General features: G+C 46.0%; 1 protein-coding gene across 2 annotated transcripts; it reads left to right on the forward strand.

Annotated features, from left to right (window-relative positions):
• The first annotated feature begins 8,591 nt into the window (after positions 1–8,591).
• Positions 8,592–113,556, forward strand: ONECUT2 (one cut homeobox 2). 2 transcript variants are annotated; one of them, XM_085630158.1, is made up of 3 exons: positions 8,592–9,915; positions 94,110–94,139; positions 103,428–113,556. In XM_085630158.1, the coding sequence occupies exons 1-3, from the start codon at positions 8,820–8,822 to the stop codon at positions 103,712–103,714; spliced, it is 1,413 nt and encodes a 470-aa protein (XP_085486284.1). In that variant the 5' UTR covers positions 8,592–8,819; the 3' UTR covers positions 103,715–113,556. The 2 variants fall into 2 exon arrangements, with proteins under 2 accessions (XP_085486284.1, XP_085486291.1); XM_085630165.1 differs by lacking the exon at positions 94,110–94,139 and having other exon boundaries at positions 8,635–9,915.
• Positions 113,557–144,179: the final 30,623 nt, after the last annotated feature.

Genomic DNA, 144,179 nt, shown 5'->3' on the forward strand with positions numbered 1-144,179 from the left:
GGTCCATTTGTGCTTTGTGAGGGAGGGGCCATGTGCCCCCGCCCCAGATATAAAAGTATTTGGCACATGGAGATAGGTTCCCCATGAACCTCTTATGCTTGGGGGTCGGGCCATGCACCCACTCCCCTATGTTTAAAGTATAGCCCCAGAGATGGGATCCCCAAGGCCCATTTGGGCTGGGAGAGAGGAGGAAAACACCCCCCTCCCATAATGTCAAAGTAATTGGCCCTGGGGTAGGGTTTTCCCAGGGCCTCTTAAGGCTCAGGGAGGGGGAATCAAGCATCCCCCTCCCCTAATAATATATTTTTTGACCCTAGGGGATGGGGTCCTCGGGGTCAATATTGGCTTGGGGAGGGAGGCTGCACTCACTTCCTCCCCTTTTTAAAAACCAAAGGACCCCGGGGTCCCTAGGGTCAATAGGGGCTTGGCGAGGGGGGCTGTGCAGGCCCTCCCCTGACAGAGGGTTATCAACTTGCTGGGGGTTGGACGCAGGATGCCAACCCTTGCTGCACATTGCCAAAGGCTGTATGCGTCATGGGATTGTTTGACTGTGAGGAACTGGCCGCAGGGTCTGACAGCAGGCCATGCAATGCTTTACCTATAGTAATAAAACATTATTTTACATTTTTTTAAAGTAGAAATTCACTGAAAAAAACTAAGCTTAAAGTGATGCTAAAGTTAGGTGTGATGAAAAGATCTGATTATGTTTAAAAAAAAACATAGTAAATCACTGAAAAAACCAAATGTTAAAGTGGTGAATAGTCAGGTGAATATTTCAGTGCAAACATAATGTTTTGAACTAAAAAGAAAACACAGATAATCACCAGTTATAGTTAGCAGAGCTGCACTGCTTATGATCTCACATACTACATCACAGATGACATGTTCTTTGACATAATTTATGACATTACTGATGACATCTTAAATGACATCTTAAATGACATCAAACATATATTAGTATGATTATTATTCCAGCACCCGGAATCAAGGTATCCAGCGCAGCAAACCTAATTGGCTGGCCATAATATGGAGAATATGTTGTATCATCCATTGCAGGACAAAGGGTTCAGTCCCCTAGTTCTGAGAAAATATCAAAGGCCACGTAAGGGAACAGAGTTGGCACATCCTGATCTCCCAGGGCCATGTTGAAGGGGACCCCTTGCTTACGTTAAAAAATAGAGCATGCTACCTTGGTACTTACTCAGTGGTCCCTTTGGAACCTCCCCACATGGCCCTGGGTTTCAGAGTGGGCTCACCCTGCCCCCTTAAGCGGCATTTTGCACATGGATGGAATGGAGGCTGCATCATTGTCTTCAGTGTTGCGGCGATCCTATCAGATCATTCAGTAGCAGAGTATCAGCTCTCACACTACTGTACCAAAGTAACCGACAAGAGAAAAAGATCCCTCTGCCAATCAGAAGGGCCTATTTTTAAGATTTTCTTTTTGTACAGTAGGAAAAATGGTGGAACTCTTATGGGACCGACCATCTAGATATACCTACATTTTTCTGAAGGTTAACCCCTTCAGGCCAAACCTGACTCTTTTAATGCTAATTTCTCCAAAATAGCAGAAAGGGATTACACTAACTCAAAAAAGCCCACTTTCTGAGTAAAACTATAACTTTTTGCCTAATTTGGTGTAATTCCATGCAGCTGTTTCGTCAGTATCCTATAGAAATTAACAAAGGATATTGCATTTTTAAGACCCCCCTTTCTTGCTCCCTGCTTGATGGATCAGCGCAAAATTTGCATAGCCAAAGTGAGTGAACTTTTTTGGGAAAGTTTCATGCAGATTGATCAAACAGACACACAGTCATAAGCAAAATAAAATGCCATCCTTGTGGAAACTCTGACCTAACTATAAATACACAGTGGGAACTACCAATGTGTAATATATCTAGATCAATAACACCACCACTGTGTAATTATAGGTAGGTCAGAGTTTCCATAGGAAGAACATTTTTTGTTTTGCTAATAACTTTGGTGCCGTCAATAGGGCTGCGTGTCTGATGAAATATAGTTTTCTTTACATTAGAGTAACCAACCCTCAATCCAAGAAGGAAGCAGCACACCAACTGTAGTGCAACTGCCTAATGTGTAGGAAAACAAAGATGACACGTTTCGGATTCACGGGCTTTCATGCCCTTCCATGCACAGTTTTGTCATCAATTATGGGATTACAAATGTTGCACTGATGTATCAATGATATAGAATATGTCACGAGTGATGTAATATGTGGGGCAATTAGTTGTGTATGGCAAGGCATGAGTTATAGTTACTTTAGGGCACGAGTTATAGTTACTAAAGAGCTACTATAACTGGTGAATTTCAGTGGTTTTTTTTTAGTTTGAAACATTACGTTGTTACTGAAATTTTTACCTAACTATAATATTATTTTAACCTTTGGTTATATTTAGTGAATTTCTAGAGATATTTTATTACCATACATAAACCCGATGCTGTGCTCGGCCTGATGCCAGTCCCTGAGTCCAGTGCCCCGCGGACAGCAAACCCCATGCCATGCACAGCTGAAGGCCCTGTGTCCAACCTGTCGCAGGCAAGCAGCACAACGCTGCTCATGGCTTTTGGCCATGTCCAACGTGGGGTTGGCGGAATGAGCTATAATTTAAACCTGGCTTGAACGCCACCTCCTGTGCTTGTGCTCGCCTCCACTCCTGATCAGTGAGTGGGGACTCCAGATCCCCATCCCAAATTCTATGCGCAGATGAAACATTTGCCTGTCATTCTTGGGGGCAGCATATAGTCGGAGATGATACGCCTGGAGGAGCCGGGATCCAATATCATCTGTAGAATATGGGTTTCACTCTGCTCTTCCGGGAGGAGGCCCAGATCTCCCGGGCCGTACGTAACATGCTTGCGTACTACAGAAATTGCCCCTGGCCTATTCCAAAATGAGTCCTGACCTCTTCCAGGGACGTGAAGGTGAAGTTTGGAAACAAATCTCCTGCTCTTTGACGGCCTCCCAGCTAGGAGGTCATGGTTTACGGGCCCAGGTGACCTATTGTTTTTGTATGTTGCTTGGGGGCTCCAGCACAGCCTGCCGCCCTCGCCCCCCCCACACAACGATCACAAAGAGGCCTAGTGACGCCCCTCCCTATTCTAGGGCCAGCACCAAGCTTAAAATATTATATACAACAATTCCTTGCAGGGCCTTATTGTGAGTGCCTTGAAAGAGCGATGATCAATAAACATGCCACTCATGCTGCTCATTTACTATTCATTTTGGTGTCCCGTGCCCACCTTTTTTTAATAATTATTGGGGAGGGGAGCACGCAGGATTTATGCATGAAGTAGAGAAAAAGGGGCGCAAGTGTCTGACAGAGAGACTGCAGAGGGCCGTAATGTGACTGAAGGAACAGAGGCACTTGAGACACTCCGAAGACTACCACACCTTCTACAGACCTTATAATGTTTCAATCACTCATATTTTCAAAATGTAAACATTTTTCGATTCTGAATAATCAACTCATTGTCTTTTCTCATTTACCTGGTAATGGTGGCATGCATTGGCAGTAGATTTGGCTTCTTTAACTCGCATGTCCCTTACTGTGCGATATGTCTCTGATGAAAGCTCACAGAGAGGCGCCACAATGCTGGCTGTGGGTACGATGGGGTGCCCGGACTCACCCCTTTGAAAGGATTCCTACTTATGCGTCCTATGCCATGCCACAATCATGGACCCCCACTATTGTCAGTGTTTACACAGAATATCCAACCAAAAATATTGTGGGTCAAAAAATTGTGTCAAGAATATAGAGGACAAAAATATCACGATGTTACGTTTCTATAGGTAAAGTTTTACTATGTACGTAGATGTGGAATAGTTTGTATACTAACCTATTCACACTTCCCTTCGCGATATTTTTGACACACTATTCTGTCCACAGGATATCTTTGGTTCTGATATTCTGGTATTTTTGGTTCCTCGTCATGTCAGTGATCCAAGCAGGGGCCGCCCGTTTCTGTGTTAGGCTGGGACAAGGAGGCTGAAAGGAGCTATCCAGGGAAGGAGAAGGAAGGGGTGGGTGAAAGAAGGGGGGACTGGGGCCGTCCGGTGGCACTTCAACCACAAATAATCAATAAACCAAAGCAGGAAGTCCTTGACTTTACAAAAGTGGGCGAATGTTTTTTGGAAGTCCAACAAAAATACTGTTCAAACCACAAGAGACGCCGGGCGAGCCTACATTCTCGGATTGTGTTTTCAGGCCTCACTCGGGCGTGAGGAACCGCCGTGACGTGAAATCACGCAGCGCAAACGTGGGATTTTAATTGCGTCGACTGTGTTTGTTATGGTTCTCGGCACGGGCCCCTAGCCGCGTGGGCTCCATACATTTGCATAGTGAAAGTGTTCTACGTTTGTACGCGGCCTAGGCCTCGTGATCTGAGCGCTGAATTGTTTTCTCGAGTATTGGCAATACTACACAGCAGGCCCTGCGACTGAACCGCGCTGCGCAGGCACCGGGACACACCCCTCGTTCTGGCAGACGTTGGGTGCGGAATGTTGGAGACTCCTCGTTGGATAGAGGCTTTTCTTATTTTGATTTCTTTAAATTTATAAAGCGCGAGGCTGCCCAATACGGGTTTCCCAGCGCCAGTGTCCGAGCTGTTGAATGCTCAATTCGACTAGGTATGGATGTGGGGAGTGACTGACTAACTCACGGCGTCGGCCGCCTGCACCCCCAGTTTTGGAAAGGTCTTGCCGGTAAGATGGGGACGTTGGCTGGCTAAAGAGCATCTGCGTCCTTTTTCAGTAAAGGTCAGATTGGGCTCAGTGCATGGCTGGCTCCGGGAGAGTCTGCGCTTCTGGCTCGGGGGCTGCTTGCCTGCACCACAAAGCGGCGCCATAAAAACACCACCCTTTTCCTGGACAAAAAAAGGCCGGCCTTCACAGGGGTCAGCGAGCGAAGGCCTGCTTTCCGAGCGTATTCAGTCGCCCAGGCCCCGGAGAGGCGGGCTCCAAGCCGCGCCCCCGCTTTCTTGTCGGGATTTTCGCCAACAGCTGGAAGTGGCCACGGGGGCGTCTTAAGGAGACCCCCTGCTCTTCCTCTGACAGCCGATCAAGGGAAAATAGGTCACGCTTTTCAAACGTGTGTCCACCCTGCCCTTAATTGCTGTCCCTTTAAACAAAGGCAACATCTGCGCAACCTCAGCCCACTCTGCGCCCCCGCTTAAGAAAAGGCACAGCAACCTGCTACGGGGGTGTGCTGCGCCAGCCTCCCAGAGTGGAAGGTGCCCCCTTTGTCCTCCCTGCCCCCCACCATTTCCTTCCAACTTTAAGGCTTTGCCCTAAACCGAGGCAGCGCGCGCTAATGAGCTGGAAGGGCTCAGTTTCGGGCCTCCTTGGAGAAGGCACCACTTGCCTTTCACAAAACTGCAAAGCGAACAATGTGCCTTTCCCGAGATTGCAAGAGTGTATTGTATTTTCATCTACAATGTGAGCTCTTTGTAGATGTTTTTATGACACGAGTCTTAAAACTCTAAAACCGCCGCTCTTTGGTGGCGAAAAGAATACAGGTGGGGGAAGGGGCCATCATCGCAAGGGGGATATAAGACATTTTACACGTGCATTCAAAAAACAGCAGCCGTGTTACTTGGAGCCCTATACAACTTTGTGTGTGTACTTAGCGGGGCTCATAGCTTTGTGTTGGAAAGTTCTTCTCTCTATACCGCGAGGACACGTGCACAGAAAGTGCACGCGCGATCCCACCCTTTAATGGTCAGCTTCGTGTTTCTGTTTGCACCCCCTGCTGGGAAGGAACAGCGCAAAGCCAGGATTGATATGGAAAGGTCCGTGAAAAATATGAATGGGTAAAATTGTGAATAACAGTGTGTAGGTTGTGTTGGTGGGGGAGGGGGTTGCATACGCCTTGTGTGCACTAACAGTAAATGTGACGACCCTCTCTTGTTCCATCTGCAAATCTAAAAAAAGTTGCAAAGCACGCGTGCCCACTTGGTCCTGATAATGAATGCAGAAATGACTACTTGAATGAAGTGTGCAACGCGTTTAAACTACCAAAATGTATTGTATTCTCTTATAAAATAAACAAGTAGACATTGCACGCGCTGCGTGTGTAGACAGAAGTCTGGGACGTCACACACCTGCAACATAAACATTTTTTCACGTCACAGCCGAGACAACAGAAATTCTAAAATAATCCGCAACACCATATTTACAGCAGATGCATAAAATGGCTACTTGGCATAGTACTGACTTGTTACCAACGTGGGAGTTCCTGCAGTAGTCGCCCCGCGTGTATCCTACGACTAGTCTCATGGGCGGGGCTAGTTTGAGTCCTGACACACTCGGAGACAAGAGTTCGATGCTGTGATTGGCCAGTTATTGACACGTTTGCATTATGCTGTCAAGATCGCCCATGCACGCTCATTCTACTGCATATGTTTTGATTACGGGGGTTGCGGTGGAGATATTTTGGGGGCGATGTTATCACGGGATAGTCAATAAAGTCCACCGATAATGGTAGATGTTGCACAGCAGAGAAAGGGCACAATAGGCCCTGTATGTTATTTCACTACATCCGCCCACCCCGATGTGCACGTCACGCATTGTGGCCAAAAGAAGGACCCCAGGCCTGCAAAGGTAAACAGTGGTGGGCCGGGTTGCTTTCGTCCCTCCCCCTGTGCCATACAGACATAAAGGTCAACTACCGAAGGCCAAGCATCAAAGCCTGCTTATAAAGGATCGTGAGCTGACGTGTGCTGTAGGTACCTACACCTTTAGGGTATCTAACAATATCACGGCAAGTGCATTTCAAAACTATATGGGGGGAGATAAAATCAGGGGATGTGGGCTTTACTCTGAGTTTCAGCATTTGAGCAAACTTGTGTGATTCTGGGCAAACCTCTGGCTCTCTAAACTACTGTTCTCTTATATGGCATTATTGGTGGCTCGACTAGTGAATGGACTGAACACTAAGTGATGTTATTAACATAAGCATTGGCAAAGCCAATAGTCCTTGTCTTTTCAAGCTGTTCAGTTATTAATTATTGTACCTACTGCTTGTATATGCCACAAACGAAAAGAAAACCTACACATGTCTGTAACCTGCTTGCTTTAACAATTTTACATGTTATAACATTCACTGATGTGATTATTTTCTAATGATGTTTTGCGAAGGAAACAAAAAGAGGACGACAAAAAATCACTGCATACCTAAGCACTCTACAATCTTACTTAAACCCTTTAAACTTTAAGAACGAAATGGAACATATCACTATCTCTCTGGTTACCCACAGTGAAGGCAAAATAAAGAGTTGCCATTTAAAATGAATGTACAAAATACATAAAATAAAAAGCATCATTTGAAGCAGCAGTGTCACTGAAGCTAAAAGAAAAAATGTAGGTGGATACGAACAATATTGCACAGGCTTTGTGCTGTCATTCAAAGTGAGGAAAACCAATGAGTAAAAATGGGCGGACCCATTGCAGGATAGGATACAATATGCTGTCATGGGTGGAAGCAGAAATTGCATGACAATTTACCGGACCAGTGGCTCAAGCCATCCGACCCCAAACTTCTCTAAGTATGTAAATGGTGTACTTTTTTTTAGGAAAACAGGAGTTTGGCACTGTCTCAAAGGCCTGTCCTAAAAAAGACGGGGCTACTCCCGTTGGTATTTGGGGTTATTTAGCGACGCTTCCAATGTCTCCACATTCACCCACTTAAGATTTGATCTATTATAAGAGTGCGGTAATGAGCCACGTAATTCCCACTAACACCCCACGATTGCACATTAATTTTATTCTTAAAGGTTGGAATAAAATAGGTCGTATAGTGTTGAGGAGACGAGTTGCTTGCGGAGTGTGCCCCCCGCCCCATTGATGAGTGTCAGCGAGAAACTGACGCCAGCCGCCTGCCTCTTGAGTCCTCTTGGTCCCAATGTCAGGTGTGCAGATGTTAAAATGGGGCTTGGGGCGGTGGTTGCGGCGCCCTTCTGCAATTATGATGTCTGTGAAAGTTTGTATTTTAAAACCAACGGTCGAGAAAGAACGTGTGTCGATGTATACGGGCTCGAGAAAAGAGGGGGTGATACACGATCGAGAGGGCAGTGGGAGTACGATTTGTGATATAGCATACCAATCCAGCATTCCCCGCCCCTTTGATAAAAGTGAATGATAATCGCTGGGACAGATAACGACAATAATAGGCTTCAGCAATTATAATAATAGCCCTCGTGATAATAGCAAACACTAGAGCACATGATAAATAAGAAGAGCAGTCAATAATAGTACCAATGAAAATATTATTGATAAAAAGGTGCAGGGCTCAGTTTCCTGGATAGTGAGCAACGCTCTGCCCTTGGAAGTCTAGGCTTAAAAGTTTGTATTTGCAAATCAATGCTGAAGAGAAAGGAGGGGGCAGTGCATCCCACAAGAGCGGCAGCACCAGAGCACAGAGCAGCTCCCCTCTCTCAGACGAACCTGCCTCCCCACTGGGTCCGCCCTTCCGCTGTCTCATTGGCTCAGGATCTTTCCGAGTGCTTATTGTTGTGAACTGCCCGGCACCTGATTGGCTGTGCGAGCCGTCCTTCCTGCCGGCGCTCCCGCCCCCGGGGCCGCCGAGCTCGGCTGCGCGCAGAGCCCACTCTGGACAGCTCCCGGCCGGGCGGGCATAAGCGACAGGAGGAGGAGAGGCGCGGACATGGGGAGGAGGAGCGGCGCGGGCCCGGCAGAGCAGGAGCAGCGGTGATCCGAGGGAGGGAGGCGCAGACCGGCAGGCACAGCCCCACCCCCGCCCCGGAGCGGCACCCCCGCGGCGGCGCGGCGGCCCATGGACTGAATGAAGACTGCCTACACCGCCTACCGATGCCTCACCAAAGAGCTGGACGCTTTCGGCATGAACCCGGAGATGGGCATGGAGGGCGGCCTGGGGGGCGTGCACGGCCATGACCCCGAGCTGCTGGGCGGCCACCATCACCACCACCACCAGCACCACCACCACCTGCAGCCCCCACAGCAGCACGCGCAGAGCCGCGGGCTGCGCCTGGGCCCTGGGGGGCCCCCGCACCCGGAGCTCTCGCGCTCCGCCATGGTCTCCAGCATGGCCTCGCTGCTGGACGGCGCTGGCGGCGAGTACCGGCCCGAGCTGTCCGTGCCGCTGCACCACGCCATGAGCATGCCCTGCGACTCGTCACCGCCCTCGCTGGGCGGCACCTACACCACGCTGACCCCACTGCAGCCGCTGCCACCCATTTCAGCCGTGTCCGACAAGTTCCACCCACACCAGCACCCGGGGCAGCCGCCCAGGCTGCCGGGGGGCGGCGGGGGCGGCTTCAGCCTGCTGCGCGACGAGCGCGGGCTCCCGGCCCTCAACAGCCTCTATGGGCCCTACAAGGAGATGGCGGCCATGGGCCAGGGCCTGCCCCCCATGAGCCCGCAGAGCCTGCACGGGTACGGGCCACACGACAAGATGCTCAGCCCCGGGGGCGGCGGCGGCGGCTTCGAGGCCATGCTGGGCCGCGGGGGTGGGGAGCAGCACCTGCCCAGGGGGCCGGCCTCCCTCATGTCCCATCTCAACGGCATGCACCACCACGGCCACCACGCTCAGTCTCACGGCGGGTCCCTCTTGGCCCCCTGCCGCCCGCCCTCCTCCTCCTCCTCCGCCTCGGGCCCCCCAGGTGGGGGCCCCTCGCAGCTAGACGAGATCAACACCAAGGAAGTGGCGCAGAGGATCACAGCCGAGCTGAAGCGCTACAGCATCCCGCAGGCCATCTTCGCCCAGAGGGTGCTGTGCCGCTCCCAAGGCACCCTGTCTGACCTGCTGCGTAACCCCAAGCCCTGGAGCAAGCTCAAGTCCGGCCGGGAGACCTTCAGGCGGATGTGGAAGTGGCTGCAGGAGCCCGAGTTCCAGAGGATGTCCGCCCTCAGGTTGGCAGGTAAGCTGCATGGGCACCCAGGGGCAGTGGCATCTGTGCAAGGTACCTTACCATCAGGTGACACCCTTTCAGATACTAAATACAGCATCAGTGGGTATTCCCTGCTTGGCAGCCCTTAGAAAGACCGCTGTGCCAGCGGGCTACTTCTGCAGAAACGTCACTTTGCCAACTTCTTATCAGCTGTCACTAACTGTAGGGAGCTTTCTCAGTATGAATCCGGTATTTGCAAGCATGCTGTGCAGCAGCTTTCATTTATGGCACTCTCTGCAATGACTTCCCTCTGCCACCCTACTCCCACATGAGCCCTTCTGCTCTTCAAGGGCATCTTCGCTTTAGTACCCAGCGCATAGGTGCCCTCTACAAGGGCATCGCTCCAAGCAAGCATGTTGTAATTGGCACTTGCTGCAGGGCATCCTTTGCCATCCATCATGTAGGACTGATAGTCAGTTATGTCCTACACGTGCCTCCTTTCATGTCGACCTAGTAATAATGGGCAGCCTCTGTTGGCACACTCTTTCATACCAACCAGCTATAAATTGGCATATTATGTAAAGGTCTTCGCTGATACGAACCCATTATCAGTGGGCCCCTTTTCAAAAGGTGTCTGCACAAGTTAACTGACTACCAGCGAGCTTTTTCTGCGAGGTACTTGCTTCATGCCAACCTAGTGTGAATGGACACCCTTCAAGGGCATGCATGCTGGGTAGACCCTGCATCTCTGGGGGTTCTTTCTTAGCCAGCCTGTCTTCAACATGCATCTTCTGTCTTCCTGTAGGTGCCAACCTAGTGTAAATGCCCCCTCTGGAAGGACGGCACGCATCATCGTCCAGGCTGGAGCCAATGCAAATTGCTCCATCAGTAGGGACTTCCCCACCCCTTGAATCGATTGCCAGCAGGGATCCTGGACAGACGCATGTTAATCATCCTTTTCGATAACTCCCTGCAAGGGATTTCTCTCTCTAGGGACAGCCTATACCGGCCTCTATGCCACCCACTGGCACGTCACATGACTGCCTGCATGTCACCCACTGCATATATGATCATTACAGAGGAGTCCCATGCCTGCATGTATGTCCATTACAGGGACATCCCGTCCCTGCGTGTATGTTATTTGGTGGGACTTCCCACACCTGCATGTAGGTCTTTTACAGAGGCATCCCATGTCTGCCCTCGTGACATCTACAGGTAGCTCTCATGCCTCCCTGCGTGTCATTTAGAGACAAGCTATACCTGGCTAAAGGTCTTAGACTGGGGCGTCCGATATAAGCCATTTACAAAAACCCGCCTGCCCGTCATCCACAGAGAAAGGACAGAAATGCATGTGTGTCTGCCTGTCATTTACTGGGACATCTGATCCCGGTTGTTTGTATGTCACCTGCAAGCACATCCCATGCGCTCCCGCAAGTCATCTACAGGGGCTTTAGCAGCCTCCATGTTACCGACACAGACGCCCCATAGCATAATGTATGTCATCTACACAGCAGTCCTATTCCAGCTCGTGTGTCATTGATGGGGCACCCATTCCTACCTGTATGTAAACCCGCAGTCAGCGCATAGTCCCTGTAACTGCAACCCGCCCACACTTTGTTTCGATTTTATATGAGTACAGCATGAGTTTAATTGTCTCTCGGTGCTTCTCAGCTCCCTTCCTTTGGTTTCGGCCATTCCTGACAAGCACGGACAGCCATCTTCTATAGGGGCATCTTGCCTCCTCTGAAGCATGTACACCTGGTCGTTTTTTATATGGCCGCTGGACCATCCTTTAAACATTTTCCTGGTTTTAACTGCCCTCTGTGTTGGGGGTCTTATCCCACTATTTATTACACATGGCATATTCCCTAGGGGGTTCAGTCCACCACGCAAATGTGTCTCCAATATTGTGTGGTACGGGTTCAATTTCAGCAGTGTGCACCCCATCCCCCACTCCATCCAGGTCTCCGCCATGTCTGCCCAGTACCAACCTGTCATTTGTGGTCGGTGTGCAGCTTGCATTGTGGCTTCCGTTACACAACGTATAAAGAAGGCACGGTCAGGCTGCTTCACACACTGGGGTGGGGGATGCTTTCTCGCCATTGTGTGCTGGTGGTGTCGTTTTGTTTAGGAGTGACAACTTTAGAGAGTAAACTCTTTTCCCTATCCTTAATCAGCAGGAATGAGCCCTAGGAGGCTGCTGCCTCCGCAGAAAGGGAAGCTTTGTCTGTTGTACCACAGGGAATGCGGCATACTGCAGCGTTACCTCTTTCTGTTTTTAGGATGGCGACACTGGGAGCTGTTTCCTTTGAAGGGGGTGTGCAGCGCGCGCTTGTATTGATATGATGGAAAAATCATGTACGTGTTTACATGCAGGTGGAGAGCACGCGCTGAGAGCGTGCACTGTGCATATGTACGGCTCATTATTCCGAGTGCGCAAGGTTTGCAGGCAGGAGGTGATTTTCTTCCTTTGTGAGCTGTAAATCGGAGCATTTATTGTAGCCCCTTGGAAGGAGGAAGAGAACAATTGCCTTTTGGATTATTCTTCTTAGCTGGAATTAGTTCTCTGTGCTCCCTCTAGTGGCTAGATGGGGAAGTGCAGCTTTCTATTGTTCGAGAAGAAGATGTCAGCCAACCGAGGCAACAATGCAAATTAAACCCATATATAAGGAAACCACGAAATGTGCCATTATATCCCGCCGTGTACATTGCCACGCGGTTTTAACATTGGCCTCTGTTACAACCAATTGGGTGCACAATGAGAAAAATATTAACTTGTGAAAGAGCGAAAAAGAATTCCGAATGGAACAATTGTTCATGGAAATATAGTCTTCTCCTCGGCATTATAAGCTTTGTACGCCCACAAAAGATAGGTCCTTTAGTTCGGAGATGTGTTTGGGGAAGTGGGGTGACAATAAAACAACATGGCCCTATCCAACACTTGCATTGATTTTCAGCCAGTGTGAGAGCGGGGGATGGGCTTTAAACACTCTCACGACTCTCTTTTCCCACCATGATTGCTCCGGAAAGGGGACACTCTGCAACTGTTTACAAATCAATATCATTATGATGTGAGTACAAGCTGAAATGACTGATGGGTTTCGGCAAACCGACCCCCACCCCCTGAAACTCACACACACACTCCACGTGCACCGGCAGGTTTGATTTATCCAGATGTAGGGCAATTAATCGCATTGATTGGAAAGGGGGGTGGGGCAGAATACGTCGTCGCTTGAAACGCCTGTGATCTCTGAAGTGCATTCCAGGCGCGTGGACGGTGTCCTCTCTTTGTTCTTGAGGTGGCCGCCGGGCTGCTGCAGCACCCCTCCCCCGTCATTCTCCCCTCCCGCCTTTCGGTTTTATTGGAACGCGATAGATTTATCCTGGACATTTCCCAGCGCGCGGGGGTGCTCGGGAGAGTGGCTGACAGAAGGGAAGGCAGTGTCATGGCGGGCCTGGTGGCTGGCCATCTACACAGCCGCGCGCGTGCCTCTGTTTGTTGGCAGGGTAGGGTCACGTTCCCAATCCAAGGTTCCATCCTGCGTAACGTTGTGGCCTTTCACTTCCACCGAATCCGTGTTAGTGGGCTTGCACGGGCTATGATTTTACCTTTCCAGTTCTTGAATAACGCCTTCTACCATTAGCATGGTAGGCATTGAAGCACTTTCTTAGTCTGCGCCCCCACCCCCTCATTCTTTGATGTACAAGGAGTTTGGATACAAGCGAGGGAAGGGTTGACAGACAACCACTCTCCCATGCTCTGTAGAACTAGAATATATGCCGGTGAGTGCTACTCTAGCGCCTAGATACGACTAGGCAGTCCAAAACATTTGGTGCTATGAGGCTGTACGCATGCCACATGCTCATGCATAAATAAAACAGTGCACGTGGAGGTGATAGGTCTGTTTTGATGGTCTGGGGGCGTAGAGTTTGTGGGACGGGCAGTGTGGCCGTGCAGTCCCTATACAGGCGCTCTCGTCCAGCCTCCGCCTCGATCACATGCTGCGCGGCGTTAATCCGGCCCTTTGTACGCGCATCGATCGGCGGCCGGCCGGCGTGCAGCGTGTTGTATATGTAAATCGGTATTTGTCCCTCAGTGGCTCGCATCCTCCTGAAAGGCCCTCGGGCCGGGGTCTGGGGAGCTGGCGGTGTGTGGAGCGGGGCCAGGGGAGGTGGTAGCGAGGAGCAGCGGCCAGCACATGAATTATTGATGGGACATGCTCTGCCCAGAGCTGAGAGGGAAGCTCTGCTCTGCTTTGGGTTAAACAGGCTCGGTGCAGCTCAGTATCGTTTTTTTTTTCTTTTTTCCTTTTTTTCTCGCTCGGGGTGGCTGGCTGTAAATCACCCTGTTGCCTGGGACGTTCAAGGTTACAGGGATGCGGCGCGAGCCACCTCGGTACATTCACGCCTCCTTGATTCGAATGGCCTTGCCAAGGGGCTGTAAAAAACAAAGTGCATCCTCGGGAGCCGATTGGGAGCCTGCCCCAAGCTATAAAAAATTCATACTGAACTCGCACGCGGGGACTCGGCCCAGGGGCTGCTTGCGTGGCGCGTGTACGCGCGGAGCGTGACACCGCCCCATCTGTGATTGAGAATAAGGGGTCTGTGTCTGCAGACAGAGACTGTTTGGCTTCTCGGCGCAGTGGCTTGTTGGGCAAAGTCTGGTGTCACGGCGCTACAGAACTGTGCTGTGGGAGCTGGGAGAAGGCCTGTGCTAATATACGTACACCCGAGAAGCGCACATTTTGTGAGAAATACATTTACACTGAGATAGAGTTAGGGTTTTATGTCGAAATATGGACTGCAGAAACATCATGCTATCTATATATCCTGCCAAAGTATGGAGTACCAGGATACCGAGAAGGTAAGTGCTTACAGGTAAGTATGTATTTACGTCTCTTACCTCCACATCCACTACCCTGACACATCTATCTATCTATCTATCTATCTATCTATCTATCTATCTATCTATCTATCTATCTATCTATCTATCTATCTATCTATCTATCTATCTATCTATCTATCTATCTATCTATCTATCTATCTACAGAGAGAGATAGATACATACTTATAGATGGATGGATGGATGGATGGATGGATGGATGGATAGATGGATAGATAGATTTCAAGGCCCACATATGTGGAGTTAACTAGTAAACCTCTAGATGCATACACATGCTGCTTTCGCGTTGCTTTGGTCCTGGTAGCCCATGTTCTGGAGCCATTAAGGTGGAATGTCCTAAGGATGCGATGTCAGCCGCTCACCTTCCCGTGAGGCCTAACATTATACACTGCCACGTCCTCGTTCAATACAACAGACCACGTGGCCCCTACAGGTGAAGTGCTGAGGGGAGAGACAGTCAATGTGGGCTTCCTAACGCCACCCACCCTCCAAACATACGGTGCTCTTGTTCTAGGGTGACCAGAACTTTAAAGCCAAAACCCGGGACATTTCACAAAAATAGAAGAAAGACTAGAATTTTACATCGACCAAGCACATAGAATGACGGCGCTCCTCAGCTGAGAATGACAGAGGAGGCAGTAAGAATATAAATAATATGCAATTTTTAAAGTCAGTAGCATGCCTGCTAATTGAATTGATTTCTTATAACAGCTGCTAACTATCCCTGCATTGGAAAACATAAAAAGGCGCCTCCCTCCGTTTTCAGTCGACCCTCTCTAAATACCGGGACATGAGCTACATTTCCCGAAATCTGCTGGGACAGCTGGTGGAAATCTGTGAGGCCTGGTCACCCTATCTTGTTCCTCCATTTGAAGAAGCCAGAGCGGGACACGTGCCCTGCACCTCACCGTGCCCACAGAGGACGCGTGCGAGCCGTGCCTGCCCTTTAAAGCACGGAATGTGCTTCGTGAATGTCCGGCACCGAGGCCTGTGCGGGGAATTCTCGACTCCAACAGCTTTAGCACCACAAACTGCTCTTGTCCATGATTCTGTCGTACCTGGGCGCGTGGAGGCACGTTCCATACAACACCTTCGGGCGAAACACGACTTCCCTAGGTAAAACGTTGACAGCTCACACTCCACAGCGTCATTAATACGCAATGACTCCAAACACACAACGCTCCGCAAATCAGTGCGCGAAGAGAGCCTGTTCCAAGACGCCAAAGGGTGCACCCCACCAGCTGACAGAGACACATTCGACCACTTGCAGAGCAGACACACACGAGCCAGCAAGTTAGTGCCTGTCTAGTAAGTAGCACGCGCTACTGCGTCATGCGATGCACACCTATAGCACAAACATACATATAGGCTGGAAGTGAAGAGGAACTTCCTCCAAATTACCTTTGTGTGCGACTGCGCACCACGAGCTCACGGGATCAGTGAGACAGTGCAACAGTGCGCGGGGAAAGCCAAATTCCAGGGAACATGTGCAACCCATGTGTAAGCAAGCCCGTGTATTTGGCACCATTGTGTGCACAGCCCATACGCACGCGGTAGTCGTGAAGAGAGCCTCTTGCCAAAGCACTGTTCTTCACACGCTGACCACACCCGAGGCACAAATGTGAGAGTCTGCAAAGGGCGTGTGGAGAAAGCACGATCGTGTCACTTCACAAGCCCACTAGTCACCAACGCATCCACACATCAAGGCATCTTGTGCACACACGCTCTGCTGTCAGAATGTGTGTGGAGAGCCACACTCCCTGTGAACAGCAGCAATGTGTGCACACTCCCCTGTCTGGCATTCTACTTCACAAGTACCAGTTGGCAGCAAGGCCACGGGTTGTGTGCCCCGCGGACCTTCGTGGATTGAGACATACTCCACAAGCGTACAGACGGACTTCACATTCCATTCCACAAGCGTCACAAAGGCAAGGTGTGCTAAGGGTTGGAGCGCAATAAACACGGCCACGAGCAGCAGAGAGCCGCACACAACAGTTCCACTGGGCCCCAGCTAGAGACTCGTGCCTTTAAACTGGCGCACAGCAGTGCAGTGTCGGGTTGATGACCCGCGTGCCAGTGATGCCGGGACACTTGCTGTTTAACGTTTCACAAGATTCACAGACACACGGAGACTACGCATCGGCTTCCTCCGGCTGCGGGTGGGCGGAGCCTGTTGGCGCGGACCGTTCCAGGGATGTTTATTCTTTCTGCTTACGTTGCTTTCAAACATGCATTCCTTAGTTTTCAGTGAAAATGAAACGCAGGGTGTGGTGACAGGCAGCTATATACATACAAAGCTATATAGGCCGTTCCCTGGAGCGATTTTTTACATATGTCGCTTTTAAATTAGTTGGATGGGTAGGTGTGTGGGCAGTTAATATACAAACAGGCGCACGGTTTGATTTTAGGTGGATAGAGAGAGACCAGCAGGCTTTGGTTAAGTGTAATTCTAGATATATGCATTCGATATATAGGTTGAATTGTACATTTGTTGCGGACGAAGCTGTTTAAGGTAGAAAGCGGGCCACATTTTTTGATTATGGATCGATGCATTGTTTTTTGGCTTGAATTGTATTATGATAGCCAGACCGAGATACAGATTTTTAGATACATTGTTAAGATATATTGACGGTAGGCAGGCAGATATGTAAATTGTTCAAATTGCGATGATTTGATAGCACATAAAGATGAATGTATGGAGTAGAGACGGGTATATTGATTATAGATGGATAGATTGGTGTCTGGCATGGCTGGAGCGGGGTCGCTATGTAGTATTCAGACCCCTCCCGCCCCCCCCCCCCCCCAGCGCTGCTGCATTGTCGGATGGCAATAGTAGTGAAAAGCTCACCCTGTCTTCGCCTCGCCAGAGTCCTCGTCACTCCATCCCTTCTTGCGCGCGCCTCGCAGGTCCTGCAGGGCACAGCGCCGAAAGAGGCAACACGCGACCCTGCCGGCGAGGAGCTACAAGAACACACACAGACCCTGCTTTCGCTTTTCATTCAGTCTCGGGCCGTGTGGTTCTGTCACTTTTTCAAACAGATGTGTATATGGGAGCGCGGATCGATGCAGATAATGTTGGGAAGATTAAAAGAGCATTAATGCTGGCAACAATAACAGTAACGTGCGGGCCGGGCCGCATTGATTGGAACCGGAGCCGGCGCGCTTCCAGGAAGGCCGATGCCCCCCACCCCCACCCCCTTCCCAGCACAGGGCTCGCCGCCACCTCTGGGTCTCTGTTCTCCGCCTCCGCTGCCGGGCCTGACACCAGAGCTAGGCGCACTCCGCTGCCGGGCAGCCGCGGGCACCAGACAGGGCACCGTAGGCCCAGGACCCCCAGAGGTCACCGTGTCTGATCATCGGGGCCGGCTGTGGGTACGGAGGGGCCCACTTCGGAACAGTGCGTGTCCTCTCCCACCCCTGTCTGTGCGGCTGTGCCACATCCCGGTAGCAGGCACGAGCTACCCCGATAAAAATATATCCTAGCGTTGATCCAATAAATACTGCAACAGATTGAAAACATTAATAGACTATTGATGACAGGCACAATGCGAGCTCATGTATGGGGTGCAAAGTGTGATATGAATGCTCCAAGTTTGTTCCAAAGCCTCTCCAGTACACCCCAGAGGAGGGACCCCTCAAGAAGCTTGCACCCTTTGGCAGGGCTTTAAGTGAGGCCGGGTCATGTCGGGGCTCAGGACCGGCAGTTCTTTAAAGGAGGTGCCGAGATGGGTCAATCAATCAATCAATCAATCAATAGTCCTTTATTCGGTTCTTAAAAAATACCATAAAAGTACATATACAGTTAAAATCAGAAGAATACGGTTCATAACACATGGTTGGAGACAATTGGACAAAAAAAAATTCATTCAACACCGCCCTCTTGAATTCCTTAACCTTAGCAACCTTAATAAAATTCATAATGCAAAACAGTGTATGAGGATCATTAGCCCTTTGCAGGAATAATAAGGCAACCTTGGCATGTTTAAACTTTGCCTGTTTTAAAATTCCTACTAAAAAGCTACGCCTAGGTAAAACATAAAATGGGCATAATAATACAAAATGAAGGGTATCCTGCGGAGACCTAATGTCGCAGCCGCAGGAACCCTTCTGCTCAACGGTTGAAGTAAAACCTGGTGGATCAGCCAGTAGGTGGTGTAAAAGGTTGAGGCTAAAACGAGTGATTAAAAATCTATCCTCGGCGTTATACATAAGAACGAGATATGGTTCCATTCCTTCCTCTGTTTTCACCATTCTATGAGCACAGACTGAGGTTTTACTTTCTTCCGCAGCCGCTCTACGTGAGGCTACCAGGTCCAGGATTTTTTTTTTGACTCTCAATGTATCTTGGGGGATAATTTCCGTTGGATTGGTAAAAAGATCCTTACAACCAATTCCCTCAAGTGTGGACTTGACGTACTTTAGCCAGGGAATACTTATTCCTTTGTCCCTTTCTGTACAGTCTCCAATAATTTGTCTCCTCAGGTCTGCCTCGGAGTTGGACCAAATCTTTATCCAGGCCATAAGAGGTCTGACCTTTATCAGGTCCTCAATGTATACCCTTCCTAGTTCTTCATGGATAATGTAGGCGGAAGTACTTTGTGGGGTCTTGAGCACCTTTCTCAAATATTTATTCTCTTAGCAACATATCTTACTCACAATCAAATCCCACCTGTGTGCTCATCTCCAAAAACAGTTGATACTCACAGCCAAATCCCTCCAGTATGCTAATCTCCAACAAGCATTTATACTCACAGCCAAATCTCTCCTGTATGCTCATCTCCTACAACATATCTTACTCACAACCAAATCTCTCTTGTGTGCTCATCTCCAACAGCATATCTTACTCACAACCAAATCCCTCCTGTATGCTCTTCTCCAACAACATACAAATATCACAGCCGAATCCCTCGTGTATGATCCTCTCTCAACAAATATCCTACTCACAGCCAAATCCCTCCTGTATGCTCTTCTCCAACAACATACAATACTCACAGCCGAATACCTCGTGTATGCTCCTCTTTCAACAAATATCCTACTCGGAACCAAATCCCTCCTGTATTCTCATCCCTCAACAACATAGTCATAGTGTTTTATTGAGCGCAAATATCACCCAGAGAGGTCTTAAAGCGCTGTAGCGAGTGCTAGTGAAGGCGAAGATAGAACAGCTGAAAATGGGGGGAGGGTGAGCGGTCAGAACAGCCAGGTTTTAAGCTTTTTTCGGAACTGTTTATGATCCTAAATTGTGCGGAGCTACATATCATACTCAAATCCAAATCCCTCCTGTGTGCTCATCTCCAACAACATATCTTACTCACAACCAAATCCCTCCTGTACGCTCATCTCTCAACAACATATCTTACTCACAGCCAAGTCCCTCCTGTACGCTCATCTCTCAACAACATATTTTACAGCTACATCCCTCCTGTCCGCTCATCTCTCAACAACATATCACACTCAAATCCAAATCCCTCCTGTGTGCTCATCTTCAACAACATATCTTACTCACAACCAAATCCCTCCTGTACGCTCATCTCTCAACAACATATCTTACTCACAGCTGAATCCCTCCAGTATGCTAATCTCCAACAACATATCTTACTCCCACCCAAATCCCTCCTGCATGCTCCTCTCAGCAAAATATCTTACAAACAACCAAATCCTTCCTGTATTCTCATCTCCAACAACATATCTTACTCACAGCTGAATCACTCATGTATCCTAATCTCCAACATATCTTACTCACAACCAAATCCCTATTGTGTGCTCATCTCTCAACACCATACCTTACTCACAAAAACCCCTCCTGTATACTCCTCTACGATAACATATCTTACCCACGAGACCCTCCTTTATGCTCATCCCCCCAGCAACAGTCTCTATCCACCAAAAACACACCAACAATCCCCAAATGAAAACTCCTTCTGGCAGCTTCATCCCTAAGCAATACCCATTAACCAACAAAACCCTCTTCCTCACCTATCATGTGTCACCAACATAGCTTATAGATCCACCCAACCACCTTCTACAGTACGTCCATCTAGCAACATCCTACCCCCAACAAACAACTCCTGTATGGTCATCTCCCGGCAAGGCTCTTTATCCATCCGCCAATAACATACCTCTGACCCCTTCATGACCCAACAACGTACTTTATCTACCCATCAACAAACTCCTCCTGTACACTGAGCTCCCAAAAACATCTGCTATCCATCACCCAGCACCCTCTTTCATCCTGTCATGTCCCGGCAACCTACCTACGTTTCCAACAGCAATAGCACTTTGTGTCTCAGCAAAGTACCTTGCCCACCCACCAGCAAAACCCCTTCATGTCCAAACAACACACATCACATCCCCACAGACAAACCCCTCCTGTACAGCCATCTCTCACCAACATACTTTACACATCCTCGTGCCTCCTTGCCTACTTGTGAACAACCCCCTCTAGCCTTTTCCTCAACATCACTCCCTCTTGTCTCCTCCCCATTCATCATCATCCTCACTCCTCGTGCTCCTCCCCAGTAACACCCCAGTCTCTGCCTATTTCATAACAACCCCCCTCAGTGATCTCAGACCCTCTATTACCCGTCTCCATTGAACCACAACGCCCCCTGCTGCCCCCTCTTCCTTTCCTAACACTATACTGTATTGTTTGCATCATCAATTTAATGTATAATAGTATATTCTCTTTTCTACTTTATCTTGCACAGCTGATGAAATATTTTAATTAATTCACAAATATAAAACAATAGTTTCAATTGTAAAGGCAAGATTGGTGCTTTTCTAAATTCAATTGAAGCCACTCATCGTCCAAACTATGCTCTGCTCGAGGCATCTGCACTGTTCCTGCAAATCAGTCTACGGTTACTAACAATTTTCAGCATTCAATTTCAGATGCCTTCACATTTACAGACAATTGAAAATTTGAAGTGTATATTTTGCTTCTCTAGTTATATACACTTCATTAATCTATCAACAGTATTTATTTTCTAAGCAGTCGCGGACCCCTGGAGTAGGCTTCGCGGATCGCTCTGGGGTTTCCAGATCACAAATTAAGAACTCCTACTTTAGACAGTATCTCTTGATGTGTATTCTAAATTTCAATGTCAGTTGATTTGAACTTCTCTAGTACCACAGGCTGTGGGGAGCCATTTCAATTTCATTTAATTCTTCCTCACTTAGGGCCTCATGTAGGTAGCGTACCAGTTACCACTTCTTAAATACCGAGCCGTACCGACTCGGTATTTAAGAAGTGGTAACTCGTATGTAGGTAATGAGTCGGTAATTTTTACCGATTCGTTACTAGTCGGTAATTACCGAATCGGTATTTACCGATTCGGTAATGAGGCATACCTTCCCATTGATGGGAAGGTATGCCTCATTACCGAATCGGTAAATACCGATTCGGTAATGGGGGGAACACATACAAGGGTGGCAGGGTGTCACATTGACACCCTGTTGCACCCCTGTTTCGGCCATGTGTGCACATGTGGCACACATACATGCCCTAAGGGCATGTATGTATGCCACATTGCACACTGCTACGCGGGTAAAAATGCATTTACACAGACATTCATTATTTACCACCAACTATAAGTTGGTGGTAAATACCGACTCATAAACACACACACACACTCCCCCTACATCTCGATTTTGCTTTCGGAATTTACCGAATCGGTAAAATTACCGAATCGGAAAAGTTACCGATTCGGTAACATTACCGATTCGGTATTATTACCGAATCGGTAATTTTACCGATTCGGTAAATTCCGAAAGCAAAATATGTCCCCCTACATACCAATGGCCAAAATACCGGTCGGTAACGGTATAATTACCGAAAATCGGCCGTTACCGACCGGTATTTGGCTACCTACATGAGGCCCTTACTGCCGTGGGTTTCTCGTCATCTCTTTATTTACAAACCCTCCCTATTTCCCAACAGCCCCCTCACCACTACTGTCCTGCCACTCACCGTGATCTTCGGCAGGCTGTAATTCTTTAGTTGGCAGCTGAACTGATGACTGGCTTTCAGTTTCCTAATGATGGCTCGTGTGTGATCTAACAAAGCTGTAAATCCTCTTATTACACACACACCATTTCCCTTTCAAGGGACGTGGCATTAGGCAGCTTCACTTTGCAATGACAGTACAGTGCAGGGGCTTACCGTCTTTCATTGTTCGGGGCCTGTACTTTCAAGGGAGGAAGCCACCCACAAGCAAGCTGGCATTACCACATGAGGTGCTTTCCTCATCCCTGTTGAATGCATCAGGCTGACTCTCAAACTCTGCATAAAAGCACATTCTAGTGTTACCTACGCTCACCAGCACTGAGATTTAAGCCGAACCTGGGCGAAGAAAGAGAACTATAAAAATTGTCTACAATGTAATATTTGGGTTATGCAGTGTTCACTCCACAGCATGGGGTGCCTCTAGGAGATGACATGGGCACTAGTGGTGGTGCATCTAGGAGATGGCTTGGGCGCCAGTGGTGGTGCATCTAGGAGATGGCATTGGCGCCAGTGATGGTGCATCTAGGAGATGGCTCGGGCGCCAGTGGTGATGCATCTAGGAGAAGACATGGGCGCCAGTGGTGGTGCCTCTAGGAGATAGGATGGGCACCAGTGGTGGTGCATCTAGGAGATGGCATGGGCGCCAGCGGTAGTGCATCTAGGCGATGCCTTGGGTGCTAGTGGTGGTGCCTCTAGGAGATGACATGGGCACCAGTGGTGGTGCATCTAGGAGATGGCTAGGGCGCCAGTGGTGGTGCATCTAGGAGATGGCTTGGACACCAGTGGTGGTGCACCTAGGAGATGGCATGGGCACCAGTGGTGGTGCACCTAGAAGATGGCATGGGCGCCAGTGGTGGTGCATCTAGGAGATGGCTTGGGCGCTAGTGGTGATGCATCTAGGAGATGGCATGGGCGCCAGTGGTAGTGCATTTAGGAGATGGCTTGGGGGCCAGTGGTGGTGCATCTAGGAGATGGCTTTGGCACCAGTGGTGGTGCCTCTAGGAGATGGCATGGGCGCCAGTGGTGGTGCATCTAGGAGATGGCATGGGTGCCAGTGGTGGTGCATCTAGGAGATGGCATGGGCGCCAGTGGTGGTGCATCTAGGAGATGACATGGGTGCCAGTGTCGGTGCATCTATGAGATGGCTTGGGCACTTGTGGTGGTGCATCTAGGAGATGGCATGGGTGCCAGTGGTGGTGCATCTAGGAGATGACATGGGTGACAGTGTTGGTGCATCTAGGAGATGGCTTGGGCGCTAGTGGTGATGCATCTAGGAGATGACATGGGCGCCAGTGGTGGTGCCTCTAGGAGATAGGATGGGCACCAGTGGTGGTGCATCTAGGAGATGGCATGGGCGCCAGCGGTAGTGCATCTAGGCGATGGCTTGGGCGCTAGTGGTGGTGCCTCTAGGAGATGACATGGGCACCAGTGGTGGTGCATCTAGGAGATGGCTTGGGCGCCAGTGGTGGTGCATCTAGGAGATGGCTTGGACACCAGTGGTAGTGCACCTAGAAGATGGCATGGGCACCAGTGGTGGTGCACCTAGAAGATGGCATGGGCGCCAGTGGTGGTGCATCTAGGAGATGGCTTGGGCGCCAGTGGTGATGCATCTAGAAGATGGCATGGGCGCAAGTGGTAGTGCATCTAGGAGATGGCTTGGGGGCCAGTGGTGGTGCATCTAGGAGATGGCTGTGGCACCAGTGGTGGTGCCTCTAGGAGATTGCATGGGCACCAGTGGTGGTGCATCTAGGAGATGGCATGGGCGCCACTGGTGGTGCATCTAGGAGATGGCATGGGCGCCAGTGGTGGTGCATCTAGGAGATGACATGGGTGCCAGTGGTGCATCTAAGAGATGGCATGGGCGCCAGTAGTGGTGCATCTAGGAGATGACATGGGTGCCAGTGTCGGTGCATCTATGAGATGGCTTGGGCACTTGTGGTGGTGCATCTAGGAGATGGCATGGGTGCCAGTGGTGGTGCATCTAGGAGATGACATGGGTCCAGTGTTGGTGCATCTAGGAGATGGCTTGGGCACTTGTGGTGGTGCATTTAGGAGATGACATGGGTGCCAGTGGTGGTGTATCTAGGAGATGGCTTGGGCACCAGTGGTGGTGCATCTAGGCGATGGCTTGGGCACCAGTGGTGGTGCTTCTAAGAGATGACATCTGTGCCAGTGGTGCATCTAGGAGATGGCATGGGCGCCAGTGGTGGTGCATCTAGGAGATGACATGGGTGCCAGTGTTGGTGCATCAAGGAGATGGCTTGGGCGCCAGTGGTGGTGCATCTAGGAGATGACACGGGCACCAGTGGTGGTGCATCTAGGAGATGACATGGGCGCCAGTGGTGGTGTAACTAGGAGATGAGATGGGCACCAGTGGTGGTGCATCTAGGAGATGAGATGGGCGCCAGTGGTGGTGCATCTAGGAGATGACATGGGTGCCAGTGGTGCATCTAGGAGATTGCATGGGCACCAGTGGTTGTGCATCTAGGAGATGGCATGGGCACCAGTGGCGGTAGCATCATTGTCAATACTTCCTGCAAGGTTGAGGGTGCATTGCATTCTGTGTATTCAAGGCTATACACCAGGTACCTTCCAAGATTCCTTGTATTGGTTTTTACCCCAGCTGTGTATTGGGAGGGTTTTTCGGTATTGGCGTGCCAAGCAGGTCACTTCTGTGGCCAGCTGTATTCACCACAGGGTCCCGCGCCTTCAGTCAACGGGGTTTGGACCAGGGAACCAGTTATAGGCTGGCTGCCCGGGTATATCTACTGCCATGGGTGCCTGGGGGCTTTGTTTGGAGCTCCTGATATGCTTTTTCAGGTGCCTGTATGTGGACACCTCGCCCCATAAAATCTGTGTATTGGTATTTTTTTGGCTGAAATATTTGCTAAATGGAGTTTTATGATGCTGGGTTTTGGGGGCCCTGGGGATTTGTGAATCATAAGTCTGCATTTGACAGTGGGTTGTACATTATTGTTTTGGGTGAGTTGTTTAAGTTACCGTAGTGCCAGCCCCAGAGCTCAGCTTCTATTCAGCACTGCATTGCTGCCAGCTGGGATCACACTGTGGTGCACTACCGCAATGTAAAGTCTTAAAGATTGTGGTTGTGGTACAAGAATGTTGTAACCAGAAAACTGGCCCCAAAATATTATGAAGATAATATACATGGGTGAGTGTATATTTAACATCCATATATTTGTACCTTGACTATATGTCACTGTCTTATTGATGATAATGATAGCCTGCTTATCATTCGGGGTCAAACGTTATCAAGAATGCGGATATGTACCATATGAAAGATTTATTCTTTGTGTATAATGAAACTATTGTTCTTTTATTTCACAAAACATTTACTTGGCCGTCCCCTGGACTTCACTGTAGTTAAAAAATATTGCTATCGTCCAGTGGTGGATTTGCAATATTTTCTTCGTCATTTCCAATTATGAAGCATTCAGTTGGATTGTTTTCCAGAATTAAACCCTAATTGTTGTTTAAATAATAATCTACTGTACCTTGGCAAGAACCCTTGTTTATCTATACGGGTGTTCCCAAGGTGCAGCAAAGTTTGTGGCCAGACTGAGCCGCCTGCAGTATTGTCGGTGTTAGATCTGGGGGTCTCTAGTTGGCAGAGGTAGGTACCACTTTCCAAATAGGGACCCTTACTTCTAGTCAGGGTAAGGGGGATACACTCTTTAGATAACCCCTGCTCACCCTCTTGGTAGCTTGGCACATGAGCAGACAGGCTTATCAAAGGCAATGTGTAAAGTATTTGTACCAACACTCACAGTAACACAGTGAAAACACCACAAATGGACTCCACACCAGTGTAGATAAATAAAGTACTTTTATGTAAACTACACAAGACCAAAACGACAAAAATCCAACATACACAGTTCAAGAATATGGTTTCAAAAGAGTTCTTAGCTTAGCGACAAAATAATCCTCATTAGCGATTTTAGCCGGTGACGCGATAAAAGTTCCTAGCGGCGCTCAGGCATGGAAAAACAAGCAACAGCGTCAGTCGTGAGACCCTGGGGAGGCGATGCGACAACCCCGTTGCACGCAGCCGGCGTGTGCGACAAATCCGGCCTGTATGGAGAGTGAGGCGATACTTGTATGGATTCCAAGGCGTAGCTTCTCTGGTAGAAATTTACTCGCAAAGGTACGATGCGACGAGCTTCGATGTTTCTGCGACGATGTTCGCAGCAATGAAATACGGCCCGCTAAGGAGCGGTGCGACGATCTTCGATGGCTCTGCGATGATATTCGCAGCGACGAAATGCGGCCCGCTAACGAGCGGTGCGACGATCTCACTTAGCGGTGGCAGGCTCTGTGACGATACTCGCAGCGACGGGAATCTTCCCGCTCCGGGGGCGATGCACTCCAAAGATGAACGCGGCGTTGACGTTGCAGCGGCGACAGGCGCTGCAACAATCTTCGCGGCAACGGAAATGTTCTCGCTAAGCCGGCGGTGCGTGAAAAAGTTGCAGATCTTTTATTTCTTTTCACTTGGTCAGCTACCCAACAGCAGGCACCACTTCCAGAGGCCCCACAATTGGATCAGGCACTCTAGGAAGGGCAGAACTCACACAGCAGAGTTCATGGGGAAGCTGGGGTCAAAGTCCTTTTGTTCCTGGGACTTCTTAACAGGATGCCAGCTCTACTCAGGCCCTTGGAGATTCCTTCAAGCCAGGGGACACAGCACACAGCAAAGTCCTTCCCCTCTCCTTGGCAGCAAAGCAACTGCAGGTCAGCCTTACAGCAGGTCAGTCCTTCTTCAGTCTCCCAGCTTTCTCCTTGGTAGAGGTTCCTTCTTGATTCCAGGATGATCTAATTTTCTGTAGTTTGGGTCCCAGTTTGTCCTCTGAAGGCAGAGGGGCCTTGGCCTAGTCAGAACCAGTTCTGGCCAGTCCTGGAGCACTCTGTTTACTTGGATTTTTCTTTCATTTGAGATAGAGGGGCAGGTTCATCAGCCGCCCAACAGGGGGTGGAGCAAGCATTGTGGAAGGCAGGCACAGCCCTATTCAGGCCCAGGTGCTGCTCCTTCCACCCATCTACAGGGGAATTTCCCTATTCAGCCCTGGGCTGACTCATTCAGCCTCTGGGAGCCACCCCTGTCCCTGTCCCTGTCACTCACAAACCAGACAGTCAATTCACAAACAGGCCAAGGCACACAGAAAGGGCAGAAAAGGAAACAGCCACTTTCTAAAGTGCTGTTTTCACAAACAGGATTTAAAAACCATCTTTCCTAAAAGATGTGTTATTAAATTCTGAGTTCAGGGATACCAGACTTTAATTTTCTATCTTGCTCCTATGGGAAGATATGCAGGTAAACACTATACTCAGCATTCCCCATTATAGCCTATGGGCAAGATAGCCTTTCAATAGTGAAAAACGAAAATGGCTGTAATTCACTACCAGAACATGTCACCTACACCAATACATGCTCTACCTTTCACATACACTGCACCCTGCCCAGGGGGGTACCTAGGGCCTTCCATAGGGGTGTCCAATGTGTACAGAAAGGGAAGGGTTAGGCCTGGCCAGTGTGGGCACTGGTCAGGTCAGCATGACAGTTAGCAACTGCACCCAGGCACTGCGGTGGCAGGCCTGTGACACCATTTTAGGGCTACTCCTGTGGGTGGCACAATCAGTGCTGCAGGCCCACTAGTAGCATTTGAATCACCAGCCCTGGCACACTCAGTGCACTTTACTAGGGGCTAACAGGTGAAACAAATATACCAATCATGGATAACCAATCAATATAACAATTTACCTAGGGAGCACTTGCACTTTGACACTGATCAGCAGTGGCAAAGTGCCCAAAGCATCTAAACCAGCAAAAACGAAATCCAGCACAGCATCAAAAATACAGGAGGTAGAGGCAAAAAGTCAGGTGAAACCACGCCAAAGATGCCAGGTCTAACAGTCGGGTACTGCCTAATACCCCCTCCCATTAATAGGTCACATACCCTCAGGAAATGAGGGCCCTCCCAGCTCCCGTGGAGGCTCGCTGCGCCCCTTTCCCCCAAGGCAAACAATGTAAACACCACAACTGTTTGGATTAGGGGTCGTAGTAACCCCAGACGTATTTTATTACATAAAATCATCAAGAAACATGTATATTATTATTTACATTATGTACAATACACAGAAAGTCCGATACATTGAAGTGTCAATTGGCTAACCTTAACATGTTTCTAATACAGAGCCATTTCTATCTTAATCTAAGCGATGAACAAGCTAGGTCCCAAACTCCTACCGGAGTGAGTGACCTTGCATAAGGGGCCCAGCTTACCGGATGGATACCTCCCCCAGGACCCCCCATGCCCTTAAAGTTAAACTCCATAAAGGGGCGCTGCAGTTATGCATCACTACGCCCTTGAGTGCATGCTCGTGCGGGGATTGGCTAACCAGCCTACTGGAAGCAAGACTTCCCTTCCCCCCGCACTCCTCCAGCCTACCGGCTGTAACTGCCCCTGGAGTTACATGAGAGCCCCTCTGTCTCCTCCTCGGGCATCCCCATTTGACAATGGTGATGCCTGCTAAGGACCGAAAAACTATGCTCACCAATCATGACCTTACCGCCTGACCAAGAAAAATACAACAAATTTAACTATACTCAAAATTAAAACCATTTAGTTAAGAAAACGCACATTTTAATACCAACATTATGACAAGCATCAAAACAAGAACTCTCATTTACATTACTCCTCCTTAAAATAGAAAAGAAAACTATACTGATCACACAATATATCTGCCTTAGGGGATGGTGGGTGGGGAAACAAGAATCGTTGGGGCCTCCGACTGAGGCCCGGACCCTGATGAAGTGTGACCTGCAGGCTGGGGAGCGGTGAAAACAGAGATTGCCTGTTCCGCTCCCCAGCCTTTTAACGTGGAGGGTCAGGCAAGCCAGTTCTAACCAGCCTGCCCGACGTTGTCCGGAAGCGCGAAACCAGAAGCACTTGCAAGGGCTTCCGGTCCATGCCTGGACAACCAATTATTTGTGAGGCTCGGGGGAGGCAGGGACGCCACGTCACTTTTGTGCCGCAGCGCGACCGCCTTCCCCTAGTGCGGGGGCCCAGCGCGACCACCATGGTGGCGGCTTGCCCGACTGTGCCCGCCTTGCAATATGGTCTGGTACTGCCTAAGACCACCTCCCATTAATAGGCCAAATACCCTTAGGAAATGGGGACCCTCGCAGCTCCCGTGGAGGCTCGCTGCCCCTCTTTTTTATTACATAAAATCATCAAGAAACATTAATATTATAATTTACATTATGTACAATACGCAGCGGGAGAGAAAGAAAACCAGCGCCGGATCGCGCATATCGGGAGCTGACTCTCGCCGGGGCTCCTTAAACAGCTGACGGTGTATCCCGACGCTCCAAAGGAGACAAAATTAAAAAGCCAAGCGTGCTGTGCCCAAGCGCCGTGGTCGCGCACTTCCAGATGCCCGGTGAACAGCTGACTCCAACAAAGCTCCGTGAACAGCTCACGGCGTCGCAAACCTGCAAGGGAGACAAAAACAAGAAATCATTGGGGCCTCCGACTGAGGCCCGGACCCTGATGAAGTATGACCTGCAGGCTGGCGAGCGGCGAAAACAGAGCTCACCTGCCGTGTGTCTTATTTTCGTCTGTCAGATGCCATCTGACAGTGGTGAGTTTTTGGATACCGAGGCGATAGCCTCATTACTCCACATTCATTTTGAGTTTTTTAGTCGCTGTTTAGGTTGTCCTATTGATGTGTGACGCTTTGTCACAGTTGAGGTTGGATCACAAGGTCAGCACTGTGATAGGCCGCGGGTTGCGGTCAATTTGGTTTGCGGAAGTGTCAGCAAGTTTTATCGCAGAGTCTTGCATTCATCTGCCGAATGTCTTCTGGCGGTGATGAGCTTTAGATGGCTGCCACGGCGGTCGCCTTCTGACAGTGATGAGTTTTGGGTACCTGCCGGGGCGATTTGCCCTCAGGCAGTGATGAGGTTTTGGATGCTGTGTTGCTGTTTCAGTTTCACAAGGTTAGTGCTTCGATGGGCCTCGGGTAGCGGTCAAATGGGTTTGTAGAAATGTCTAAAAGTTTCCTGATCAGTGGGTTATCTTTTTGATCCAATCCTTTGTAGAATGTCTTGTTAAGTTTGTGGAGATGGTCGTCCAACATCTCAACGCCTAGGTCTCTGTGGAGGTCTGCTGTTCTTGTAAAGTTTGGAGCACCTGTTGCAATCCGTAAGGCCCTGCTCTGTAGTGTCTGCAGGTCTTTCCGATGCTGCGGGCGGCATCCACTCCAAACTGGTGAAGCGTACGTCATGGTTAGTCGAATTATTGCGGTGATTACTCGCACCTTGCTCTGCAAGGGCATTGACTTGGTCTTCAGGAGTGGGTATAACGCAGACAGTTTTGTTGCTGCTGTCTGGCAGGTCTTCTCTATGTGGATTCTCCATGTGAGTTTAGAGTCCAGAGTCACCCCCAGGTAGGAGCTGCTGTTTTCCCATTTGATCTCATCCCCATTGAGGAGGATCGCTGGGTGTTTTCTGTTCAGCTTCCTGGTGAATAATGTTGCTGTGGTTTTGCTTGTGTTCAGGGTGATCTGCCAGTCGCTGTACCATTCGGAGAGTCTGCTGAGTGATGCCTCAAGGTTCTTAGCCACTTCCTTTTCGCTGAAGGATTGGGAGATGACTGCTGCATCATCGGCGTAAAGAGCCAGATCAGTCTTCTTTAGGTCCGTGGGGATGTCGTTTGTGAATATGTTAAAGGGGAATGGTCCTAGGATTGATCCCTGAGGCACTCCAGCAAGGATTGGGTGTGGTATTGAGCATTCGTCTCGTACCGCCATGTGAAAGGTCCGTTTTGACAAGTAGCTAGACAGCAGTTTAATCAGGTAGCTTGGAAACTTGAGCTTGATAAGTTTGTAAAGCAATCCCTCATGCCATACTCGGTCGAAAGCTTTGGCTACATCCAGAAAGACTACTCCAGTAGACTTGTTGATGTTGAATCCATGGCTGATGATGTCCACAACTCTGAGGAGTTGGTGATTGGTTGAGTGGTCTTTCCGGAACCCAAACTGTTCTTTGGCGAGGAGGTTTTCGCTTGTTGCAAAGTCCACAAGACGGGCAAGGATAACTTTTTCGAAGAGCTTTGATAGGCCAGATAGCAGACTTATAGGGCGGTAATATGCCGGATCTCGTAGTGGTTTCCCAGCCTTGGGGAATACGATGACTCTTGCTTCTTTCCAGGCATTAGGGAAATACTGGTGCTGCATACACGCGTTGAATATCTCAGCAAGGTGATCCACTGCGGCATCTGGGAGCATCTTGATGGCTTGGTTGGCTATTCTGTCCTTTCCTGGTGCCTTGCCGTTTTTTAGTATCTTTACCAGGGCCAGTAACTCGCCTGTGGAGCATTCCTCAATGTTTGCAGCTTCTGTTTCTGGTGGGTGCTCCCGGTGGTGCTTAGCGACCTCTTGCTCGACTTCTGCTGCAAGTTTGCTTGCCTGGTTAGGTCTGAAGGATGCCTCCAATGTGTCAGCGAAGACCTCAGCCTTGTCCCTGTTGCTGCATGCCAAGTGAGTCTTCCCTTGTATCGGTGGGTTTGGTTCCTTCTTCCCAGTCAAGCGTCGGGTCATTCTCCAGAGAGAGTTGTCCGCGTCCTTTAAGTTAGCCGGAGCTGCTTCCCGCTTTTCGCCTCTGTGCTGGCTTATTTGCATCTTCAGCTGTCTTGTCAGCTCATTGTACTTCTTCAGCAGGTCGGGGGTGCGATTCCTTTGCCACTCTCTGCGGGCTCTGTTCTTGTCAGCAATCGACTGCTTGATGCCCTTCGGGAGGTCGTAGATAGAGCAGCGTTGGAGTTTCTGCTCGGGAACGCTGCGCTCGAGAGATCACCTGTTCCGCTCCTCAGCCTTTTAACGTGGAGGGTCAGGCAAGCCAGTTCTAACCAGCCTGCTCGACTTTGTCCGGACGCGCGAAACTGGAAGCCCTTGCAAGTGCTTCGGTTTCACGCCCGGATAACTAATTATTTGTGAGGCTCGGGGAGTCAGGGGCGCTACGTCACTTTTGTGCGCTACGCGACCAGCCTCCCCAGGGTGCGGGCGCTAGGCGCGACCGCCATACTGGCGCGTGCCCGGCTGTGCCCACCTTGCAATGATAGCTCTCAGCGCTCCCAACATGCAGCCATGCCCTCTGAGGCACCGGACTGCCTCTGCCCTTATGCCTCGGCGAAGCTCACATAAAGAGGTTCCTGACATGCAGCCACGTCTTCAGACAGACTAGTCTGCCTACGGTGATAGATTAAGGGAAATGACTCTTTAAGGCATGTGTCCTGATTATTTCAAATCCTTTAACGCGAGTATATTGGGCGCATTAGGCTGCCATCCGTATACCCACATTTGTAATAAATACACCTCACGTTTTATACCATCAGTATTGGAGGAAAGTAGCTTGCTTTTGTATACTCACTTATTAGAGAAATATAGGCTACACTTGCCTTCCATGACTTCCGTATTATGGAATGGTGTCTGAGATGCGCGTGCAACTGCTGTAGAAGAATAGGTCTTGCATCTCTTTAATGGATTCCTGGTTTATAGGAGGCGTGTGGTTGACATTTGCATAGGTAACTGTAGATCACAGGGCACGACTGCTTATAGTAATGCCATTGAACTGTAGAACAGGAGCTGGACTTTGCATATAGTTGTAACAGTGAAATACAGCACTGTCCTGCCTTTGTGAATACAATATCTAATGCATTTCAGAAATGTGGCTGGCATTTTTATTCCGTTTCTAATATAATATAGACTTATAATGTATTACTTCCTGCCCTAGTACTAATACAGTGTGGAACATATTGGACATTTTATTCATCTGTATATCAGAGAGCACAGTTTGCATGATTTGCAGCAATGCAAGTATCTTTAAGAAATATTCTTATCATATTTTACATTCGAACTAACATCCGGAGAAAGAGTGCCATTTTTCTCTCTGCTACCGGTGCAAAGGCAGCCATTTTCCTTGCTTCTTTGCACACAGGTATTTCACCAGCGGACACTGTGGCTCAGAGGGAGTGGCCTGCCGGTAGATGAGAGAGAGGGAGGGCTGGTGCCCGTAGATGGGAGGCAGGGCCTTGTCCCTAGATAAATATACTGTAAATGCAGAAGCTGGGGGAAGTGCAGCAGCCCAGGGCTTGTGTCAACAGGACGGTGTGCACCAGCACAAAGGCCATCCTTTTACTGAGGAGCCCTGCCGAATCCCAGAGTGGGTGAATGTCAAGGCGGCCTAGTTTTGATTCCACCTCATGCCTCTTTCTTATCTTTGTCACTGTTTTCCTACCTTTCGCTACCTTGCTCTTTCAACCTGTTCTGCCTTTCTGAGCTTGCCCTGGGTTAAAGTCTAATGATGAAAAATAATGCTGAGAAATAAGTCGTGGTCGCCAGAAATGAGTCCTGGCGCCCACCACTTGCAACCACCTGCTCAAATTAGGCAGCCCCTCCAGGGTCCTCTGCGCTGTTCAGAATCTGGGTCATCCTGGCCACTATTGACAGGTAGGGGTGTGTGCCAAGGACCTGTGCCTTAACTTGCCCTGGTTACTCATTGTCAACCCAGGGCCTCTCGCTACAGTTAGGAATGTGCACCAGGTACCGCTGTGCTTTTCAGAGTCAGTTTTACTGCGAGGTCACTGGGTACGGGGGGGGGGGTGCATCAGGGGGTCATGTACTCTTCAAAAAGCATTGTCACCCCATGAGCCATTGTGTACAGTGTGCGAGGTGTACATTTCAGTATCATTGCCACCCCGGCCTCCTGTCTGTAGTGATGGGGTATACATAAGAGGCACTGTGCTTTCAAAATAAGTCACCCAAGGTCCACTCTGCATGCACCGGAGGGCCCTATGCTTTTCAGAACCATTGTCATAGGACCTGGATCCCCCAGATTGTTCCTGGCCTCACCCCATCAACCCCACGAATCAAGGACTTACTAGCAAGCATTGTGGGTGAAAGAGGCCATGTTTATTAAAACAATCACAATTAAACATGACAATATATGTTCCAGTCTAGCATAGTCTAAAAATTCAAACAGGAGTCACTGTTAAAAACACAAGTTTCTAAAATCATATTTACATGTGTGATCATCTCAGCATAAGAACAATAGCAGCAAGATGGAAGAATAATTTTATAAATACGGAAGACAAGTCCATGAGTTTCTCGAATGTTGTCTATCTATCCAGCACTAAAGGGCCTTTCGGCCCACGCCCCCCAAAGGAGAACCACGTATGTGTAACCCACCTGCATCCTTGAGAGGTGAGCCCCTGCCATCTGCTCCTTGTCCGCAACCCTAAGGGCCCACCTCTCTAACACCAGGCTGCCCACAGGGGCTCATAGGGTATAACCAGGGGCAGCAGCCCCATGCCCTAGCAGGTGTACCCATTCTTGTGAGGTGAGCTTACCGTCTCCCCCCCCCCCCCCCCACAGTGCTGGCCTAGGGAATATGCAGGAGGACTCCTTTTGACGATGTAAGGAAATCTATGTGGTCTCCTCACCGCAACACTAACTCAACTTATTGAACACCCTCGAAATCCTACCTATAAAGGATGGCTGGGTGGGAGATTCCGCTTCACTTCTCCGCTCCTGCACCGCTGTTGAGTAAAAGAGGATGGGGGCCCAGGCCAGGGTGCCCTAAATTGGCCCCCATCCACCCCCCCCCCCATCAACATCCGGTGCCGGCAGAAGTGACGTCACTCATCCCCCAGAAGAAGTCCTGCGATCCCTCCTCACGGCCAATTGTGTCGTGGACAGCCACGAGGCGTGGCCGGGACCCCATGGTCCCGGGTCCTAATGGCGTGCCTTTCTCCATAGGACCCGAATCCCCCAGGTTGTTCCCAGCCCCACCCCCGTCAACCCCACAAATCAATAACATACTAGCAAGCATTGTGGGTGAAAGAGGCCATGTTTATTAAAACAATCACAATTAAACATGACAATATATTTCCCAATCTAGCATAGTCTAAATATTCAAACAGGAGTCATTATTAAAAACACGAGTTTCTAAAAATCATATTTACATGTGTGATCATCTCAGCATAAGAACAATGGTAGCAAAATTGCAGAATCATTTTATAAATACAGAAGACAAGTCCATGAGTTTCTCGAATGTTATCTATCTATCCAGCACTAAGGGACCTTTCGGCCTGCACCCCTCAAAGGAGAACCACGCAGGTGTAATCCACCTGCATACTTGAGAGGTGAGTCCCTGTCATCTGCTCCTTGTCCGGAACCCCAGGGGCCCACCCCTCCAAAACCAGGCTGCCCACAGGGGCTCATACAGGGTATAACCAGGGGCAGCATCCCCATGCCCTAGCTTGCATAACCTAGCGCCCTTGCCCCCAGCCGGTGTACTCATTCTCTCTGGGGTGAGCTTACCGTCCCCCTCCTCAGTGCTGGCCTAGGGAGTATGCAGAAGGACTCCCCTTGCCGATGCAAGGCAATCTATGTGGTCTCCTTACCGCTTAAAGGGCAACCATGGCCAACCGGACTTTCGCCCTCCCCAACACAAAACAAATTCTGGACAAACAAGCAAATTCCGTCGATCCACTGGTCCGTGCCAATGTCAGATAAGTGAACGCTATTGCAGTGAAACATGTGATCCCCTCTGAGCAACCTGTGGGGTATGTGGCAAAGGCGACCCTGCCCAGAACACAACTTACCCATCTCCTCATTCAGGCACCTCACGGAAATGTCAGTGCCCTCGACCTCACCCCAGGTCCCTATTTGCGCCGCGGAATCATGTTGGACCATGCGATCTGAGCCCAGGGAAAGTTCCTCCACAACCACGCAAACTCTGTCAGCAAAACCTCTCTGACAGCCCTGCGACCCAGCTCCACCATGTCATTCCTGCCCAAATGCAAGATAATCAGGTCCGGGAACTGAAGTTCCCCGTGCGCTTTCATCTCTTCCGCCAACTGCCACAGCTGCCGAATTCAAAGGCCCCCAATGCCCCACCAATGGAATGACATCTTGTCCATACATGCTGGTTTCGACTTGCGCTGCTGCTGCAAACGGTAAGCGGCCCGCCGTACGAAAGATTGTCCCAACACCCATACCACCTTAAAGGGCATGCTACTGTAGGAAAGAAGAAAAAATTTAAGAATGGCAATGCAGGGACACATTTGAGCACAACTTACAACAACTCAGGACACACGTAGTGCTTGAAGGATGAGGAAGACCATCGGCCCACACGCTTAACCTCATCCACTGATAAACCCGCCCCCGCTGCCAAGGTCACTGACCCAATCCTAAATGAATGGGAGGAATAGCCAATGGGGTCCAAACCCACTCTCCGAAGGGTGCTCGCAAAAACAGCGGTAAACTGATACTTTGATAGGCACTCTCCATTAGCATGAATAAAAAGGGAGTGGGCATTCCCTTGTGGGCGGACGGCCAAATATGCCCCCATCCGGGCCACCGGGCACACTAAGGCTCCTGTGGCAGGTTTAAGCTAAATTATAGTACCCGTACCCATGCAGTCCATTTTAGAACTTCTCAAATTGATGGAAAGCCCGTCATGCTGCAATTTGACATCCTGGAACTGCAATCCAACTGCAGTATCCAATTTCGATAACCCCACCAATTGGCCCACCCTGAAAGCTCCTTAAAATGCAACTGAGAAAGCTGCCCCAAACAAGGTCAACTCGTAAGTGGAAGTGCAAATTGCTTGAAGGCAAGATAATATATCCCCCAGAGTCTGCAAGTCGAGCGGCCTTCTACTATTCTTCTTTACACCCTCCAACCTGGCCTACCCCGCTAAAGCATTCCTGACCAAGAATGAATTTCTGGCATCCTGAACCTCCCAGAGTTTGGCATAAAAGCTGATTGCAGCCAAGTGATCCCTCGTATATGACACCGGCCTGCCCTGTTGCCCTCAGTGTCTGCAGAAAACCACATATAGCTTCTGAAGAGAATAGGCCCAGAGTCCCCTGCCGCTGCACAAAGGCCCTGTAGACTTTAAAGTGATGCAGGTAGGCCTTCCGGGTGCGCTCGCTCAGCGAGGCTCCCACGAGACCCACCAGGGCGGGGCTCCAATTTTCCACAGAGATATTGGGAACACTGTCATCTGGTCCACTGCTTGTCGATGGAACTTCCGGAATTCCTGCAACTTGGAGCGAGACAAAGCGTCAGCTGCCTGGTATGAAACACCAGGGATATATGCAGCCCTAAATACTACATTCAACTTTAGGCACAACAAAATAAAATGTTTCAGAAATCTTTAAACCTGGCTACAGGAAGCCCCCTGCCTAATAATGGCTTCCACCACTGACATGTTATCTGACCAAAAGACTACTGACTTGCCACAAAAGAAGTCAGACCACACCGTGACGGCAACGACAATAGGGAACAGTTCCGAAAAGGCAATATTTCTTGTCAACCCGCTTTCGTGCCATGCCTCAGGCCACTCGCCCCGGACCAATGTGGTCCTAGAATTGCCCCAAATCCAATACTGCCTGCTGCATCTGTGTACAAGCCCAAAGATTCACTGGTAACTGGAGGAGTTGGCCAAACACTGTACCATTAAATTCCTGTAGAAATTCTCTCCATAGCCTCAAATCATCCCTCACCTCCGCCCGAAGCCTGGTATGGTGATGTTTTTTCGTCAGACCGGTCATTCCTCTTTCGATATATCTGGAGAAAGGGCGGCCAATGGGAATTATGCGCAATTAAAAATTGAGCTTGCCTACAAGCCTGTGCAGCTGGTGCAGAGTCACCTTAGACCCTGCCAGAACAGATTCAATCACCCGGTAGAATGCCTGCACCTTGTCTGACGGCAACGTGCACTCACCTGCCACTGTGTCGCTCTCAATACCTAAGAACGCCATGCAGGTAGCTGGGCCTACCATCTTACCAGGTGCCATGGGTACCCCAAACTCCTCAAACATGGATATCAGATCTCTCAAGGCCCACCCACAGACTCCCGGAGACGATGGAACCATCATCATGAAATCAACCAATTAATGCACAATATCAGTGTGACCTGTTCTGAAGTTGAACAACCAATGCAGCATTGAGCCAAAATGCTCCAAATACCTGCAAGACACCGCACAGCCCATCGGCATACACCTGCCATAGAAATATTGGCCCATGAATTCAAAACCGAGTAAATGATCATCTTCTGGGTGGACAGGCAGTAGCCGGAAAGCTGACTCAATGTCGGTCTTTGCCATGAAGTCATCAGGGACAAAAGCCTGCAGTTTTGCCAATGCTGAGTCAAAGGAGGAATAGGTCACTGAGCAGAGTGCAGGGTCGATAGCATCATTGACTGAGATTCCTCTTCACTTCTCCGCTCCCGTGCCAGTATTGAGTAAAAGAGGATGGAGGCCCGGGCCAGGGTGCCCTAAATGGGCCCCCAACCATCTCTCCCCATCAATATCCGGCGTCTACGGAAGTGACGTCACTCGTCCCCCGGAAGTCCTGCGATCCTTCCTCACGGCCAATCGAGTCGAGTACAGCGCCGGGGGTGTGGCCAGAACCCAGTGGTCCTAATGGGGCGCTTCCTTATGGTACGCGCATCTCCTCACTGTCCCGAACATTGCTCCTGTTTGCAGTAAGGGGTGTGCACTTGACTATCAATGTCACCACAGTCCCCTATACATTCATGACATATGTGACGTGCCCCCCCACTTTTCCCACTTTTCTGTTGCCAGACGGGCAGGAGAGTGCCGTTTCACACATAACCAGTTCATGATGCCCCCACTATCACACACTTCCTAATACCCACACAACCAACTCCCCTGGTTCGCCACGATTTGCCCCTGTTGTTTACATTATGGTTGTTCGTTATGGACTGTACACTTTATTGGTCACTATTGTTAAATAATCACAAACTGGTGGTACCTTTACACAATGTGTAACGTGATATTTTTCCCCTCCCTTCCACAGGAGTTGAAATTAATTGCTGGGTCTTATGGATAGTACTGCTTACAAATGTTTCTCTGTGATGCCTCATATTTTCTTTTTTATCAGTTTCTGATTTTGCTGTTGTGGGAGCTCTTGTGACCAATTTGCCTGTTACATTATACTAGTGCCTTGAACATTGATGTACTGCCATGATGTTCACGTGCAAATAAAGAAATATTTTTAAAAAATCAATGTAACCACAGGGCTTCTGTCTACAGTGCCGGGGTGTACACTAAGGGCCCTGTGCTCTCAATATTGGAGTCACTCCAGGGTTCCTGTCTACTGTATATGGGTGAGAACCGAGATCTCGTAAGGCGGTGTACACAAAGGGCACCATGCTCTTTAAAATCACGGTCTCCCCAGAGCCACAGCGTACAGTAAGGAAGGGAACACCACAGGGGTCTGTGACAGTCAGAATCAATGTCACGCGGAAGCTGTTGTGTACAGTGCGGGGTGCACACCAAGGGCCCGCTGCTCTTAAAAATAAGTGTCACCTCAGGGCTTCTGTGTTAAGTCAGGTGTATGCACAAGTGAGGCCTGTGCTCATACACAATCCACTGTTGGCCTCCTGCACGTCCGAACACGTTACCTCAGGGCTCCTGTCCACAGTAGATGCGTGCACCATGGGGCGGGTGCATGTCTGAACACTGTCCCCTCTGAGCTTCTGTCCATGGTGAGATCGGTGTACAATAGACCCAGTGCAGTTCTGAACACATCACCTCTAGACTCCTGTCCACAGTGAGATCGGTGCACCATGGGCCTGTGCACTTCTGAACATGTGTGAACTAGGGCTTCTTTCATGATGGTGCGAGATGGGGTGTGTTTCCGATGTAACTGCAGGGTTCTGGCTCTTGGTGAGAAGTCGATGTGAGGAGTGTTAGTTATCCCGTCAGCGGTGTTGTGGAGTGTAAAGGTGTGTCTGGAGAGTCTCCCTTCAGCAGTGGTGGCTGGTGACATTTGACAGTGGTGAGGTGTGAAATTTTTGTTGGAGTGCACCGAGGTGAGCGAGCGGAGCCCTAACAACCTAAGGAGGGTCCTGGGGGGGTTCTCCCCCCGGGAATTTTTTGAAAAAAGAGTGGGCACATGTTGCATTTTCAAGCAAATTTTAGAAAGCAAAGTTGTACTGTATGCCCTTCCTGCCAGTATGAATGTTTATGCATTCTGGGCAACCAATAAGCAAAAATACACTGCGCAAAGAAGCATTTGCTTCTACGCAGACAGCGTACGAGCCTTGTGCCCCTGGCAGTAGGAAAGCCGGACACTACATAAACACTATCCCTGTGCATTAGGCGGTAATACCGCTAAAGGCAGAAGGCTGACACTGCAGCTGCTGGAATAATGATTCTGCCATTTATTCTGGCCAACACTAATCTGCTGTGGTGCATGAAGGTCCAGCCTGGCCATGGAGCAGGGGCAACAAAACAAAAACAAATGAATTAAAATATTTACATGGTCACAGGTCACGGCTGCGTCACATGTGGCTGCTGAGAGCCGCGCTAAAATTGTCTCCCATTACTGAGGTAAATCCAGTTTACCATTTGCAAACGGCTTATTTCCTTCGCTGCACTGAAAGAAAAAACACTGGTATTTCAACCATTTGAAGAAAAAATAAACTCATCAGACACTGGCAGACGTATCCAATCAGTACCAATGTGCAACTAAAATCTATTGGAATTGACTTGCCAACAGTTCAATGTATGCCCAAAAACTATTATGCTACCAAATACATCTCGTAAAAACCAATGGCAACTGGTCAACTGGAACTTCCACCAGGAACATTGGTTTTGCATGCCTGCTCTTGAGCAAACCTTATCTTTGCAGAATAGTACACTGACCCCTCTATATCAGGTTCCCTCTAAAAAGCAGGATTGCAGTAAAATAATACACACCGATTGACATTCCCTAAACTTACACCCGTACTCTGTCAGGAAAATGCACAGTACAGTTTCACTATAGGTAGCTGGGGCTGTGCAATATTTGCTATGTTATATCTCCAGTCACCACATGGCTGGCTAATGCCTGGTATTTTAACACCTTAACTATATAAGTTGAGTGAAGTAAGATCTATTTAAACCAAAGAAACACAAATAGTGGCGCTTCTGTTCATCCCAGTGCAGGGACGTAGCTTGCATCGTCCGTTGAACACGCATACAAGTACACATATATTCATTCTAGGTTTACACACACACACACACAAACGTCGCGGCTCGCAATACTCGCGGGGAAGGGGGGGGATGACCGGGGAAGTTTCAAATTAAAATATAATAAAAGAAAACTTACTGGTCCGCGCCACCTCTGCTTGACTGCTCCTGGGCTCTTTAACAAACAGGAACAGCCGCGACGTCACTGCCAACCCCTTTACTGACGCTGCTCCAGCAGCGCCAGGATTGGCTTGAGGGCAGAGATACTCCCTGCCCATAGGAGACTGGGGACTGCGGCATGAAGCAACCCTCGGTCTCTTAAGGGGAAGGCTAGTGCACCTGTTCGGGCTGATCGTAAAAATGACCAGCCCAAAAATGAACATGCGCACTGTTGCTGTGACTGTCTATTGCGCTGCTGTCACTCAACTCCCTGACTGCTGCCGCAGCCCCGCCCTACACCCACCCCTTCCCACTCCCTTCAGCGTCCCTCGTTCCACTTCTCCGACGCTAATTCCAATCAGGAGTCCTGATTAGAATTAGCGTCGGAGAAGTAGAACGAAGAATTTGAATGGGGCAGTGGCATTAGTGGGGCAACGCCCCAGCGCCCCCAATGGCTGCACCGCCACTGCCCCTCAGCAGTGTGTGGTGTAAAGGTGTGCCGGCAGTGTGTCCTATCAGTGGTGTATGGTGTAAAGGTGTGTCTGGAGCGTCTCCCGTCAGCGGTGTGTGGTGTAAAGATGTGTGCCTGGAGCGTCTCTTGTAAGTGGTGTGTGGTGTAAAGGTGTGCCTGGAGTGTCTCTTGTAAGTGGTGTGTGATGTTGAGGTGTGCCTGGAGCGTCTCCCGTCAGCGGTGTGTGTGGTGTAAAGGTATGCCTAGGGCATCTCCCGTCAGTGGTGTGTGGTGTAAAGGTGTGCCTGGAGTGTCTCCCGTCAGCTGTGTGTGCTGTAAAGGTGTGCCTGGAGCGTCTCCCGTCAGAGGTGTGTGGTGTAAAGGTGTGCCCGGAGCGTCTCCCGTCAGCGGTGTGTGGTGCAAAGGTGTGCCTGGAGCGTCTCCTGTCAGCAGTGTATGATGTAAAGGTCTGCCTGGAGCATCTCCTGTCAGCGGTGTGTGGTGCAAAGGTGTGCCCGGAGCGTCTCCTATCTGTGGTGTGTGGTGTAAAGGTGTGCCTGGAGCGTCTCCCATCAGCGGTGTGTGGTGTAAAGGTGTGCCTGGAGCGTTTCCCGTCAGCGGTGTGTGGTGTAAAGGTGTGCCTGGAGTCATTGTGCTCTTCAGGATCCGGGATAATCTTTTGCTGAAGCAGACCAGACAGTGTCGGGTCCAGGGTCTACAGCTCTTATCAGCATAGTTAGAGCATGCTCCAAACGGATACCAGGAAGCGCTGCATAGTATAGTGTGTCTGGTCCCTGGCGTCCAAACATGGTGTGGGTGCAGTCCGCAGTGCACGTCATCTCTGTGGGAGGTTAGGAGGGTGTGGGGGGTGGGCTGTGTGTGTGTGTGTGTGTTTTTTTTTATTTGGTTGGCTTACGTGTGACATTCCCATGTGTGCAGTGCGATTATGTGTGACATTTCAATGCTTATGAGTAACACTTTATTGTGAGTGAACTACACCCTTTAGTTACAGGTGATGTTGTAAAGGGGACTGTCAATGTAGATAGTTGCATACCAGAGCTGATCCTGTGAACCACAGAAGAGTCATAAGTTGAACCTGGGAGCCTTCTCTGTTCCTATCCAGTCTTGCACTCTTATGGTCTCCCACTCCTTGCCACTCACTCTTTTCATTGTTTTGTTTCTCTCTCTCTCTCATGTCCACACTCCGTTGTCTCATTCTTTACTCTCCTTGACCTCCTCCTCTCTGTCTCCTCTGCCTCCTTGATTTGTCTATCCATTTCCCTTCTCCTTTTGTCTGTTTTCTCCTCTCATCCTACCTTTGTCTCTATCATTGTCTCTCTTTTCAGTTGTCTCTACTCTCTCTCTTCTAACTCTTCTCCGTTCTCTCTCTCCTTCACTCTTTTTCATATCCTCCCTTTCTTTCGCTCAGCTCTCCCACAATCTTTTGTCTCTAACCCTTCCTCTTTCCTTGTGTCAAGCCCTCTCCTCATCCATTTTGCCTTTCTTCTTCCTCTTACACCACTTTTCTCCTTCCTCTCACTCCATCACGCTCCTAAATCATGGTGATACTTGTGCATACTTAGTGTTCCTGCCCCTTTTATTTTTAAAGGGTGTCAGTTAGTTAAAGTTTTGTTTCCAAACAGTCCTTTGTCACCTTATTCTAGTTCTGACTTTTTAGGCTACATCATGTTGCATTTTGGGACTTGTAGTTTCACTTTTCAAGTTACAGTTTAAATGTCCAATGTGCAAAATGATGCTGGCTGAAGATGTCAGAGATGGCACTGTCACTTGGCACCTGTGACAAGTGAAATGCCAGAGTGTGTGTGTGTGTGTGCGCACGCGCGCGTGTGTGTTCTCTGCCTGCGGGGGCAGCGTTCATGCAGTGCTCTGCTTCTGTGTATAGTTCAGTGTTGATTTTGCACATATTTTTACTTCATTGGTAATACTGGACATTTTTAAACAATATCTTCTTTTTAACCTACGTTTTTTAATAATTGTAAATGTACAGTACAAATGTTTAAATGTAAAATTGTTTATGCTTTTATGGTTTGCAAATTTCTTATCGAATAAAGCTTTTTCTGATTCTGATTCTGTATAGTTCAGTGTTGTGTGTGGCTTGGTCCAGGCCTGCGGTGGCGGTGGGCAGGGAGCTGCCTCGGTGTATGGGACTCTACTGTCTGCACTAAGGCCTCGGACCAGGAACCGTTGCCACGAATATTGCCAGAAATGGGGGTGATCAGTGTCGAAGAGCTGCTGCTCAGCTGTAATATTCACGGCTGGAGCGAGGCCTGGCCTCTCTAACCAACCGTGGTCCAGGTTTTGTGAACTCTGTTTTATCGATTATCTATAATTATCAAAACAAATCATGAAGTAGCAGAACGGTGAGCCCTGTGGAAAGGAAGGTGACAAAGAGAGCAGGAAGCGCTTATTATGCTGGGGGGGGGGGGGGGGAGACACCACCTCCCCCGGAAGTTGTGCGCCGTCGTCTTGCTGACATGGACGTCATCGTTATGACGTGGAGTGCCTTCTCTGTGCTGACACCGCCCACCTTCATAGCCGGGATACTTTCATGTCATAACTTCTCCCGAGAGTTTTTTTAGTCGACAATACAGTGTCAGTGGAGAGGTGTGGTGCAGCGGCCAGGGAAGCTGACTTCTGAGCACAGGGCTCATAGTTCGATCCCCGGCTCGGGCGGCATGTGACTCTGGGCAATAGCTCACTTAATTTCCACATAGGCCCTCAGCGCCTTGAGACCCGTAATGATGACTAGTTGGCGCTTTACAAATACGGATTTGGGTGGTTTCGCTTCTCCGTGCTTTAAAGCTGCAGGGCGGCCTGTGTCACTCTACCTCACAGCGCGCGCATTTAATAAATACGCCCATTCCTGTCATTCTGTGGAGCAGCCTCACGCCGTAGTCGAAAGGACTGTTTTGGCGTCTTTAATTGGAAAGAATTTGAGGTAAACATTGTCCGAATGTCGAATCCAAACAGTTAGGACGGTGCCCTGTTTTTTACCAAAATGTCCCTTTTACTTTTTGTGAGGGCACCGCCTTCACTTCAGTGGCAAAATGAAATGCTGAGAAGCGCCACCTGCCTTACTGATGGTTACAGGCGCTATACATATACGAATAACACACACTAAAAAACCTTTAGAAAAGTGAGACTTCTTTCAGAGTCTTATTAAAATCTGCATGGTATATTTAAAAGAGGCGGGCTAGTGGAACGCCGAAGTATTTACCCGGTGTGTGAGGTGAGGGAATGTATGTTTGCGGTTATTAAAGGAACGTGACGACGCCGTATAAACAACCCGTGACGCGTGATTACAGGGTTCACTGGTCGAATACATGTTTTTTTAACTTACTTGTCTAAGAGTACTAAACCTTGATATGACATCGTCATTTCAAATGAAGTCTTTTGTGTAATTGCATTTTGCCAAATAATTAATTTGTTATTAGTCGATGTAGTGTAGTTTCGCTGTATTAATTAATATGCAAATTTACGTATAATGAAGTGAGGAGATCCGAACACTACACACAATGTATTTAATGTGAAACAATGTTAACAGCGTGGTAAAATCTGTATATTTTGACGGGAGGACTTGTTCGCATCAAGAACAGCTAGAAGCGAATTTGCTGAAATGAGGAGACAACAAGATCTGCCTTCCTTTTAACGCATGTGTCTAACACGTGCCTCTGCGTGGGCTCCTACATACGAAGGGTCGTTGTTCTATGGATTGCGCCGTCTGGAGCGATAAGATGCAGACGTGCCTACGACAGCGGGCAGTTGTAGTGTAAGAATGACATGAACACTGTATTGTAGGCCTGACAGGAGACAGCAGAGGTGTCTCTTCCCGGCTCTTGTCTCTAAATAGTATTGTCTGTTGACTGCCTTTTCAGAGGCGCTGTTAAAGGTTAACATCTTAAGTGTTTAAATCTGAATAAATTATGCATGTTTTGGGTGGAGTTGTTGAGGGGGTTGTATGTTTGCGAGGGCCTGTGTCGGTTTTACGTGCGCCCTTACGTGTTTGTGCGGCTCTTTACTTGTGTGTGTGTGTGTGATTCTTCAATGTTGTGTGTCTGTTTGTTGTGTGTGTGGAGCGTGTGTTCGTAGCTTGTTTGTGCGGCGTGTGTGTTTGTAGCGTGTGTGTGTGTTTGTGGCTGGTGTGTTTGTGGCGTGCTTGTGTTTGTTGCAGCGTGTGTGTCTTGGCGTGTGTGTGTTTTTAGCGCGTGTTTGTTTGTGGCTTGTGTGTGTGTGTGGCTTGTGTGTTTGTGGCTTGTGTTGTGCTCACGCTTCTGTCCGCGGATTGCTGGCCAGTGCTGTGCCGTGGTCCTGCCCGCACGGCGCACCCAGCCAAGCCAGCCGTAAACACAGCCATTGACTTGCATTGGTCGGGCGGAGAGTGGGCCCGGACAGCAGTAAATCCAGTGCCGCCGCGCGCAGTGCCGGGGAACCCTCTCCTATCGACCCCATTGATCCGGTCCTGTCCTTCAAGGAAACCGCAGGGTTAAGGACCCCGCGGCTAGACTTCCGTCCCAGGCGCTATCCTGTGTGACGTGCCTCTCTACCTAGTACAACGTCTAAAAGGGGAAGAGGGCAATGACCTCTTCAGGTGAAGGGGTAAGTGTGTGTGTGTGGGGGAGGACATCGGGTCTTACGTTTCCCAGGCTGGGTCATGTGGTCCTGAGATCAGTGTGCGATTCTTCACAATTCACGCCTTGTCCAGCTTTTAGAAGTGCATAGAAACCGTCTATCTAAATGCCAGCGCGGCGCATATTGCGAGCCCCATGAACTGCAGGTTACATTATCATAACTCCCCCCTCCCCTCCAGCCACAGCACAGCTTTACCGCTGTCAGGTGCACTGGGATCGCACAGCATTGCGGCGCACATGAAGAGGCGGGGTCATATAAATGACGCTGCTGGAATGGGAAATTATGCAGCGCACCCGCCGGCAGGATTATACTGATCTTTTAGAGGTAGAAACCATATTTTTGTTGAAATCTGCAAATTATGCAAATCCGTTAAATCCATAATTGTGTGTTTTATCAGCGCAGCCACAGACGCACATCATTCACTGACCCTGACCATTATCCATTGTCTTACCCATCAATGTATTAATTCAATGTGACATTTTAATTCCAGACAGAGCCCAGTATTAGCTACACTTTGTAGAAAATAACTTCAGCAAGCTCGCCTTTCTGCAGATTGTGATTCTAGCACTAGCAGGATTTCTGTCGTACATTCTTAACAATACGATTATTGTTCTGTTTTTTTTGCTACGGACAACCAGACAGTATAGTCTTCTATTTCACTTACTAGTTTGTGTGTTTTTAAAGAAATTCTGTTTGAAAACATATTTTGATGTAACTTTCCCCAAAAATTAACACGTAATTTAAAAAAAAAAAATCGTATGCAGTGACGCGTAACGTAGTCCTCTCTTGCCATGCAGGATTCTGGTGACATTGGGTTTAGGATGGCTTTTCCATTTGAGGGACATTTTGAAGCCTTGCTGTAGTTTTTGTAAATCGCCTTTTCTTATGTTTATCTCTGCAAGCTTTAGTAGTTTTAAATTAAGACCATTTGAATCGAACTAAATGACACGAGTTTCTTCCAAGGCCGAGCTTTCCCTGCGCCCATAAATCCAGATGTGGCGGGGTGGACATAGCTCCCCTTGCCTTTTACACGGGGCCTACTGGCAGGAAATGACGCTGCACTCCTAAAGGCTTTCCCTGGGACCGGATCAAGCCCCGCCCTCCCTCCCTTGTCGCCAGAGCTCCTCCCCCACTGCTGGCTGCAGTTAAAGAGAGCGGTATTAATGATCATTACCTGGCTAATGTGTTTATCTCCTCGCCGGGTTCAAAGGGCACAGTTCAGCCGCGGTTCAGGTTAATTGCACACGAGGCCAATGCTCTTATGATGGCGGCTTTTAGCGAATTATTTGGCCTGGGCGGGGCCTGGACTGGGGTTAGCACCCCTGCACAGTGTACCCCATTTTCATTCTTTAATTGAGGTGCCGCTGTTATGCCTTTATTGGGCGTTTGTGTGCTCTGCTGGTAAGAGCCTAGTGTGTGAAGGGAGTGATGGTGTGTGTGTTCGGGGAGGGGTGGGTGCTGTATGTGTGGGTGCTGTGGAGACATTTTATGTCATGTGCTGGGAGGAGCCCTCAGTGTATGTAGCTGTGGGTGGGGTGTTTCCACCCTGTACTGGGAGCCCCCCCCCCCTCTCTCTCTCTCTGTTGGTTTTGCTCTGTTGGGTGGTTTGTGTTAGTTTATTGGCGCATGTTACTTGCTTGCAGAGCAGGTGTTGTGTTTACCGAGAACCGCCTGGGTGCTGTTAGAAGAGAAACTAGCGTAATTTTGTACAACTATCTACCCCCGCCCACCCCATTACTGCCCACTCTTCTCCAAAAGAGCCCCTCCTTTCAGAAACAAAGGCCGCCGGCTGACCACACTGTACACACACGGGTAGTTGATGACGAGGACAGGCCGTATAGAGGAGGGGGAGGGGGGGAGACAGCTTGCACCATGTCCTGTTACTGAGGGTGGGCATTGCCCAAGCTCTGCTGATTCACGGTGACAGGGGCTACATGGCAAACGAGAGACTGCTTCCTCTGCAGGACGTCGTTGCTGCGCCAGTGTAATATTCCCGAAATCTCACACAAACCGTGGCACGTGGCACGAGGCTGTCCTATTTATTAAGCGTTTCCTTCTGTATATTTTTTTATATTGGGGGAGTGAGGGTGGAATTAGAGAAGCGCCCCTCTCTCCCCCTTCTTTGGTGCCTCGCTTTGCCGAGAGAAGAAAGTGGGACTGTCTGGCTGCTCCAAAGAAGCACCACAGCGCCACCTGGTGCACGCATTTGCTTTACACCGTCACTGCTGTCCATTTTGTCCGAGGCAGAACATGACGGCCTTTGTCTTTCTCCGTCCTCATCCTCGTGCAGACGCCCGCTTTCTGCAGCAACCACTTCATGATTTAAAATAGAAACCCGGGCATAGCCAGCGCGAGGGTTCATACGACGCAGTGCGCGAGCGCCGGCCAAACACACACTAATCGTTACTCATGGATGAAAACCGATTTTCATGAGAAATGAATTAATTCAAGTGAAAATCGTCACCGTTTAGTCAGTTTAGTGTGTGGCAGATGGGCGTTAGTCCTTTAAAACACTGCGCACTAACATTCATATTTGATTGTTTTTATAAGTCTTTTTTTCACTTTAAATAAATAAAAAATATATATGTTTGTACTTCTTGAAGCACCCTTTGTGAATTTAGTCACATTGTAGTTTTTCGTCCATGTATAACATGTTGCAAAACAAGAGGAGATTTTACGGCAAAAAGAGGCAGAGAGGAACCAAATGGAGAAATAACATTTTAGCCTAAGGCAGAGAGAGCCTTTCGATTGGGGGGCGGTCTGTGTGGGTTTGTGAAATGCGGCCCTTCCCGCCGTCCAGGGCTCGGTGAAGACTGCTCAGGCCTCCCTCCGTTGCAAGCGCTGCTGGTGCAGTTCAGCACCGCGGACAGCGCCCTGCGGCCCGGGAGGCCCTGTGCGCGCGGCGCGTTAGAAGAGCTGTCCCGGGGTGTGAGTGACAGGCGGCCCCAGCTGGCCCTGCCACTCTGCACCCCAATCATCAAAGCTTTCAAACAGGCTCCGTGTGTCAGCCTTAGCGCGACGAGGGCCGGAAGCTATAGGGAGCAGGCGTGCACTTCTAAACATGACTCAGCTCCTATCATAGTGCTTGGGGGGTGTTGGGAGGGGCTTAAAAATCTCTGGGGCGGGCGCTGTCAGCTTATGGCCGTGCTGTCGCCTGAGGGCTCTTCTACCCACAGCTTAGCATTGAAGAGGACAGACAAGGGCCCCCGATGTGTGTGTGTGTTTTATACTCTCAGATGTAAGTGAGCGTCATAGGGTGTTAAGTGTTACTATGTTGTGCGCGTGCTTTCCTGCCATTCCCTCCAGCCATCGATTTTCAGCACAACAGACGTTGATAATAATATTCGCCCCCCCACACATTTTCTCCGAAAAATGTATGTTAAAAGAAATCAATATGCGCGAACATACACGAAGATCTTGTTTCCTACTTTACTTCCCTGTTCATTTGCAGATTAATCCTCAACATCCGTCTATTCATGTGCGAAACCTCCTCGTACCCTTTCTGCTTAAAAGGTGGGAGTCACAGTCTGTCTGAAGAGACAGCAATGAGAGCGGACTCCGAGAAGAGGCCACACCGCCTAGTAGTGCCTGCACCCCAACCCACAATCTCCGAGAAGAAGCCACAGCACCTAGTACCCCAAACACAGCACACTTGAAACAAGCCACACCAGTGTCCACCCAGCCCTGAGAGGAACCCCCACTACCTGGTGCCCTCATTCGATCCACAATATCTGAGAAGCCACACCACCTAGTACCCTCCAAACCACCCCACCTGAAAGAATCTGTTCCACTCGGTACCGACTGTCCCCCAAGCTCTGAGAAGAACCCTCGGCACCTTGCAGTGCCCATTCCCCATTTGATTTATCTGATTCATACATGGAGATGGCTGTGCAGCTTGAATGGGGACCAGACTTGCACCTTTTTCTTACTTCCCTATAGTCACACATTCGTCACAGGTCCGATTCATCTGGTCCCTTACTGGTTAGCCCTGTTCCGCCATGGTAGATCTTCTCGATCAGAGGCCAGCTCTTGCTGCGGTGTTCTTTACACTGCTGGAGCAGCCATGGGTTTTATTTATTTATTAATATTGCGTGAACATGATCCTTTAAGGGTATCAGAATGCTGTGTTAAACGGTAGCGGCAGTTTCAGTCGATAACCTTTCAAGTATTGCCCGGCGGTAATCGCCTCTTATACCATTCGATGTTAAACCAATAAAGAGGCAGGCGCCGGAGACTGGAAGGCAGGAAACAAAGTTTTATTCCGTCGGAGCAGAACACATCAGATCAGACAGCAAGGTATCGTCACGAGGTGCTCTAACTGCATCTCTGAGGCCTGGCCTCTTATACACAGGTTTATGACTTTATTGCAGGTTTATCACACATGGCACATTCTTGAGATTGTCTTGATACAAGAAAGAACTTCCTCGGAATCCCCACTTCGAGCTCGTTCCCACACATATCTTCAGTGGGAGTCCCCACCCCTCCTACAGTAGGAGATGGCTATCACACAGCTGGACATTCCGCCAATTCCCGTGGGTGTGTGCAACCGGTCGGGTCTCAGGGGGTAGGGGCTTTGATCTGCTGTAATCCCTTTGATGTGGGGTGTTTTCCTTACAGTAGGGGCGATAAACTGCATCCGTAGGGCTAGGTGATGGCCTGGGATCGGTTCGGACAATTGGGCGCGGAGGATGGGGGTTATCAGGAAGGATGTATGACCATGTATGGGATGAAAGGAGGTGTTGGTCAGGCACGGGATGTGATTCCATGGCAGGGTCGCGCAGAAGGAGAGGGTTTATGGCCCATGTATGAGAGAGCGGGGGTGGTCGGCGCGCGGGGGGATGCTTGCAGCGCCAGGGGGACGCGCTGGCGATCGACAATGAGCGGGGAGAGAGAGTGGGGTGCCTGAAATGGCGGCCCTGCGTTCGCTGTGCGTGGCGCTGGGGAGAGGCAAGATGGCGCAGATAATGTTCAGTTACAAGCTAAATTTCCACAGTCCTCCCTTTTAACATATCTCGCCAGCTTGCCTGGCCGACATTCACCTTCGTTAACCCTTCAGCTATAATACCGTTAATGTTTTTCATGCATTCCTTAAAGATACAGAGTTTTTAGGGCAGGCAGGAGTAATCTGACACATTTGTACATAGTTACATACAGTTGATAAAGTAGGCGAGGAGGTAGTACATACAAAATTACATCAGCTGTGCCGCATGTCAGGCCCAGGGATAGGAGGAGGGGAGCTTGTTTGAGCACAAACATGATACTGTAAAGCAAAAAAAAGAGAGAAACGTTTCTGGCAAAACAAGGGATATTTCGCACATTACTTAAGGCCCAGACTTCGTGGCGATCAAAAATAGTCAGTATAGTCGTGTGCATGGCTGGTGTTGTATGAATGTCATTATACAAAGTTAGATTTTCTTAACTTCTCAGTGTACAGTCGGAAGTGACTGACGCAACATCATGAAAACTCGATAGGAAGATAGTTAATATAAAATGGTGGTTGGGAGAGGAATTCAACTTAACATTAGTTACAGTCATGGGAGGGAGTTCTTCTTTCCAGTGTCCTATTATAAAGAGCCATCACTGGTAAGCTCTTGTTGTTGTTCTTCTTTTGTTGGCACTGTTGAGCACCGGCGGTGGAGCTAAGGTCCAGCTCAAATCCAATTTCTCACGTGGCAGGGTGTGACCATTCGTTGTTCTCCGATCACAGTCCTGTTCTCTAACACAGTTCATCATAGGTACTTTGAGACGGGGTACCCGCTTTTTGTTCTTCGGTAGTTAAGTCAAATTCAAAATCCATATAAAAGAGGGAGAGAGAGAGAGAGAGAAGGGTGTGACGTGCTTCGGGATGCCGAGGGAAGAGGGGGTGGAGTGGGGTCGGATCAAAAAGCGGACCATGGGGGGCAGAATCTTCCAGCACTGAGCCCATCAATCGAGCTCGACGGGTTGGGACTTCAGGCACGCTGGTCAGCGAGTAGGGGGCCTCGAGATAGCCCTTCGTTCCATCGCTTATCATTCTGATAATGGTGCCTCGTCTCACGCCCTTTTTGCTTCGTTGCTTCCCCCTTGGTCGATGTCATAGATGTTCCATGGTCCGTAGCCAGGCTGTGCGTCACGTCCGACCCCTCTCTTCCGGTGGCTGCACGTTATCTTTAAATGAGTACAAGAAACAAAATCTTAGAGAGTTGGCAGAGAAGACATTTACACACTTCATCCTCTCTCCCAACCACCGAGTAGTTGGGGAAATGCTTTTATCGGTTGCTGTATGATTGATGTCTACTAACTCTGATGTTAGTGTGCGTGTTACTAATCTATTGATCATTGCTGTGGTGCAGGTTTCTGTGGGTGTCCCTGTCCATCGTCTGGCCTGCGAGGTGTCGATTCCTGCGCCCTATAATCGTTGCAGGAGGCCTGACATCTGTTGACTTTCTGGTTTATCAAAAATTCGAACCGGCTTCTCCGGTAGAGACTCGTTCATTTTAACACAAGTTCTGTTAATACACATTTTCCTCCGAGGACTGCTAAGTTTATGGAAAAAGTACGAGGTGCTACTGCCATGGGTTCACAGGTATCTATTTCGGGGAGGGACATAAGCTAAACATTTTTTCTTGCTGGAGACAATAGGTAACCCCCATCAGCTTAGGCAATGTACCTTTAGAGAATAAGGTCATCAGCTGTTTTGTCCGAAATACTCTGAGACGACTAGTACAGGGCTGGGGTTATTTTGGGAGAACGGGGTGCTTAGACATTCTAGTTTGGGGTAATTGGGTGGAGGCAATTCTGGGCGGTGGAGATGGTGTTGTTAAAGCTCTAAAACGAAAAACACTGACATATAGTCCCCGTGATGAGGGCCAAATTGGGAGACATCAGTCGTCTTACCTGTCCTTTCTTTCTCAGCCAATTTAGCTCAACATTTGCAGAAAGGAGAGGTAGTAACGTGGTAAAGTACGGTCGTTTTTGTTTCTGTCAATTTGTTCGAACACCACCGTGTTTGAGGCCAATTATACACAGACTGAGGAGGTATGTGTCGTTAATTTGTTCAAAAAGAAAGAGGGCAAGGAAGCCTTTAGTGAGGGAGGGAGAGAGAGTGAGAGAGTGAGAGTGAGAGTGAGAGTGAGAGTGAGAGTGAGAGAGAGAGAGAGAGAGAGAGAGAGAGAGAGAGAGAGAGAGAGAGAGACGGAGACGTGTGCATCAAGTAGGCTATTTGGCATATGTACGACACAAAACGAGAGAGAGAGACATGTGTACGATAATAGGCCACTTGGTGCACACACAACATGGAGTAGCATGGGTCTGTTCTATGTAAGAAAACACAAGCGGGGGAAAGACATAAATTTGGTGATCACGCACACACGAATACCGGATAGGGTGTGACAGTACATGCATCAAGCGCAGAAACTTAAGACGGAGACTCAGGGCTACGTTGAGTATGGGGACCTCTCCTTTCCTGTCCTCTTTCCTATGCTTTCCTATGCATGCTGCGTATTTTCAGTATTTTGTAGTTTATCTTGGGGGGGGGGGGGGGGGGTGTAGGACCTTTTACTCTCCTCCCTTTGATCGATGGACGAGCACTTCAATCATACGATGACCCTCTCTCTTCAAGCGACCCAAGCATGAAATGCATACACATTTATACCGTATAATCGTAGCACACACGCACAATCATACCATACAGTTTTTCACGTTCCCAATGGTGGTCTGCACTTTACGCACTATCCCACAACGTTTGTCTATGTTTTTCCCGATATTGAACACGGTGCGGTCCATGTCCACTCCATTCTTCAGTCGGAACTTCGTCGTGACCTATAGAGAGCGAAAAGAGGGGAGGGGATGTGCAGTATTCAAAGTACCTTAGCGCGCGTAGACACGAAAAAGTTCTACTTACCACGTACCAGGCTAGCCGCAGGAGTGGGTAATACCACATACCTATTATTCTTTTCTCCCGAGACAAAGATGCTCTATTTCATTCATCTCCTAAATTCGGGTTCCCTGGTCGTACATGCATTTCTCAATCGGTCGTGTATTATGGTGCAAGATACCATACCTTGCATTCGGCATATACCTTAAGCTATGGTTGACCATTTTCTAACAACTCTTGGAAAAGACAGGTGTGACGGGCACAAATTCCGTTAATCAAAAAGATTCATGTAAATGGGGTCTGCATTATCTGTTTTCTATTGATTGGGAGTAACAATCGTTTATTCAAAAGAAAAACCTTTACCAACCTAGATGATTTGTCATGACACTGATTCCGTAATCCCTTTAAGAAGACCTTTATTTAAAACAATGTCAGTATACAAATACGGGCCTACAACCGTTCAGGCCGGCCACGGCGTGAGAGGCGTCGAGTATCATGAGCAACACTATCTTAGCATAAAAGAATAAAAACGCTAAATAAAAATGGGTAGGTCAGCAATCAGTAAGGTTGTACGTATGCTCGGTCAGTACCCTTCCCGTCCCTCTGCTCATCATGTGTGGAAACATCACATACATATCCTTTTAACACAAATGCCACGTGACTGGAACGCCACAAGGAGTTGTAGGCCTCTCCTACATCGGCGCCATTTTGGGGCGAGGTCGGGCCAGTGTACAGTCTAAGTCTTTCCATGAATTAGCTGTCGGACCAGAATTCCTTTCGGTAGTTCGAGAACTTTCGTTGGCATCGATGGAAAAGAACAGACAGCATGAATCGTGATTCGGGGATGGGGAGGTACAGTTTTGGTTCCTACCGGGTCATGTTGAGATTCCACCGGACCCGATCCGAGCGGATAGGCCGCGGTGTCTTCTGATAATTCAAACAGAAGCTTGCGTCAGCATGGCGTCACCACGGTCTCACGGTGATGCCGTGATCCGTTCTTAGGGCGGGACAGTAGGCGGGTCTTTCTGCCGACGTCCTGCCTCAGTCTTTTTCACTGCACCAAGCGGAGGCAAGGTGGCTGCCGCCCGGGGCAAAGAACAATGGCGGCGGTTTGTCCTTACCGGAAGTCCGCGGGAGTCGAGGGCCAATGACCCCCGCAGAATCTGCAAAGCTGTGGTGGCGTTTTTCCAAGGGTGGGGCCCACGCCCAAGCAGACAAGCTTCCGAGTCCAGAGCCGTCTTTCCAGCGGGCCGGGCCTGAATCTGAAAGATCAACCGCCACCCCGGGGGTCCAGTAGCAGCGACAGCAGCAGTTCAGATGGTATCGCCACCGGGGTGGGTCCCCGATCACTCGGCTGCGGGGGCCCACTCCTCGCGTCGGGCGCTAGTGGCAATCTTGGTGAACCCGTGCTTGGGTGGTTGTCCGGCGGTCGAGTGCAGGGGCGCCAACTCAGCTGGACGGCGAGTGAAATGGCTGGGTGCAACTCAGCTGGCCGGCGAGTAAAATGGTTGGGGTGCCCTCATCTGCTGGCGAGCCTCCACCTGGGGAGGCGGGGGAGGCCCGTCCGCGTCGCTTCCCCCCGCCAGGGCACCTTTCGTTATTGAAGGAAGAAGAGAATGGGAAGATCCGCACGACGTGGCAGACCCACCTTGGCGTTGCCAGGGTCTTGGCGCCGCGTGTGGCTTCCGGACTATTCGCACAGTTGTCCGCCACTGATGTCAATGGATTTTTGCATGGCTTTTATAGCCCAAGGCCGACTAAAAGGACCGCCCAAAACAGGCCAATGTTGCAACTTCGAGGAAGGAGAGGCGAGGACGGTGTCACGTGGACGTAAATGCTTTGGGATGCAGGTCGCAGCAGACTGTCATGTAAATAGTTGTTTAAAAACGTGTTTTAACCTGTTCTTCTTGTCGGAATGTTGTTATACCTATAAGTTATTAAAATGTTTAATCATACTACTTTGTAGGAGTGTTGTACATATTTGCAATCTAGTTACAGTGTAATCGGAAAATGGCATAGTCCAATTGTGCGTGATCCTAGTCAAGTTCGGTGACGTCGATGGTGGGTATCAACAGGCTTTCGGTCGTGTCTACTGGGCGGGGTGGGTGGTAGGGCAGACATGTTTAGGCAGCGAGAGCGATGGAGCCGGGCTACCTCGTGGCCGTCTTGACCGTGAGCTTGGTTCCTTCCCCTAGTTCCATATATCCCACAAAGGGCTATTTCCTAGCGTTTCTTTAGTTTTGTAGGGTCAAAAAGGATCCTACCAGTGGCCACTGACTCTCGGGGTCCCCCTTTGTATATTTTATGCCATAGCTTGCTATAAACTACGGCGATTAGTTCGTATTTTAGTGAACATGTCCTTATTAGGGGTGCCTTCCAGAGGAGCCGGATGGTTCACCTCTAATAAGCGGTCCGGGCAGAACCAACTACCAATCAGTGGGGAGAAGATAGGCATGACGGGTTTCAACGGGGACAAAAGTCAGCACTACCTATCCTTTCACTGCTTGCAAAGACTAGACAAAATATCTCTATTCCTCGTTATTTGTAAGCAGAGAATACCTCCAAAGAACCAATATCGAACAACTAGTGTTCGGACAATCAATCAATCAATGGGGAGATAAAGATCGGCACGACGGGTTACAACGGGGACAAAAGTCTGCGTTACCTACCCGTCACTATTTGCAAAGACTAGACAGAATATTTCTATTCTACGTTATTTGCAAACAGAGAATATCTCAAAGAGCACTATTCTTCAAAACAATCAATGTTCGGACAATCAATCAGTGGGGAGATAAAGATAGGCACGACGGGTTACAACGGGGACAAAAGTCTGCGTTACCTACCCTTCACTATCTGCAAAGGGAGAGAGAGAGAGTATTTCTACTCCTCCCCGTTTGTAGACAGCGAATATCTCAAAGAGAACAATCAATGAGCAATACTAGTATTTCAGTCAATCAATCAATTATTTCGCAATTTGTCGTGTTTCACGACCTTACCCGGACCGCGTGGACAGTTTCTCGTCTTCCGCCTCCAGCGCCCGATCGTCCTCTACTCTCCGTATTTGCCGCGGCACTCCTGATGGTTCCCAGTCAGGACCGTAGATCACTCGAGAGAGGTCTGCTCGGAACCAGTGAAGTTCGGATGATCGGCTGCCAGACGAGGGTCTATCGGGCAGGAGCTCTCCCGATCGTTGCAGTCGTTCACTCTGTCGTCGGGACCTCTCCCACTGGATCCACGTGTCGCTGATGGGCCCCACGCTTGGGACGCCAATTGTTAAACGGTAGCGGCAATTTCAGTCGATAACCTTTCAAGTATTGCCCGGCGGTAATCGCCTCTTATACCATTCGATGTTAAACCAATAAAGAGGCAGGCGCCGGAGACTGGAAGGCAGGAAACAAAGTTTTATTCCGTCGGAGCAGAACACATCAGATCAGACAGCAAGGTATTGTCACGAGGTGCTCTAACTGCATCTCTGAGGCCTGGCCTCTTATACACAGGTTTATGACTTTATTGCAGGTTTATCACACATGGCACATTCTTGAGATTGTCTTGATACAAGAAAGAACTTCCTCGGAATCCCCACTTCGAGCTCGTTCCCACACATATCTTCAGTGGGAGTCCCCACCTCTCCTACAGTAGGAGATGGCTATCACACAGCTGGACATTCCGCCAATTCCCGTGGGTGTGTGCAACCGGTCGGGTCTCAGGGGGTAGGGGCTTTGATCTGCTGTAATCCCTTTGATGTGGGGTGTTTTCCTTACAGTAGGGGCGATAAACTGCATCCGTAGGGCTAGGTGATGGCCTGGGATCGGTTCGGACAATCGGGCGCGGAGGATGGGGGTTATCAGGAAGGATGTATGACCATGTATGGGATGAAAGGAGGTGTTGGTCAGGCACGGGGTGTGATTCCATGGCAGGGTCGCGCAGAAGGAGAGGGTTTATGGCCCATGTATGAGAGAGCGGGGGTGGTCGGCGCGCGGGGGGATGCTTGCAGCGCCAGGGGGACGCGCTGGCGATCGACAATGAGCGGGGAGAGAGAGTGGGGTGCCTGAAATGGCGGTCGTGCGTTCGCTGTGCGTGGCGCTGGGGAGAGGCAAGATGGCGCAGATAATGTTCAGTTACAAGCTAAATTTCCACAGCTGTACATAGACGCAGACAAGATATGCAGGTAAAAGTGTAAATACTAAACATTTAAGAAGTTAAACATAAAAAATATGAAAAACGAGCAGCCAGCTGCGCAGTAGATATAAAGTAACAAACATGGCATAGTAGCATGGAAGACCAGTGCTGTAAACAAGCAATACAAGTTAGTTTGGGTGGCTTCAGGTCTGTTGTTGCAGGCACTTATTCAGGAGCAACAATTTGACTTCTTTATTGATTGAGGCGGTCGGAGGGTTAGATCTGATTTTGGGAGGAAGAGCGTTCCGTATTCTTGGAGCAAGACTGGAGAAGGCATGGTTGTATGTTCTCATCTTTTTGAATTTTTGAGGTTTCAGCAGAAGAATGTTAGAGCTTCTTAGGGCCCGATTCATATCAGATAGTTTGAGTTTTTCTTGACAGGTAAACAGGAGTGAATAATGAAGCGTTTTGTGCCTCAAGCAGGCTCTCTTGAACCAGATCCTTGCTTCAAGAGAGAGCCAATTGAGTTGAATTAGCTCTGGATTGATGTGATCACGTTTTCTTGATCCTGTGATGAGTCTGGCAGCAGAGTTCAGAGTAGCCCTTAAAATGGCCAGTTTACTTTGAGTAGCCATGCCAGGGTCACAATTCAGTAATCTAAATGGAAGACAACAAGGCATTGGTTTGTTTAACAGCTGCCAGTTATGGGGAGATGATTTGAGTAACTTCTCATTTTCTCCTGTGTAATGGCAGAAATGGAAAGATATAACTATACAGGTCTCATTCTTGGCCAGTTTAGGGTGAGCACCATTGCTGCAGCGGGGCAACATCTGGTGGGCAGGGACTGCGGGCACGTGTGGGCAGGAGCCAATGGCAGGAACAGGAAGAGGAGGGTAGATGCTACTGGTCTGACATTGTAGCTCCCCTTATACCCTCTGTCGGCCCCTGCCCACCTTGTGCAGCTTCTGGAGCCGCCAGAAGTGGGCGTCCCAAAATGTCTTGCCCCTCTGAGCCATAAGCACTGGTGGATATCCATCCAAGCCTTACCCCCACCCCCCTGGTCTGTCCTGCCTAATCACCTGGAAGTGACACTGAGCTGAAATCTGGTGCTGCTGCCATCATCTCGCCACTCATACCTGCAGCTGCAGGTGTGTGTATCATCACGTGGTGGGCTCATGACGTGTGGCTGGGCTCATGATGGGTGAGGGGGCTTAGAGGAATGGGTGGACCTGGGGGTCCTGATCAATTGCCACGGCTCCTCCTTCGGTACTCTCAAGATCACATTGTCTTGCCTTGTATATTCTAGTCTGTGACCAGAACATATCATAGGTGCACTAAGTCCATTGATACCCACCCCTATGATCGAAGGAACTCTGGTGTCTGGAAGCTCGCTGGATGGAAGTTCACTGCCCCTCTGTACATTTCGATCGCCCTCCAGACCCTGCCGCTCACCACTGCTTTGCAAAACCTGTACACATTACTATTTGTCCAAATTGATCATAAGAAAGTTTTCGAAAGTTATTGCATGAAATACATTTCTTTTCCATTAGAGGGTTCTCTGAAAAGCACACAATAAACGCACATTTCTACATAGTAACGCCCCCATCGCAGCAGGCCTCTCCGAGAGCGCCTCGACCGGAGCGCAGCTCGCATGGGGGTTTCCTCCCGTAGATGTGTGTGGTTTTCCACGCTGAAATGACCCCATTGAAGTCAGACGGAGAAGGGGTGCGAGGCCATTGATTCCAATGGAAAACCGCTCATCTGTGAAAGGAGAAAACTTGACTCGTGAACCGCAGGCAACTCAAGTGCCCGCGAAAATCAATGGAGCAGGACTTTTTTTTCTCCCTGTGAAATGGCTGAGCCCCATTAATTATTCACACGCGCGATCACTGCCCTGTTTCCACCCGGCCTCGTGCCACTTTTCTTTGTGCACAAAGTGGTGCATGTGCGCGCCGGGCCCAGACGGCATGTCTGCTGCACGGTTGTGTCGCGATATTTCAAATTCACCGACTTCAGATAACATGTTCGCATGAGTGACGAGAACAACCACACACAGCGCGTGCGGTGCAGCATCAGGTCCCACGCGCACCCTTTCACTCGTCCTCACCTTCAGTTTACTGTATTCCCCACGGGATCCCCGGAGCTGCCCTTCCAGGCAGCCTCAGGGGCGCAGGCTGTGCGCAGCTCCTGCAGTGTCCAGACAGTGCCCTGTGCTGGAGGGGCGCAGTCGGAGACCTCCACACTGTGCCAGTTTCATAAATAGGATTTTGCAGGTGTAAATCTGTGTAATAAGCCTGTGACAGGAGTGAGTCTTACCATAGTCCAGAGAAGGGAACAGCTATTGAGGGGTAAAGGGTTTAGAGCAGTGGTTCATTTGTGACGGTCTTTGCAAGTGGTGAGCATCGGCCCACTTTTTAAAAAAAAATTTTTTATTTCTTTATTGGGAGTTTTACATTACATGGTACATACTTACTCTTCATTATTAACACATGTTGATAGGTAAGCGCAGGCAATTGGATGATATAATTGCAGCACGAAAAAACCATCCCATCATATAGTTTGCAGCACTGATAGGATACAGCGAGATGAAATGGGGATTACCCTTCAGTTGGACCGTACGTGTAGCGATAGGTTCCTTGGTATCTGTGTACGTGCCCCAGAAGTATGGGTTGATGTTCAGTCCCAATCCCCATCCCCGTAAACCCACTTGTGTAGTGTTCATGATTGCATTCCCAATGTGAACAGGCTGGCTATGGGGGTGCCGGGGGAAAAAACATAAATAGTTAACTGGGGGGGGGGGAGGGTTGTGATCGGGGGAGGGTGAGGGGGTTGGAGAGCTGTCGGATTGTATTGTGGTAACGGTCTATTATGTGGCTGATTCTGGTTCGCTGTTAGTACGGTGTGGTGTCTGTAGCGGGGGGGAGAGGAGTCAGGGGGTCGTGTCGTCTGTTCGGGACAGGGTTATTTTGCTAGCGGTGCCCTAGTGTACAGTCGGTTTTAGGCATCCCACGGCTGTCTCGTGTTGGTCAGTGTTTGTGCCATGGGGGACAAGGGTGGAGTTTGGGATTGAGATTGTGTTCCTAGGGGTGATTCCTCTGGTGTTGTTTCGTGAATAAATTGAAATAGTTGTTGCGCCCATTCCATAGAGATGGGATGCTTACGTATCCCCGTCACCTCCTCGTCTCTCAGTGTTTCTTCCTCTGCCGCCCCCCATTTTTTCATGGCACCTATCCAGGCTGCTTCTGGGGTTCCTGTTGGGGTCCTCCAATGCAAGGCTATACCACACTTCGCTAAGAGAATGGCTAGGGATGCAAACCGGCATTGTACCTTTTCTGTCTTCCACCTGCGGAAGATTCCCAGGGCACAAGCCTCCCATGTAGATAAGGCCATGAGATTGATTGTCGCCCAGAGTTTTTGGTGCACCCTATCCCAATACGGTTGAATCGTGAGACAGTCCCAGAACATATGTTTAAAGTAGGCCTCAGGAGTCTGGCATCTAGGGCATATGATATGTGTGTCAGGATAAAAACGGTGGAGTCGGTGGGGTGTTAAGTATGCACTATGTAAAATGTTGAACTGAATATTCTTGAATTGTGTATTCCTCAACTTTTTTAGGGTAGTCCAATGCTTTTTTCCATTCTTTGGAGCATCGACCCTCTTATGTTTCATATTCAGATTTTGATTGACTCGGAGTAAGAAACGCAAATTTAGAGAAGAGAGACAAAAGACGGGGAAAAGATAGACAGATAGCGTGGGAAAGGGATGAAAAGAACAACTAAGGCTGAGATAAGGCGGTAGGAGGTGTAAGGTGGTGATAAAAAGAGGCATGAGGTAGAATCAAGTCTAGGGAGCATTGGAGAAAGGCAAATGAGGGAGAAAGGAGGACGAAGAGGAAGATTGGAAACCAGTAAGAGTGGGAGAAAGGGATGAACAAATAAAAACAAAGTGTGAGACTAAGCAACAGGCAGTGTAGGATGGAGAAAGAGGGTTGAGGTGAAAGTGATACTAGACAGCCTTGGAATTCAGCAATCCTAGCTTTCAGAAGCACTGGTGGGAAGTGGGGGCTGAGGATAACTGGGGGCCTTTGAACCTATTTATTTATTTGAAATATATTAAGGGCCGCCCTATCATCGGATCCTTCAAAATCTCGGGTTGACAAGGGGCAGTGAAACCAGTGGTAACGAGCTGTAAATACAGATATTCTAAAGTAAGATTACTGGCACCTGGTGTCTCTATATGCTGGTGACGTCACTCGCCTTCCTAAAAGTGTAAACATTCTTGTGTGTGTGTCTGATTCCAACAGCAAGAGAAATGACAGTGCATTGGAAAACAGTATTGATCCGGCTCATTCTGGCCTGGTTTCATGCTGGTGTCCGAGCCAAGCCGGAATCTTTCTCTCTTCTATTACATCCTCTGATTATGCACTTTTTAAATCAGGAATTAAGGGCCCTTTTGGCAGGTCCTTTGCTGTACCTTGCCAACAGCCCTGATAGTTATACCCTAAAGAGCTTGCATCAAGAGTAATTGTGGTACGTCGATTGCTTGTCAATAGCCACATTCCAATTCTAACACATTTTTATTACCTTTAACGCCTAAAAATTACAAAAATGGACACTAAAATCAAAGTTCTTGGCTCCTTACACAGTCACTCACATTCCAAAGTTATTTTATAATGCTTTATAAAGCGCTAACTGTTGCTGGCCTGGGTAAAGGCTTCCTGGCGCTAGAAGCATTGTGTAATATCTTCCAAACTTCTTACTGGGTCGTTCAAACAGATTTTGTAAATCTACTCCTGGGCGTTTCCTACCTCGTATGGGGGCAGATTTACCAGTCCTTGGAATCCACCGAGATTTCCAGGAGTATAACGGTGTGGCTGCCGCAGCCAACGCTCACCAGGAGCACCACCGTAAAACTTGTGGGGTTTCCAGTTTACTCCTATCAGAATGATTTTTGCATGTGTAAGTGTAAAGTCATGCTCGTGGTATTTTCTTCTCGTTTTCTCCAAGTGAAAGTATTGTTCTTTATGGATTTTATTTATTCTCTCATCCCCTTACCTAATATTGGGGTTCATTCCTTTCTCACCTTGGAAAATAATGTAGTCATGCCCTTACAGGCGTAAATCTTCAACCCTACATCCGTACACAAGCTTTTAATGCATTTCCATGCTGGAACTCCCAGCCATTGGGGATAGATCCACTCGCACAGAAATCGTTGTGTGAGTAAATCTTTTTATGACTGTGAAATCACCTCTAATAAATTGTGAAAGTTTTTTTTCACAGCTTTTGTGCATGTAAGCTAAACATACAGCCCATGTATCGTAGTGAATCAGGCAGGCGCTGTTTTACTTATCAACTGGCCTTCAGTTTACCATCTGCCCCTGTTTGACATTGTGCTTTAAGGCTGGTCTGTTCTCCCATGTGTTCTTCTATTTTGTATTTCCGGGCAGTTATTTTAAGTACTTTGGGGGCCATGTAAAACGTATATTTTGTGGCCCGTGTATGGAATAACTGTGATTTTTTTTTAATACCCAATGTCCTGCTAATTCAGGCCTGCACGCGGACAAATAATGCTGAATTATATACGTTAAACTTTAACAGGGTCCCAAAAACGGTTGAAATATGTCTTGCGTGAGATAATGCGTAAAGAGACTTAGTCAGAGACATGGTAGGTAGAGTTGGTGAGAGGTTTAGATATAGAAATAGAAGATAAATAGAAGAGGCAGGGGTCATATAGAAAGACAGTTCACTTTCACAGGATCCCCTTGGAAGTTGGCCACTTTGCCCATGCCTTAAAATGTCTCTGTTTTATGGAAGATACTTGGTCATTTACTCCACGAGTGCACTTGCAGCCGTGTCGTGACCGTGGTATATGTCATTGGTTCTAAAAGCGCCTCTGTTGTGCAGAGCGCTTTAAATTCGGTAAGATCTGGAAACTCTTGAACCAGAGTCACAAAGACAGATATTTGTGCATGCAAAATACGGAATATGTTATCTATAGCTATACATGTGTGGTGTTTACTTTAGGTATTCTTATAGATTCCCCTGTAGCATGTACGCAAAAATCATATGTCCACAGTTTTTATTAAGTCTATGTTGTTTACATACATTTGGGATCGCAGCTATTTTCTTACCCTGTTAATGCATGTGGTATGCAGTACAAACTGAGTGCGCACATACGGCCTGATTCACAAACGTCACTTTTGAGTAGGCTTACTACTTTTCGGTATTCACAAACTGCACTTTGTAGTAACTTACATTTTGCAGTAAATCCAGCACTACACTTGGGTAACCACTGGTACTGCAACGCCCTCTCATAGAAGATAATGGAGGTAGGTACTTAAAATAAAACCCCATAGGACCTAATTTTAAATTAAATTATTTAAAAGAGTAAAACATATAAATGCAGTTAATGTTACAAAATATATAAAAATAGTATATATTTATTATTTAACTATAAAATATGTAATAACCTATTTTGAATAAAAAAAATGTAGCATTTTTTAAAATTAAAAATAGTTTTTTTTAAATTCTTTTTCGCTGTAATGTATTTTTTGCAGTAAAGCAAATGGAATTACTCTACATAGCTCCCCTTCTTAGAATGCTTTTCCACACTTACTCTGTGGCCATTTTGGCGAAATGCTCTATTACCTGTCCAAAAGTGTATTCCTACTTGAGTTTGTATAATTTCCCCTACATTTTCCCTTACACTCCCACCTTTCCCTCTATGTATATACATTTGATGTGCCCAGAATATGCACATGTAAATACAATTCAACATGCATTCCACATATTTATTCAACATTGAGATTGCACCATGCACATTTTGATTATTTTGCGACAGGCCCTCGTTTAGAGTTTTCTGGGTGAAGTACTTTGTCGTAAATGTGGCAGATGTCCCACCAAACAAACTCACAGTTCCTCACAGTTCCCCTGCTCTTTTTAGAGTCCAAGGAATCACCATGTTGCTGACTTTGCCTTGCGGAAACCTTTGGCCGATGGCTTATTAGTCACTGGGCCATCGGTCAAAGTACAATCTGCCTTATTTAGGGCGGACCTTCTGACATACTGTCGGTGCCAAACAGAGAAGCCAAAGAAATAACCCCTCCCCCAACATGGTCGGAGAAGGCTCTCAGACTGTCAGAGACATTTATTGTTTGCTTTTCAATAACATACTCCATCTTTAAGAGTTCATTTTGGAGAACAAAAAGTTTGCTGAGCTCACGCATTAAACGTACTCACTCAGCAAATTTTCAGTGCCTTTAACAGAGCAACAACGATTGCTTCTCAGCTGAAGAAACATAAATCGCTGCCTGCTTGCTGGAGATCCCAAAGTGCGGAGATCCGTCGTCCACCGAAGATGTCCGGCCAAACCTACATGTGCACTGCCAGTGCCCTGAGCCCACTACTCCTCCTGCACCTGATGGCCCTGCTCTCAAGACTCAGTGGCGGCTCTGGAGTAAAATAAAATATTAACAAAGCAGCTTTATTAACTGCTTTATTATCATTATATTTTACATGGTTCCTGCAGTGGGGCGAAGCTCCTCCGCCATAACGGATGAGCCGCTCCTGGCTTCCACCCTTCCAAACTCATGGTCCCCCCACTCTGTTTATGGTCGGTGAAAGCACCACATTTATACCGTATAACCTCTGCCACCTCCAGTGTAGACCTTTCACCTGGCAGTCCATTTGCTAAGGTGTCACCATGGCACAGTGACGTTGGTCATGACATATTGAGGAGGGTGGGCGGGGTCCTCGTCACTCATTTTGCATGCCTGTGTTCTCAATTAAATCCATGGCGGATATGGGCAGGGAGAAAGAATACTATCCCCAATACATAGGGAGAGAACTCCATGCACGTTAGGGCTCATTCACTTTTTCCCCACATATGTATGTTTTAATGCGGTTTTATGATATTCTGTATGTATAATGTCCTGTTCTGTTCTCTTTTCTGTGATTGTTTTAGCTGTTTTGCTTAGTTTGTGAATTACTTGAAACTGATTCCTTTTTTGCATTGTTTTCCTTGTACAAATTAAAATATTAGAACTAAACACGACATTCCACCCGAGCCAAGTCAGCACTTTTAGGATTCTCGTTCAGGAGATATTTAGGGCGACTTACATGGCCCCACCCTGCGCTCCTTCTGTCGGCATTGGGCGCTCAGTGTCTTGTCCCGAGGTGACGCACACTTCGGCCTAAGAAGTCTTAAGAAAGCTATTCCCATAGATTGCCTGATTGCCCAGTGCTGTCTTTTTTCCTTCCCCTTCTGTTCTCCTGCAGGGGTTTTCACCTGCATAGTCCACCAGGTTTTATATGGAGAAATGCGTCTTTAGGAATCCTTGGTGTGGTAGTGCCACATGCAGAATTACCGCATTACTAAATTGGAGGGAAACTCCAGTATTAGAAGGAAACGGAGAAGCACACCCTAAGATGGAATAACTACCCATGGGCCTCTGATTTAGCTTGAGTGTCATTTGATAGCTCTGAATCATATTTCCAGCCTAGCGGGTTTTAGGTCTGGCTGGACAGTGCATTTGTTTATAGACATATTGTTGCCAATTCCGAAAAAAAAGTGGGCTTTGGCTCCGCAGGAAGTAGCATCTCTCCATCACCCCATGCTGCTTGGTGTATCATTCCTCCTCCTATTTAGTGCTTGCATTCTAGCACACGAGGGACTATTTTATACATCACCATTCATTTCTTAAGCTCGTAGATACATTGCATATGGAAACAATCACATTTTGTTTTTCTTTTTACTACAGTAGGCTTTGCTTATTTTTCACAGAGGTTTCAAAAAGCATATAAATATTCATTTCTTATAACATAATTGAACTCGGAATATCACTTCTATTTTAACGGTAAGAATTGACACATTTTTATGAGCACCGTTTTACAGCTGTATCCGCGAATACCCTTGGTGGCTTGTTGACGTGTGTGCATTTATTTATTTAAATCTGACTTAGGCTAGTGCAGGTCATGGTTGCACTAGTTCCTATCTTGAAATAGCCCCCTCCCGAGGTTTCCTTCCACTCATGTCTAGCTTCAGTGGCAATATTCTGACGTGATCACTGCCTTTCGCCAGTTTTAAGCTGGGTGGCTGGGTGTGTTTTTTTGCATAATCACAGACTGGGTCCTAAGTGCTTTTGATACAGTTGTTTAAATTGGTAATGAACAAGCATAATTCGGGAATACGTACGCTCTCAAGTTCATGTCAGCAAGAATATGTGGTGGTAAGAAGCCTGTATCATCTTAAAGATATAGGGCCTGTTTAACTTTACGACTTTTGGTATTCACAAAGGGCATTTACCAGTAGGAAAGTTAGACTTTTGTCTCAGTTAAACTTAAGTTTTAGTCTTAAGTTTAACTGAGACAAGGACTTTTGGACTCAGTTAAACTTAAGACTAAAACTTAAGTGAATACTGAAAGTCGAAAAGTTAGAATTTTGTCTCAGTTAAACTTAAGTTTTAGTCTTAAGTTTAACTGAGACAAGGACTTTTGGACTCAGTTAAACTTAAGACCAAAACTTAAGTGAATACTGAAAGTCGATAAGTTAGACTTTCGTCTCAATTTACCTTTGTGAATCGGGCCCATAATGCGGCACAATGCTGGTTCACCCAGCCAATCAGGAGTGGGATGGCCATGGCCAAATCGCTACTGGTTCCAGAAGAAGAACTTGTATGTTGTGCATGGCCTCAGTGCGGCGCGTGGACTCAAGGATATAAACAGCTATCAGAGAGGAATACAGCACAATATAGATCTGTTAAAAAAATGATTTCACATTTTAAACCAAAAAACAAGGACTTGCCTCTATGCGAGAAACAAAAAGCAAAAATCATTGTGCAAGCGGGATCCGGAGAAGTTGGATGAGAAAACAGTCAATAACCAGACGACTGTGTAAACACGGAGAGTCCAAAGACCAGAGGCATTGCTTTGTCGCCTTAACAGAAACAGTCTCTCTCACTTGATAAAAATGGCGGTGTTCTCTGAACTTTGATTCTCTTTTGCAGCAAAACAAAACACTGGGGCACACCTGCATACCGTTGGTGGTTTCGCCATGTCAGGTTCTTTAGTTTACTCAGGCAGTCCAACGTTAATTTAATTATATCCAGTATGTTTCTATAAACTGTATGAATTACTGCTGGGACCCTTTTTCACTTTCTCCTTCGTCTTTTTCTCTTTTTGTAATCATTCACTGTCTTCTATATTATTTCCCAACCATTAAGTACAAATCAACAAGTTTGTACCGTAAACATTTTTTTTGTGGGTAGTAAAAAATCCCCATTTGTAGACTGCATGTCAGATATCTATCTGAGCATCTTGTGGTGCTCATCAGGCGATCTCTGTGGCTTGGAACCTTTGAGCAGAGGTCCTTGTAGTTTTCTCATTAATACAAGTTTCAGGTCCTTGTTTGGTGGCTCAAAAACATTAGGAAACTCTGGCCTGGAGAAGTTTCTATTGCTACCACTTTGCATTTCACTTTTCAGATAAGATGCATTAGCACCACCAATGAGACTTCAAGTTTGGTAAAGTCTAAGCAGCTATGAGCTTCACGAGATCTCTAGCTCAGTTATTTAATGAGCTTTAAAGGGCCCACTGGTGAGTGACGTCACAGTACATCTCAAAACCCAAGCTGACATCATCAAACAAAGCAAAATTCTAGAATGTGTATTCTTGGTAATTGTTAGCACGCAAGACTGGATCAATAACTACTTTTTGTCTACACTGAATGGCCCCTTAAAAACAAGCACAGACTTTTTTTTACCCCTCCTCCTATGCTTGGCGTCCAAGACACTGCTGGTGATCTTTGCGCACCATTATCCATCTCGCTATGTTGCTTGGATGTACTGCTGGTTTCACGGCCAATATAGCGTATCGTAGGGTTCTCAGTCTCCCGCGGTTTTCCACATTTCTTGCTCAGTGCAATTTCTAAGAAGGGCCCAATATATTAATCACCATTTAGTTCAAATGCATTGATCCCTTCTTGCTTACATAGGAGATTCTACTGATACCAGTTGTCACCTAGCTACTGGCCCAGGAAGAACTCTCTCTTTTTATTCATGTTCCCTCAATTGTCCATTAATCACAACTTACACTTCATCTCCTTTATAGAAAGAGACAGACCCATCACTGTGGCACGCTATTAAGGTGACAGTAAATCTTTTCCAGTTAAAAATGCAGGTATAACGCTCACCTAAGCGCTTTCTGAGTAGAGCTAAAAAGATTATCTGAAATGAATAAATGTAGCTACTGTGTATGTATTTTTTTATTATAGCTCTGTAAATAACCGACATTGAAGTTAATAAACTTATATTACACATGTTATCAATCTGAGTTCAATGGTACAGTTCATACATTAAGGGCCTGAGGTAGACTTTGGCGGATGGGTTACTCCGCCACAATGGTGCAATGGCACAAGGGTACATCCAAACACTGAAATTTCACACTAATTTATAATTATCGACAGCTCATTGTGGAGTTAATTCAGCAGGAGTTCAGGAAGCCAGCCCCAATCCCTTAGAACAAATACACATTCGGTGGGAGGACCTTTTTTCTAAAACACGTCTTCCTACTCCTTAGAAAAGACAAAATATTTTGCTTCGTTTTAGTGAGTTTTTCTGAGTTTCCCTGAAGCGTGCCTGTTGGGATCAAATAATTATATAGGTGCACTAAGAAAAATGGCTGATTATTTCAGGTCAGTGTCCACCCTATAAAATGGCTTTCTGAACATACTACGCATAAGGCAGGGATGTCCGTTTCCCCCCATTTCCTATTGAGCAGTGTAGGATTGGACAGGAAATCCACCTCTAGCAGAGGGACACTGGTTTGTAGGTAGGGCTGGATGTACATAGGGATCCTCACCCCAACCTGTCCTGGAAGAAGAGATGGAATGGCTAAGCCCCTGGATAGTCGCACGCGTGCTCTGCTGCTGCCGGGAAATCGTGTTACTGTGGCAGAACCAAAATATGGAATCATTCACGTGTTTCTCTTCAGAAGTGGTCAATAAAACATCTTGATTTTAAGTCAGTTTATTTGGGAAATTGTGCTGTGAAGTGCACTGTTTAGCTCCTATTTCTAAAATATATTTTGTGGAGAATAAGTTCTGCTGGAGATGACCAGATGTGCTCTACCTCATTCAGTTGTTGCAAAATGGACTGATATTAAGCATCTTCGTGACCTGATTATAGGGGCCAAATCCAAACCGGTCGATGCTGGGATGGGGTGAATAATGTATACAATTTTCTTAAGGATCTGTTCCGACTCCCCCATATTGTTTAACCATTAGATATAGTTTCCAAATTATTATCTTATAACATTAACTATACTAAAACCATTTCCCTTTTATCAGAAAAGTGTATCACACCCTAGTCAGAAGTTTGGGACATTTTGCATGATGGTATATTTTTGTCTCTATCTCTTTCCCACTCTATCTCTCACCTTTCACTCTCTCCCTCTCTATTTTTTACTCTTTCTGCAAACGCTCAACTACCTACTGTTACCACCAGTAAACGTAGATCCTTTCGTCTTGGATCAGGTTATTTTCTTCGAGTGTCGCAACGAACATAAAATGGTCCCCACTATCTGATGACTTTCTGGCAAGAGAGAGGCATACTGCCCTACAATAGGCTATTTGATCTACAAACCACACGTGAACAATATCCACCATGCTACACTACTTAATCAGATAATGAGTGCAGTTATCACACTTTGTTTCACTTGCCTTCTCTTACAAGCATCATATTTATAGAAATTGATATTTGTAGTTATTTTAACGCTTTTTTATTTTCAGTGTTTCATCACACACAGATTTAGCAGCTGGAGTCTATACACATAACACCTGTTGAAAAATTACAATTCTACATAAACATATAAATTAGTGCCTTACAGGATATCAAATGTATTTATTTATTTTATTTATTTATAAGGTTTTGTATAGCGCGAACATGACCCAGGCGGGTATCAGAGCGCTTCACAATTTGGTTAGGTAGGATACAATAGTGGGAAGGGAACATTTGTTAAATATATGTGCAAGGCGCAAACATGACCCCTGGATTCAAGCTATCCTGGCTGATGAGGGGTGAAACCCCGAAACCGGTCCTAGGATGCTTGTTTCCGGTCCAGTGAGGACCTGGCTTGGCAGTTCGGGCTGGACTGTTTCCATGTGGCACAGGGTCAAGACTGATTTGCATATGGCCAGGTCTAAACTGGGGTGGCATGGTGGGCAAAAGAATGATGGATTTAACCCAGCCCTCTTCACTGGGGGTGAATGTTATGATTTGTTCTGCATTCCGTCCATCAATTGTGTGTCTTTTGCTTCCTCTCCTTAAGTACGCCATATATGCCCAGACGTGGGTCACAGGCTCACTGTGCCACTGGATTCAAGCTATCCTAGCTGATGAGGGGTGAAACCCCCTAACCAGTCCTAGGATGGTTGTTTCCAGTCCAGGGAGGACCTGGCTTGGCAGTTCGGACTGGACTGTTTCCATGTGGCACAGGGTCAAGACTGATTTGCATATGGCCAGGTCTAAACTGGGGTGGCATGGTGAGCAAAAGAATGATGGATTTAACCCAGATCTCTTGACTTGGGGTGAATGTTTTGATTTGTTCTGCATTCCGTCCATCAATTGTGTGTCTTTTGCTTCCCTGCGGGTATAAGAGCGCTTCACATTTAGGGTTGGATGGATACAGTAATGGGAGAAGAACATTCGATACATATACGAGCATAGCATGCTAACAATGTTATTCACAGGTGTATAACCATGTAATAGTCAATCAAGCCATCTGAATAGAGGGCAGTAATGAAGCAGAGGAGTCAAGGCCTTTCGGGCAGAAACTTGAGCATTAGGATTCTTTTCACTTCCTTTTTAAAAGAAGCGGTGGAAGAGATTTGATGGACTTCCAGATGAAGAGCGTTCCAAATCTTCGGGGCAATGCCCAAGAAGGTTCTTTTACTCGTTCTCATTTTGTGGAAAATCTGTGGGTGCAGGAGCATTGAACTTGCACTTTGTGACGGTCTGCAACCCCCTGATAATTTTAGTTTTTGTGCCAGATAAATGGGGGTCTTGAAATGAAGGGCTTTGTGAGTCATACAAGCAATCTTTAGCTGTATTCTTACATCGCATGGCAGCCAGTTTAGGGATTTTTAGGGCTGGGGATATGTGATCATTTCTTTTTGTCCCAGTAATCAATCTGGCTGTGGCATTAATGGACACCCTTAGTGGAGCCAATTTATGTTTGGGAAGACCATAGTGTGGAACTACCGTGGTCTAGTGTTGGCAATACTGGGGCTTGTACCGCCACTTTCAAGTCTTCCTTATAAGTAATAAAAATGAATTTGGAGTGCTCCATTAAGATGCATGCACGTTCATTATTAGTAAATAAAACATCAGTTCCAAGTCATAGCAAATTCATGACTACATTTAATAATCCAATACACTACACATGTACTAAAGTCTAAAATATTTAACTGTTATTTACAGTTTTGGACCGAATCATCACTGCCTATTTCAGAAACATTCTCGTTGCTAACATGGCCTCCTTTATGCTGCCCCAAACCTAGGAAGTAAATTGCTTCTGATCTGGAGACAATGCAGTGCTACTTAAGATTGACTTCCCACCTAGAGACATTACATTACTTCTTGAGACTGCTTACCCATTTAGAGACATTACAATACTTCTTGAGACTGCTTACCCATTTAGAGACATTACAATACTTCTTAAGACTGACTGCCCATCTAGAGACATTACAATACGTCTTAAGACTGGCTTACTATCTAGGGACATTATAATTCTTCTTAGGATTGGACAGTATGATGCTTTTCAAGATCCTCTTCCCATCCAGAGAGAAACAATAGGATGCTTCTTAATATTGGCTTCCCATCTAGATCCAATAAGATGCCTTTTAAGATTGGCTTCCCATCATAAGAAAATAAGATGCTTCTTAAGATTGTCTTACCATCAGAAGACATTATATGATGCTTCTTAAGATTGGCTTACCATCAGAAGACATTATGACGCTTCTTAAGATTGGCTTACCATAAGAAGACATTATGATGCTTCTTAAGATTGGCTTACCATAAGAAGACATTATGATGCTTCTTAAGATTGGCTTCCCATCTAGAGGCAATAAGATGCAGTTTCTTCCCATCAGAAGACCATAAGACGCATCTTAAGATTGGCTCCCCATCAGAAGACATTATGATGCTTCTAAAGCTTGGCTTACCATCAGAAGACATTATGATGCTTCTTAAGATTGGCTTCCCATCTAGAGGCAATACGATGCTTTTTAAGTTTCTTCCCACTGGAAGACATTAGGATGCTTCTTAAGATTGGCTCCCCATCAGAAGACATTAGGATGCTTCTTAAGATTGGCTTCCCATCTAGAGGCAATAAGATGCTTTTTAAGGTTCTTCCCACCAGAAGACAATAAGATGCTTCTTAAGATTGGCTTCCCATCTAGAGGCAATAAGATGCTTTGTAAGATTCTTCCCACCAGAAGACCATAAGATGCATCTTAAGATTGGCTCCCCGTCAGAAGACATTATGATGCTTCTTAAGATTGGCTCCCCATCTAGAGGCAATACGATGCTTTTTAGGTTTCTTCCCACCAGAAGACCATAAGACGCATCTTAAGATTGGCTCCCCATCAGAAGACATTATGATGCTTCTAAAGCGTGGCTTACCATCAGAAGACATTATGATGCTTCTTAAGATTGGCTTCCCATCTAGAGGCAATACGATGCTTTTTAAGTTTCTTCCCACCAGAAGACATTAGGATGCTTCTTAAGATTGGCTCCCCATCAGAAGACAAGACATTGGGATGCTTCTTAAGATTGGCTTACCATCAGAAGACATTAGGATGCTTCTTAAGATTGGCTTCCCATTTAGAGGCAATAAGATGCTTTTTGAACCACCAGAAGACAATAAGATGCTTCTTAAGATTGGCTTCCCATCTAGAGGCAATAAGATGCTTTTTAAGTTTCTTCCCACCAGAAGACATTAGGATGCTTCTTAAGATTGGCTCCCCATCAGAAGACATTAGGATGCTTCTTAAGATTGGCTTACCATCAGAAGACATTATGATGCTTCTTAAGATTGGCTTCCCATTTAGAGGCAATAAGATGCTTTTTGAACCACCAGAAGACAATAAGATGCTTCTTAAGATTGGCTTCCCATCTAGAGGCAATACGATGCTTTTTAAGTTTCTTCCCACCAGAAGACATTAGGATGCTTCTTAAGATTGGCTCCCCATCAGAAGACATTAGGATGCTTCTTAAGATTGGCTTACCATCAGAAGACACTATGATGCTTCTTAAGATTGGCTTCCCATTTAGAGGCAATAAGACGCTTTTTGAACCACCAGAAGACAATAAGATGCTTCTTAAGATTGGCTTCCCACCTAGAGGCAATAAGATGCTTTTTAAGTTTCTTCCCACCAGAAGACATTAGGATGCTTCCCCATCAGAAGACATTAGGATGCTTCTTAAGATTGGCTTACCATCAGAAGACATTATGATGCTTCTTAAGATTGGCTTCCCATTTAGAGGCAATAAGATGCTTTTTGAACCACCAGAAGACAATAAGATGCTTCTTAAGATTGGCTTCCCATCTAGAGGCAATACGATGCTTTTTAAGTTTCTTCCCACCAGAAGACATTAGGATGCTTCTTAAGATTGGCTCCCCATCAGAAGACATTAGGATGCTTCTTAAGATTGGCTTACCATCAGAAGACACTATGATGCTTCTTAAGATTGGCTTCCCATTTAGAGGCAATAAGATGCTTTTTGAACCACCAGAAAACATTATGATGCTTCTTAAGATTGGCTTCCCACCTAGAGGCAATAAGATGCTTTTTAAGTTTCTTCCCAACAGAAGACATTAGGATGCTTCTTAAGATTGGCTCCCCATCAGAAGACATTAGGATGCTTCTTAAGATTGGCTTACCATCAGAAGACATTATGATGCTTCTTAAGATTGGCTTACCATAAGAAGACATTATGATGCTTCTTAAGATTGGCTTACCATCAGAAGACACTATGATGCTTCTTAAGATTGGCTTCCCATTTAGAGGCAATAAGATGCTTTTGAACCACCAGAAGACAATAAGATGCTTCTTAAGATTGGCTTCCCACCTAGAGGCAATAAGATGCTTTTTAAGTTTCTTCCCACCAGAAGACATTAGGATGCTTCTTAAGATTGGCTCCCCATCAGAAGACATTAGGATGCTTCTTAAGATTGGCTTACCATCAGAAGACATTATGATGCTTCTTAAGATTGGCTTCCCATTTAGAGGCAATAAGATGCTTTTTGAACCACCAGAAGACAATAAGATGCTTCTTAAGATTGGCTTCCCATCTAGAGGCAATACGATGCTTTTTAAGTTTCTTCCCACCAGAAGACATTAGGATGATTCTTAAGATTGGCTCCCCATCAGAAGACATTAGGATGCTTCTTAAGATTGGCTTACCATCAGAAGACACTATGATGCTTCTTAAGATTGGCTTCCCATTTAGAGGCAATAAGATGCTTTTTGAACCACCAGAAGACATTATGATACTATTTAAGATTGGCTTCCCACCTAGAGGCAATAAGATGCTTTTTAAGTTTCTTCCCAACAGAAGACATTAGGATGCTTCTTAAGATTGGCTCCCCATCAGAAGACATTAGGATGCTTCTTAAGATTGGCTTACCATCAGAAGACATTATGATGCTTCTTAAGATTGGCTTACCATAAGAAGACATTAGGATGCTTCTTAAGATTGGCTTACCATCAGAAGACATTATGATGCTTCTTAAGATTGGCTTACCATAAGAAGACATTAGGATGCTTCTGAAGATTGGCTTCCCACCTTGAGATTGGTTTCCTGTCTATAGACAGCGTGATGCTTAAGAGTGGCTTACCATCGCCATTAGGAAACATACCGTGCTTCTTAAGATTGGCTTCCTATCTGTATACAGTATGAAGCCTCCTAAGATTAGCCTCCCGTCTACACAAAATGATGTTTCTTAAAATTGGCTTCCAATCTGGAGACAATACAATGTTTCATAACCTTTATAATAGACCACAAGCGTGAGTGGCTGCATTTTGCTTTCAAGGTTGCATTTAGAACACATTGTATCGCTTTCAGTATTTCCAAAGAATGCCCAATGTTTATCTTTCGGAAAAAATGTTCCATCTTTCCAAACGGTTTGCCCTTTAAGGAAGGGGTCAAGAAGTTGCTTTCTTTTCAACCAGTAACTTTGCTTTGTATCATTTATGAGATACTGGTCATTATTCAGTAGGATATGCACTCCAGTTCCCTCTGAATACTTCTGGAAAAATGCTGAAGAGAATTCAAGGTATGCGTAATTGTCATGGCTGAGTGGCTTCTCTTAGGTCTTTTATGTTGATGTGTGCAATGTAATTTCACTGATATATAGTCTGTCTTCTGTTTTACATGTGTATGAAATCAAATGGTGGTTTAGTTCTAGAAACAAATGGCCACACAAACTTTTGTTTAAAAAAATATGCATTTGCTCAGATGGAGCTTTCTGCCCTTCCAGACGTGACATTTTGCAAGGCAAACATATGCAAGAGAATTAAAAGAACTCTGCCTTCTCTAATTGCATCTGTAATGAACATCCTTAAGGCTGGCACGCTAGGGACTTATAGGGGCCTATACTGACTAATTGGCAGTGCAAAAGACACACATAAATTGATGTTTTGCACCCTATCATCTGTTTGCTTTGTTGTTTATTTGGCAGTACAAGCCATGTTCTCTGCTTGCGTCTTCTAACATGAGCTGCTTGCAAAGTGGTCACACTTGCTATTGTCATAGTGTGTTGCATGCTGGTCAGCTTGTTGTTTATCATGAAAGTGTTGAAGGTCTTGTTTTATGTAAGAGCAGATGCATGGCAATCCTAATAGCGCACACTTGTGTGTGTGTATTGATATATATAAATATGTTTAGTGCAAAAGAATAGGGTATCAGGAATCTGCCTGCCACAAATTCTCAGAGTACTGGTACCCAAACAGTGTAAGTGAAAGTTAATATACAATCAAGAATAGTCTGAGAATTGATTCCATTTCAAGTATATATATATATATATATATAGTTATATAGGTATATATATATATATAGTCTGAGAATTGATTCCATCATAAGTGGATAGTCTCAATCCTTCTTTTATTGTCCAAAGTTTGATATCACAGCCTAGCATCCGAACAGCCAAAACATGTTTCAAGACACAGTCTCTTCTTCAGGGCTGTTTAAATACTAAAATAAAACAGTGTATGCGCACTGCGGTTCTAGGGATAAATTCTTCCTAGTACAAATGACACAAAGTAGCCAGCTCAGAACTCTCTTCTTTCTTGCACTTTGTTAGTCTGATACATGTTTAGTGACTGCAACAAGCAATATTCCATCATAAGTGGATATTCTCAATACTTCATAAATATATATGTGTGTGGGTGTGTATTATATATATATATATATTGTGATGGAATCATTTTTCAGACTATATATTTAATGAGAGACTCATGGTAAGAGAGGTTACAGCCTCCCTGGGGCAGCTTCCTGGAAGAGCTGGTGCTGGCTGCATTCTTAATTTGGGGAGCAGTCTCCTGTAGACCTCATGAGCTCTGTCAGTGTGCACCTTAGGGTAATTTGTTGGGCCTTTACCTCAATCCATAGTGCCAACATTCTTGACATGGGGAATGAGCAAAAATGTCAAAAGCTGTAAATGAAATCCTATAAACAATAGGCCATATTTATGACCCTTCTGGCGCAAGACAGCACAACAAGTCTCCTCGCTACGCTACCCCGCGTCACAGAGAAAGGGCAGGAACGCACCTTATTTCTCCAGTACGGTGCATTCTTGTCATTTCCTCTAGCGCTGGTGCTGTTTTGGCAGCTTAGCGCCAACACATGCACACTTGCATCATGGAGCAAGGGTGCCTGTGTTGTAGGCAGGATTGTTTTTGAACAGGAAGGGACAGCGTCCTGCACAGAAACATACCTTAGAGGCGTGTTCCTCCTTTTAACTTTGCTGCAGAATGCAGCACACATAGAAAGAGAAACAACTAGGAGAAATAAAGACATTTCTCCTCATTATCCCTCGCCTGGGGAGGCGTATCTTTTTGGCGCATTCCCAGGCTTACCAAGTTTGGTGAATCTGGGAATGTGTAAAAAACCATGGGAGTTGTGTGGGAAAACCCAAACAATGCCCATGGTACGCCTCCCTTGCGCAGAGTAATGCAACGCAGCAATTTGCGCAGCGTTGCATTACTTCATATTTTTGAAAGCCATTCAAAGCTATGTAAAGTGGCTTTGCGGGGCTTAAAAAATATGACTTTAGTTTTGCGTTCCTCTTGCAAAACCTTGCGTGGTGGAAGAGCAACGCAAACCAGTTCTTAAATATGGCCCATGGATCATGAAGAGGTTGAAAACCAAAATATTTTGTTGAAAAGCCAGTCGGTTTGGGAATGTCCATGCACCACCCATTTGTTGGTTCAAAAAACAAAACAAATTGCGATTTTGCAACACTCTGTGTCGGGTTTGCTTTGAAAAACGTAATGCAGTCCTGACGTAAAGTATTTGTAAAACTGAGCCTAAAGATTTAGGAACTGAAAGTCATACATGTCAGTAGAAGCAGGAGTTCACTGAGAGATTTATTCCTTGAATGTAACATTGCTCAGTTTATTTACAGTAAACCATCCTTCCATGGCGTTTGCTATTTCACCCCTTGTTTAAGACAGACATGCAGCGCACACATACAAACGATATGCAAAAGTGCGAACTTGTAAACTGCTGATCAAATGACTGTGATTCACATCTTTATGTAGCCATGGAAAGACTTAGCGGCCACCAATGAGTGTAGAGCGGTGCTTAATTTGAGCCGGTGGTTTCTGGTGCTCGGCACCGGAACTTAATTGCCAAAACCTGCACTTATAACAGCTGCCACATGGTGGTGCTGTTTTTGTAATTTAAAGATGTGTAGAAAAACAATTGTTTGTTAATTCAATATACATTCAAAACAACTAATACCTGCATCCCAAGCCATTCTTAAAGCTTTGGTGGCCTCGAACATTCTGAATTGTCACACTAGTAGCAGTGTGATGGTTAGAAGTTGAGTAAGTAAAGTGGTAATGCGTGGTGGAACAGCGGTGGGCTCTTGATGATGGCCCCTGCTCTGTTTTTTACAAAATAAGCACTGGTGTTGAGGAAGAAAAAGTAGTGAACTGGGTTCCATTACTACCCCCTGCCTTTCCTACCTCAAGCATATATGAACAGAGTGAGGTGCTTCTCTTGCTGGGATTGGAGGATTGTCTAGGGGGCAGTGGTGTGGAAGCTGGTGCTTGGGGTTAAGAATAACTATAGCTTTATTTTTCATAAAGTACTTTATACTGTATGTCTGCTATTTCTTAGCGACATAATTAAGTGCTACTATTACTGGTACTCAATTTATCGAACTTGTAAGGATAGATGTCTAAGCCGTCCCTGCTAGAATTTGAACTTGTGACCTTCAGATCACAACATATCTCAAAATCATGCACTTATCTCGCCATCACCCAGGTATTTGATGGTAGTGATGAGATTGTTGAATGATGTCTAATTTTTACTGGTCTTAGTACAATATATTAGTCCCGAATGTAGTCCCTAGAGCCTCCACTCATGCTTTTGCTGGAAAAAATGTTCTACACTTTAGGATAGAAGTGTTCGTTACTACACATGTATATAACAGTGTGAGGGAACATCTATTTTCTTCTCTCCCTATGGGCTTACAAGACCTTGAGTCCAGCAAAGGTCAAAGGGCTTCCTTTACCTTTTAGGCAATGTGGACGTGGTACGGAAGGGTGTACTAGATTTGTTTCAGTCTCAAAGGCTTCCCCAAGTGGTCATGTCTCTTTCCATCATGTTTTATTGCTCTGGTATAATGGAGCCATCATTTATTAGTCATGAATTACTAAAACTAGAGCGCTTCTGTTGCTGATTAGAGTTGGGTGTCTCAGGAGTAGCATTATCAATGTTTTCTAAAGGATTGTGACATCAAGACGTCCAAAAACTCCCAGTAACAGAGCTGGGAAAAGCTGGAGACTGGTTCTGTGACTCGGGAGAAAATGCTGTATACAAGCCCCGGGAACTGTCCTGGCGGAGTAAACAAGTCCCTGATGTTGAAGTCATCAGGAAAATTGCTGAAAAGGCTGGTCTTGGAAGCTAAAATCACCAGCAGTCATTTCAGTAATAATCAGTAAGTGTCCCGCCATTTTGGACATTAAATGGCAAAAGCATTGCTTCTACTGGTGAGTACCACAAGCAGTGGCGGCTTGTGAAATCTGAAAGTGGTGAGGCGTAAACTAGTCAACATTTTTTTTATGCAATCGACCGTAGCAAGTGTACTGACATTTTCTAAGGGTTTTGAACATCCCCATCCAGAGAAATTGTTATGAAATTGGTGTAAAATAGTACATTTCCCACCACAATTTCTAAAATAAATGTATCTAAACAAAGTTATTGGCCTCTTATTGCTGTCAACGCCACATGCTGCTGTTACAATGCACTGGCTCTGTGCTGCACATGGTAAGAGTAGAGTACATTTACCATGGAGTGGGCTCTCGTATCGCAATGCAGACACATACCTAACATCTTATAAAAACGTTCTATCTCCCAAAATAGTTGCTAATTTCTGTAGCTCAAGCAAATGAGTATGTCTGTTGGGGCTTGAACCATATGTGTGCTTTTAATCAATAATCAATATGTGGTACTTCCTCAAAAGGATGACACGTCAATTGGGTCAGGGTTGGGTTTCAAGACCTACTAGATTACAGGCATAGGTTTTCAAGAAGATTGTTATCCAAAGGTGCTGTCTTATCCTAGTGTTGGATTAGATCATGATTATTGTCTGTACTTGGCGACCTGGCATGCCCTTTCTTTGTGACTGGTGGACGTAGCATCCCTCATGTGCCTGCTGCCGGATGCCATTCCTGCAGATAGCATTTTGTGTATATGAGAGTCCCAACTCAAACTCCTCTGACCAAGACACCCCAAGTCCCATGATTCCCCCTCACTCCAACTCACAACAGTCATACAGCCAGCAGTCAACTATAAAGACGTTAAAATTGGAATGCAAAAACCCGAACGCTACCACTTTTCAGGCTTTCCTTTCTGTGCACTGTGCACAACACTGAACACTCTCAAAATGTAAGCTAGTTTGCACTGAGATTTATCTGTGGGGCACTTCCCACCAGACAAGGTTTCACATGAAGCCGAAGGTAGCGTGGAACTAAAACATTGTAGCTGAGACTGCCAGCCAAGCGCAACACTTCGATTGAGAACCGAGGGCGAGCAAACTAACAACACATAAACATGCAATTGCCACGTTGTGTACGTGTATAAATTAATTAGCAAAATAGCAATGTATTTGAAATGTCATTGCAGCTGCCCCGATTAAGTGCTCCACAACAGGTATAAAATCGGAATATCGTCCCTGTGAGTCACACACACTCCAGACAGAGTACACGTGTTCGGCAAAACGTCCAACCTCATTAATTTCAAATCCGCCAACTTAGCCGGTAGTCCATCTTCGTCCTTGATACCCATCTGCCTTTGAATTTCTTAAATGGCCTTAACCGCTGATATTTCCTTTCCTCGAGCACACGTTAATATGTAGTACAAATCGCTAATTCAACATTAGTATTAAAAAAAAAAATAACAAATAGATTGTTTGTTCTTTCTGTTTGTTGTCCAATTCTTTATTCTGAGCCTCAAAGCCAACACGTGTTTCGTCACTGTTCGGGATACACCCACGACTTCCTCAGGGCTGTTAATCTCTCCAGACTCTTCTTGTCTTAAATCCGGTTGTAAATCTGTCCCGGTAAATTCACGTAATGACCTTATAATTAGTGGCCCCGTGTAAGACCGTCTCCTGCCAATCCATTTGAGGTATTTCCAATGCAAATTAAAAAACAGTAGTCAGGTCAAATAGCTTGTATCCGGTAAATAGTAAGTTGAACCTCTGTGCACGGTGAGCGAGTGAGCTCTGGAAGTACCTTTGAGCACCACGGAGAGATTATTTATCATAACCAATAACGTGTACTGCTTGTTGAGTGCCATTTTCCCTGCTTAAGATCACCCATTGGAAACTTTACCGTTGGTGGTTCCCAACCATTGGTCTCCATCTTAAGAGGGTAAGGCTTACAGTTAATTAAAAGGAAAATCACAAGTGTGTCAGTTACCACGAGTCAGGACAGAATATAATAAAAGACCCCATAAAACAAATTTACTCAATACACAGCATGTTTGGACACCATGTCTCGTATCCAAAGACTGCTAGCGAATCAAAAACACCCACAGCTCTAGACACCTGTGAGTCGATACACGCTCCAAACAGCGTTTACCTGTGTTCTGCAAAACGTCTGCCTCTGCATTTCATAAAGGGCCTTTACCACTGATGGTTCACATGCATCTGGTCACCTTTTTAATTTAAAAGTGTGCCACAGGTCGGCACAAATTCCAGTAGGAGAGAAACAGCCTCCTCCTCCCACACCACGCTGCCTCATATGACACACTGCATGGTGGCCCTTGTGACCACGCATCTCTAAGACAATCCAGACACTGCTTGTGCTGTTATAGCAGCAGCTGGATTGGCTGGGGCAGGAAACCTCACCACTCATTACTGAGACCGGGGGCTGTGGCTTTGAGTCACCCCTGGCTCACTAATGTGCAGGTGGTGAGACTCTGAGAGATGCCTGTTGTGCACATGTCGGGCTGGCTGGAGAGCGGCAGCCGGCCAACCTGATATGCGCATATGGGTCCAGGCTGGCTACTGATGTGGAATACTACAGGCGTCTGTCAATATTGGTTAGCAGTAAGCCCCACCCACTCTGGTTTCTCCAGGACCATGTTGCAACCTGCCCGCTGCTGAAAGACATACTTTAAAATGTTTTTGTAGTTAAGTTTACTAATACATTCAATTGTGGGACCAGGGGGCCAAAATCTGATTTGGGCAACGCCCCCACGCCTTAAGGGACGCACCACCCTTGACCTCTGATTATTGGTCAATTTTTGTCTTCTTCAGAGCATTATCGTTGCTATTTACATTAAGAGAGGTTAAATATTATATCGTCATAAAGACTGATGTCAGAGGCATCCTTGGCATGGCCCAAACACTAATGCATAGGGCTGCATGGTCAACCAAGTGCTTATCTGTAATGAATGATGTAGAGATCGTGATTTGTTAATGTGAATGAACACAAACTACTAAACAACTAAAGGTAACAAGTCCCAGGCTAAAGGCAACACTTACTACGGCAACTGAAGCATTTGCTCAATTTTTTTGCTGCAAACCTCATCAATCCCTGTTAAGTCTTCTCTATACCACACTCTAGGCTGTCGCTCTTTGGCGCACCATGCCACTTCAGACAGGAATCTGCCGCATGCAAATCAGTCTTAGTCCTTCTCCAATAGGAACAGACCAGCCAATCTGCCATGTCAGGTCATAGGAACATAAGCAACCCAGACCACTTTCAAACCTATTTGGACCTCATCAGTTGGGTTCACCTTGATTCCTAAGGCATAGTGAGTAGGCCTGTCTGGAATTCGTGGAGTTCTGCTACGCGGAACTCCTCTAAGTGACCAAAAAACTCTGCCGTGATACGCAGAATTCCACAAATGGCATAGTGCATTAGGTCATACCATTTGTGCTGATTTTTAGCACTAAGTGTTTGTCCCACACTGGAAAATCAGCATGAACGGCACCATGCGCAGCGCATGAAGGCGCTGCTTTTTTCTGCCGCTGAGTAGATATTCTATTTGAGTGGCAGCTTCCTCAATGCGAATGGAAGGTTTCTCAATGTGAGTGGTCACAGTCTTCCACGACCTCCCACTTTGTGAAATCTCGCCGGGAGATGGTCTGAAGTAAGATTTTCCTGGCTCGCCAACTTGATGGGCGAGGAAAAAACTCCGCTCCGCGGAGCAGTTTTTTGGTACTCCACACGTTGCACGGAGTGGACAAAACTCTGCAAACTCAGCGAGCAGAGCGGAATGTCACATCCACGCCTAATAGTCAGCAAAGGACCCAACTGTGGGCATACCCCTTGAACTTAAAGCATCACACTGAGGTAAGCAAAGATTTATGGGTGTAATGCTTGAGTTAATCTCAGCTACTGCTAATGACTCTGGGCTGCATTCCAAAAGCCCGCCATGCCACCTCAGACATGAACCATCCATATGAAAATCAGCCTTGATCCTCCTCCAATAAGAACTGTTCAGCCTGAGCAGTCATGCATACAAGCCATAGCCAGCCAGTTTCATGCCATAGGACTGAAACTTCACCCTATTGAAGAGGCCCAAATAGTCCAACATTGACCCACCTCTGCCAGCCTTGGTATTTCTGTACTATGAAAAAACTTACCACCTGGCCATTTTCTAGCCTACCTGTCACACAGGGATTATTTTATTCAAGTCTTCACCCTCAGGCATTTGCACCGGTCTGAGGGAAAAATGAGGTCCACCCAAGTACACTATTTTTATGTAATGATGGCCATTATACATTTTATTATAATGCACAAGTATTCTATGGAGAATCTCTGTTTCACCACCCACATCTCTGTTTCAAAGGAGACATCAAACTTAACTTCTGTCAGAGACCCCACATGCCTGCAGCCAGTCAAGGTTACACGTTTCCTCACAGTGTGAAATACCGTCACACAGTTACCCACGATATAAACTGCCTTATTGCTCATGTACAATGTATGGGTGTATCCCGCTGTAATGTGCTCGGTAACCCTTAAACATGCTATATCATCAATTAAAAATAAAATATTTAATATCATACGTTTCCATCTGAAACTCTCATATAGACTGACTGGAGGCTGGGCCTGTCATTTCCTGACAGAGACTATTCTATTACTTCAGTACGTTCCTCACTGCTTGTAACGATTATTCATATAATTGTTCTACTTAGCAAAAAGTAGCAAACCTTTTCATCTATAAAAATGTTTAAAGTGTCCTCAATCACTGAGTTCCCAGGCCTTACAATAGGACCTTGTTCCTAACATTTCAGAAAAGGTATGCTGTAGATAGGGTTGGCTTGGGACACACAGCTGTTTTCCTGAGGGTTGTGCAGTGGTGGTTAGGTTTTGCTGTTGCGAGGAATAATATAGCCTTATAGCCCACCGTAGCGGGGCTATACTGGCCATTAAAGGTCCGCTCTAGTGTTAAAGGCCCAAGCTGAAGGCGAGGGCCTTTAACAAGGGAGCTGGCCTTTAATGGCCAGTACAGTACAGCTACGGAGGGCTATAAGGCTGTTAGAACATTCCGCCACTGGAGTGCAGATTGTTCTAACAAATAAAACAAAGGCCTCATGGAGCTCGAGGGGGTTGAAATCCCCTCTGGCTCTGTGAGGCCTTTGTTCACAGCAACAGCTGTGAACAAACATTGGAATGTTGGCGCTTCGGGCTTCTACCAGCCATTAGAGGCCCGGAGCACTCCTTTGTTTTCAATGGAGCTCCTAAAATTCCAATGTTCTAATACTCCTTGAAGAGAATGCTCAGCATTGACCCTCTTTTTACAAGATTTGCTCATGGGAGAGTCTCTGCTCTCCATCTCACAAACCACCCCTGCAGATGGTGCGTTCCTGTCTCTGAGCTTGCTTGGTGTAATTTAGAGCTGGTTCTATACCTTTTCCAAAGTTGTCTCTGAATCGAGTGACACCATATATTTAGGCTTTGCACCCCGTGTGCTGACAACAGTGAAACAGTTCAGATTCATCTGTGTCAAAGAGTAATTTGCGTGTCTGATTTATACGGACAATTAGCCTGTTTCAGTAGTAGAAAGCCACATTTTGAATCCACAATATACAGCTGTGCGTTTGTAAAAGGCCTCACAAAGATTGTTGTGTGAGTAAATTTACCTCCGTGAGCAATAAGTGGGCATTCCAGAAGGACACCCTGGAACTTTGTGCATACCCACAAACTTGCTTCCCAAACTGCTCTCCCGCCCATTGTCGCCCTGGAAAAGGTCAGAAATGTGGGGCATGATGTACATAAAGGTAGGTTGCAAATAGTGGATACAAACTGCACATTGACGTTTCACGACATGGCTGCCATTTTGCAAGTAACATTCTTTTAAAAGCAGCCCATATCCATTGAAGGGGCTGCTCGCCCTGAGGCCACCCAACATGATTCCAGAAGGTGAAGCTGTCTTTGTGAATCAGTTATCACCAGACTCGCGGTCAGTAACTGATCAGTGGTTTAGGACCACAATTGCAGGCCTACAATATTGATTCGTACCTTTGTGACTCATAAATAGGAGGTGTGTGTCTCTTTCTTGCCCATTTGAAATTTGGGAAGTGTTGAAAAAATCTCTTTTATGGCTGTGAGTCAGAAAGTCCTTTATGACTCATAAAAGGGCTTTTGTTCATTATAAAAAGCCCGGTTGTGGTTTCCAACCCTGTGATTTTGTGCATCTGAGGGTTTGCTATCGCAAAAAGGCCTTGCATATCAGGTCTTACTTCTATCAAAAGCAGGATGGGAAGGGACCCGGTACATCTGCAAAACTGGTGGTGGTATAGGAGAAGGTGGTTTCTCTACAGGAACAAAAATGTACCGTGGTAGACAAGAGAAAGAGCTAGAGCCTTTGTATTTGCTCACACGATTTCCCTGTTAACAAATATACACATGCATAAAATGGAATTCCGAGATGTTTTTCAGGAATGCTCCTGGAATCCTGTGACTGTTGCAGGCTTCCGGGACCAACTTCGAAAATCTCAATGAATTACAAAAATGAGCGCATTGACACCTGTGCAAGGGTGTAAATGTATTCATGTTTTGTGCATGGCGCCCGGCCTGTGAGTGACTGCGCCCTCTCTGGTCATGGCACGTATTTGTCAAAAAGACGGCAGTCTCCCATTGGGTCTGATGTTTGTTGCCAATGGCCAAGAATTAAAGACCTACCAGGCCCATGGGTTTTTGTTGACCGAGTTAATCGTAGCATTACTGCTGTATCCCAAAATATGGATTAATGAAAGAAAGCGCCAGGCTATGCCGCCCCACTTACATATAAGTTCTAGTTGGTCTGTTCAGACGTGACATCATCAACTTTAAAAGGCACACGGTTGCCGTCCCTATTGATGAGCCAAGACTAATTGAAATGTAAAAGCACCAACTGACACCTAAATACAAGGTTTCATTAACTCAACTATTGATCTTAGGGCAACCTAGCCTTTCCTAATCTGTAACCGGTTAATTCTCCCTTGAGAAAAATAAGATTTAGACCAAACTAGGCTAGAAAACGAGATCGATTCCACACATCCTATCAATAGCTGAACCAGTTGCGGTTTCACTGAGCCCCTCAGTGACCGGACCCCTGAGACTCAATCCATCGCTTCGGTTGCAATTCTAATACGCAGTGGGAGTTAGCCACAGGCGTACCCCAGGGTATGTTACTGGAACCTGAACAGCGCTAAATTCCATTAGTCTGGTAACCTAGCACTTGCTTAATCCGGATGCCCTTCTGTACGCTTATGGGTTGGTGGTCGGTTGGCCTTGGCTCGGGTAGTGTATAGTTGTATGTTTATGCTTTGCAGGCCAGGAAGGTTTATCTGGCTATGCTCAGTGTATCAAAAACGGTGCTCCGCTTTCCCACTCCGATTGGTCCCATGGATGAAGATCCCTCTCTGCACGTGTCCGGGGTAAGCTATCCCATCATCTTTTGTATGCATCTCAGCAGGGCATGGTGGCAGCGTTCACCTGTGCCACGCAGGAAGTCTCTTCTTTTTATGTCTGGCACCAGCCAAGACCCTATGCTAAAGTTTTATGTATAATACACTTATAGGGGCTTTCAACCAGACACCTTCTTTATTGGTCTGGTATTGTGTCATTCACATTTTTCTTTCACCATGTACACCATAAGTCGGCAGCCCACGTCATCCATTGGCTAAATTCACTGTGAGTGACGGCATTCTGCCCTTTTACTCACAAACTAGTTTCCTTAAGTGCTGGGGACTACCATGGCAATGTGTGGTTTTCTGAAATCAACACAAAAGTTTTGGTTTGAGTCAACATTTAGTTTTTTAGATTTCTGAGGTCCCAGCAGCTTTCCCAGTGATAAAGTTTTGAAAAAAGCAATGGCCAAGCAAAACAACAACAGACCTATAGGCTTTGCCAACGCTAGGGTGTTGATGGTAAGAGCTGGCTTGGGCTCCAGTTTACCACAAAGTTTTGTTCAGTTAGGGCTTAAGGATATATTCACTGCTGGTTGGTGACAGTATCTGCTAGTTTAGCCTTGCAGGACCTGGTCTCTATGCTGTGAGGAGCTGTGTGAGCCACGTCTACCCACGTAAGCATGGCTCCTGAGAGGGTGAGCATAGGAGTGTGTTGCCCTAGAGAGCGAAAGAGTCTGACAAAGGGTCTCGAGAAGCCACCCCTGCTTTCTCTCCTCCATCCTGTAGAGAACCACTCGGGAACGATTGTAGCGACATGCACCATTGGCGCGAGGGAATAAATAAAGGTGCCGGGGTCGCTCGTGGCCAGAACAGGTCTACAACACCCTCTACACATCCCATGGCGCAGTCATCTAGCTCCAGAGTAAACCCTCACATTCTGTACTCCGTTGTTCTGAAGTCGTGTACTTCACAGGAGGGAGACACCCCCAGGCTTCAGGGAGACCTGGGACTATACCTTCAGCACAGATCCCAGGGGTTACCCTTTTTTCTCAGGTCATTACTATTCTTGCCTTAGTTACAACTGTGTAGGAAATAAAGAGTCTACTCCCAATCAGCAACCGTGGAAGGGCCAAAAAGGACTAAAGCCTACAGTCATGCTTCGCCTTCACTAAGAGCTTACTCATTCAGAATGAATATGTGATACCTCTAAGGCGTAGATACCACCTAAAGAAACAATATCACAAGAACCGCTGCATAATGAAGTGTTGCGCAGTCTGACTAGCTGTATTAAGTGGCTCCTCCGATGATGACGTCACAAAAGGTCTCATTTGCCAACGTCATCGACAAAGGGACATTCTGCAATGTCTGTTGATGGTGATTGTTAGGGGCCATTGAATGATGTCACAATATGTCTCGAAACCCAGCAGAAGTCATCGATGAAAGGAACATTCCAGAACGCCTACTGATTGTTTGTGACGCAGGAGCGATGCGAACTTGATCATGAGAACTGTTCTTTCTCCACATCGTAGGACACCCTCGTGACAGCCCCCAGGACGTAGGTGCCCTTATTAACAATACGAGTGTGTGGCGACTGCACTGTGGAATAACAGCCCGATGCCCAATCAGAACAGAGGTCAGCCCCCGAGCTCCGAAGGTTAAACACTGCAGCCTCCGCCAGTGGCTGCTAATTGCCCGGTGAATAATGAACCCAAGAAACGTCTCCGGCTTATTTAATTTGCAAGATTTAAGAATGATAAGGCAGTAATTCGCCTGATGGGTATCAAATACAAATGCTCTCCGGCCCGCCATAAATACGCGCGCTGGGGAGGACCCTGACAACGTGTTTATTTGCATCTTCATTCAGTTTCGTGTTACATAATGGCCCTGCACGCAGCGGGGTACTTAACCTGATTTCTATCGATCGCAGGGGCTCTCAGTTGTGCATACTTAATTCAGAGAGGTAATCGAATTGATTTCCGAGGCCCGCGTTTCAAGAGACTGCGCGAGCGCAGGCGTTCAAGTGGTGGCGCTAACAGAATTATGTGACTGGGAGGGAAAGTGCAAGCACTTTGGAGCAGCTGTCGAAAATCACATGGTGCTTCGAGTTACCAACCGGGATAGCCTTCCTTTGTGCCATGAGGCCTGCTCGAAGGCAAGCAAACTTGCCTCTTGGCTGACCGTGGCATGCACGGAAACCCCTCGAAGCTGTCAGAAATGGACTCGCCCAAAGGCGGAGTGTGTGCCTCTTCGCAATAATCCACCTTCCCTAAATGTATTCAGGTCATATCTACTATCGGTGTGCTGCCACTTGTTTTTTGTGGCATCAAAAGCAAAACGCGTGCAGATTCCATCAAAAATCTACCCCAGTTTCTTTATTTGCCCCTTAAAAATACACAGTGCAAATTTTGCAGATAAACCCTGATACATTCACAAAGCAGGTTTTCTATAATTCTCCCAGGATTTGATGATCATTGACTTAAATGTAATTTACTACATATTAAATTAGCCTAGAGTTGTGTAGCAAGGTTTCTATGTATGTATTGTATGTATGGGCATGGTATTTCTATAGTGCGAACAAAGCCAAAAGGCAGCGGAGTGCTGTAGATGGTCAAAAACAGCATAAAGTTCAACGAGTAATAGGAGCGGACCCTGTGCCGTGGCCAGTTAATGCCTCGTGATGTAGTGTTCGCTAAAGAGGTCAGCCTTCAACTCTTGCCTATATCGGAGCAATATTGGGGTGGCCCTGACTGATAGGGGGATGTTGTTCCCAATCCTGGGTGCTTAAATGGAAAAGGCGTCTGTCTTGTTTATTCTCTTTTTACACTTCCTAGTCTGCAGTCTGATGGTGTCCTGGCTGCGGGTGTGCCATGAACCATCGGAAAGGGTGGGCTTGTCTGCAAGATAAGCAGGGGGTCTGGTCATGATGGCTGTGTATATGATGCTGGTTTTGAAGATATTGCAGAGTCAATGGAGTTTCATCAGGATTGGGGCCGGTGGGAGTTTCTATGGATGGTTTCTAGTTATATTGACTGATATCTTACGTAGCTTCAATTTAAGAACTTGGGCCATATTATCAAGCACAGCATTAAAATTATCACCGCTTTAGCGGCAGAAAACTGCCGCTACAGCGGCGATAATGGGCTTGATAATATGCCGTAGAAGAATTCCAATAGAAGCCCATGTTGACACCAGAACATGGGCTTCTATGGGAATTCTCTGCGCATATTATCAAGCCCATTATCGCCGCTTTAGCGGTCGCCAGTAGATAGTTATAGTTAGGACCGTGTTTCCATAGGAAATCCGCAACATTCTATTTGGAATAACTTTGGCACCGGTTGACGAATCCTCGAGAAATTTTCAAAATAGGTGGGACGCTCCGCTCCGCTCCTACCCTGAAAGTCTCGGGGGGGATTCGTCAAGCGGGGGCTGAGAAAAAAAGGGGGGTCCCAAAACGCGTTTTCCCCATGCAATTTTCCATAGGGACCTTTAGTCCAAGGTACAGCCAGAACGGCTGAAAAGAATTACTTGAAATTTGGCAGAGAGGTAGTCCTCAGCTCAGGGATGTGCCTTTTGCATATATGGAGTCAATCTGTTCAGTAGTTCCTGAGAAAATTGCAGTTAAAAGCACATACATATCTATAGCCGCGCACCGTGCGAGCACCATGTGCGCACCGTGCGAGCACCCTAACGTGCACGAGCGTTATTCTGATCGGTGGTTACATGTTAGTCAACGTTCGAATCGGTCGAAATCAGGAAGTGTCGGTCGCCATTTTGTTTGTTTTCAGTGCGAGAGTGAAAGAGGAAGGTGGCGAACGTGAAAAGGGGGCAGGGTAGAGAGTTCCTGACCCCCTAGCCTTTGTCAGGGGGTCCCTGAAGGACCCCGAAGGCAGAAAAAAACATTTTAATTTTTTTTTTTAAATCGCGGGGGTGCGCGCACCGTGCGCGCACGGTGAAAAACCAAAAAAACCAAACAAACATTTAAAAAAAAATTTTAATACGTAGTTTATTGTAAAATAAATATATAAAAAAATAATAATACATACATAACTTAGCATTTAAAAAACCGTACAAATTCACTGAAAAAACCATAGGTTTCACACACGTTATAGTTAGGAATTAGCATTTAAAAAACCTTGCAAATTCACTTAAAAAACCATAGGTTTCACACATGTTATAGTTAGTTGGATATTTCACTCGTAAAAAACCAATGAAATTCCCCCGTTATAGTTAGTTCAGATAACTATAACTCACGCGGCCGCCACTCTATCACAAGAATGATGTCATCAGTGATGTCATGAGTGATGCCACTGACCATGTCATGAGTGATGTAATATGTGACGTCATCAGCAGTGGATTGCGGGCGCGCGAGTTATAGTTATCTGAACTAACTATAACGGGGGAATTTCATTGGTTTTTTACGAGTGAAATATCCACCTAACTATAACATGTGTGAAACCTATGGTTTTTTAAGTGAATATATATATATACACACACACACACACACACATAAATACATATTTATTTTTGTAAAGACAAACCTTAGAAGCAGATTTATTTTTGGGAAATGTCCCTGTTGTAATGCTTCTCCCAGTGTGTGGAGGCATTGATGTTCTTTCCAGGAAGGCCAGACATGGTGTCAGAAGCCTCACCGTAAGTATCAGCTGGCAGACTGTTACTTCATTGGTTTAACACATTCCTTCCCAAGCTGCTCACTGAGGCAGGGCCACAAACAGTGTGGTGAGCATGGCATCCACCAACTTTTGGCAGAGATCATTACGAAGGTCCTTAACATCATAAAATGGCTGCCAGGTCTTTCAAAATTGATTTTGTAAATTTGTCTCCTGACATGACAGGAGCTATCACAACAGGCCAATGTGGATTTAACAGGTAGGACATAGAAAATTACAATGTTATCAATTAAAGTAAAGATTGAAACAAAATTGTATTCGACTGTGGGGATCCTGGCACTGCTCCCTTTTATAATTTGAACGTATTTCTGAACATTTCATATTTGTATAAAACGTGTTTTGCTGATAAAACCTCTTAGTTTATATGAACCCGCTGCCTCAAATTTCAGGCCTAATTTTGTAGTAACGAACAGGGCAAAAAGATGTAACATTATAACACCTGTTTCAACCTTTTTGCCTCTTCCCCAAAATCAGGCATTAGCTAATTTCTGCTAAAGAGATGATTTATGTTACTTGTCCAGTCCTTTTTGTTTGTTAGATTGAAACAAATTGTATCTACCTACAAGGCATTTGGCAGACACTGTCAAACGCTAATACGTTTAAGACTAACTTGTGTAGAGCAGTGATTTAAAATGCATATTTTCTTTTTATATTTATATTTGTTTTCCCCTCTTTCCTTTTTACTCACCAGCGCCAGAATTCTCCAGTATCTTGCAGTCGTGTAAGTGTTTGTTCTTTTAATCTGAGCTGTGTAATGCTGTTTTACTGTTTGCGGGGAGTGGGGCGGGTATCCTGCTTCATTTCACTCTTGTCCACCGTGTAGTTTATTTCAGAACTTGTTTCTAGTTATGTGTTGCTGCTATTTTTGTCTTCGAACAAAGAAAGAAGCAGTAATCTGGCTTCATTGAACTTGCTTGCGCATTGCCTGGGCAGACAAGACAACAAGAATACAAAAATCTGCCCAAGCGTGTCATATCTGTTAAAGTGAGATATGACGAACCCTTCTCAAATTGTTATTCAAAACTATTTGTCTTTTGAAATGTGCCAGATTGGTTGATGTTAATGCATTTCCTTGAAGTCCATCACATGTGTTTTGTGTCTGCCTGTGCTTTTACATACCATTATAACTTTAACCATGCAATATTTCACAAGCATTCCCATCATGCTTTATATGTGTAGATATGTACATGTATCTCCACCTGTGCGTACACGTACATTTGTCTCTCTTTTTCTGTTTTTCTTTTTCTTTTCCCAGTTGTTTATATTACATCTTTTTATGGATGCCTACCTCTCTCTCTTAGTTTCTTTGCCTCTGTCTTTCGCTCCTTGCTTCAGTCTTGTGTTGAACTTCCTTTCTTCTCCTCCTTATGCGCAGATTTCCTTTCTCGCTCTCTCCTCCCCCCCCATACATCTCCTTTCTATCAGCTGAATCTTGCTATCTTGTTTAATCCAGTGGATAATGCCTTCCAGTCGAAAGGTCTAAATTTAGTTCCCACTGACAACGCATTTCTTACAAGGTGCATCTCCCTTGTTTTCCATTGCTCTGCTGTATGGCGTTAGGCACAGTGTTTGTATTTTCCCTACTGTCACATTACACAATGATACACACATTATTTCATGCTCTTGGATTTTAGTTCTCTATCGATATCATAAAGATTATAGTATGTTCTTGTGTCTTCGCTGGTACACAGGAACAGCCGATCCGTAATAAGTGGCATCATGAAACGTGTATGTGTGGTATCTGCTTCCAGCTTGCGGCTCAGCCAGTGGATGTGTGTAGAATGTTAGTATGAGTGATGTCATAGAGTGTTGGATGCGTGGGAAGATGGGTGTTTTTTTTAAATTAATCTGTGTTTCTCTATTAAAGGGGGAAGATGGGCGTGGGTTACTATTTGTCAAAGTATACATGGGCTTCATCTTCTTTATGTTCTCATTGCATGTCTACATTATTATGGTATGTTCTTAGTTATATACCTAATGTTATTTTCATGCTGACTTCTTATGTCTTTCTTTGTAGTGTTGTTATTATGCACATTTCTTGCTTCTTCTTTTCTGTTGTTATTAAAGGGGGAAGAAGTGTGGTATCTGCTTCCAGCTTGCTGCTCAGCCAGTGGGCGTGTGTGGAATGTTGGTATGAGTCATGGTGCCATAGAGTGTTGGATGCGTGGGTGAGTGTCAGTTGAGTGTTGGGCTGAGCAGCAAGGAGGCTGCTCCTGTTGGGGTTCTTTACTTCCTTTGTTCTTTACTTCTTTAGTTCATTACTTCATTCCTTCCTGTACCTTGTCATCTCGCTTAATAAACTACTTGAAGATACCACTTGGATCGGACTATTCTTCCGTTACAACAGTATGGTCTCAAGAGGGCGCAGTACATTAGATCCCTTCCTTTCTCAGAGGAGCGTCATGTGCTCTGTGGTTGAATGATAATGTCAACTGTGTGTTAAACTACCTGTCTTTCTATACATTAAACTATTCATATTATTTAAGCTTAGACACATGTATTCATTATTGGTTCATCAACACCGTACAAAAAAGATAAAGTGATATGTTTGTAATTTGGAGGAAGTAGTGAATACGTAAAGTGCTATATTTTTGATGATCAATAAGCACATTACATTGTGGGCACAGTGGCGTTTCATTCTGTGTATTAAGGAAACAAGACATTATTTGTTACCTGCAGAAGCACATCTCTGTGACGCAGTAGCTGGAATCTCCTAGGTTAATTAAAGATTCCCAATTGGTTGAAGATGTGATGCGCCTCACCGCTGCGGTCCAAGCTTTGACTTTCTCAGATCTGGGTAGAATATATGCAATCTTGGAAGGATGTCACAAACCATCTCTGACTCTCCTTAAGGCAAATCTTGACTCTGCCCCCCCCCCACCCACTTGGCAAGTGGAGCATGGGTAAATGATAGCATTATTCCACTTCTGATTAACTCAAAAACCTTTGCCTTCACGTATGCAACACCTTCAAACTTGTCAGAATTACCATGAAAGTCATCTTCCGGCCTACCACAGACCCTCAACTCTCGATGTATACAAAACAAGACCTTTTGCTATGCTATTTGTGATATATATATATATATATATATATATATATATATATATATATATATATATATATATATATATATATATATATATATATATAGAACAATCTGCTAGAGAAAGTCATCCAATCCCAAAGGTGTAACACCTTATACAATTTCCTTGCTCTCTTTCCATCCTCTGACTTAACCCCCCACCCTTCCCTCAGGTGGCTGAGCTCCCCCTCCCAATGGAATGCTCAACTATTGTGATGGCACAATGTCCTTGTTGTCGTCGCTTCCCATTGTTCCCTGCAGAGGGCTCCATTTTCCATGTAGCTCGGTCTGCGCTCCACATGTATTCACATTTTGATCCTTGAACATCAGCACCTTTGGAAATTAATTGCCCTGAAGTGTTCTGGAGAATAGAACAGCTTATGTAAAATAGTAATAATTTCTTAATAGCCTTCCTGGAGGAGGGTCCTTTCCATATGTGTGTATCTGAGCTTTAACATTTGCTAGTTTAAACAACATCTGAACAAAACAGAGGTTTTTGCACATATTTCCCTAAATTCAGTTATGTCCTTCCTGGAAGCTCTTGCGTGCCTCTTTATTTCTTAGTTATGATTTTCTTTATTTTTTCTTTATTTTATTTGAAGAGTTTTATATAGCGCTGGCTAGACCCGGAGGTATCAGAGCGCTTTACATGAGGTTAATGTTACAAAAACAAAAATAAAAACAGAGTTACATAAATTACATCAATTACTTGAGCATAGCATAACACATAAACACGTCCATGGAGAATAGAGAGTAGTGGGGGAGAATCAGGGGGCTGGAAAGTCGATCAGGTCTGGCAGACCGCCAATGGAAGATAGTACTTCAGGGGAAACACCAAAAAAAAGACAGAGTTAAAGAGTCAAACAAACCGGTTGGGGTCAAGTAAACATAAACATCCAGTGCCGGACTCCCTCATTGCGTCGGATCACATAGGATATGGAGCGGTTCCGAGGGTGGGGGCAAAAGGGTGCCCCGCAGTGACTAAACAAGATGAGAGGGGTGTAGGCGTCCCGTTGTGCTTCCCTCAGGACTATTCTACCTTCAGATCCCGCCCATTTTTCCAATTCCCTCCTCCATTTTATAATCTTATGCCCCCCTTCGACTTTCAGTTCCTGGAAAATTCCCGTTTGGCCAGTACATATGAAAGGTCTTGGAATTTCCCTGTGACTTAGGTTTTGGCTATGTGCGGTAACTATCCCATTAGGCAGTGACCCGGGGTGTGTTGAATCTCCCTGTCCGTGACGGCTTTAACTATATTCAAGACCTCTTCCCAAACTGCGCTCAGAATAGGGCACTCACAGAACATGTGAAGGATATGTGCCTGCCTTTCCCCACAGAGGGGGCAAGCTGGCTCATGCACTTGGAAATATCGTCTGATTCTCATATCGGGGTAAGGTGTGCCCTAATCAAAGTATAATAGTTAATTAACTTGAACCGCGCATTCCGCAAGGCCTTTGGTGTCCTTTCCACTATAGTATCCCAGTTCATCTCAGGGATCGGAATACCCATGTCCTCCACCCATTGTGTTTGTAATCGTTCCATTGGTCGTTGAAGATCATTTCGTATTGCTTTGAAAAGGCACAGGACTGTTTTGATTGTGCCTGCCAATAAGGCCACATATCTGCAGCAGCTCAGCGCCCGCAGTTCTGTCGATCCAGTACCCCAGTGTTTTCTGAACGCTGTAGTGAGGGCCCTATGCAAGAGGAAATTACCTTAAGGCAAGTCAAATTTAGCGTGAAACTTGGCAAACAGGAGTAGCTCGTAGTCTCTAAAGAGGTCCCCCACATGAGTCGCCCCCGCTACAACCCAGACTTCGAGGCCTGTCCAGCTTCAGCCATGCGGTAAGTGTCAAAGCATGTCGAGGGTTAGGTCAGAAGAGTACTGTGTTCTACTACGAGTCTTTTGCAAATATATAGTCCAGCATCGGCTTAGGAGTCTGAGCTCTTCAGTGTCCTCAGCGGATCATCGCGGTATGCGTAGTAATACTTTTGTGAGGTCAGAGGATTTCGGCGTAAACAGGCTCATGGCCCTGTCCGGATTCCTTCTGGATGCTACCCTCTGAATCATGCAAAAACAACAATTGATGGACAGAATGCAGAACAATGTCATACATTCACCCCAGTACAGAGATCTGGGCCTAAATCCATCGTTTTTTTGCTCACCATGCCATTCCAGTTTGAACCCAGCCATATGCAAATCAGTCTTGACCCTGTGCCCCATGGGAACAGTCCAGCCCGAACTGCCAAGCCAGGTCCTCCCTGGACTGGAAACAAGCATCCTAGGACCGGTTTCGGGCTTACAGCCCTCATCAGCCAGGATAGCTTGATTCCAGTGGCATGGAGAGCAAGGGACTCACGTCTGAGCATACCCTTCCCACTCGGGGTGACAAATGCAAAAACAACAATTGATGGACAGAATGCAGAACAATGTCATACATTCACCCCAGTACAGAGATCTGGGCCTAAATCCATCGTTTTTTTGCTCACCATGCCATTCCAGTTTGAACCCAGCCATATGCAAATCAGTCTTGACCCTGTGCCCCATGGGAACAGTCCAGCCCGAACTGCCAAGCCAGGTCCTCCCTGGACTGGAAACAAGCATCCTAGGACCGGTTTCGGGCTTTCAGCCCTCATCAGCCAGGATAGCTTGATTCCAGTGGCATGGAGAGCAAGGGACTCACGTCTGAGCATACCCTTCCCACTCGGGGTGACAAAAGAACGGTGATGGATCAAACCCAGATCTATTGACTGGATGTGAGTGTTTGATTGGTTCTGATGCTCCATCCATCACCACCCCCTTTTGTACCGCTTTGTTCGCCATAAGTTGGCAGGGTATGCTCAGACGTGAGTCCCTTGCTCACTTTGCCACTGGATTCAAGCAAGCCTGGCTGAAGACGGCTGAAATGCCAGAAACCGGTCCTAGGAAGCTTGTTTCCGGTCCAGGGAAGGCATGGCTTGGCAGTTCGGGCTGGACTGTTCCCATGAGGCACAGGGTCAGACTGATTTGCATATGGCCATGTCTGAACTGGGGTGGCAAAGTGGGCTAAAGAACGGTGATGGATCAAACCCAGATCTATTGACTGGATGTGAGTGTTTGATTGGTTCTGATGCTCCATCCATCACCACCCCCTTTTGTACCGCTTTGTTCGCCATAAGTTGGCAGGGTATGCTCAGACGTGAGTCCCTTGCTCACTTTGCCACTGGATTCAAGCAAGCCTGGCTGAAGACGGCTGAAATGCCAGAAACCGGTCCTAGGAAGCTTGTTTCCGGTCCAGGGAAGGCATGGCTTGGCAGTTCGGGCTGGACTGTTCCCATGAGGCACAGGGTCAGACTGATTTGCATATGGCCATGTCTGAACTGGGGTGGCAAAGTGGGCTAAAGAACGGTGATGGATCAAACCCAGATCTATTGACTGGATGTGAGTGTTTGATTGGTTCTGATGCTCCATCCATCACCACCCCCTTTTGTACCCTCTGAATCAGCCAGTTTGGTTGTGCCACTATATAGTACGCCTCCAAGTCCGGGACTGCCATTCCTCCAATTGCTGTGGAGCGCTGCAGTGTGGATAATGGCACTCATCTACAGCCCGTCCCCCAAAACAATGATATGATCTGTGAAGCCAAGTCCTGGAACACCCTCCGGGGTATCCACATCGGAAGTGTGCCAAAGTAGTATAGTAGCCTCGGCAGCGCCACCATCTTCAGGAGGGCCACCCTGCCCGCCACTGATAGCAGCAGGGTTTTCCTGAATTCCATGGAGGACCGAAGGGAGCAGATCGCTCTATCCACATTGCCCTTTAGTAGGTCGGGGGTATTGTGATATATCTTTACCCCTAGGTATCCCAGGCATCTGCGTTCCCACAGCCCAGCTCGTCCGGGGGACATCCATCGAGCATCGCATGGAAGAGTCGGGATTTATGCCACTTTACTTTCAGGTCCAATAGAAGGCCAAAGCATTCCAGCATATTTCTTGCTCCCCTCAGATCCTCTCTCCTGTCTCGTGGGAAGATTAGGAGGTCACCCGCATACAAGGCTATGTGGTGTTGTGAGTCCCGCACAGCCAGTCCCTGATAATTTTGCCCCGTACTTGCACAACAGGCCAATGGCTCCATTGCCAGCGTGAAGAGTAGTGGGACAGAGGACATCTCTGTTGTGCCCCTCACTCTACCCTCTGACCCAAAGAAATAGCCTTCCCCGTTCATACTCTGGTCATAGGGTTTGCATACAGTAATCTCGTCCATGCTAAGAATCCCCCACGTAGGCCCACTTTACTCGGCACCTCATATGGGAAGTGCCATTCGAGGTTGTCAAATGCCTTCTTTATAAACACAGCTGCTTTGGTCTTTTCATAATCGTCGGCATCTAGAATGGCCAGGAGTCACCTAATGTTAATGGCTGTGTTCCAGCCCAGAATGATGGTCTGGGTAAGAATCTGGCAGCTAAATTCATACTCAATATTTTATAGTCACTATTTAGCATTGACAACGGTCTGAAGGCTGTGCGATCGAGGGCTGGCTTCCCTGGTTTTAGAACCGGTATTATGAGTGTCTCCCTAATGCTGTCAGGCAACTTCCCTGCAGTTCGAGCTGCAGAGTACAATGACCCTAGCTGTGGTGCCAGTTCACCTGAGTAGGTGGCATAGAACTCCACCAGGAAGCCATCAGTTCTCGGGGTTTCGTTATGTGCCATATGTTTAATTGTCGCTCTCACTTTCTGGGGGAAAATGTCGGCCCTTAGTGCCTCAGCCTCTTCTCCTCCCAATTGCGGCATTTGTAGCCCCTCCAGGTTGTCCCAGACTGTATCAGCCTCTCGGATTGGGGCGCTGTGGTGGTAGAGACCATATTAGCACTGGGCAAAGATGTCATTGATCCCATCTTGTGTATATTCCCTGTCCCCCTGAATGTCTTCTAGTTCAACCACGGGTGAGCCTCTGCTGGCCGGGTTCGCCAGCAGTGCCAGAAGGGACCTGACTTGTCTCGCTCGGCGTGTGTCCAGTCCACATATTGTTTAATGTCAAAACATCTAAGTCTTTCAGTCTGTTTCGCCACTTTCTCTCTCGTGTCCTGTAATTCTGAGTGGAGTTCTGGGTGTCCCGGCTGCCTCTGTTCAAGCCCACTAAGGTCACGCTCCGTGGTCAGGGCTTCCTGTAGGAGCGTATGTCTCATCCCTTTGGCTTCCGCTATGCATTGGCTCCGCAGGACAGCCTTTAAGGCATCACCCTCCACTAGAAGGGAGGAGGCCGTTCTGTCATTGTCATTGAAGTATTGGACTATTTTCTTGCGGATCCCTTCTCTAAAGACTTGATCCTCTAATGAGTCTGGCTGGAGCCTCCAGGTAGGGATTTGGGTTCTAGGATGGATCCATCTCAATCGGAGGAGGACCGGGTTATGGTCTGATATCGTTTGGGCCAAGTATTCAACTGTTTGTACTAAGTTTCTGATGTCTAGGGTGCATAAGAAGGTGTCTAGGCGGACATGAACCTCATGTAGGGCTGAGAATTAAGAATAATCTCAGTTGTGAGGGTGCAGGGTTGTCCAGGCTTCGCCCAGCCCCCATTGGGAGCACCAGCTCTTGAAGGCCCAGGCCGTGCACACCATCTGGGAGTCGCATGGTGGTGGATGAGATCAAACTAAATGCACATCAGCTACACAGTTGTAGTCCCCCCCCCCCTGATCGTAGGGCACATCAGGTGTGGGGCCAGATGGCGCATTAAACACATATAGAAGGTGGCTTGGTCACAGGGGCATATACATTCACAGTGGGCAATGCCCTGCCCTCCAGTCAGCCTCTGACCACTATGTAGCGGCCCTCTGGGTCTGTCAAGGTGTCTATGTGCTGAAACGGGACCCCCGATCTAATCCGGATCATAACTCCTCTGGCATATGCCGAGTATGTGGTATAAAACACCTGACCTCGCCATCGGCGCTGCAGTGCCTGCCCCTCTTTCGCTGCAAGGTGTGTCTCTTGCAGCAGCGCTATCTGTGCCCCTCTCCTGTTGAGATACAAGAACACTTTATATCTCTTTGATATAGTGTGCATGCCACATATGTTCCAGGATACGCATTTGTACATTGTTGTGCTTGTCCTTTGTTATCGCAGTGTTATGTATGCATGTGTCCACTTTCCCAGACTCCCCCCCATCCACCTGCAGCTTGTCTCTAAGTAGCACAATTATGGTTTGCGATGTACTGTGACTCAGAACTCCCCAACAAAGAAACCAAAAACAAGTTCCCAAACTCCTGCTCCCTAGGACAAGTATACGATCACCCCCCATCCAAACCCTTAACCTGAGTCTGTCTAACGCGGGAGTACCCCCGTGGTCCAAGTGTAGAGGGGGGTGGGTAAGTGCCCCCTCAGGCATCCCTCCCTCCACCAGCAAAGCCTGTAGGATGTCGCAGTGCAGACCTAAACAAGAATAAGGTTTCTTGGACCTCAGTGTTCCATTGCAATGCAAATAAGTTCCTGTAGTCTCCTCAATGTGCATCAGTGACACCGCTTAGTTGGCCATGTGATATAGTTAGGAGACCTTGGGGCTATCTTGGGAAGGACTAGACTCGAAGTTCATGAACTAATCGATTCATGATCTGAGTCTGAGCCTCATACTGGCTCTCTTATCTCCGGTGTTGACGGGCACGTGTTTCCTCCTCCCTTTACAACAAATGTGATCGGTTTGACAGAACTAGTCAATTCCCTCAATCGAAAGCATTGTGCATATCATTAAGTATAAAGTTTTGTAATTGTCAACCTCCTCCACTTTTAGATAGATGATTAACTGGTATTTTCTGAGTTTTACTTTGTTTAATAATGATTTGATTTGACTAATAATGTTGTCTAGTGGCTGATTGATAGATGCTTTGGGTGCTGTTTTGGCCATTGAATCTTTTTTCATGCATACTTACATTTGCTCTTTTTCTCCTTTGCTTTCTAAGCTTGCAAACGCAAAGAACAAGAACCGAACAAAGACAGAAACAATTCCCAAAAGAAATCACGTCTGGTTTTCACAGATCTTCAACGTCGGACACTCTTTGCCATCTTTAAGGAAAACAAGCGTCCATCCAAAGAAATGCAGATCACCATCTCCCAGCAGTTGGGCCTGGAACTTACCACTGTCAGTAACTTCTTCATGAACGCAAGGAGGCGCAGCCTAGAAAAATGGCAGGACGATCTGAGTACAGGGGGAAGCTCCTCAACCTCCAGCACTTGTACCAAAGCATGATGGGAGAAATGCATTGTCATTGGGCACAACAGGAAAAATCCAAAGAAAGAAAAGAAAAAAGAGTGAAGGAAAGAAGAAAACAAACAAAGAGAGGAAGGGAGAAAGAACAGGCGGACGGATGAAAGAACGAAAGAGTGAAACTAAAGATTTTTCTTTTAATAGGGCCATTCACTGGTGATGTAAGCATGTGTTCAAATGAATGTTGCTGTGGTTGAAAACCTAGAACACTTAATATTGGTTACTGAAGTTAAAAATCAGAATGAAAATGAGCCTCTTCATATAAAATTAGCCATTCAAAACACAACATAAGCATGTCAGAAATGTTTAGTTGGCAAGGTTTTACACGAAATATGCCATGTTTCATGAGTTTAGAAAGCATGGTTGGGCTTTTAAGTGGCTGGACCAGAATACCCTATTTTTGGAGTGTTTAGGCTGTCTATAGCACAACTCTCACCCTTATGGTAACAATAACTCACCAGCTACTGAGCACAAGATTTTAAATGAACGACCCCACAAAACCTGGTTTAGATCCTGAGCCTCGTTTTGTTAATTTTTTTAAAGATGTCCTTGCCAGTTTAGGACATGATTTATTTCATTTACCAACACAATATTACCAGGTCTCGCTCATTCTAATATAAATGAGTTTCAAGTCTACTAAACATTTAAGTTTAGTACCAAGCACAAAGGAAAAGAGGTGCACACATGCTGATCCAGCTTTGAATCTCCTTTAAGATATCCCTGGCTGGTGGGGATCTTAGTTTGGCATACGTGTTCATCGGCTTAAGAGCAAACTTTGTGCTTTGTTCTTCACACAGAAGCCCAATATTAACCATTCCTTGAGGTTTTCAGGTTCGTTTGTTTTTTAACTCTCTGAACCACAATACTTGTCATCAAGAACAGTCTATTTTGTTACTATTACAACAAACATTGTTAAGGGGTTTCAATATTGCCTCATTTCATGTAGGGTTATTTTTGTACTTCATCTTCTTCATTAGAGGTGTTCAATATTTCTTTCGTCAAAGAAGGATCATTAATGGTGTTACCAGTTCCATTGTGCCGCATTTGACTTTACATGTGCCATCAAAAAATCTATCACTCATATACTTTTGCCTATTACAGCACACCAAAGAAACAGAATACTGCTCGCCAAAGGACTTATTACGTGCAGTTTTCTATCCTAAATACACTGTGTTTATGTTACTTGTTGAAAAGCTTTATATTACCAAATATTGCCCAAAGTTTCACCTCCTCACCTACCCACTCATCCATCTATATGTATGTACAGCTGCTTTTGTAGCTGATGAGAAAACCAGTGGTGATCTAGTGGACAGCAATTTACAATGCATGTCCTACTCATCAGCTATAGCAGTATGGTTAATTTGTGTGTATAATTACCAGTGAATGGTCCTATTGGAACACTTCCTCTGTGTTCAAGAACAACACCAAAGGCTGTAATGATTCTTTAAAGACAATGGAGACTTTTTTATGTACTACTTAATCGAAACCAAAGAAACTTTTTCTGCACCTACTTCTTCTGCAACAAACTGTTCCTTTAAGAAAAGAGGAAAACAATTACCAAAAAAAAGGAAGCACGTCAGGAAAACAATGAACACACTGTGTTTAGACAGACATTGTGGGACATTTTAGGAAGCAGATTTCAAAGAAAGGGTTGAGCAAAGCGAAAACAAAGTAAAGCCTGCGAATGTGGTTGCTGCTTCATTCGACAACTCACTCGTTCTCTTAAAGTTGAAGATTGTCTTTAATTTGTGCCTATGCAGTTTTTCAAAGAACAAGGAACAGAGCAACGTAAACCTCAATAGCTACAAAACCAAAGATGAGGATTTCTCAGTTTTCTTTCAGTTCATCATTTCTTCTTGCGTGGCTAAAATGTTTTCAGCACCATTTATCTGTGGTAATGGTAATCAATTCTGTTTCTTTTTAGCAACACAAGAAAAGAGACATTTTTTACAGTTTCAACTCAAGCTGGAATTCTTCACATGATTTCATAATCTTCAAAAGAAAAGATGTTGGGATACTAAAGCGTTTAATCTCAATTATGCTTCCCAATCGTTTGAAAAGGCGGCAACTGCAATTCCCTTCAAATTAAGACATTTACTCCTGCTGTTTTTCATTGCTTTCAGTCACAGCCACTTGAAATGAGGAGTTTGCCAAATTAGCTACCATCCTCTCACCTTTCTAATATTTCACTCTACATATTCCTCTCTATACACTGCATTCTCTCACACCCCTGCTTCTTTCTAGCACATTAATGCTCAGTACTTAATATCATGAAAGAAGCAATGTGTCATTCTACTGATTCCAGGTATACCTTTTTTATTCTAAAACTAAAGGTTCTTAGCAATACGAGTGTCACGTACACTCCATTAACCCTTGATTAATGAGGTAAATATCCTCAATTATCACATTCACAAGTAATTAAATGAATTGCATTATTAGTTCCAATAATTGAAAATACCACATCTCATATTCTACTCTTCACTGCCTAGCACACAAAAAGAGCAGAGTCTTAACTTCAAATAGTCTCAGAACTAGATGACAATAATACATTCTTTAGACGATGTTTAGTGAAGACAACTAAAAAAACCACACACAGTAGGATTTTACAATGCAGAAATGTTTGGAATGCAATTAACTTTTAAAAAACGTCCGTTTTTACTGTTCATGCCTTAAAGCATATTCAGTGGTGGTCCAGTGAAACATGTACTACTTATACATCGAGGTGTTGAGAGATCAAATAGCTCACACATCCTAACTCACAACAAAGTTCGCACAGCACCCCAGCTAGCTGTGGACTGTCCTCGCTTCCTGCGATTCCTTTCCTGTTTCAACCTGGTAACTGGGACAGTGTCAGCTGAATAGATACTGACTTTCCTTATCACCTTGTGTTATAGTAATACCATGATGATACCAATTAATTTTGTATCTATGTCATTGCAGTATGAAAAACACCTTGGCTTTCACCATGGCTTTCTACTTCAGACTTTATACAAATTCCAGTTACATTATTTTGCAAATGGCAATTCAGAGCCACAGTGTGTGCCCATGTTGCTTGTTTTGAATAACTTCCCTCACAAATACTATTACTTCAGTAGTGATATTAGTGTTATTTGTCATAACATATACATCCCTTCAGTTTAATTTTTTTTTAAATTATATGAATTGCATTAGGATCCCAACATCTTCATCTTCTTTTGGAGGTAATATCATGGGCACATCCGAGATGAGTTCAACTTTCAGGAAAACTTGGATACTGTTTAATCATCCATGAAGGAACAAAGAATGTGTTTGATTACTTCGGTTGAATAGCTTTATACTGAATCTCTCTTACCCAAAGCAAAATCCAAAGACCTGAGAAGGACTTAACCAGCAAAAGCAAAGTGCAAGCTTGCTTTCAGAAGTATGGTTCTCCTGTTCAAAAGGGTGACCCAATAGCAACATACGGTAGCTTTACGACAATTTGTGATAGCCATGGAAATTGGGTCTGATGTTTTCCTTGCTTGTCACAATACCAAATCGTTCTTTAGTTTGAGCTCTTTACAGGTTACACTTCACTGCTTTATATTTATTAATCAGATGTTAAAATGGCATAGTTGTTTTAACATTTCAGATCTTAAGAAAGAACAGTTTGTTTTTTAAATAGTCTTCTATTCTTGTCACATTTGAGTTATGAGGCATTTCAGAACGATCAGCCATTGGTTAATTTATAGGAATAACTTTTGAATGAAATTAAATGAAAGCTTTTGTAATTATTTAATGAAATCACCATTAGCTTGAATTGTTCTTTAAATAAATCTACTTATTTATGAAACCAATAGCTTTAAATGCATCCGAGAGGCACACTTTTTTTAGTCCATACATTTTTATAATTTTGTGCTTTAAAAAGCAGCCACATGTTGTTACATACAGGGAAAATACAAGTTACAGAAAGCTTTTGTATGGTTTTTAAAATTAATTTGTCTTTAATTTAATTTTAAATATAAGCAATTAAATTATTTGTGTTTCATCGTTAACGTCTTAGAAAGCGGAATATACTGTTAATTGTAAAGGCGCACAGTGCCCTCATGATGTAACTTATTTATTTAATTTATTCAGCATCTACTGATGATGCATCTGTATAGCTTATATTTTGTATTTAAAACAACTTAAGCACTACATGATTTGCTATTTAGAACAACTGAGTGGCTTTTGTGGTCAAGCAGAGAATTTTACCCCATACCTGTACATTTGGCAATACCAGAAGAGACACGATGTTTTTGTTCACCAAAGATTTGCCTGGACTTTGGCTTCTAATACACAAGCTGGAAATAAAACACTAATGACAAGCAAAAAAGAGAGAAACCCTGAAAATAGCTGCTTCCAAGAATGAACTCTGTGTGCGTGTGTGCGTGCGGGTGTGTGTGTGTGTAAAAAAGGAAAAACAAAGATAAAAACTTTCTATTTCTAGTGAGAACCAAAGAGGCTACCTCACTGACTTTTTTCCATTTGTAAGTTTAATCGTGTTGATGAAACCAAAGATACCAAAGATTTCTTTCTTTGTGCGGTCTGCCTTCTGCTTGTGCTCTATCTTTTAGTGTTATAGTCTTACACCTATATATCTATATATACATATATAGATATATGTATACCTGCAGCTCAGATACCCCAAAGAAATATCGGTGTGGATTCTGCTTATGTTTAATCTTTTCTCTGTGGATCCTATTATTTGTTTGTGACAGTCATAGGGAGCATCTCCAAAATGAAGTTGCAAGAGTATATGATCTGACTAAAAAGTATTTAGTCTTCAGGTAGGGTGAGCTGGATTCTTCAATGTAAAATCTATTTCCTTATGAAATTTGAGTTCAGCATTTTTTGGTACTAGGCTAAAACTTGTATGATAAGGCACTTCCTTGACCATCTATTCCATATTTTCTCAAATACTAAACTATTATATTCCTATATCCCTTCCTTTAAAGTTGTCACCTTTCAGTTGAACATATTTAGTAAATTATAATATAAATGCACTACACAATGCTTTTGCTAAGACTTTTTGAATGATTGAGGTCAAGGAAAAGACAAAAGCAAAATATTTCTATAAAACAACAATTACCTGTAGGGCCACAGAATAGTTCTCAACTAGCTGGCATCCAGTCACTCTTCATTTCCGCTGCTTAGGGGTTTCTGAATAGCACTCCACATAATTATTGAATTCCATCATTTATGTGATGATTCTCATTCACTTTTAAAGTGTTATGTGCGGGATAACGTCCAACACATTAAATGATTCCAAAAACATCTGAGAGTGCACACATATTATTGTATTAAAGCTAGCAATAGCATTTAGCCTGTTGCATAATTTTTCCAGTTTACCATCTTTAAATTAGGTTGGCATAATTCCCTGGTGTTATGTCATATGAAATGTTGATATCCATGCTTGAATAAGAAATTATGTTCTGTGTGGTGCATTTAACCAGTGCACTTTTCATGCCACGGGTTTTTTAACGATTGAGGGCTTGGTTTAGAGTTTGGTAGCTGGAATACTCCATCACAATATCCTATGACAGTTGTAATACTGCAGACAGGATAGCCATCACAAAGTATCTCATCCATTAAGGTCTAAATTCGGGCCCAAAGACTTAAAATGCACTCCTTCTTTCTTATATTTTGAAACTTAAAGAAATATGTATATCTAAATAGTTTCCTTTCATGTTTTGCTATTAGAAAACACCAATGATACAATTACATACAATAAACAGCCGGATGAGTACAGCAATCAGTACTCAAGTTTATAACCTGCTAATCATTCTGTATAGTTGCAAAAAGACAACACTTTGAATTGCACGTTCAGTAAATGAATCCTCAGTTTCCTTTTGATCACTGTTACACTTTGCAACATAACATAATTTCATTGAGAGGTGTAGGATATGAGTTTCAAGTTTTCATGCATTTTGGAACATTTCCTGTTTAGAATGCCAAAGAAAAGGAATACCTTACTTAGACTGGATCTAAGTGGACTATATTATATGTATTCAAATAGTAATCTAAATGTAAGAATCTGAAATCTTTGCCACAGCCCATCCAAACCATCCACTTTGATGTAAGGAAATTGTTTGTAAGGCTTTCACAGAAAACTCAGATCCATATGGTTGCCTCTCTTCATTATCAATATATTTTTATAAACAGATTCTGACACCTCATTTTATATACTTCACAAGTGTACTAGTCTGTACAGTACACAGTACAGAACTATCTCAGGAGATGCCTTCTTAGTATTGCAGAGAAGATAGTAATCAAATATTCCTTGCTGTAGCTGATGCTCTGTGCCCCATAGTAAAGCATAACATGGTGCTTGCACCTGTATAATAGGGGCAACATCCACAGAGAGAACACTTCAACATGAGCAGGATCCTCCACACTACTCGCATTTATGCTCAGCCTCATGCTTTAATTGTAAAGTATGAACTTACCATGGGACGAGTGCCTTGCTTGAACCAAAGCAACGATTTTGCCAGTCTATAGTTTTCTGTGCATTTTATGATTCTTCCTGTAAATACCTCAGCTTCAACTGGTCCACCCCATCTTATACCCACTGGGCTTATTCTACTGTGGGGCTTTTCAATTGAAACGCTGCAGAGAGCGAAATGCGAATGAATACCAAAGGTTCCATTCTTCTACTGTCTCCTCTTCTGCTCACTATTCTACTGTCTGTTCATGGTTCCAAAGCTTTACTATCAACTGGAGCATGCAGGCAACGCAGACCGCGCAATTCCTTACCGAATTTTCTCAGATATACCTCATAGATGATAGTGTTTAGAGTAATGTTATAATAGCTTATGTAATAAATTATTCATTGTTTCTTTTGGTACCTGTGATTAAAAAAGCTTTCTACGTTTTAGGTTGTGCTTTTGTAATAGACAGAAAAAAAGGTGCGCTTAAATAAAATGTAAATCATTTTGTTCAGTTTTTAATTTTTATTTATTATGGATTGGGGAGAGTTGCAGAATGAGCCCAAAGTTTACAGTTTCATATTTTGCTGAAGAAACAATCTTTATTAATTTGCTCAGTCTGAAGAATATATATTATTTTTTACATTTGTGCCATTGGGTTGGAACATTGAATTGTTCTGTGTTAACTGTTTTATGATTAGCTATCGCCAATCAATAATATAATTTTATGCATGAGGTTACAAATAATTAGCAGTATGAAGCATTGTGGTTCTTAATAGGATTTATTGTTTCATTTGAAAATATATCCTAATTTTGTTTGATGGCATTTACTAATGCATGGGAGCCTGTTATATGTTATCAATTGTTGAATAGTTCTTCATACTTTGAACCATGAAAATGTGCACAGTTCAGCTATAGTAATTTGTTATTTCTGGAAAATGCATAGTCCAAAAACGTAATTTAATTTATTATTGTTTACAGCAAATACTATTCCATTGGGAAAAATAAGACAATTTTAAAAGTAAAATTAGAACCCTTCTTAAAATAAGCAAACTAAATGGAAATAGTAACACATAGTTATTGTTTTTAATCCTGAATGCATAGATGATTGAACAATTGCCATCTTTCCAAAACAATCAACAGTGCATGTCTTTGTTATAGAAGTTATAAAAGAATGACATGGACTTTATGATAAGGTGCTTTAACTTACCCTTGGAACTGACCCAGGGTTATGTTGTGGAGTTTTGCATGAATCCAAAACATATTCTCCTAGTTTGACTAGGGAAATTACATTTTGTGCTTTGTCTCCTTTTGTGTTTCATAACAAATGCTGTACTCAAAAGGAACCAAAAGACACTTGCTTTGTCAGTATTGTTCTATCTGTTTTGCCTATTATTTGGGTTCACTTATCAAGAGGTTATGCCACAGACAGAACATGGGAGTAACTTTATGAACTACAGTTTTATATGTCTCACACTACCAAAGAAACTAAGAAAAAACTACCATAGTTTGTCTATGCAACACTAGTTTCATGAGCTCAGGAGAACTGAGGGCAGCAACAGCTCTCCTTTTTCTAATTACCAAACTGATAAATCTCATCTTTGCATTATTTTTATTGTTTGGCTTGTATAAAGGCAAATATGGTTTCATTGAGGTGTTTCCCTCGATTTCTCCAACCTCTGTGCAGTCCCTTCTTAGGGCACCAAAATATTGCAAAAGTACATAAACTTGCCCATTCCAAATGCATTCCTATGCATATAAGGTTGTTGGGGATATCCCATGAGTCAGGAGGGATATTTTAATATTCTTCAGTTTTCTCACTAAAACCAAATTACTAATCATAAGCTGGATCACCTGTTTAATAAACAACATACACTACACTGGTAAACTACAGGAAAACAAAATAAATATGAAACACTGTACCATTAGCATAAGTAGCCTGTTTATATTGTCCAACCCTAAATATATTTTAGATGTCATTTTGCCAGTGGAAAAACCATATTATTGTTTGACCTTTTACTGTAGATTGTGATAACAAAAGCTTTGTGAAATAGCTGGTTTATTTTGGTCTCCTATTTGTCTGCCAACAAGGGTAAAGGATCTAAGGATTCACATAGTTTTTTTGTAAGACAGTTAATGATTGTACTAGTGTTTAATCTTCCAGCTTAATGTGTTCTTCCGCAATAAGCAAACTAGACATTTGTTTCATTGAGTTTGGCTCATGCTGACAACACAAACTTGTAATAAGGTAAATGTTTCTTGATTTCAACAACTATGGTGTACACACGACTGTGTATAACACTGTTAATACCAAATATTACCCAGCCCGAGCTGCTAAGAATTTGCCAAGATTAGGACATGTTTTCCCATGTAAATTCTGTGTTGTTTTCTTTTTCGTTTGTGGAAGGTCTATACTTTGTCTATACATTGAACAAATCCGAAAGCAGCTTTTTCAGAAAATGGTAGCTTTTTAGTTTCAAAGCTTTTAACAAATGTTTTGTGCAAATAATTGCCTTTTGATTTCACGGGAAAACGTTTGTTTTTATAATTTGGGGATGTTATTTATTGAAAAATGCACATGAGTGTGTTATGTTTATTCCATGTTAAAATGATGTTGTGAGACATTCTCAGAACAAAGCTATGTGTTGCTGAATACGAGCTTCCAGATTTTGTTTGGGATGTGTACACGTTTTCTTAATATAGTTGAACAAAATCTGAAATTGCATTTTTAAATCTCCAAATAGCAAACCATGGCAATATTTTGTTGTAAATGTTGTCATCCATTTGTAGGAAAAAATGGCTGATAAATATATTCATGCATTCAACAAACATTCATTGCCATTTTTAATAAAAAGCTGGGGTAGTATAATAACTGCCTTTTAGTTATATCAGTAAACTACTGTAAAATCTAAAAAGGCTTCAATTCTAGCCATGTTACTACAGGATGTGTGTGCATATTATAGCATTTCTCACATCAATACTTATACCTTATGTGTATATGGATTCAGCAGCATTTCCTAAAGATTTTGTTTCTACATGAGAATTCTGATATACATTCCTTACCTATCAACCACCCATGAAGGGTTTTGCCAAAAATAAACCAGTTTTCAGTTTAAAGTGTGATTCATTTGATATGTCAGATATAGCTGGACTGTCCTTGTATTCATGGGGCACTTTAAAACCTTTGCTAACTTCCCAGTCTTTTTGATATTTCATTTGAGTGTTTTTAAAACTATTTTGTAAATGTTTTTTTTTTAACATAATGCCATTCCTTTCAGTCTGGTGTCTGCTAAATCACTTACACTTGTTTCTTTATATTTTGATTCCTATCATTAAATGGTAGTGCTGTAAATTCTGCAATTAATGTCAAATAAACTGCTTTAATTCACTTGGTCACAATCTTTTTTCCACTGTGCTGCATTATTGAAATCTTTTAATGTGAAGTTTCATTGGTTTGTATGTTTTTACAAAGTTAACAGAGTAGGCGGATTGAATTGCAGCTCTATTAATATGTGTATGAAATGCATATGATGTGAGATAGTTGAGGCAAGTGACCCAATTAAGACCACCCGGGTCACTCGCGACCACCTCTCAGCCTGCCATACATACTGTCGGTCAGACAGTAGAGAATACAAACCAAGTATATTTTATTCAGGTACACTCGACCGGAGTCCAGTCTGACCAGCCTCCTAGGATTACTGCAGAGTGACTGACTTCAGTAAACATAGAGATACATTTTGTACATTTCTGAACCAAGAATGTCCTGCCTATAATGGAAATCTACTAGCAGGTGCAGCTAAAACAAAGAAGCACAGAAAGATGAGTTTCGACTGTGAGACCGGGCACACATTACCTTTATGCCAAGGTCGTTCTGCACATGTCTATCGCTAGGCTAGTGGGAGAAAGCCTCTATCCATGGGAAAGGAATGCGTTAATAAGAACATTGTATTCATTAGCAGAGCAAAGACTAACCTTGGAGAAATGAACATTTCCACAGCCTGCTTCTCGAGTCGGAGAATACTTCGCTGACTACATGATTCAAAATGGCGGCAGAACATACAATGGTGCAGGGAATGCTAACTTAACACGAGAACACAGCACAAACAAAATAGCGAAACATTTTCATTTCATCAGACCCTCCTTATAGCATTCGCTAAACCATTTGTGAAGGAAGAGAGGTGTAGTATTCTGAGAAGCAAAGTACATCAACACTTGGAGCAATCCATATCATCAGCATCGGGAATAGAAGTGGCAAGGGATGATGTGGAACCAAAAATGCCCTCATTAATCTGCATCATGTCATGAATGTCCTTTTGCAACATGATGGCAGCACTAGTGTCATGAGCTGGCCTTTTCAGTTTAGGGGAACACTTCTACAATAAGTGAAGCAGGTCGGGAGACAGTGTATGGAAAGACAACATGTGAAGAAAATACCAGCAATCACAGCTAGAAAGATAAGGATCTTCCAACCCCAGGACATGAGCATACCCCAGAACCACCCAGAGAGAGTCCAAGTACCATTTTCTTGGTGTATGTCAGATGAGAGTCGATGCAACTTCTGTATGGCAGCATACACATTTGGGGCGTGGTCAGGTATGTACACACAACAGCTACTGTCAATGACGCGACAGGCCCCACCCCTATCTGCAAGTATGACGTCTAACACCATCCAGTTCTGCAAGGTAACTAACCACGTAGCCTGGAGCTCAGCAGTAACATTTGTCAGTATACCAGCTGTTGTATTAAACCCCCTTCAACAACCCTTGTTAACCGACGAATGTTAAGGCTATTAGACATGGGGCCCCAAAAGGGTACGACACCCTTCATGGCATCCTCAAACTGCTGTAAGGTGGTTTCCGTCAATGACCCTTCTGACTCGGGGCAAGCATACACTCCTATGCTGCAGCTGATGATCTTTATGGTAATTGGGCGGAGCAGCATACACCAATGGAAGAAGAAAAGAGAGGTAACATCTGCCTGACCATCGCCTAGGAAGCCAGACATAAGCTTGGGATCCACAGACAAAATAGACATTGGGGGTAAGATCAAAGGAGGACTATTAATCGTGCTGAGTGGGTAGGTGAAATTGCATTTACTTTCCCCCACCTCTATCTCTCCCGTCCCCTGAACACAGAAAGCAGCTGCTGAGCTGACTACAGACGCCGGTATTGGTTTGTCCTTATCCAAATTATTCCAACCCCTCCAGTAACACTAGATGGAACAACAGACGGGTTGTTACGTTCTCTGATACAACGGATTCAGAGAACGAGGAACCTACCAACTACAACCCCAACTATAACCCGGCGTACCAATCTAGACAAGAGAATTTAGACAGAACCACCCCGTCGAATCGTTTTTTAGGGAACCGCAGGGGCAACTTTCGCCCCAGGAACCGGAATCCCAGACAGAGGGGCTTCCGTCAGGATCCAGTACAACCTCAGATGTACATACAAACGAGGCAACAACAATATTGGAAAACATAAACAACATCCCTGTTTTTAACTTGTCACTCAAAACCATAAGTCCTGAGACGTCTGAATTGCTATCTAGAGGGCTTTCTTTTGTTCCATCTGCCAACTTTAATAAGTTTGAATTCATCAAGGACCTTCACTCCTTTTTTCGTAAAATAAGACTAAAACATTTTTTTCAGATCACACCCTCTGCTGATAACAAAAACAACAGATCCGGACTCAGACCTCCCTCCGAGTTTACTCCACCGCTGGACTCGCTGGGACCGGAAGTCCGTATCTTTGAGAAGGCAGTCCTGACTAGAATCCAACAAACCCTGAAATTTGTACCCAAACCTACATCCAACCTCCCCAAAGAACAAAATTATGCTCTCCGTACGCTTAGAGAATATGAACATCTTACCATCAAACCATGTGACAAGGGGGGAGGGATCGTTATTTTTGACACCCCCATATACATCGATAAAATGAACAACCTATTATCGGTAGACAAACATTACAAGCGTATCAGTATGAACCCTGAACCTGCACTGAAACACCGCATTTTGAACTTGGTACGTAATGCTGTGGATGAGGGACACCTATGTACCAAGGAAGCCGAGTTCCTTACCCCCCTCCGCACACGATTACCCATTATCTATGGGGTGCCCAAGACCCACAAAAACGTGTCTGATCCCCCCCTGAGACCCATTGTCTCCACCATTGGGGCGGCCACTGAGCCACTCTCTAAGTATGTCGATCATTTTCTCAAACCGTTGGTTGCCAATCTTGATTCATATGTCAAGGACACCGGCCATTTTATCGCCAAGATTGAAAACCTTGACTACCATAGTGACAGGGAACTCCTTGTTACTATGGACGTCGAGTCTTTATACACTAACATCCCCCAAGAAGGAGCCCTATCGGTTATTCAGGACATCTTGAGCTCGGAACCAGAGATTACCAATGCTCCCTTTATTCTCCAATGTTTGAAAATCATCCTTGGTGAGAATTATTTTGAATTTAACAACGTTTATTACCAACAAACCCAGGAAGTCAGTATGGGGGCCGCCTGTGCCCCCAGCGTCGCATGCCTGTATATGGGGAAGTTTGAAAGAATTAACATCTATAATGACATGGCCCCCTTTTTCGAAAATGTCTCTGCCTGGTCCCGCTTCATAGATGATATCTTTTTCATCTGGAAGGGCGACCAGGCGTCCTTAGACGAATTTGTCCAAAGGATCAACCTTGCAGATCAAAATATCAAATTTACTGTTCACTCCAGTAACAGCAGGATTGAATTCCTTGACGTGTGGGTTGAACACAAAGATAACCATCTATTTGTCTCCTTATACATCAAACCCACCGCTAGGAACACGTTGCTCCAATTTGACAGCTGCCATCCTCGCTGCCAAAGGGAGGGCATCCCCTTCAGCCAATTCCTTCGACTGCGAAGAAATTGCACTGAGATGTAGGACTTTCTCTACCAGGCTGACATTCTGAAAACTAAACTTTTGAACAGAGGCTATCCCCCCAAACTGGTGAAGAACTCTTTTAAAAGAGCCAGGTATTATAGCCGTGACTCCATGTTCCAACCTAAGCAAGAGAAATCTATGGACCGTTTGGTTTGCGTTACTCGGCATTCGAATATCAACCACAAAATTCGCCAAACCATCAATTCCTTTTGGTATCTCCTTAACTTGGATGACAATGACCGATTGCCTAAACCCCTTTTTGCGTTCAGAAGGAACAAAAATCTCAGGAACCACCTCGTCCGTGGCAAGATATCAGAACTCCCTTCGCCTCTCCGCCAATTGTCCATTACTGGTCTATCTCCCATCACAGGCAATCACCGATGTGGGTCCTGCCAAGCATGTCCCAATGCCCTGGTCAGACAAAATATTAACATCAGTAAACGAACCATCAGTCTGAAGGAAATGACTAACTGTTGAAACTCCAATGTCGTGTACGCGATTTTTTGCCCATGCGACTTGACCTATTTCGGTGAGACTGGTAGGGAATGCCGCCTCAGGATGGGTGAACACAAATCCAATATTCGCCTAAAGAAATCAGGGACCCCCCTGGTCTCTCATTGGACCGATCTAGCTCACTCAGAATATGACCTTAAATGGATCATTCTGGAAAAGATACACACCCCTGTGGGCAAGGACCCTATGGCCCTCAGAAAGAAGAGGGAAGTCTTCTGGATATTTTATTTGGACTCTGTTGCCCAGGGCCTTAATGAGATTTGCCCTTGGGAAAATGCCATCACATGAGATCCGCTTGTATGGATTATGAACACCTCCTCTAGCTGCCCTGGTCTCTTGATGGACCTTCCTTGAATACTGGTCTGGGAAACTTCTGGTTCCTTGTATGTAATCCATATTCCCCCTTTTTGAAATAATTCCTTTCAATTATGAACAACGCTTTTTGGTCGTCCGAGTTTCTTGATGTATCTCTCCCAAGTTGTTGATGCCCTTCAACTCCTATGAACTGGCGCACTCCGCATTTTTTCTTTATTCTTTTTAATTACCATTCTCTTAATAGCCTTTCCTTTTCGAACTTTGGTTTAGGAAACTTCTGGTTCCACGCATTCTATTCATATTTCCCCCTCCCTCGGATTAATTCCCGTTCCTGTCTCTTTCCCTGTCCGAATTACTGCTCCCAGTGAGAGATCTGGCATGTGCTATCTCGTCTTACATTATTCATTTCCCTGGGCGAACTATCGGATAGCCACGTCCGGGTTATCCTTCACCTATCTATTCCCCTTTCAGGATTTATTTCATTTATATTGGTTTATTGGTTTCCTCACTCGTTTGAATACGCCGAAATCGCTTGCGTCCTTAAGAATGTTAAATACTATACTTAGATTCCTCTTAATCTTACCCTGTTCCAACATGGCCGCCAATGCAGATAATTCCCGCTGTTGCTTATCCGGAGTCCGTTGCCTGTTTCGTTATCTCGCGTAGTCTCGCGAGACTTTCTATCCTCGGTCCCGCGATTGGTCCCAACTTCCTTAAAATCCTGGGTTATTGAACTCAGATGTTTATTGGCAACATTGTTGTTACCCGTTTACCTGACTCCGGTTATCATTGTACGGTAAGATACCCCCCCTCCCTTCGCATATTTGGTTCACCTTTCCCTGCACCTGTATCCTATATTTGGACGCTCGATAGGGCGCTTGTAACTCATTAATCTCTCCAATGTATATATTTTTCACCCTTGTGTTTGTTTATTATCATTGTACGCTGCCCTCTCTCACTGATCCCGTTGCTCAGTCTTTGCACTTGAGTTGTTGTTGACGCTGCACTAGGAAGGGTGTCCACCTCGTTCCTTCTTAAAAGAAACTTGGTGTATTTGCCTCTCCTTGCTGTCTTCTGCCTATCTCTTGAGACGGACCATTACCTTATTCCCCTTTAGATCCTGCACTAGACGGCTGGACTTGAGATGCTCTCTACCTTCATCCTTTCCAGCTAGGACTGTGAATATTAGTCTGTGGATCATCTAAACGTACGGCTCTCGCCCAATGGTGGGCCCCCCTTCCCTGGTAAGCGTTTCTTGTAAGGTGGTGACCTTAACACTCAGTAGCACCTGTTTCAGTAGTTTGCTATTTGATCTTGCCTATTATCTCTATTTATGTCTAGACAGGAATGGCCTTGTTTATGTTCTGGGCCCCCCGCCCCCTCATCTATTGATTCATATCCCATTTATACGCAGGGTATTCTACCCCCGACGCTCTAAAAAAATCTCATGCGAGCAGCCCCTCCCCGGTTGTTTCCCATGATCGTTACCTATTGGACCACTCTTTGGGTAAGCCGCCTCTTAATATATATATATTTTTGCAATCCCATGACCGCTGCTCTTCCCTTCTCATTCCTTTCTCTTTGCCCTTTCTTCTTTTTTCTTCTCTTCCTTTCCCCTCTCCTTTTCCCAGATTATCCATCTACCCCCCGGAAGCTTCCTTACCTTGTTCCTTCCTTCTTTTGTTATAGAACTGATGCACCTATTCATTAGATGTATAAGTTTGGTCTCTTCGATATTATTTAGAAGAACTTACCTCTAATAGCATCCTGCATTGAAAGGTATTGTTTTCTAATGTTTGTTAGCTTTTTTGCATGTTTATTCATCTTGTGTGTATTATCTTTTTCCTATTAATCTTGTCTTTACTTCTTTGGGTGATTGGTCGCGATATTATTGCTCCGTCTTGAACTTATTCTCTTCACGCTCAGGGTGATGGGTTATTCTCCTAATTGACATCTCTTATGTTATTTGTTTTTCTTCTCATCTCTTGGATGCACTACGGTTCTATCTACCTCAAGCTGTGCATGAGGCTGGTCCTATGTATCCCACATATCATCCCTTTTTCTACTGGGCCTTTTTGACTCGTACTATGAATATCATTTTCTAACATCCACGTGACCCTCCCTTTTCTATGAGAACTCTGGAGGTGACACTATTATATAAATATTTTGTGAATCGACTGTTTTCTTTAAAAAAAAACCCTTGACACGTTGATGTATGTCTTATGTCTTATGATTCCACGATAGGTTTCGCCTGTTTCGTCCCACACGCCCTTTATCATAGTTGCCCTGATGAAGGTGTAGCCCTGTTTGGGCGAACACCGAAACGTACGTTGGCTCTTACCTTCTCGTGCCCACCAGAAGATTCTACATGTCCCTATGAACTGGGAATACACGTGTTTGCTTTTTGTCCAATTTGTATATTGTGGATGTTTATTTTAAATCCAATCGGAAATCAATATGTATTATTGAAGCATATATGTTTGTCTTGTCTAACTTATGAGTATGATGCTTGATTGAGTCGTCTATGTGTGTTTTTTGTGTGGAATCTTTTGTTCAGGTGTAAAAAATTGTATTGCCTGTTATATTGTCTAGATTTTTTATGCAAGCACTATCATCGTGTTTATTCAAACTGAAATAAATCTTGACCTCTTATATCTTCTTCTCTAGTCTGTTTTGGCCCAGTGTTCCTTTTTATAAATTTGACCCATCTGTGGGCATACTATAAATTAGTTCAGTGTAGACAGTGGGTTGTGCTTTCTCCGGCTGAATGCCGGTATTGGTTTGTCCTTAGTGACATTACGATCTTGGAAAGACTGGAAATACTCAGAGGTGTTAAACTTTTCGAAATCAGCCATTTCCATTCAAAGCCATGTGTTGTTCTTCACCTTGTCGTATTTGCTCATACAGGAGTTTAAGGAAAAAGTACCAGAGATGTTCTGTCCTGCCTTACCTATAGGAGTGAACCCATGATGAACACGTATATAATCACTATATCAACAAAGGAGGGGGGACGAGGAGCTATTAGAAAAGGTCCTGTACCAGGGCTCCCAAATTAATTGCAATAGCAGTAAGATGGTAACAGTTCCTTAAGAATAGAGTAAGAGAGATTCAGACAGCCAATCAGGCCTTAGAAGAATGTGCAGTGTCTCCAAGAGGGTTAGAGTGTGCCGAGAAAGAGTGAAGGTACTCCTATGTGGATCTGGAAGTGCCCTCACACACCCAAACAGGTGTATAGCATCATCATCGGGCTGGTGCTCCTCGTGGGGGTGGCGCTGCAGTCCCTCACGGGCCCGTTTTACGGGGCTCTTTGTCGGAGATCTTCAAGGAGTTTGCCGCATTTGTGCATGGGGGTGTGTGGGGCTAAATGGAAGTGGTGTAGTGAGTGAGGTCTAAAAAGAGCCCAAGGACACTTACAATTTATTAAGGGTGTCCTAGGGGTCTGGATTAAAATATGTCACGGGGATGGAGAGGCAATCTCAGTTGCCTGTGTGAGAGGGGAAAAAGAACAAATACAATCCCTCTTCTCTCACCCGTGTAGTGGATAGAGTGAGTGTGTCAAGGGGTCGACATGTTTCGCGCCATAAATAGTCCCTAGTGGATCTGGGGGCGCTTCATCAGGACCAAAAGTAAAGTATGTCAAATGGGAGTCGGGAAAGAGACACCCTATAAACCCATGAGTCCTAAATGTAGGAAATATAGTTGCAAAGATAGATAAGAGACACGTCGTATTAGCGTGTCCCTTGTTACGGCCTATAGAGGAGACAAAAAAAACACATAGGGGGAGGGGGTGGGAGAAAAGGAAAAGAGAACACAATCCAAGGCCGTTAATAACAGTCTCAAGTCATGTGGATAATAAATCTCTGCATGCTGGTGTGTCGGAAAGTGCCCCGGTGGGGAACCTAACTAGACACATGCATACATGTGGATGGAGAGGAGCAAGAATGTCCCTGGAATGCTTTAGACTCAAATACGTGGCCCATGGGTAGGGCTAGACTAGGTGGTAAGGATGCTCACTAAAAAGTGACACCGCGGGTCTATGGTGTATCAAGTGTGCAAACGGGGGTGGTGTCCAAATATCATTAATCATGAGTGTGACCATAAGTGATCTACTGTGCTCCTTTCTAGCAACAAGTACTATGAGGGTGAGTATGACGTAAAACACAACATCGCTATGCCTACCCTCCCTAGTTCCAGGTCAGGCCTCGTCAGCTTCGCCAAATATCAGTGAAGGCAGCTGTGAAAAAAAACAGCAAGGCTATGACGATTGAAGATCTCCGACAAAGAGCCCCGTAAAACGGGCCCGTGAGGGACTGCAGCGCCACCCCCACGAGGAGCACCAGCCCGATGATGATGCTATACACCTGTTTGGGTGTGTGAGGGCACTTCCAGATCCACATAGGAGTACCTTCACTCTTTCTCGGCACACTCTAACCCTCTTGGAGACACTGCACATTCTTCTAAGGCCTGATTGGCTGTCTGAATCTCTCTTACTCTATTCTTAAGGAACTGTTACCATCTTACTGCTATTGCACGTATATAATCAGTCATATTGCGAAAATCAGCAGGTGTCATAACCTGAGCGGAGTGGTGGAAATGGTAGTGTATCATGACAAGCAATGCAAACCAACCCTCACAACTCCCCAGATAGGACAAAGGCATGGACAACAAATTATCACTTTTATGAGTAACTGAGGGGAGCAATCCACAAACCCAACAATTTGTTGTATTGCACACGTCATGAGCTTGATGCAACATTTGTATGAAAACATTATCTGTGTAAGTCTTTCGGTGCTCTCCTTTGTGAGGGGCCAAAGTAACAAAAATGTGTTCAAGGGTAATGGGTGTTGTACCAACCAAGGAATGTACAGGATACTTCTCCTCTAGAAAACAAGATATTCCAAGTATTGCTACTAGGGTAATCCCCACTATTAATGCAAAAACTATTTTACTCTTTGTGGACCAACCCCGTTCTGGACGCGGTGGTGCAAATGGCTGTTCCTACTCAGTAATATGCCAACCAAATGGATACATTATGAAGCAAAAAGGGGAATGCAGTAAAAGTAATAACAAAGGCAATTGTTCCCAGTGTTCGTCTGAGCCTCACTGGTACAGGCTCCTATTGTTCATCAACGTTGGCGCTCTTGAGCACCGGCAGTGGAGCTGCTCAGTCCTAGCTCTCGAAGAATCTCACGTCGCACAGGATAATGTACCCACTTCCAAGGGAGCACGTTCGATGTATCCTGTCCAATGTCAGAACAATGCACCAACCTCGCCTCACCCTAAACTAACACTGTTGGTACTATGACAAAGTACACTCTGACTTGCACAGTCCAACCCTAACTAATCTGACTTCTCCTTTGGTGCACCATTCTGCAACCGAGGGCGCAAATTGTACCTAGTGACTCTAGGCGCAAAGGGGTCAATGAAGAGGGGCTGCTCAGATCTCCAGGGGGACCGCTGCATTTGGTACATCGTCGTTCTCACCATCCGTTTGGGTTCATATAAGCTGCTCGTCACTGAAGGGGATGAACTGAGGTATCTTTTCTCCCTCAGCATCCTCAATACCATCCCTCACCCATTGGCCATAGGGTAAGGGCAAGGGTACTCTGCGGCATTGACTGGAATTAATCCAATTCTTTCAGCCATTGACTTTCACAGCGCTCCTGGTAGTGAGGAGGACTAACTCGGGCCCCTTCCAAAGGGCTCCAAGGTCTTCTTCTGCTGAAAATTCTGAAGCAACACCCAGTCCCCCAGCTGGATGTTATGACCTGGCCCCTCTGGTATGGGCGGAAGAGACTCTTGGATCTGTTGGTGAATAGAACACAAATTTTCATTTAACTGACACAGGTAATCGGTAAATAAAGGGTACTCAATGTCTGAGAACCTACACGACATTTTCCGGGTGTCCGAACGCGACCTCGTAGGGTGACAATCGTGTCCTAGAATCTGCTGTTGTTCTTGTGGATAAAAGAGCTGGTGATAAAGCATCTGGACACTGTAACCCGGTGGTCTCCTGAATCTTTGCCAATTTCAGTTTGAGAGTACCATTGTACTTCTCAACCAAACCTGCTGACTGGGGAAAGTGGGAGGAGCAAAATTACCAGGTGGTGTAGGGGTGCCCTTGCCAGGATTGTGCATCATGCACACCATGCATTATTTCACTAAATGTGCAGCTGTCTTTGGAATATTATCATTCTGCCATACGGGGTCTAACAACTTGCCAATACCCTTAGGACTGATATGAGCTGGCCCGTGAGCCATAGTGATTACAGGAAGAACATATGCATCTGGCAACATCCATCTCTGCTTCCCTGACTTGTCAATCCAACATCCCTCATCATTCAAATTTGCTGTACTTTCTTGCCACACCACTAATACCTCCACCATGGCCTCACTCTGTATTTCCCTCACGTTGTCAAGTGTATCCTCAAACATCGAGAACTCGGACACCCACCTGGCGGGACCTGCAACAAACATTCTTTTCATCTTAGTTCGGGCTGTTTCCTTAGCTGTCTGATCTGCAAAAGCGTTCCCCTTACCCACATTGTCAGTAACTTTGTTATGGGTGCTGCACTTCACTATTGCCAACTTCTTAGGGAGTGTCAAAGCAGACAAAAGCCTACATATGAAAGGGCTGTGCTGTATTCTCGTCCCATGGGAAGTAAGGAACCCTCTGTCTGCCCAGAGTCACCCAAAATTATGCGTGACCCCGAACGCATACTGGCTGTCAGTATAAAATTAACAACCAGTCCCTCGCTCAATTCACAGGCTCGAATAAGGGTGACTAGCTCTGCAGCTTGGGATGACTGATAGGGAACTTGTGATGTCTCAAATACCATGAACAGTGTTGTAATAGCGTACACAGCAGTTGTAGTGCCATCTGGTAACTTAAAGCAAGAGCCATCGACATATAGTTCCCCTTGAGGATCAGATAAGGGAACATCAGTCCGGTCTACCTGTCCTTTCGTCTCTTGTTCCGTCTGGAAAATACAATCATGTATGTCAATCTCCTCATTCTCAGAAGGGAGGGGTAGTAACGTGGCTGGATTCAGAGTGGCACATTGTTCGATCGGAATGTTCTTTTGAAAGAGTGTTAGCTCGTAACCGGTCAGACGTGCACTGGTGAGGTGCTGTGTCCGTGTCTTATTCAAAAGTGTATCCAAAGCATGGGGTACCATAACTGTGACGTCAGTATCAAGTAGGAGTCCCGCCGATTGTCATATCGAGACTGCCACAGCCGCGCCTGCTCTTAGACAGCTCAGAAAGGCTCGGGCGACAGGGTCAAGTACAGCAGAGAAATAAGCACATGGACGTTGCCTCTCTCCAAATTTTTGTGTTAAACCAGAAAGCGCACAACCACTAATCTCATGGACTTACTATATGAAGCATTTAGCGTAATTAGGGGTACCAAGCACTGGAGCCGAGCAAAGCGCAGTTTTTAATTGCTCAAAAGACTGCTGACACTCTGGTGTCCAAGGCAAGGGTTCATGCACATCCTTCAGTGTTAGCGCAGGCAGGGGCTTAATAAGCAACAAATAGCCATGAAAGCACGTACGTCTTTCTGAGTTTGCGGGACAGACATTGTAACAATGGTACTGATGTGCTCCGAAGTCAATCTCCTACCCTCCTTCAACAGTAGGTGACCTATGTAGGTGACCTCCTGTCGACAATAGTGAAATTTAGAAAGGGATACTTTAATGCCATGTTGAGCTAAATGTAGCATCAACTTAACTGTACTGTCTCTGCAACCTTGTTCTGTATCCGAGGCGATGAGCAAGTCATCGACATCTTGAAGCAATACATTACCTGCAAGGAGTGACAAGGAATCCAACTGACCTTTCAATCCCTGACTATAGATACTCGAACCCTCTGTATAGCCTTGAGGAGTGCGACAGAATCCAAAGCTTCTTCCAGCGAGGGTGAACCTGAACAGATATCTGTTATCAGGGTGTATGGGAATACTGAAGAATGCATTTTTCAAGTCAATGACAGAAAAGAATTTAGCAGAAGAAGGAATCATCGTCAAGAGAGTCGTAATGTCAGGGACCACCAGAAACTAGGGAAATTGCTATTTTGTTAATTTCCCGCAAATCAATCACAAAACAATAAACATCTTCTTGATACTCAGAGGGACCCGAAGGCGTCCTTTTAAGAATGGGAAGAATAGGGCTATTGCAAACATTAGCAGTTGTCTCCTCAGCCACTCTTTTCTCAATCAAATCCTGCACAATCTTTATCAAAGCTCGCTCACCTGCCTGCGGTATCTTATACTGAGGAATACGGGGTAAAATAGCACCAGCCTTGACACAAATCGAAACAGGCGATATCTGCAACAAACCCACATCTGTGTCACCCCTTGCCCACAATGTGGGTGGCACATCTTTAAATTCTGCAGGGTGCATCTTTGGACATACACTGCTTAGCGCACACCATATCAGAACCCGGCATCATATAGACGCCGGCTGGGGAGCAGTAAATGGTAGCATGCAATTTCTTCAACAAGTCCAAACCCATCAAATTCTCTCCACAATTGGACGTCAACAAGAATGGCGAATCCACGGTGAAAGGACAAATAGTCAACGCCCGAGGTTTTGAAATTGGGCTCACAACCGGTACACCAGAAAATCCTACCAAAACATTATTATGGCCAGACAGAGTCGCCCCAGGGACCAAGGAATGAGAAATAGAACAATTTGTTTCACCTGTATCCACCAAAAACTCCTTGGTCGAACTATGCACATCCGCACTAACATACGGACCTCGCTGGTCTACAGGTATCGAAACTGGTCCCTCACCCTGTCCCCGGCTGTCCTAACTGTAAGACATCACTGTCCCTCATCCGTGTCATAGTCATCATGATAATACTGTTTTCCCGAGGGTCATCAAAGTAGTTATGATCAGTACAACCCTGAGATGCCACAGTGTTCTGAGCCCTGTCCTGGCCACCATCTTCATGACCCCGTCCACAAGACCCTCCTCCTCTTGGGACCGCTATCTTCAGCAGAAGTATAGGACACTTCCTGCGCCAGTGTCCCTCCTCCTTACAATATGCACACTGATTCGACCCTACCGGCATAGTATTCCTGCTAGTACGAGGAAGCTGTCGGGCTAAACCACCACGTCCTCTACCTTTCCCTCGAGAAGCCTGCTGCAACAACACCTTTGTCTTTAAATCCTTGTGCTTCTTTTCCGCCTTATCCTCATTGTCCCTGTGCTCATAATACTGCGCCATATTCAAGATAACAGAAGAGGAAGAAGTAGACCAGGTACTCTCGGAAGCCTGTAGTCGAGTCTCAATCTCAAGGAGCAAGTTTGAAACAAATCTATTAACAAACAATCGAACGCCACCTTCAATTGACAGATCTTGTCCACTATAATTCAGGAACACACCTTGAAACCAAGTGAAAAAATCAGACACACACTGGTCTTTCTTCTGACTACAAGCTGAGAGCTTGTCCCATTCAACCTTTCTAGGTGGGATAAGAGAATGCATATACGTGATAATGTGGCCCAGCAAGGCAAGTATCTCTGCTTTAGGTTTCTTACCACGCTTCCTCTCCTGGTTCCATACTTTTATCTGATCCCAGGTACCATCCAATTCCGCAACATGATCCTGTGTGTGTACTTATCTCCAAATATCAACCGGAACCAACAAACCAAAGAACATTTCAATATCCACAAGTGTCATTACTGTTGAAAAGGCTACCTCAGTCAATTCTTTGTAATATGCAGTAGGATTTTTCCTAGGGTCAGGTAACTGAGTCTTAAGGGACAAAACCTCACTCCTTTTCCATGGAGTATAAACCCACTGTTCTTAGAAATGGGCCCCTACCCCTGGTCTAGTAACATAATTATGCTGATCCCACAGCTCTGGTATTTCAGGGTGATATATGGGGTGGACCTCCCTCATCGGAAACTGAGATATTGTCTTCGGGCTCTTCTCAATCAGCCTACTCCGATAAGCAACCAACGTCACAACATTACCAAAAACTTGACCATGCGCCATATCAGCAACGTATACAAGATCCTTAAAATCATAGATGATCTGCTGTGCCGCATCATTGAAACACTGCTCCCAAAGTCCAATCAAAGTAGCTGACATGTGCTTGAGGGCATGCTGTTGTACAAAAGGCTCATAATCTTTCATCACACTCCACACATCCTCCACAGCTTTTGAAAATAACGTACAACTTTTTTTGTCTCTTCTTGAAATATTTTAGCTGCTGAGGAGAAGCTGAAACGAAGTCTTTTGTAACCACTTTTTTAACCACAGTAAGTGGGGAATGTGGATATATATCTCGATTCTTTTGCTAATTCCAATTGATGGTCAAATTACACTACTGGACCAGGAAGAATCTCTGCTGGAGTTAGGACTGCTGCTGCCAGGAGGATTGCCACTTGTGAGGAGGCTGACTGCTCCCAGGAACTGCTGCCCCTACTTGCTGAGCTGCCCTACTGCCTGCTGATCCTGCCCTGCTAGAGAGAACTGGAAATAACCCCTCCAGAGTGTTTCCACAATATTCATAAGAACTGTCTTTGGGACAACAACATTTTCAAGGACATGCCCCTTCAACGTTGTGCCTGCGTGCAGCCTCGCTGGCTCTGTGACCTTTAAAGAAACTGCCTCTGCCACACGGGGTGTGGAAAACCACCTGTTTAATCTCCTCACCGTCACTGCTGCCAGCGCGGACTGAGCGTATTATTTAAATGCCGCTCGTAGGCTCGCCATTGTCTTCACCACACCTGGGCTCTTGCTGCTGATCACCGGAGGCTATCCTGAATATTTTAGCGTGGACATTGTGGACGCTGTGCTGAGTGGGGGTGATTTTTATCTTCGTACTTTCTAGTCCGGGACTGCGAGGACCAGGCTGCTTGGCGGCGTCAGCAGCTGTCTCCTCTTCCCGGCCCCTCCCCCCGCAGGCACATAACGCCTCGCGGCCCCCGCTTCGCGGGAGCCGCTCGTAGGCTCGCCATTGTCTTCACCACACCTGGGCTCTTGCTGCTGATCACCGGAGGCTATCCTGAATATTTTAGCGTGGACATTGTGGACGCTGTGCTGAGTGGGGGTGATTTTTATCTTCGTACTTTCTAGTCCGGGACTGCGAGGACCAGGCTGCTTGGCGGCGTCAGCAGCTGTCTCCTCTTCCCGGCCCCTCCCCCCGCAGGCACATAACGCCTCGCGGCCCCCGCTTCGCGGGAGCCGCTCGTAGGCTCGCCATTGTCTTCACCACACCTGGGCTCTTGCTGCTGATCACCGGAGGCTATCCTGAATATTTTAGCGTGGACATTGTGGACGCTGTGCTGAGTGGGGGTGATTTTTATCTTCGTACTTTCTAGTCCGGGACTGCGAGGACCAGGCTGCTTGGCGGCGTCAGCAGCTGTCTCCTCTTCCCGGCCCCTCCCCCCCAACAACCTCCAGCCATAAAGTTGTAATCCCCATCCACGCGCAAGCGGGACGCGCGCGGGGCGTAGCCCGGGGCTAAGCCTGGGCAAAGGGTGGGCCCTCTTAGGCCCTCAGAGGCCGAGTGAGGCCGGGCTGGGCTCGGCTATTGACCTGTTGGTTCTTGTAGCGCTTGTACACGCGTGCGCTTAATGTTTAATAACCAATATGTCTAACATCCCTATTAACATCGTAGAGGAGAAGACGAGAGTTATGACAGCTGGCCCACTGGACACCTACTTTAAAAAGGCGCTAAGAGTGGAGGAAACGGATAATAACATGGACAAACGGAGGTCTGAGCGTCGTCGCTCAATAGAAAGCTTGAAGCTTAGGTCTTCTGATAACTTGAATTTGCAGGTTGCTCCCCGGATTGCCGATAGCGGTGGTGCCATAGTTGATCCTTTTGCACCACCGTGTGATTCTCGCTTGCTAAGGGAACCTGCTCCTATTACAGCTTCTTCACCTATAGAGCAGGCCATTCAAGAGAACCATGCTAGTGCTCATCCTGGTCCTCCTATAGACATAACTAAAAGTGTGCCAGTACTTGGTAAACAGGTTAAGAAGTTTACTAAGCCGCTTAAAGCAGTTAAGATTTATGGGCCCCCCCCCGATTAAGACAAGATGTAAGAAAGGGGGAGTCATAGTTAAACCTAAGTATAATCATTCTGAGTTTGGGAAACACGCACTGAAAGGTTTAAATTTATCTAAAGGGTCAGGAGTTGAACCAACTATTACTCCTAACCCTCCTCCTCCAACGACATCTGTTGCTCCTGAACCTGAATTGCCCCCCACAACATCAGGCTTCATTCCTGTCGTCCCTTTGCCATCACTTTCCCTTTCGGTTGCTTGCCAGGATGTTTTGGGCCAGGTGATTAAGTCCCTCATTTCACCACTAATTGAAGGCTTATTAAGAGTAGAGAAAAAACTTGCGGACCTAGAAGTTATAATAAGTAAGAAAATTGATCTAACAACAGGACAGGGGAAGGCGGGTGTTGGTAGTGGTACTGATTTTACAGCGGTGGTACCTATCTGCCATCCTCACCTCTCCACTTTTCCTCAGGATACAGGTGAGCCGTCTAATCAGCTAGCGGCGTCTCAGTGTGTGCCTGTGCCGTCGTCGACTGGGGGTTCTCAGAGTGTGCATATACGGGACGACGCAGAGGGAGGGGGGATTAACCTTGCCCCAACCACTTTGCGGGAAAATAGGGAAAGTTCCAGTAAAGGACAGCCTGTATCAAAGTACATGCCACAAGTTGATCTGCCCCCCGAAGCTGTACCCTTGGTGGTTGTTTTGACGGGGGTCCCACCTTTAACGGTTAACAAAAGAGAAGGGTTTACCGAGTTAAAAAACAAAACCATGTTCTGGCTCAGTAGTTATAGACCTATTGAGGAGAACATCAACGGTGAGATTTTACATGTGAGACGTCTCCCATGGTTGGGTGGTACGACGAAAAACATCGTGGGAGACATCGTGGTAGTAAATTTTAGAGACCCACGTGTAGTTAAGTATATTCTGGAGTGGCCTCCTGAAATAGGTAGTAATGGCATTATTCCTCGTGCGCTAACCTACTTTTACCCTAGATCATCGGTGTTCCCCCTTTCCGATATATCCAAGCAAGCCTCTCTGCTGCCTATCCCACCAGGTATATTTAGGCCGAACCATTTGTCAGGCCCCTCACACACCTCCTATGCTGCTGACCTTTTAAGGTGGAACTATATTCCTCCTAGATTTACTAGGAACCTTATTAGAGGAGGTGCCAACGTGAAGCCTTCTACTCCTTTAGTGTCAATGAATCGGTTCGAAGCCCTCTCTAGCCTGGCTGATTGTGATTGAAGGTTAAAGCCTCATCAGGGCCGAGGGGGGCCACTAGGTTCATTTAGCCCCAAGAACACCGCTCGTGAGAGGAGTTTGGAAGCCCTCGGAGCTGTTCCTGTAATTACAGGACTACCAACTATAATCGGATCTGTTAGTGGCGGGATTGTATCCACCCCCCTCTCTACTCCCTTGGACAACAGTGTTGTAATCCCCAGGACGATAGACCACCCAGTCCAACTAGAACCTATAGGTACCCAAACCAGGTTGGATTTGGATAGGCCTGCAGCGACCCCCCCAGATCTGCACTTGATAGATAATAAAGTCTTACACCTAGTTTCTTGGAATGTGGCGGGTCTGCAAAGAAAGTTGGTCTTACCTGAATGGAACGTCTTCATCGATCAATTCGATGTATGTTTATTTCAAGAAACATGGAGTGTTTCCCCATTATATAAATCGGGATATACCACTTTTTCCATACCAGCCCTGAGTAAGGGTAGGGGTAGACCAGCTGGGGGTTTGCATGTATGGATTAAGATTGCCCAGAACTGGAAAGTAACTACTTATGACTCCGGATGTTGTGACATCCAACATATCTCATTTGAGGGGGGAAACAGTAGGATAGATCTATTTAACGTTTACGCAAGAGGTATCACAGGGGACTTAAACTCAAGTACCATATCTATTTTAGACCAGGCATTGGCTATTTGCCCCCCCCTCCTCCAAAATTATAGTGGGAGGGGATTTTAATTGTACTTTCGAACCATTAGAAGGCGACGACCCCTTGGGTATAGAGGAGGTGGACTCTAGATGGGGTATTCCGACCTTGTCTTTGGCCCCAATCAAGAAATGGTCATCCAAGGTTATACAGATTAACTCCCTTACTGTGGAACATAACCTTAGAGCTCTCAATGGTAGGACTCCTTCTGACCCTGATGGGGCGATGACCTTTAATAGGTTAAGCAGCCCGTCAAGAATCGATTACATCTTATTAGACGTGACACTATGGTGCGATTTAGTAGATATGGTGGGGACTCCTTCACAGGATAGTGACCACAATCCCTTATGCATGTCGATAAGATGGGGGCAGCGGAATAACACAGGGAGGATATCGCACCCGAGATCTACTAAGGAGGTGATACCTTTTCAGGGAAATCGCAGACTGAAGTGGGAGAAGGTCCAATCGCAGGCTCATGATTTGACAAAGATCAGGGCGTATGTCGAAGACCTGGGTACAGAAATGGTGGTGTTTGATCAGGATCTAGCGTCTGTACAGGGTACGTTTTTTGTACAGGCGTACAATAGCTTAACGGAGAAAGTTGGGGAATTTTTCCTTTTAAAAGGAAATAATAAGGACAAGAGTGGTGGTAGGGTTAACAATATAGATATAATAAACAAACCCTGGTACACGGCCCATTGTAAAGCTACAAGAAACGAGATTAGAATTGCCTTGCGTCAAAAGAACCAATTCCGGGTTAGTGTAGCCAGGAAAGAATACGCAAGGGCCTTGGAGCAAGCAAAACGTGAATGGGAAGAACAACGCTGGCAAGACCTCAAGACAGCTTCCAAGGGAAAGAACTCTTCGCTGTTTTGGGATCTGATTAACAAAGCCAGGTTGACTAGTTCTCGCCCTTTAGATAGCCACATAACAGGTCAGCAATGGCAATCCCATTTTTCCTCAATTTATGGTGGGTCAGAAATGCCTCTTGCCCCTTCTGTTTATGCCCCCAGCGCCCATCCCATGCTCCCGGTCAGGGAACCCTTTTTGCCATCTGAGGTGATGCTAGCTATTAGTCATCTTACCCCAAAGAAAGCAGCAGGCCCTGATGGGATACCTGGAGATCTCCTTATGGAGGCCCCAGAGGTATGGGCCAAACTCATTGCAAAAATAATGAACCTCATCTCCCATGGATACCCTGTCCCAGTTTCGTGGAAGGGAGCGGAGGTAATCACGGTCTTTAAGAAGGGTGCCAGAGACGACCCTGCCAACTATAGACCAATCAGTTTGATTGATGTGTTACAGAAGGTGGTTGGCAGGGTAATTATATCTAGGGTCGGCACCTGGATGGAAGAGATGCATGTGTTGTCTCATCTCCAAGCAGGGTTCCGACAAAAGGTGGGCACGATGGACCAGGTCTTTCGCTTTTCCGCGATCTATTGGAAGTCGGTTACTATCAACAAAGGTAGTTTATACCTGGCTTTCATAGATCTTAGGATGGCCTTCGACCTGGTCCCACGTGAGAGGCTGTGGGAGGTTCTGGAGAACATGGGGTTTCCTGGTCCCCTCTTGAGTTTAATTGTGCATCTCCATGAGGGGAACTATGCCAGGATCAGGTGGGGTACCCAAGGGGAATTAACTGAGAAGATCCCCGTGAAGAGGGGTGTACGCCAGGGATGTGTCATGGCTCCAACGCTGTTCTCTCTTTTTGTGAATGGAGTGGTGGATTACTTAAGAGAAGAACCAGCTGATGCTCCATCCCTGGCAGGTGTAAAAATCCCCACACTCCTCTTCGCGGACGACACCATTTTGATTTCTAAGTCGCCGTCCGGCTTACAAAAGCTTTTGAATCGCTTTAGTGCATTTTGCTCTGACAGAGGTCTCACTATCAACACTCTAAAAACTAAGCTCATGGTTCTAGAGCCTTCACCCAGATTTAGAAACAACCTTTTACTTAATGGAGAGCCCTTGGAGCTGGTAGACTCATATGACTATTTGGGCATTAGGGTCAATAATCGCATGAGCTGGAAGGATCACTTGGCTAAAATGATGTTAAATTATAAAAGAACTTCTGGGGCGGTTATGAGAGAATACCCCAAATCTAAGAGCAAGCCCCTTTCACCGCTCCTAACTATTTATGAAGGCCAAGTTCTCCCCTCCGCTCTATATGGCTCAGAATTATGGGGGTTTGAAAATACTGTAGAGCTGGACAGAGCTGAAAATAAGTTTTTGAGAGATGCAGTAGCCCTCCCAGTCTCCACCCCCCTAATTCCCTTACGGGCTGACATGGGTAGGCGCCCTCTTAAGGATCTAGTGCGCTTACGCCCGTTACTTTTCTGGGTTCGCATGCGTAGGACAAGGGAGCTTCAGGATTATGCCGCTGCCTTAGATGAATTAATCCAGCTAAATACCAATAATAAGATTAAGTGGCTGAGCAACTTGAAGCGGTTGGTGGTGCTCTTGGGTTTGAGCGACTCTTGGGCAAACCAATCACCCCCGCCCAAGACGGTGATTAAACAGCTCTACTGGGATCTAGTACAGCAGGAGACACTTTCTAGTAGTTCTGTGGGCTCACTCACTGAGCGATTCTTGTCCTTTAAGTGGATTAGGAGCTTTGAACCATTCTTGGACTACATTGAGCTGCCTTTGGATAGAGCTCTTTACTTGAAGGTTAGGCTCGGGATCCTCCCAGTAAACGATTATACTACGGGGTGGAAAAAGCATGTCGGCAAAATGAATACATGTCCGGGCTGTGCAGCCCCTACAGAGTCAGTGGCACATTTCTTTTTTGCTTGCCCAGCTTACAGGGTTGCCAGGAGGATCTGGTTAAAGCCGTTATGTAAGAATTTGGGCCTTCGATGTCACGTATCGGCCCTGCGGATACTTAGCACTGATACTTCCTCGATTGCTATGGTTTGTGGAGTCGCAAAATTTTTGGGCAGTGCTTGGCGATCCCGCATGAGGCGTTGCAAAACCTACTCTGGTCCACTTACTAGTTAAGAGTACTTGGTTAGGATTTCCACCATGTTGATATGTGACTGTGTTTACCCTTAAGTGGTGTAGTGATCAATTGTGTTTTTATTTAATCTTATGCTTGGAATTTTACATTGTATTGTGTTGCTATTTTGCTCTTTTATGATGAAATTTCATCGAATAAAGAATATTTGATTTGGTCAAATCAATGCTGGGAAAGAAATGGGTTTCATTCAGTGGATTGTAGGTTTGTGGAGCAAGATGTCTCTATCTTGAATTGCCTGGTTAAGTTGGCACATGTCCACACACAAACCGATGCTGCTTCACTCTTGTTTCTTGTGGATAGGGACAATGGAGCAGACCCACGGTCGAGGATCTTGAACAGGTTCAATGATGTCAAGCTTCATAAGGTTATCGTTCTTGTTCTTGTTCAACCTGTTTTTGAATACTGAGTGGAATGCCTTTAGAAATGCCTGGCAGTTTGTTTCACATCAGTCAATTTGGTGATTTTTCAGCTTCTCTATATGGTCAAACAGCTTTGGAAAAAGTTCTTTGAGGTTCTTAGGCTTGTCCCCTGGAACACGTTGAGCAATGCACCATAAATCCACGAGGAGGCCAAGCTTAACTGCTGATCTGAAACTCAACAGGCATCCAGTGCCTGCAGTAGCTTTAACAACACATGCCTCGGTTTGCAAAGAGTGATCACCATGTTTAAGAAGTGGACTGAAAACACCTATACATTTGAGAGGCCATTATGATCAGGAGAGGTGTGTTGATCACTGTCATTTAGGACAAGTTTATGCATGAGTTTAGCAAAGTTAGTGCCTTCCATCGCATTAATGATGGCACCTGGCAAAGCAGTTTAGAAACAAAGTTACAGGCTGTTATACAATCTAATTTCTACTTGCACTTGCACTTTATAAAACTATCCTGCACTTTAGCTAAATTCTTTTTAACTGTTGGGGTTTTCATTACGAAGTACATCTCTTTAGAGGGGAAGTCTTTTGAATCAAGATTGTAGCAGTAAAAACTATTCTGAATCAAAATCCACTAATTTGTTGTTGCCAGTTTTAGATTTGGGCAATTTTGTAAGGAAGTCAAAATTATTTTCTCAGTAGTATAATCACCATTTTAGGTCACTAGGGGTGTGGCTGAGTGGTCGCCATTTTGGTTGACGTTCTAATCATTTTCATACTCAATTGACTACTTAATAAGGCCTGCAATGGGTGCACCGATGGTGCGCTGAATGCGTGCCATAGTCAAGCCCTTTTACGCCCGTCCATGCCAGGATCACTCCCAGTGGCCAGAAATACTGCACGTGGCCCACTGAATATGGTAAGAATGAATGCATACAACAAGTAGACTTAAATCTGTACTCACAACCCTATGAATTCGAAAAATACAATAAAATCATGGTAAATATGGTGGAAGTACTAAATAGTGAGGGGACTATTTACAAGCTCCTTGCGCCGCCGGTACGTCACTTTTTCCCATATTAAAAGTGACGCACAGACGGCGCAAGAGGCTTGTAAATAAGCCCCTGAGGCTATAACCAACGGGTTACTGCTAAACGCTCGCTCAGCGATAAAGAATGCTCTGTTGATTGGTGACCTGATCTTAGATTAGGAACTAGGGGGCTCCACTTTTGCGTCATTTTTAAAATGGGAAAAGTGACTTACGGGTGGCGCAAGGTGCTTGTAAATAAGCCCCTAGATATCTTGGTTATAACGGATAATTAGTTCTCCGACACAACAACTGGTATAGTAAAACAAATAACCCCTACAGAATATTCTATGTTTCAATCACATCATGATACTAAAAGGGGAGGAGGCTTGGCAGTAATTAGGAGGAATAATAGGAAAACGAAAAATACTTTTTCATGTTGTGATCTGTCTTTGAAATCATTAATCAAAAAATATGCAACAGTGTGTAATTCCTTATCGACTACCTAACCCCTCTATGGAAGCCTTAGATTTCTGAGTGGCTACCCTAAACAGCCCTAAACGAAGCGGTAGACAAAAGTGCACAGTTAATGCTACTGGGTGATTTGAATATATGTTTTGATAAACCATCTTCAAAAGCAGTTGCTAAATATATTGACCTACTAAATGTGTATGATTTAAAATTAAGCCTTCCACTGGAAAATAAACTGAAATGGAGAAATGTAAATAGAATGTATACACAAACTATTGACACAAGTTAAGCTAAATATCATTCAGAGAAAATGTTAAAGCTCTAAATATCTCACAAGCGCGGTTTGCTGCGTTTAAAGTTCTATGTGATCCTTTAATGCAAGAAATTGATTCTGGTTCAAAGAAAACAAAAAAAATGCAATCAGATAGCTGATTGGGAAACAGCCTTTACTACGTGGGCTGAGCCACACCTGTCGTTTCCCCGCAATCTAAACCACGCTTGCCTTAACCACGCATATGCGTTGCTAGGGCAGTGCACGGTCTATCTATCCGAATAGCGCATAGAGACTGAGAGGAAGCAGACAGTAATGCAGATAGGTAAGTGGGGCTGGGGCCAGGTCAGTTTTAAAGGGTTGGGGGTCGGTTTTAAGGCTCAGGGCGGAAGGGGGGGGGGGTCAGGGTGATTTTTGGAAGGGGGCAGAGTTTTTGGTTTTAGGGCTCAGGGAGGGGGGAAGGCGGTTGGGGTAGATTTAAGGGCTGGGTTTGGGGGGTTTAGGGATGAGTGCAGGTTCTAGGGCTCAGGGTGAGGAGGGTTGGGGTAGTTTTCATAAAGGGGAAAGAGTTTTAGGCCTTAGGGTGGGGGAAGTGGTAGGGGTGGTTTTACAGGCATTGCAAGGGGACGTTTTAGGCCTCCGGGCAGAGGTGGGGGTTGGGTCTTTTTTTTTTAAAAGGGGGCAGGGTTTTTGGCCTCAGGGCCGGGAAGGGGTCATTTTAAGGGCAGGACTAGGTAGGTTTTAGGTCTCAGGGTGGAGATTTAGGGGGGGATAGAATTTTAGGGCTTAGGGCGGTAGGAGGGTTCGGGGTTGTGGCAAACGTAACCACGTATATCCCCTTACCAAATACGCCTTTACAACGAATTGCGTGGTAAAGTAATGAATGGTTAAGATGCATTCTTGGTTCGGATTGCATTGTAGAGGAATGCGTGGTTTAGCCATGCGTGCCTCTGTGATACAACCAGCTGATTCATTCTGACAGAAAATAGAGGATATACAAGTATCCTTGGCAAGAGAGACACTCCAAGCATTTGTGACTGCAGAGACACAACAAGCCACAAAGGCCAAAATGAGTAGTTTAGATGCTGATATCCCTGCAGAATTTAAATATCTTACTGATGAAGAGTTCCCTCAGTTATTGGTCCATTGCCAGCTATGTTGTGTTAGAAATATCTACAAATCGACCTGAGTTGGGCAACAGCAATTGTAAATGGTTCCTGAAGGAAGGTACTGTACCCGATACATTGAAATTAGCATTGGTCTTCCCACTACTAAAGAAGCCATGGTTGACTGAGATATTTTCAAATTGTAGACCAATCTCCCAACTGCCCTTCCTTAGTAAAATCCTAGACAAAGCTGCGTTTCAACAAATATTGAGCTACTTGAAGACAAATAACCTCCAACACCCAGCACAGATGAGTTTTCATGAGGGACACAGCACAGAACTGACTATTTTATCAGCCTTGGATGAGATGATGAAGTATTTTTTGAGCATTAATATCACTTGATTTAATGGCAGTACTGGAAAGAGTTCACATCTGAGGAGCATGTTGAAATGGTGTGAAGATTTCCTATAAAACGTATACCTTTGAATTAGAATAATTATACATGAATCCTCCCAAAGACAATGCACATGTGATGTTGCCAATGGCTCCATTCTGTCTCTATTGCTTTTTAATCTATATTTTACCCAATTAGCTTTATAAGTAGAATCATTTGACCTAAAGTTCTATGTATACACCAATGGCATTCAGATAATACAGAGCTTTCAGGAGAGTGTCTCAGAAGATTCAGTAAATGTGCTCCATTGTCTTGAGCACGTGCAAGACTGGATTAGCACTTGTTATCTAAACTCGTTGGCTCCAAAACGGAGATTCTAGGTCTAATGAAACCGACCACTCCATCTCCATCTATGTTCTGGCACGCGAGTCTAGGATCGCCTATTCTATCGGTGCAAATAGTTAAGAATTTGGGAGTCAAATAACTATGACAAAGTATCAACTGTGACTAAAACCTGCTTATTTCAGCTGCACTCACTCTGTTTCCACCATCTTACAAAATCACTATCCTAAATTCATGTGTGTTAGAAATGGGGGTCTCTAGTTGGCAGTGGCTTGCACCCTGTCCAAGTCGGGACCCTTCCTTCTAGTCAGGATGAGTAAAGTACACACCTAAATTTGCCTGTGCTCACCCTCTGGTAGCTTGGCACACAGCTGTCAGGCTAAACTACAAAGGCAATGTGCAAAGCATTTGTATATAACCCACAGTAACACAATGAAACACCACAAATGGACACCACACCAGTTTAGAACAACAAAGCATCTTTATCTAACCCAAACAAAACCAAAACTCCAACATATCAAACTATGACTTTTAAAAGGTAAAAGCAGTTCTGTCCATAGGAAACTATGGATGCGTCACTATCCGCACAAAGTACCTGGGATGCGTCAAAATCACAGGCGAAAACATGCACAGGGTAGGTGATGCATAGCTTCCTTGCTCCAGGGGAGGTGATGAGTTGGTTCCTTATTGCCACTCAGGGGACATGTTGTGTCGGTTCCTTACTGGAGAGGAGGTGATGCGTCAGTTTCTTACTGTGCAGGGAGGTGATGCGCCGGTTTCTTACTGCAGCCCCAGTGTTATTGAAGATTCAGCAGACAGGTGCAAAGCGTGGAAAAACTAGATGCGCTGAAGGAGATGCAGCGACGGCAAACCAGGTGCTGCGTCGATTCCTCCAGCTGCCGACCAGCAATGCGTCAATACTTCTTGCCACTCAGCAGGGCCTGCTTTGGAGTCGGTGCGGCGATCCACGACTGGAGATCAGTGCACTGGACTCAGCGTGCGGGGCTCTGTGTCAAAACATTTGCCCGCACGACAGTGCTGCACTGGAAAATTCAACCTCAAAGAAGGGTGAAGAATTGATTTACTTCAGAATTTTATTTTGTGACAGCTTCTTGTAGCAGGGGCATCCTCCAGAGGCCAGAACTGGCATAAGCACCTCCTGGCAGGTCAGAACTCCCAGCAGTGGAGTTCAAGGAAGCTGCGGGTAAAGTATTTGTGGCCCTGAGACATCAGAACAGGACGCAAGCAAACACAAGCCCTTGGAGAATCTTCTCAAGCGGTTTTCATAGCAAAGTCCAGTCTTTGTCCTCTCCTTAGCAGAAGCATAAACTGCAGGCCAGCCCAACAAAGAAACACACAGCCAAGGGGTAGTACTCCTCCTCACAGCTCTTCTTCCTTGGCAGAGGTTCCTCTTGATTCCAGAAGTAATCAAAAGTTCTGGGGTCTTAGGTCTAATATGTGTATGCCATTTTCTCTTTGTAGTCTTTGTTCCAAGAGTCTCTGAGCTCAGTAAAACCAATTCTGTCCTCCCTGGTTCAGCTTCACTACAGGAGATGGAGACAGCATTGTGCCGAGCAAACACAGCCTATTCAGGTGCTAGTGAAAACTCCTCCTACCACTCTAAATGCAGAAAGGTGTATTCAGCCTGGTTATGAGTCACCCAGGAAAAGCAGGAAACACCTCAACCGCCTTTGTGACTGTCTAGAGTGAATGCACACCCCCAGCCTCTGTCACTCCAAAACCAGATGGTGAATAGACAAACAAGCAGAAGCACACAAAATGGTAAAGCAAGAAAATGCCCAGTTTCTAAAAGTGACATTTCCGAGCACACAATTTAAAAACCACCTTTACTAAAAGGTGTATTATTAAATTCTGAGTTCAGAGAGCCTAAAAAACAAAATTCCTTTATCTAGTCCCAATGGAAAGTTACACTTGTAAGATGTTACAAGGCAGCTCCCATTTGTTTTTTAAACAAACTTTATTGAATTTTACAAAAGGTTCCATGCACAATCCATGCATCATAATTATCACTGATCGGGAGTTTTAGTTAACAAGTCCACTCATTCAGTTAATTCAAAAGAAAGGTCATTTTGATGGACAAGGACTCTCCCTCCTTGCCCAGTAATCTAACAACAGTATACAAGTCTGTATTCAGTGATTGTGCATCCGTTAATACCTTTGATCCCAGAACTATATTCCCCTCCCACAAATACCCCCCTCCCTGCCCTCCCATCAGGCGTGTCACTTATAGTCAAATTGCTAATGTGCGGAGGAGCCTTGCGCGCAACCAAGATGGCCGCGTAGGTGCGAGGCTCCCGAGGACCTCTGCGACCTCCTACGTTTATCCTGTCTTCATCCTGCATCGGTTGAGGGGACTGTGTCGGTGAGCCTGAGCCGAGGTGGTACCCTTTTCCCGTTTTCGAATCGGACCTCGGGTGCCGGAGTGAGCACCGATTGAAGTTTGCGGCCTGCTTCGCTCCTGACCCCGGACTCGCGTTTGGGGGCGACCCGGTGGCAAAGTGAACAACAACGGCGGGCTGGGCCTGGCGAGTCGCGTACCCCGCACTTTCACTTTCACTTTCACTTTCGCGCCCCCTTGCCGTCTTTGCAGGTGGGATCGCGGCGCTCTTTGTGTTGGGGTGGCCTCGCTGGGTGACCCAGCCTGCCTGCCTGCTGTGGCCCGCTCCGCCGTCCTGGGGTGACCCCCCGGAGCCCGTGGCCTTGATTGCTGGCCTTTTACTGCGTGGCTGGTGAGGGTGTAAGACCCGCGACGATGGCCACGAAACAAGATGGCGATCGGTTGAAGGCCAAGTCGACCCGGCGTGGCGCCGCACATCAGGCCAACATCATGGACCGCTACACCCTCCCGAAAGGATCTCCCGGTGGACCGCACAAGTCCTCTGAGTGCCCCCCGGATGCCCCGGATTTGCCCACAGAGCTGACTCTGCAAGACGTCATGGGCGCCATTGCTGAGATGAAGGCCTCGGTGGGCCAGCGGTTTGACACCTTAGCCCATAAAATCGACGCGGTCCTAGTTGATGTCAACCTGGTGAGGGCTGATCTCTCCAAGACCAACGACCGGGTCGATTCTTTGACCCACACCGCGTCGGGCCTCACGACTGAGGTTGCGGCCCTCCAAACGGAGATGCACCGACTTCGTCAGGCGAGTGCGCTCATGGATCGGCGCCTGGAGGACTCCGAGAGTCGGGCCCGGAGGAATAACATCCGCATCATCGGAGTACCCGAGGGACGGGAGGAGGCGGCGGCGGATCTCTTTGTGGAGGACCTGATTACTACCCATCTCCAGCCTCGGGGACTGAGTAAATTCTTTGCCGTGGAGAGGGCTCATAGAGTTCCCGGGGGAAAGCCGAAGGTCGGAGCCCCTCCGCAGCCTCTCATTGCCCGTATTTTTAACTTTCGGGACAGAGACGCGATTCTGCAAGCCTCCAGACTGCAAGGGCCGCTTAAGCTGGAGAACATGGAGGTGAACTTTTATCCTGACTTTACCCAAGCGGTCCAGAAGCAGAGACTGAGTTTCCTGGGCGTCAAGCGGCGGCTTCGGGACATGAACTTAAAATACGCCATGCTCTACCCGGCCAGGCTGCGGATAGAGGTGGATGGTCGCACGCACTTTTTTGATCGTCCTGAAGTGGCCGGGGACTGGCTGGACACTGTCTGGGGGTCGTGATCGGGATGGCGGGGGGGGGCGGCTGGAGGAGACGGCCCACTGGACCGGGACTGAGGTGCTGATACTGGGTCTCACTCTGGACGGATATGATGCCACTCTCGGCCAAGCTTAGGGTTTTTCGTTCTTCTGTATTCGTTTTTCCCTCCTCTGGAGGTGGTGCGGGGTCTAGAAGGGGTACTCTTTCCTCCTCTAGGGGGTCTAGCTAGTTTCATTATATAGGGGCGACAGGCACACTGCAAGTTGGGGGGGCTGTCTGGGCTCATGCAGGGGTGCAGGGAGGGGGGAGTTTTGTTGGGGCGGTTGGGTTGGGGTGGGGTGTTGTTCGTTTACACCACAAGGCAAAAGTATTGGTGTGCTATTTCTAAAGTGCTCTCTGGGGGACGAGTGATTGCTTTCGTTTATGATGGGGGGTAGGGGACTGAGTCTTTTGTCCTGGAATGTTAATGGACTGGGGGACAGGATAAAATGAGGTGTGGTCCTGCAATTCCTGAAACGAATTTCACCCGATATAGTTTTTCTGCAGGAGACACACCTCATTGGTAACTCCTTTTGTGCTATGAATCGACGGGGCTACCGCCTTGTGGCCCATTCGGGCTTCACGCCTGGTTCAAGGGGTGTGGGCATCATGGTCAAGAACTCGCTCCCGTTGGAAATTGATGAGGTGCTCCATGATGACAGGGGACGGTACACGGTTCTGGTGGGTAGAATGGAGGGCAGAGTGGTCGTTTTTGTGTCTGTCTATGTCCCGCCAGGGTTGCAGACGACCACCTTCGCGGATTTGGGACGCCTCCTCCTTGGCCTTCCGGAGGGGATTCTAGTGGTTGGGGGGGGATTTTAACGCTGTGGTTTCCGGAATGGAGGATCGTCACCCCCCTAGGGATCTCCCCCGTGCCCAAGCGTGGTTGTCTGGCCTCTTGGATACCTTGGGGCTGGTGGATTGTTGGCGTTTGAAACATCCCACGCAGCTACAGTACACCTTTCATTCTGGGGCCCATGGTAGTCTCTCAAGGTTAGATTATGTCCTGGTGCCGGCGGCGCATGCAGGGAGGATAGGGGAGGTGCGCCATTTGGCGCGGGGTATTTCAGACCACTCCCCACTCTTGTTGCACTTTGATATTCTCCCGAGGGGAGAGGGTAGGGTGGTCCCGATTAATCCTTGGTACCTGCGTGACCCCACCATTCGCGCAGAGTTGGTTAAATCCCTTAAGCGATTCTTTGACGATAATGTGGGGTCTGTGTCATCGGCGGTCTCTCTGTGGGAGGCGTTCAAGACGGTACTCCGGGGGGAGGCCCTGTCCCTTATTTCCCATTCCCGGAGGCGCGAGCGGGAGGAGGTGACCCGTATTGAAACTGAGATAACCGAGTTGGAGGATGATCTAGAATGTGGGGTGACGGATGACAAATTACATGTTCTCCGACTCAAGCAAGCGGCCTATAAGGCCCTCGTCACGGAGGCGGCCAGGGGCCTCAGTAGAGAGCAACAGGGGAGACTGTATGATGTGGGTGATAAGGCTGGTAAATTGATTGCGTGGCTGGACAAAAAGGAGAGAGTGAGTCGAGTTGTCCCAACGATTGAGAAACAGGATGGTGTGTGTGTTACTGAGCCGGAAGAA

The sequence above is a fragment of the Triturus cristatus genome, chromosome 2_1, assembly GCF_964204655.1.
Source record: "Triturus cristatus chromosome 2_1, aTriCri1.1, whole genome shotgun sequence".
NCBI lineage: Eukaryota > Metazoa > Chordata > Amphibia > Caudata > Salamandridae > Triturus > Triturus cristatus.

What these genes read in the sequence shown, in the direction of transcription:
- ONECUT2 (XM_085630158.1), top strand. Translation starts at nt 8,820, where the DNA reads ATGAAGACTGCCTACACCGCCTACCGATGCCTCACCAAAGAGCTGGAC. An exon ending in GTCCGCCCTCAGGTTGGCAG is followed by an intron (nt 9,916 to 94,109) that starts GTAAGCTGCATG and finishes TTTACTCACCAG; the next exon opens with CGCCAGAATTCTCCAGTATC. An exon ending in CTCCAGTATCTTGCAGTCGT is followed by an intron (nt 94,140 to 103,427) that starts GTAAGTGTTTGT and finishes TTGCTTTCTAAG; the next exon opens with CTTGCAAACGCAAAGAACAA.